Below are 144179 nucleotides of genomic sequence, written 5' to 3'. Positions count from 1 at the left end.
TGAGAGGGAATAGAAGGTATGGAATGAAAGGAAATAAGAAATATAAGAGAGTGTACAGAGGTGGGAATTGATAGGTCAAGGAGACCACCACCTGATTCCCAATGGGAAATATGCTTCTTTTCTTTCTCAGAGTTTCTAATTATTGGAAAATAAACTAGCAGTTTTATGGAGGCAGAGTTGATTCTCCTCATGTGGGTGAAGACTTTTCCTTCAGCATTTAAACAGGCAGTGCTTCACCCTTATGAAAAAAAATGGTAGGGTTATATGTGGAAGCTCTTAAATCAAATCAAGCTGGCTCTGGGTTCTAGTTGTCCTTTCTCACCTGCGTGATGAGTGACTTGGCAAATTTCTTGGTGTCTCTGTGCCTCAGCTTACCAGAATATGTTGAGAAGATAAGCACAATCACTCCAAATAGCTTTGACAAATTCTCACGTTTTTTTTTTCTTTTGCAATCTTTAATGCCTTTGTATCCCAGTTGATTTGTGCATAAATGGAGTTATAATCTTTCTATTGCCCTAGTTGAGTTCTTCCTGTATATAAAAATAAAAGTCCTACTTTGCAAGATAAGTAATAATACTTTTAAATATTTTAAACTATAAAACAGTAGAAGTGTGTTACAGTATACATTCTTTGGGAAGCAGACTCTGAGATAAAGAAGGTGACTAGAGATTCAGGAAGTTGATTAGAGGTGCTCCTGGAATAATTGCCTGGGATGAGAAATAAAGGAATCAGGTTTATTCAAAGGGAAAAGATGCTCAGTTCACTCAGTGGTGTCTGACTCTGCCATCCCATGGACTGTAGTTCTCCAGTCTCCTCTGTCCATGGGATTTTCCCAGGCAAGAATACTAGAGTGGGTTGGTTCTTCTTACTCCACAGGATCTTTCCAACCTGGGAACTAACTCTCATCACTTAGGTGTCCTGCATTAGCAGGCAGATTCTTAACCACTACCATTACCTGGAAAGCCTCAAACGGAGAAGATGGATCAAATGAAACAGACAACTAAAGTCAAGCTTGTGCTTCAGAATTTCCAGTTTTTGGAGTGAAGTGGTAGGGGTTTTTTGTTTCATTTTGTTTTTTCTGTCACATTGATTAGTCAGTTATGGCCTATCCCTAGACAGAGGGTGTTACCTTGAAGAAGGCAGCTTCCTTCACCCAAATAATTTCAAAAGGCATCTTCACTCAGCCCCTCCAGTCACTGGGGGAATGAAGTCAACAGTCCTACAGAGGGATCTCACCAGCATATCTTAACATCACAGCATGAGATACAGTGCAAAAGGGAAAAGATCTACATCTAATCTCATATATATGAATATATATGAATATATATATATATACACATACCTATATGTGTACTTGCTAAGTAGCCCACTAGACTCTTCTGTCCATGGGATTCTCAAGGAAAGCATACCGGAGTAGGTTACATGACCTACTCCAGGGGATCTTCCTGACCCAGGGATCGAACTTATTTCTCTTATGACTCCTGCATTGGCAGGTGAGTTCTTTACCTCAAGGGCTACGTGGGAAGCCCATATACATGTGCATATGTACATTTATGTATTAATATAGGTATTTATTTTGGAAAAAGCTTAATCTTTAGCAGAGGCTGCAATATTATAAAGTGTTCCAATTGAATGTTTTGTTTTGTTTTGTTTTGTTTTTTTCCAAGTTAGATGAGAAATCTTGGTCAGATAAGCAGATAAATCAATGTTAGGAAAAGTCAATGATGACAGCTACACTATGTCCTCCATTCTCTTATGTCTATTTATAGAGTAAAAATTATTTTAAGACTTAATAAGAACTGAAGTATCTTTCACTATTTTGTCACCATCTTCCTTGGGCAGCTATTTTAGAAAAAAAAAAAAGAAAAAGATAAAAGAGAGAAAAGAAGGAGAGGAAAGGAATGAAAGTAAAGATAAGGGAAAGGAACAGAAATTAGGAGGGGAGAGAAGAGGAGAAGTTGGAAAAAAACAATGTAGAAGAGGAGATAATAGGAAAAGAAAATAACCAGAGATGAGACAGATTGAAATACCTGTGATCTATTGAATATGATTACGTTAAACCCAGTATTTATCTTCATAAAAACAAAAATAAACTAAAAAATGATTTATTCCAGAAGAGTGAGGAGGCACTTATTTGGTAGTCCAGTGGTTAAGAACCTACCTGCCAGTGCAGGGGACATGGACTTGATTTCTGGATCAGGAAGATTCCACATACCACCAAGCAACTAAGCATAGGTACCACAACTACTGAGCTCACATTCTAGAATCTGCAAGTTGTAATGACTGAGACCGCATGCTGCAACTACTGAAGTTAGAGTGCCCAAGAGCCTATGCTCCACAAAAAGAGAAGCCAATCCAATGAGAAGACTTCACACCACAAAGAAGAATAGCCCCTGCTCACCACAACTAGAGAAAGCCCACTTGCAGCAATGAAGAATCAGCACAGCCAAATATAAATTAAATGGAACAGTGAAGAGATGCTATGAATATAGCAATGGAGCTCACTTGTACTGGGAAGATTAAGGGTAGATTTGGGACAGCTTACCATAGACAGCCTATGACACTGTATTTAAAAGGCACAGTAAGTTCACAGCCAATTCAGACAGCCAATAATACTGCAGTGTGGAACATGGTCGGGTGGGTACTGAAGCAGCAATCTGATATGGAAGCCAGGGAGGGATTCTAGTCAAATGAGGGCTTGCCTCTGTGACAGTACTGTGGGGATTACATCATGTTTGGAAATTGATGGGCATGGGTCACAAAAGCAGTATAAACATCTTTGTTTTTCTTCCTGCTATTTTTATCTGCAAAGATACAGCAGGGGAGAAAAAAATGGTTTATTTTAAACGTCTAACTTTGAGAGTGGATTCTGGCCAAGAAATTAGATGTCTGAGATTACTAGTGTTGGGGAACATAAAACTAAGGAAGTCTTGTTCAGGCTTCAGAGACAAGAAAACAGAGCAGGTCCCTGGCCTTGCTTCTAACCTGCATGACACTGTGCTGATTACATGCTTGCTCATGAATGCACCAATTGTTACCAGCAAGCTGAGTGACACTATAGAAAAGATAGGAAGGGAGTTTTGGAATTCTTGAGCCCCGGAGCTCTGGCCAACCATATGTGGCATTCAGTGAAATCCAATGGCTCCCAAAATAAAGCAGACACACTGTAAAAAGTTTAAAGTGAAATGAGAGCAGCACTTTTGCTCACAAACTAATGATGTTATCAGTTGGCAGCCTGGGATTTTAAGCAGGAATCCCCCAAACTGCAACTTAAAGTATCACCCCTAGGGTAGATGCACTGCCCATAACATTTTCCCAACTGAGATTCCAGTTGTTACATGGGTCTTCCCAAGCGCTGTTTGAATCTGAATGTGAGTCAGCCTAATTTGGTGATGTATGCACTGTTATTATCCTCTACTGTTCCTATCTCTGTTTTCTTTTAATGATTGTATATTGAAAGTAAGTTAGATAACTCTCTTTAGATATTGAAATTATGGGTGTGATGGTGATCTGGTGGTGACATCTGTCACCCCATTAATTGCTAGGGTTGATTCAGCTGATCTGGCTGGCTAAGTAGGTGTCCCCTTCCTCCCTCACCAATCCATGCTCATCCTTCCTGAAGCTGCCTATTTGGTGGAAGAGGAAGACCCTCCCCAATAGAGGAGGACAGGTCTTTAGTCAAGGGGATACGAGCAGCTGTGCTTCCCTGCTAGAACCTCCAAACAAGCTCTCAGACATTGAAGTTGTGTATGATGAGTGATTTATTCTGTTAATGAGTCTTTTGAACCTGAAATGAAAGTTAAAACTTTTGGCAAAACAACTAGTCAGGACAATGAAGCAGGAGAGAGAAACTTGGGAGATAAAACCAAAAAAACAAACAAATGAGAAATCCTAAGGTAAGAACTAGTGCATGCTAAGTTGCATTAGCCGTGTCTAACTCTTTACAATCCTATAGACTGTAGCCCACTGAGCTCCTTTGTCCATAGGACTCTCCAGGCAAGAATACTGGAGTGGGTTGCCATGTCCACCTCCAAGTTATCTTCCTGACCTGGCGATCGAACCAGCACTTTTTATGTCCCTAACTAGAGCCAACTAGAAATAAATTTATTGGTAAGCCAAGGAGAAATAGTGAGTTGCTCTATTTATTCATGCAAAAGAAGTCAAGGTATGCCAAGCATTCCAATTTCTCTTATTTTTAGCTTGCTTAGAATCTCTACATAACTCATACTGTCATTTTAAATGGTAGTAATGTTTATGAACAATACTAAGTCTGTGTGCTCTATTTACTCTCTAATTATTTCAGTCTTATGCACTTGAAGACAGGCTAAGTGTAGATGGTTGGTTCTTTTCCAGAAATGAGAAATCCTCAAGGCAGAGACCTTTGCATGAAAATCCATCTATCTATATGAATAGACACCATGACACCTAAATATACTGAAACAATAGGTCACATCTTCTTTTTTGTTTGTTCTTTTCAACTAAGAGAAAGTTGTTTTACATGTTTAAGCTCTCTTATGGACCCAAGAATCAAATCTACAAATTATATGCTAATTTCCCTTCTCATGGATATAATGTGTTTTATGAAAATAGGGCAGAGTTCTTCAAAGTATGAGTTAGGTTACAACAACTCAAAATCATAAGGTTTTGGGAAATAAGAAATTGATGGTTTTGGCATATTCTTGCCCCCCCCCCCCCGCCCCCGCTTTTTTTCCCTAAAATTTGCTCTGAAAAAATTTAAGAAAAAGAAAGTATTGATCTAAAATATTTGTTATATATTTGAAATTTTGTTCTATGAACAACAACATAACTGATTTCCTAAGCAGCACAAAATATGTTTTTTAGAGGAGAGAAAAAATATATATTTTCTCAGTGTAATAATGGCTTGTACTCAGCCATTTACCCCCATTTTATTAGAAACATCTATAATCACTGGTAGTGAGCACTTGGCTATTTCTCTGCTTCAAAACAAATGCAAAATCTTTCATCCTCCCCTGTTGAAACAGTGTCATTTATCACTAAGTGAACCACTGTGCTTTGAAGGTGGTTTTAGTTTAGCCTTTTCTCACCTTTTAACCTCCCAGCGTGAAATATGTCCATTTATCATGAAGAGAAACATTGCACTGAGAGTGGTTTAAATTTAAAAGCTTGTTGTTTCTAAAGTAGCAGAGCCTTGAAACTTAATCATGGAGATAGAAAAGTTAAAAACAAATTCTTATTTGAGATTTGCCTCCACTTATGGGAGAAAAAAAAATTGTATCCTAAAACACTGTCTTTGCTAATAGCTCGGTAAGTACTTGTCCATATGCTGTTTGTTCAAGTGCTTTAATTATGTTGCAACCTACGTACAGTTGGGTTTGAGCTATTACAGGGAAAAGGTTATGGAAAGCATTAGGCAGAAGTTTTAAAGCCTTCTAAGTTCCAAACAACTCTACAGAGGAAAGCGGTATATAATGAAGTGAGGGAAATAAAATGAGTAAAAAGATCTGTATTTGTGAAAATGGTGACAGGATTATTTTTGCAGTCACTCTGGATAGGTTTGAGATTCTGAAAAAAGGAAAAGGAAAAAGAAAACTCTTCTCACATGTGCTAAGATGCATTTTGAAACAAATGGTACAAAACATTTGCGAGAGTAGTTGTATGTCTCTTGAAATCGTGCATTCCCATGGCTTTCTCTATCCCTCCCCTTATGTAACTAAACATTTCCAGAAGCAATGTGATACCAAGGGAAGAGTGATTTTCCCCACCAGAAAATTATGTCAGAATTTTTAATGGGCCTATATCTTCAAAAGGGCCCCACAGGTCAGTGGTTCTCAAACCTTAGCATTCATAAGAATCACTTGGAAGATTTGTTAAACCAGAGGTACTCAATCTGGGAAAAGAGAGCTGCCATGTTGTGAGCATCTTTATAGAGAGATCATAGACTTACTGTGATCTCAAAAGAGACCTTGAAACAGATCCCCACAGCTAAACCACCCCTACATTCCTGACCCTCAGAAACTGTGTAAGATAGTAAATGTGATGCTAAATGCACAGTAAGGAACTTGATTTGGATAAATGTTGCTTTACAAAATATGTAACTAATACAATTAGTGAATCATACTCTGTTTATAAAACTCCTAACTGAGAAATTATAGATAAAAACTTAGAGAAAAAAATACATTTAAAACCTCAGCACTGTAAAAAAATGAAATAATGCCACTTACACCAACATGGATGGACCTAGAGATTATCATACAGAGTGAAGTAAGGCAGACAGAGAAATATATATATATATCACATATCACTTATGCATGGAGTCTAAAAACAAATGGTACAAATGAATTTATTTACAAAACAGAAACAGAGCCACAGATGTAGAATATAAATTTGTGGTTTTCTGTGCTGTTGGGCTGTCACCTCAGTCATGTCTGACTATTTGCAACCCTATGGATTATTACCAGGGGTAATGTTGGGGAGGGATAAATTAGGATATTGGGGTGTGTGTGTGTGTGTGTGTGTGTGTGTGTGTGTGTATACTACATATAAATATACTAATATAGAAAGATGTGAGAGTTGGACCATAAGGAAGGCTGAGCACTGAAAAATTGATGCTTTCGAAATGTGGTGCTGGAGAAGACTCTTGAGAATATATTGGACGGCAAGGGATCAAACTAGTCCATCCTAAAGAAAATCAACCCTGAATAATCATTGGAAGGATTGATGCTAAAGCTGAAGCTCCAGTACTTTGGCCACCTGATGCAAAGAGCTGACTCATTAGAAAAGACCCTGATGCTAGGAATAATTGAAGGCAAAAGGAGAAGGGGGCAGCAGAGTATGAAATGGTTAGATAGCATCACTGACAAAAAGGACATACATTTGAGCAAACTCTGGGAGATAGTGAAGGACAGGGCAGCCTGGCCTGCTTTAGTCCATGGGGCCACAAAGAGTCAGACATGAATTAGTGACTGAACAACAACAGTATCTCATAGAAGCTTTATAGATTACTGTGGTAAGAACTCTGATCCCACAATCAGACTCAGTGAGAGAAACATGATGATCATCTATAAATGTGTGTGCTGGACATGGTATGGCTGCAGTTAGGCCATTCCAACAGAGTAAATGAGCCAGCACTTAAAGGTGTAATCTTGTTTCCCAGAGTAGATGAAATAGATAAGAACCACTTCTGCCTTTGGTTATTTATTTCTTTTCGGTGAGGCAAGTTTAATATAATTTCATTTACATCAATTCTTTTCCTCACAAACAAGTGCCAGTGAAATGACCTTTGAGTAAAAAGAAGAGTACCAGAATCTTCTTAAGAAGTTGGATAGATTTTCTGAAAATTCAAATATCAAACTTGGCCTCTGACAAGTAATACTACAGCAAAATTTCAGGGATAAGTAAAACCAATATAGGGCTTCCTGGGTGCTCTAGTGGTGAAGAACCTGCCTGCCAATGCAAAAGACATAAGAGATGTGGGTTCAATTCCTGGATTGGGAAGATCCCCTGGAAGAGCACATGGCAACGCACTCCAGTATTCTTGCCCGGATAGTCCCAAGGACAGAGGAGCCTGGTAGGCTACAGCCCATAGTGTCACACAGGGTTGGACATGACTGAAGCAACTTAGCATTCATAAAACCAATATACACTCAAAAATATCATAAAACCAAGACCCTTCCTTCCTAATGTAATTGTTATACTTTATTTGTTCAAATATCAAATGTAAGGTTAAGATAGAGACTGACATTAAACAGGCCAGGTGATATATAGATCAAATGATTCCAAATAGAAGTCAGCTGTTAAATGTCTGTTCTCATACTCAAGAACTCACATAAATTGTGGTCCTTATAATCAATTTAAAGTACAAATTGTATCTATTATTTTCTATTTGTTGTTGTTGTGTAGTCTCCAAGTTGTGCCCGACTCTTTGCAAACTTTATGAACTCCTCTGTCCATGAGATTTCCCAGGCAAGAATATTGGACTGGGTTGCCATTTCCTTCACCAGGGGATCTTCCTAACCCAGGGATCAAACCCTCACCTCCTGCACTGGCAGGCAAATTCTTTTCTGCTGAGCCACCATTAACTCTCTGCAAAAGACCCCTCATAGCACCAATATGGTCTGGCTTTGTTTTCACCACATGCTTTGTGTGAAGAAAGCACCACTATTATTGAAGAAGTACAATGACTGTGTGAAAGATTAGAAAATGTATTTCTTTGTTTCTACCCCTGGTTCCAGGCACAGAGTTCCTGAAGTCCTTGTAAATTCCTAAGTATTAAGAGTGCTGGGAGCATCTTTTTCTTCTAATGATGTGATGCTGGGAGGGCTCTGAATGGTCACCAGAAAGATAAAGCCAGGAATAGAAGCTTGGGATTTTCAGTCACCTCCTCCTCCCCCACATCTGGAAGATGAGAGAGATCAGGGGCTGGAAGTGGAGTTAATAATTCATTGTGCCTATGTGAAGAAGTTTCATGAACATCCACACAATCCCGGTAGCATGGAATTCAGAGAGCTTTTTAGGTTGGTAAAATATATTTACACCTAAAAATGTTTTAGCTAATATTTTTTTCTGTCACTGACTTGATCTGAATTTGACTGCAATATCAGTCTTTTTACTTCATTGTATTTGTATGCTAAAGATAAACCATATAACAATTGAATAATGCTAGTGGTAAATCTAATATGAATCTTTCAGCATACTTTTCTGACAATAATAAATGTGTAACATTGTAAATCAGCTTGACATTCTTTTTAGTCAGTACAGGGGAGGTAAACCAGTGAGTGTCACAGTGCACAAAAGAATAAGGAAGACTGCAGATCCGTTGTGGCCTTGGTGGCCTAAGCATCCTGGGACGCAACTAGGAGCATGGAATTAACCTTGAAGAAATGCTAACCCTAAATCCCATATATGAGTTTACTAGAGTTATAAAAACAGTACCACAAACTGAACAACAGAAACTAATTATCTCAAAGTTCTAGAGGACAGACGTCTGAAGTTAAGGTGTCAGAAGTGCTGGTCCCTTTTCAGAGCTGTGAGTAAAATCTATTCCCTGATTCTCCCCTAGTTCCTGCTGATTTTCTGACAAGTTTTGGCATTTCTTGGCTTGCAAAAGCATCGTTCTATATCTGCTTTCATCTTCATGTGGCATTCTCATGGGTTTTTCTCTTTGTGTTCAAATTTTTCACCTTTTTATAGGGTAGGGATATCAGTCTTAAAAATGTTCCATCCTAATAAATCCATCTTAACTAACTACCTTGTTTCCAGATAAGGTTATATCTTGAGATACTGAGAATTGGGTACTTCAAAATATGAATTTGTGGAGGGGGTATATAATTCAACTCATAATACAGTACTCCCCATGATATTAATAGAAAGTTAAATAGATACCAATCTCACCTGATCTAGTACATGTCAACATCTAGAAGACCTGTTCTGAAACACAGATATGAACTACTGGGAAGTTTTCTTAAATTTGGAGACAAACTTGTGACTCAGAGAAATATTGGCACAGCATCCAGCTCTCCCAGTGAAAGTGGTTTCCAAAGGTCTTAGAAGTTATTCAAGGAAATTTGTCACAGGCAGAGTCCCACTTAAAAAGTAGGAACTGTACTTAGCCTTTAGAAATCATCCTACTCACTAGAATATAGCAATGTTTACCAGTGACTTAGGAATGTAATTAGATACCAAAGTGAGAATAGTTTTTTAACTTTTCCACTTGAGGAAACTATATTTCCTGATACAAGTGTCCACATGAAGATATATGCAGGAAGAAACTAACCTTCCTTGAAACATCAGCAAAGGTATACCACTTTCCAGGAGAATTATCTGGTCAGCTCATCTATGTTTTGAAGTATTAGGAGTATCTCAAGCAGGGTTAAGATTTTATTGGAGTAAGTGTTGAGCCCTTTGAAGCCTAAAGGCAAAAGGTAATTCAAAATCCCTGCAAAGTAAACCCATTTATGGCCTGGTTGAAATGAAAAGATTAAGCTTAGAATCATCATATTTTAGGTAAACTAAGATAAAATATTTTGCTTGTAAACAAATACCAATCAATATTCTTAGAAACACTTGGTTTCCACAAGTCAGCTTGCTGGCATACCATTCAATACAAATCATGTATAAATGTATATTTGCCATCACTTACCTGATAGCTCAGGGATAAAGACTCTGCCTGCAAGGCAAGAGACTGTTTGCAATGGGTCAGGAAGATCCCATGGAGAAGTAAATGGTAACCTGCCCCCATGGAGAGAGGAGTCTGGAGGGCTACAGTTTATGGGATCACAAGAGTTGGACAAAACTTAGCAACGAAACCACCACCACCAAATCTAACTAGCAAAGGTAGATTTCAAAGATAAAGACTACACATTATCCAAGAATCGTCTAAGGTGGAATGTCTTAGCCCATGAACAACAACAACAAAAAAAAGAAAAGAAAAGAAACAGTCTTTTCAAATAGATTAAATGCTGGCATGATCAGAATTTCCAAGGAAATTGACATTCCAGACAACAAGATAAAAACTCAAAGACCACAGAAAACATAACAGCCATAGAGGAAAGCAAACCAGAGTCAGAAACTTCAGTTCAGTTCAGTTCAGTTGCTCAGTCATGTCTGACTCTTTGCGATCCCATGAACTGCAGCACGCCAGGCCTCCCTGTCCGTCACCAACTCCCAGAGTTCACTCAAACTCATGTGCATTGAGTCGACGATGCCATCCAGCCATCTCATCCTCTGTCATCCCCTTCACCTCCTGCCCCCAATCCCTCCCAGCATCAGGGTCTTTTTCAATGAGTTAACTCTTCACATGAAGTGGCCAAAGTAAAACTTAGCAAGCAATAAACAGACTATATGAACACTATTGACAAATATTAAGGTGGATATGGCTTCTGCTAAACATGAAGCATATATATTTTATTTTGTTCATGATAGGAATTATTCCCAGGACCTAAATAGCCCAAGTTCTTCCATGTAGTTAGTAAACAATTAGGCTGTGAAATACTCAATGTTTAAAAAAATGTATTCTCTTTTACTTTATATATTGCCAGCAAGAGAGTCAGTTAAGGTCACCAAAAGAATCTGCTATTTTGTAAATTATAGGTAGAATAATAATAATTCATGTGTATGACACCCACTCCAGTATTCTTGCCTGGAGAGTCCCATGGACAAAGAAGCCTGGCAGCTTCTGATTTCCACAGGATCGCAGTCAGATGCGACTGAAGTGACTTAGCACGCATGTGCTTATAGAACAATACAGCACTTGGCTGCACCTCACTTTATTGACTTGCACAGAACTCAACTTCTCACTGGATAGAGGTTGAGTAATGAACACTAACCCTGATTCCAACACACCTTCTATTACATCTGTTCTGAAACTCACTAGGTTTTGGGTGACCCAGACACTTTAGTTCACTTTCACTTGCTAGAAGTTACTGAGAAAAACTCTGCTTATATCTCTTAGTCAATGAACAGAAGGCAAGTTTGCTAAACTTTAGAAAGGGGTCTTATTTATCTGTGGGATCTAAGAAAACTTCCATGTAGTTAAAATTGATTTACTTCCCAAAACACAATCATCAGAGTACAAAAGAATCTTCCATTGTGATTGCAGAAAGATAATAAAATGTTCTTACCCTCTGATGATTATTCAAAATTTCCTCTGGGGTGCCACCTTTTTCCCCTTGTTTCTACCTTATTGTGGTAGAAAATGATATTATTAAGTTTTTTTTTTAATTTTACATTAAATTTTAATGTTGTCTGTTCCATGTGTATAAAACATAGTGATTCAGTGTTTATGAAATACTCACCGCAGAAAAACCAGTTATCATGCATCACCATACAAAATTATTACCAATTATTGATTATAATCCCTATGTACTCATTATATCCAGGTGACTTAGAGTTGTATGAGTCTTTTCTATACTTTGGCTATCAAGCCATTATCAGATATATTGTTCACAAATTCCTTCCGCCATTCTGTATGTTTCCTTATTCTTTTGTTAGTGGTTCCCTTTGCCATGCAAAAACTTTTTAGTTTGATACAGTCTCAGTTGTTTATTTTTGCTTTTAGGTTCCCTTGCCTGTGGAGATATATAAAAAAAATTATAGCTAAGATGAATGTCAAATAGGTAATTCCTGTGTTTTCTTCTAGGAGTTTGAAGGTTTCATGTCATCCATTTAAGTACATTTTTACTTTATTTTTATATATGGTGTGAAAAAGTGGTCCAGTTTTATTTTTTTACATATAGCTGTCCAGTTTTCTCAATATCATTTATTGAAGAGGCTGTTTTTTCCTTATTGTGTATCTTTGCCTCTTTTCTCATAGATTAATTGACTATATGACTATGGTTTTATTTCTGAACACTTTATCTATTCCCATGATCTATGTGTGTTTCTGTGTGACTACTATACTTCTTTGACTGCTATAGTTTCATATCATAGTCTGAAGTCAGAGAGTGTGAAACCTTTAACTCTATTCTACTCTTTCTAGATGGATTTGGCTATCGGGGTCTGTGTGAAATTGTATTAGAAGGCCAAACGGTGACAAGGTCTTCAGAGTTTGGGATACAGAAAGCTGTGAGCCCATGTGGGGTTATTTAGGATATGTATAAAACATAACCATGACTACGCCAAAATCTTTGACTGTGTGGAAAACAACAAACTATGAAAAATTCTAAAAGATATGGGAATACCAGACCACCTTATCTGCCTCATGAGAAATCTGTATGCAGGTCAAGAAGCAACAGGTAGAACTGGACATGGAAAAACAGACTGGTTCCAAATCAGGAAAGGAGTATGCCAAGGCTGTATATTGTCACCCTGCTTGTTAAACTTATATGCAGAGTACATCATGAGAAATGCTGGGCTGGATGAATTACAAGCTGGAATCAAGATTTCCGGGAGAAATATCAATAACCTCAGATATGCAGATGACACCACCCTTATGGCAGAAAGTGAAGAAGAACTAAAGAGCCTTTTGATTAAAGTGAAAGAGGAGAATGAAAAAGTTGGCTTAAAGCTTAACATTCAAAAAATGAAGATCATGGCATCTGGTCCCATCACTTCATGGCAAATAGATGGGGAAACAGTGACAGACTACTTTTTGCGCTCCCAAATCATTGCAGATGGTGACTGCCACCATGAAATCAAAAGACATTTGCTCCTTGGAAGAAAAGTTATGACCATCCTAGACAGCATATTAAAAAGCAGAGACCTTTGCTGACAAAGGTCCATCTAGTCAAAGCTATGGTTTTTCCAGGAGTCACATATGGATGTAAGTGTTGGACTACAAAGAAAGCTGAGCTCTGAAGAACTGATGTTTTTTAACTGTGGTGATGGAGAAGACTCTTGAGAGTCCCTTGGACTGCAAGGAGATCCAACCAGTCCATCCTAAAGGAAATCAGTCCTGAGTATTCATTGGAAGGACTGATGCTGAAGCTAAAACTCCAATACTTCGGCCACCTCATGTGAAGAACTGACTCATTGGAAAAGACCCTGATGCTGGGAAAGATTGAGGACAGGAGAAGGGGATGCCAGAGGATGAGATGGTTGGATGGCCTCACCTACTCAATAGACATGAGTTTGAGTAGGCTCTGGGAGTTGTTGATGGACAGAAAGGCCTGTTGTGCTGCAGTCCATGGGGTCGCAAAGAGTCAGTCACAACTGAACTGAACTGAACTGAACTGAAAAACATAACCATAGCCTATTTTCTCAACACATTTGTTTCTATACAAATATTTCTGCCCCCCCCAAAAAAACTGTTCTTTGTAATATGACTGCAGAACAAAGTGTTCCAAACTTAACAGCAACACTCTTATTATACTCATAGATTCTTTCATTTAGTAATTTAGAAAGAGCAAAGCAGAAATGCTTTCTCTTGGCTCCACAATATCTGGAACATGGAATGGAAAGAATTGAAAGCTGGATTTGACTCAAAATCAGGAGAATAGATAGTTTCCCTGGTAGTTCAGTGAGTAAAGGCTCTGTCTCCAATGCAGAATACCCAGGTTTGATTCTTGGCCTGGGTAGATATTCTGGAGAAGGGAATGGCAACCCACTCCAGTATTCTTGCCTGGAGGATCCCATGAACAGAGGATCCTGGCAGGCTACAGTCCATGGAGGCGCAAAGAGTCAGACATGACTGAGCAACTGACACACACAGGAGAATGGAATCGTCTGAATGCCCATTCACTCACAAACACGGAAGCCTGAATTAGAAAATCCAGAAACTAAGACTTCAGACTGAAGAGTCTACATGCAGCTTGTCTATGTGGCTTGGCTTACAGCACAATGGCCTCAGGGTGGGTCAGATATCTTGCATGGTTTTCAGGGCTCCAAGTATGATTGTTCAGCAAGCAATGCAAGATGCTGCATGATATTTTCTAATAAAATTTTCAGAAGTTACTCAGCATCATTTCCATAGCTTTACATTGGTTACAAGTTATTAATATTATACATATTAATATTTATTAATATTATAAATAAATTCAAGAGGAGAATACAGAGACCATACCTCTTAATGGAAACTGTGTAATGTGGAATATGTGATAACGCTGTGGACATTGTTGAAAAGATTTAGAATACTGTTAACCAGCATGTGTTTAATCAGTTTGCCTTTACTAAGCATCATATACTTAATAAGCTCTGTGCTAGGCGTCATCAGGTTTGAAACAAGAATAATTCAGAGTCTGTCCTCAAGGAGTACACAATCCAAATTACATAAAACGTGGCTGTAACACTTTAACATGATTTTCTTCTTGCTAAAAAGCTGTAGATATTCATTGATAGGGTTCAGACAAAGAGTGAATGGTTACAGAAAGTTTTGGGACATAAGCCTTCAACTGGGTTTGCAGGAGGAGTAATATATTCAGTTCAACAAAGAGTCCTAATATGAGACAAGAGCAAATAAGAAAATTTCTGTTCTCAAAATAAAATAAATGATAAGCTAACTGCCCAAAACAGGAATACAGAAAAAGACATGAAATACCAGTGGGAAAATAAAAGAGGGTTTAAGAAGATGATACCATTTGAGATTAACTTGGAAAATAAAGAATATTTGAGATAAAAGAGAGGAATATAGAAGCTCATTTACTAGGTAAGATTTTTCAGAAATACTTGTCTGATTTGACAGGAGTATAAAATGGGTTTAATAAAAGGGTGGAAGATAAGAGTAGAAAACATAAATAAGGTCACAAACTGGTGAGTCATACTTTTCTGAAGATTTTGTATACTATGGGTGGCCAGGATGTGCATGCAAAAATGTGGATGGCATAATTGGAGGTGAATTTCAAGAAGTTAGATTGCTTTGGAAGCAGTGAATGTTAGAGGAGAATAGAAAAGAAGATGGAAAGCAATGAATTCCAGCTGGGTCCCTTTCAGTTGTTGGAATTCTTTCTTATTTTTTATTCTTTTTTTAATATAAATTTATTTATTTTAATTGGAGGTCAATAATAGCCATGCATAAAAGTGTTCCATAAAGCATTATATTTGTTCATGAAAAGCTTAACTATTGAAAATCTTTCTTCTCTGATATGTTTTTATTTCTTCTTATATTTCTTAAGTGGATTAGAAAAAATGTTGCTATCCATGTATTTTAGAATTGCCCCCAATTTAAATAATTCATAATAATTAGCATGCATTAAAACATATTGAAACTTTTACTCAATTTCCATAATCTTGCCCATTCTACTTTATGGAATCCCACTCTTCCCTCAAGATAGCTTAGATATTCTAATGACATGGGAACATCTAACTTAGAATCTGACTGAGGGTACCATTGTCAATATATTATAGTTGTATCATATTATAGGTTATATTAATATTATGCATAATTACACATCTTATATATTAAAGAATATAAACATTTTCAACTTAGTAAGCTTAAGTTTTTTTTTTATTATTTTTAGAGAAAGAATAAATGTCAACATCAATTCTAGGATTTTCTTCCTGTGCCCTGATATATAATCATCCAAACTCTCAGCCATGCATAAATCTCATTTTGGAGATCTCTAGTTTTGGAAGGAAATTTATGACCAACCTAGATAGTATATTAAAAAGCAGAGACATTACTTTGCCAACAAAGATCCATCTAGTCAAGGCTATGGTTTTTCCAGTGGTCATGTATGAATGTGAGAGTTGGACTGTGAAGAAAGCTGAGTGAGGAAGAATTGATGCTTTTGAACTGTGGTGCTGGAGAAGACACTTGCAAGTCCCTTGGACTGCAAGGAGAACCAACCAGTCCATCCTAAAGGAGACCAGTTCTGGGTATTCTTTGGAAGGACTGATGCTGAGGCTGAAACTCCAATACTTTGGCCACCTCATCCGAAGAGTTGACTCATTGGAAAAGACCCTGATGCTGGGAGGGATTGGGGCAGGAGGAGAAGGGGACAACAGAGGATGAGATGGCTGGATGGCATTACCGACTGCACATGAGTTTGGGTGAACTCCAGGAGTTGGTGATGGATGAGGCCTGGTGTGCTGTGACTGATGGGGTTGCAAGGTCAGACACAACTGAGCAACTGAATTGAACTGAACTGAGTATAAGCCTATGAAAATAAAGCTGTTGAGGGGAGGAGATGGAAATGAAAGAAGAAATGCAAATAGACAGGACAGAACAGAATCAGCATCTCTTTGATGGCATTGTAGCAGTTCTTTTTGAGAACTCTCATAGGATAATAATATAGTCTTTCTACAGAATCTTGAATGTATTTGGCATAAAAGAACTGCAACAGGAACATGAAAGTATTATCTTGTTGCTTGAAACATACTACTTATACCCATATGTATTCTCTTCAGTATGAAATCATACTTACATTTCCAAAACAATACTCACTAATAAGTGAATGCACAGGATATAAAGATTCAATTCAGAGAACAGAATGCACACCCAATCAGTGATATTTTGTGCAATTTCTACCATAATAAAGAATTACCTTTCAAAGAAGAAAGGATGCCAAAGCATATATATATATTTTTTTTGGAAGAATCTCTTAAGGTAAGTGCTAAGTGTAATTCATTCAAGCATTTTTCAGTATTCACCCTTTTCAGCTTATCTCATCCAAAAGATCGGCAGTTATTATATCAGAAGACAAATGTGTCCATCAAACGGGTGCTGAAATGAAATCGGAAGAGTAAGATAAATGTCATACATATCTATGAGTCAGTCTTCAGGCTTGGGACACAAGGCAGTCAGGAGAGCATCTAGAGTGGGAGAGAGGCCCCATGATGGCACACGGTGGAGAGGTGGATGGGTACAGTTTTATCCCTGAACATGGTGAGGTGGCATTTCTTTAATAAAGTATCATCCTCTTTGATTCACTAAGAAGCTTCATAAATGTTAGAAATTATACAAATCTCTATCATCTTGCTTCCTGCTCCAAATAGATTTTTTTTTTTTTTAACTGACAAGTTCCTACTCAGTCTTACTTATCTAATATCCCCTATTTTGAATTAGGAATATCTAACCTGGAAGGCTACAGTCCATGGGGTCGCTAAGAGTCAGACACGACTAAGCGACTTCACTTTCACTTTTCACTTTCATACATTGGAGAAGGAAATGGCAACCCACTCCAGTGTTCTTGCCTGGAGAGTCCCAGGGACAGAGGAGCCTGGCGGGCTGCTGTCTGTGGGGTTGCACAGAATCAAACACGACTGAAGCGACTTAGCGGCAGCAGCAGCAGCTAAATCTACTGTTTTCCTTGAGTGCCAAGACCTTTCCTTCAATATAATCTCCATTTTGGTACTGCTTAAATCTCTTCCTTTAATCTCTACCCATTGTCATACCTGTGACATATATATGGTCAGTTTGTAACCCTCCATTTTCCTCTACACAGCAGATCCCATCTGATCCTGGACTCATCTTGCTAGTTTTGCTTTTCTGAATGCTTTGGTTTGCATGGAGCTTTGCAGCCCGTGATCTAAATCAAATGCCCTTTCTTTATTAAATGTCATTTGTCTGATAAAATCTACTATATTACCCTCCAAAGAGTGATTCAAACTTTACAGGTAGAAAACTAGTGTTCTTGATTTTAAAGTAGGGGTCAGAAAACTACAACCCTTGGGCCAAATCTGATTCAGTCTCTATTTTTGTACAAAAAAAAAAAAAAAAAAAAAAAGATTATATTTGTTTAAACAGCCAAAACTTATGAAGTATGCCTATGTTTGCATTTTCACTACAGCAGAGAAGTTGCAAGAAAAACCACTTAAAATGCATAGCTTAAGATATTTACTGTGTGGCTCTTTTCAGAAGTTTGCCAATGTCTGAGTTGGGGGCTTAGGGAAATGAAGAGGACATTTGTCTAATAGAAATTTATGGTATTAAAATTCTTGAGAAGGAAAGAGGAGGTAAAGGTAACTAGGGAATCCTGTTGAATTTCTTGTTATTCCCACATATATTTGAATATTTTTCAACCCACAATATTTAAGAAGGTTGAATGTATCTTACCACATGGCTAAGTTAAGGGAAGAATTCTAGAAAAGAGTATTTGTTTATAGCTTACTGTGAGCAAGAATAAAAATCTTCCTAAATAAAGACCTCTGAGTCTCATAGTCTCTGATTTAAAACAAATTCAAACTTTATTTTATTTTTTTTAATTATCATGGCCAGAAAATATGAGGGGAAAAATCAGAGTCACCTGGAAGAGGCCAGTAATGTTTATGACTAGTTTTTCTCCCCTTTTCTCTACAGCCTAACGTTTTTGTTTTTTGTTTTTTGTTTTTTTTGGCTATCATACTTTCACACTAAGGTCTTTTTCCCCCTATGTCTTTCATAAGTGAGGCATTTATGAAAATACAAAAGACTGATTGTTTTGGACAAAGCAGGCAACTATCTACCTTTTTCCTACCTAATTACTTTGGAGATGAGTTTGAGAACTTGTCACGGCTCTATTTGGAATGTGTGGTATCATATTGCCTTTTAAAGTGGTATATCGTCCCTTTATTTAAAAAATATTTCTTACCCTAGGCATAGAAAGGAGCTTCTCAAGTGGATCAGTGGTAAAGAATACATCTTCCAAGCAGGAGATGCGGGTTCAATCCCTGGTTTGGGATGATCCCTTGGAAAAGGAAATGGCAACTTACTCCAGTATTCTTGCCTGGGAAATCCCATGGACAGAGGAGTCTGATGGGCTACAGTCCATGGAGTCACAGGATTCTCTGTCCATGGATTTCTCCAGGCAAGGATATTGAAATGGATTGTCATGCCCATGAATCATTACCATTCAGCATGTAATTTACAAAGATGGCAAAGTCTTTTGGTGACCACTGACCTTAACTGACTCCCTTGCTGGCAAAAAGGAAATAAATAAAATACGTTAAAGTAGAAAAAAATAATTAAATTGAGTATCTCACAACCTAATCATTTGCCAACTACTTGGAAGAATTTGGGCTATTCATGTCCTGGGAATCATTCTTATCATGAACAAAAGTACAATAAGTATGCCTCATGTCTAGCAGAAGCCACATCTACAGTACATGGGGTTACAAAGAGTTGGACTTGAATTAGCACCTAAACAGCAGCAGCAGCAGGCATAGAAAGTGCAAAACTGAGGCAAAATGCAGACATATTATTTTGAACTTTTTTCCCCTGAACTATGTTAACATAATTTCATGAGAATTATGTCATGTATGTGTTTCCGTTACACAGCTGGTTTTCCACTCTGGCAAGATAAAAGTGGGACCAAATGGACTGCTAAAGATGGACAGAAACTGTCCCACAACCCAGAAGACCTCTTTGTTTCAGGTGTCTTTTAAATGAGAGGCAGAAGTAGCTTGATTTATAGGCCTTGGGCCTGTGCTGTCTGAAAAATTACCTACATTCATTTCACAGGTAAGAAAATTTGAATAAAGAGAACATGGAACATGGGTTAAAATGAAGAATAGAGTTGATACTCTTAGAATATTCCTCACCAACTTGTCTCTCTTTAGGCAGAGTCCAGTCTTATGAGAAAGGACTGAGAATGTATTAGATGAGAGAAGGAATTTACAAGCAGCAAGTAAAAAGTAAAATCTAAGGCTATTGGTTCCAGACTCAACTCTTTATAACTTTTTAGAATATTATCTCCTGTTCAAGTGGACATGAGTACTGAAAAACAAAACAAAACTATTAGCTCACTCTCATCACTGAACTCAGGACTTTATAAAATACTAAGCAACTTCCATCTGACATAAATTACTATTTGATGATGATGATGACAATGAGAACAACTTTCTTTGGAACTAGGATGGATCTCTTTGGTTCTTGCCTCTCTGTTGCTGAGGACAGAAGAGTCAGGAATTTAGGTTGAGGAAGATATAATCCTTTGTATATAACTTTATAAGAAAAGAATTTGTTGAGTGATATAGAGAACTCAAAGAATCATTAAAGGCATTCCAAGAAAAGACCTCAGGTAACGTTGCTGCTATGTCCACCATGATTGCTTGATGAGTTAGTTGTTCAATCATGTCTGACTGTTTGTGACCCTTTGGACTGTCACCACTACCCCCCACCCCCCAGGCTCCTCTGATCATGGAATTTCCCAGGTAAAAATACTGGAATGGGTTGCCATTTCCTCCTCCAGGGTATCTTCCTGACCCAGGGATCAAACCTGCATCTCTTGTGTTTCCTGCCATGATTAGGATGCTCTAAATCAAGACTACTTACACAGCTACTGTTTTCAGACTTGTACTCCCTTGTCCATCCTTAGGAAGCTACAAAATCTAGAAGCCACAATTGCTTTGCTGGATGCAGTACCAGTGCTGACTTTGTCATGATCAGAAAGTTATAGACTTGGGTTTGTCTCCCAGGAGTTGACTATAGAACTTAGTAGCATTTGCTAAATCCAAACCAGCAAAACATAATAGTGCTTAATCTGACTTACTTGCTCATGTTACTTAGTCCTAATTTAAGTCTTACGTGTGTTCATTTGATGGATAGAACTATACCTGCTGGTTCAGCAGATAGAACTACAACTAACTGGTATCTAAAGGCTGCTTTGAATTCTAAATTTCAGTGGCAATACTTAGACATAGGAACTTGTCAAAATATGGAAAGTTTGACATATCCGTGTCCTTACTGGAGATAGAGAACATTGGATTGGGCTGGAATTAGCCAAACAACATTTGATATGATTTGCCAGAAAGGTCCATGAATCAAGGCAAATTGGAAGTGGTCAAACATGAGATGGCAAGAGTGAACACCAACATTCTAGGAATCAGTGAACTAAAATGGACTGGAATGGGTGAATTTAACTCAGTTGACCATTGCTTCTACTACTGTGGGCAAGAATCCCTTAGAATAAATAGAGTAGCCATCATAGTCACCTAAAGAGTCCAAAATGCAGTACTTGGATGCAGTCTCAAAAATGACAGAATGATCTCTGTTCGTTTCCAAGGCAAACCATTCAATATCACAGTAATCCAAGTCTATTCCCTGACCAGTAATGCTGAAGAAGCTGAAGTTGAACGGTTGTAGGAAGACCTACAAGACCTTTTAGAAATAACACCCAACAGATCTCCTTTTCATTGTAAGGGACTGAAATGCAAAAGTAGGAAGTCAGGAAACACCTGAAGTAACAGGAAAATTTGACCTTGGAGTACAGAATGAAGCAGGGCAAAGGCTAATAGACTTTTGCCAAGAGAATGCTCTGGTCATAGCAAGCACTCTCTTCCATCAACACAAGAGAGGACTCTACACATGGACATCACCAGATGGCCAACATCGAAATCAGATAGATTTTATATTCCTTGCAGCCAAAGTTGGAGAAGCTCTATACAGTCAGCAAAAATAAGACCTGGAGATAACTGTGGCTCAGATCATGAACTGGTTATTGCCAAATTCAGACTTAAATTGAAGAAAGTGGGGAAAACCACTAGACCAATCAGGTATGACCGAAATCAAATCCCTTATTATTATACAGTGGAAGTGAGAAATAGATTTAAGGGACTAGATCTGAAAGAGTGTCTGATGAACTATGGATGGAGGTTTGTGACATTGTACAGGAGACAGGGATCAAGACCATCCCCAAGAAAAAGAAATCCAAAAAGGCAAAATGGCTGTCTGAGGAGGCCTTACAAATAGCTATGAAAAGAAGAGAAGCAAAAAGCAAAGGACAAAAAGAAAGATATACTCATTTGAATGCAGAGTCCCAAAGAATAGCAAGGAGAAAAGATAGCCTTCCAAAGTGATCAATGCAAATAAATAGAGGAAAATAGAATGAGAAAGACTAGAGATATCTTCAAGAAAATTAGAAACATTGAGGCAACATTTCATGCAAAGATGGGCTCAATAAAGGACAGAAGGTCCTTTAGAAGGACAGAAGGTTCTATTAGGTCTTCTAGGACCTAACAGAAGCAGAAGATATTAAGAAAAGGTGGTAAGAATACACAGAAGAACTGTACAAAAAAGATCTTCATGACCCAGATAATCATGATGATGTGATCACTCACCTGGAGTCAGACATCCTGGAATGTGAAGTCAAGTGGCCCTTAGGGAGCATCACTATGAACAAAGCTAGTGGAGTTGATGGAATTACAGTTATGTTATTTCAAATCCTGAAAGATGATGATGTGAAAGTGCTGCACTCAATATGCCAGCAAATTTGGAAACCTCAGCAGGGGCCACAGGACTGGAAAAGATCAGGTTTCATTCCAATCCCAAAGAAAGGCAATGCCAAAGAATGCTCAAATTACCACACAATTGCAGTCATCTCACTCGCTGGTAAAGTAATGCTCAAAATTTGCCAAGCCAGGCTACAACAATAAGTGAACTGTGATATTCCAGATGTTCAAGCTGATTTTAGAAAAGGCAGAGGAAGCAGAGATCAAATTGCCAACATCCGTTGGATCATCAAAAAAGAAGAGAGTTACAGAAAAACATCTATTTCTGCTTTATTGACTATGCCAAAGCCTTTGACTGTGTGGATAACAATAAACTGTGGAAAATTCTGAAAGAGATGGGAATACCAGACTATCTGACCTGCCCCTTGAGAAACCTGTACTCAAGTCAGGAAGCAACAGTGAGAACTGGACATGGAAAAACAGACCAGTTGCAAAGAAGAAAAGGAGTAAGTCAAGGCAGTATATTGTCACCCTGCTTACTTAACTTATATGCAGAGTACATCATGAGAAACGCTGGCCTAGGGGAAGCACAAACTGGAATCAAGATTGCTGGGAGAAATATCAAAAACCTCAGATATGCAGCTGACACCACACTAATGGCAGAATGTGAAGAAGAACCAAAGAGCCTCTTGATGAAAGTGAAAGAGGACAGTGAAAAAAGTTGGCTTAACCACACTAATGGCAGAATGTGAAGAAGAACCAAAGAGCCTCTTGATGAAAGTGAAAGAGGACAGTGAAAAAAGTTGGCTTAACCACACTAATGGCAGAATGTGAAGAAGAACCAAAGAGCCTCTTGATGAAAGTGAAAGAGGACAGTGAAAAAAGTTGGCTTAACCACACTAATGGCAGAATGTGAAGAAGAACCAAAGAGCCTCTTGATGAAAGTGAAAGAAGACAGTGAAAAAAGTTGGCTTAAAGCTCAACATTCAGAAAACGAAGATCATGGCATCCAGTCCCATCATTTCATGACAAATAGAAGGGGAAACGGTGGAAACAGTGGCTGACTTTATTTGTGGGGGCTCCAAAATCACTGCAGATGGTGACCGCAGACATGAAATTAAAAGATGCTTGCTCCTTGGAAGGAAAGTTATGACCAACCTAGACAGCATATTAACAGAGACATTACTTTGTCAACAAAAGTCTGTCTAGTCAAGGCTGTGGTTTTTCCTGTGGTCATGTATGGATGTGAGAGTTGGACAACAAAGAAAGCTGAGCACCAAAGAATTGATGCTTTTGAACTGTGGTGTTGGAGAGGATTCTTGAGAGTCTCTTGGACAGTAAGAAGATCCAACCAGTCCGTCCTAAAGAAGATCAGTCCTGGGTGTTCATAAGAAGGACTGATGTTGAAGCTGAAACTCCAATACTTTGGCCACCTGATGCAATGAGCTGACGCATTTGAAAAGACCTTGATGCTGGGAAAGATTGAGGGCAAGAGGCAAAGGGGAAAACAGAGGATGAGATGGTTGTATGGCATCACTGACTCAATGGACATGAGTTTGGTTGAACTCGGAGTTGGTGATGGACAGGGAGGTCTGATATGCTGCGATTCATGGGGTCGCAAAGAGTTGGACATGACTGAGCGACTGAACTGAACTGAATTAAAAGAACAGAATTGGGGAAATACAAGAAAAAAAATGAGTCATAAATCTATAAATGAATCACTTTGAGACCTGCCCATTTAATTTTTAATGTTATTGCTAAAATAAATTTAAAATAATTTCTTGAATAAAAGCCTCAACGCTTTCAGTTTTTCATTCGCTTTAGCCTTAAAAAGACAGATTGTATACACATGAAATCATATTAAGTAGTTCAGGAAAGCACATATTGAAAAAGAAAAAAAAAAAAACTAGTTTTAACTAAATCCTAAACTCCTGTAACTAAATGCAAGAAAAATGCAAGCAAACAAAAGACTCTAAACCGTCTTTCTCTGAAGAAGATTCAAACAAAACTCCCCTTAATAATTATTACTGTATTACTGTTACTAGGGTAAAAATAACAGTATTTTTGCCAAATGGTTTTGATGGCAAAAGTCAGAAAATATGGGGTTTATCTCTAGTTCCTCTAATCCTGGATTCCCCTTTATTTACACATAAAAAAAAAAAAAAAACCAAACATTCAAATACTCCAATCTTTTTGAAGAAAATCCTCTCTCTCTACAATCTTAACTGATCCTCCAGAATGCTCTAAACCAGAGCTGCTGTAGGGGAAAAGCAAATTAGCCAAAATGTCATGGTCAGGTTCTCTAGCCACACAGACTCTCACTTTCGCTCCACGTTTTGTAAACAATGGTTATGTAATAGCTGAGATCGCTTACAACACCGTGCGTGCACATCACGAGGTATTCACTTGGTCGCAAGGTACTCGCTTAGTCACGAGTTACTTTGTATTGTAGGGATACACGAGCTCCACCAAAAAGGGGCCACTGACTGCTGTGTCACGATTCTATCTGTTGGGTCAACTATGAGAGGAGGGGATATAGCCTGTTTACTCTACCGCTGCTGAATCAGCCAGGAGAGAACACTGTTATGGCTACTGTGTCAGCCAGCAGAGAGGTTGTGTGTGAAGTTAGTGCAGTGATTTTGGGTTATGTCTGCGGCTATGTCTGCTGTGCCAGCCAGAAGAGGATAAACATGTCTGTAATTCGTACAGTTCCTCACATCTTCTTTCATCCTTTAGCTCACACCTTGCCTACCCAGGGTTCAGCTAACAGTGCGGCCAGCAAGAGAGCTGGTGCTGTGAACAGGATGAAGAGCAATACAGCCATCCAGTAGAATCTTCTGTGATGATGGAATGATGAAAATGTTCTGTATTTTCTCTGTTCAATACAAAAGTGTAAGGAAGTACATGGGAGTGTATGGAAGTGTCAAGGTCAAGGTACCTCATTCCCAGCTTGAGTTGGCAATACCTAACTTTAACCAGTAAATCTAATTTTTAACTTCTGCAGCCAACAAGATACAGAGGTTTTTTTCCCAGAAGTTGTATGAATGTCAAAGTTCAGGCTTCTGTACCTGTGTCTTCTTCCTACACTTTGCAGCTTCAGGTTTCAACCACAACTTAACATGGATATTCTCTTATTTTCCATTTTCCTCTCTGGAAGTTCTTTTACTTTATTTATTTTTTTAATATAAATTTATTTATTTTAATTGGAGGCTAGTTATTTTACAATATTGTATTGGTTTTGCCATACATCAACATGAATCTGCCACAGGTATACACGTGTTCCCCATCCTGTCACCCCCCTCCCACCTCTCTCCCCATACCATCCCACTGGGTCATCCCAGTGCACCAGCCCCAGGCATCCTGTATCATGCATCAAACCTGGACTGGAGATTCGTTTCACATATGATAATATACATGTTTCAATGTGATTCTCCCAAATCATCTCACCCTCGCCCTCTCCCACAGAGTCCAAAAGACTGTTCTTTACATCTGTGTCTCTTTGCTTAATTTTTTTTTTAATTTGAAACATTCAGTATACCATTTTTAATGTTCACAATTAAATATAAAAGTTTAAAAATAAGTTCAAATTATATTTCTACTTTTCTCTTAATTCTTTAATTCTACTTTATTTTCTAATGTAGGAATTCCTAGATGGCACTAGTGGCAAAAAGTCCACCTTCCAATGCAGGAGACTTAAGAGACAGGAATTCCATCCCTGGGTTGGGAAGATCCCCTGGAAAAGAAAGTGGCAACCATTCCGGTATTCTTGCCTGAAGAATCCCATGGACAAAAGAGCCTACAGTCCATGGGGTGGCAAAGAGTCAAACATGTCTGACTGTCTGAGCACACAACATATTTTCTAATGCATATATGCATGTGTGACTACAACTTTTATTTGGAGGTGAGTGAGGGTTGGGAAGGTTCAATTAATTTAGCTTGCCTTAATTTCTAATGAATGCAATTAAGACTAATATTCCCCTCTGATGATCTCTTTGGCTATGTCATTTAGGATGGGATATCTAGTGGGGTATTTCTGTCCTTCTGTTATCAATAGCCTAACTTTAATCTTGCTTTTTAAATGCCAGTATACATGAAAAATACCAGTGATTAGTTTTGATTCTACTATTAGCTTAAATTCTGTCTTTATTATGTGAGCCCTATTTTAGATAGTTGTAGGATTAATGTGTGCATGTGTGTCCTTGGCCATTCACATTCTCAAGCATGTGTGTGCTTTCATGCAAATATCTTTTTCAATTGAGTACAGATACCCACAAAGACATGTATGTGCACACAGGTTGAGCCTCAGGAGACCACAAATACTTGACTTGTTCTAGGTATAAAAATTGACAACAGTTGCTTTTTTTTCTGACAGAGAATGCAAAGCATACACACAAAATTAAGCACACAGGATAATCCAAAATGGAAAATGCTCAAGGCCTTTCGCCCTCTTTCAGAAAAGTGAGCTTTGGTTTTCTCAATGCCATTGCTAGATGTGCAATCCACCATATCAGAAGAGCCTAGATCTTGGATTTGCTGCTTTCACCCTCCATGGGCAGAGAAGAGGTGGGAGTCCTATTTTTGAATCTAATGGCTCTTTATTTTGTTTTTTTCTTCAAATATTATTTATACACTTGATTATGCAGTTTATTCAGAAAACATTACTTATATGTGTCCAAATGCATTTGAGACTATGGCAAAGTTAATGTGCCCATTAGATTTACATAAATCAATGTTTACTTCCCCTTACCTAGGGCTTCCCTGATAACTCAGTTGTAGAGAAACCACAAGCAATGCAGGAGACCCCAGTTTGATTCCTGGGTCAGGAAGATACCCTGGAGAAAGGACAGGCTACCCACTCCAGTATTCTTGGGCTTCCCTTGTGGCTCAGCTGGTAAAGAATCTGCCTACAATGTGGGAGACCAGGGTTCTATCCCTGGGTTGGGAAGATCTCCTGGAGAAGGGAAAGGCTACCAATTCCAGAATTCTGGTCTGGAGAATTCCATGGACTGAATAGTCTGTGGGGTCACAAAGAGTTGGGCATGACTGAGCGACCTTCACTTTTCACAGTACCATTAAATAGCTTGTAGTTGATCAACTCTTCTGCTGAGAAAAACTAGAATTCTAGGTGGAATACAAAGACACCTTGGGGCTGCTGAAGCAATGAGGATGAGGGAAACAAGATTGAAAGAACTGAACTATTTGGGTGACATGATGCACATATATTATTGAAGGTCCCTTTAAGATAAAGCACAACATTCAGTCAGTTGAAGAAACAGTAATAGACTCCGGCCGTGGTATATAAGATTTTTAATATTGTCACCCTGCTTATTTAACTTATATGCAGAGTACATCATGAGAAACGCTGGGCTGCAAGAAGCACAAGCTGGAATCAAGATTGCGGGGGGAAATATCAATAACCTCAGATATGCAGATGACACCACCCTTATGGCAGAAAGTGAAGAGGAACTAAAAAGCCTCTTGATGAAAGTGACATCAGTTCAGTTCAGTTCAGTCGCTCAGTCGTGTCCGACTCTTTGCGACCCCATGAATCGCAGCATGCCAGGCCTCCCTGTTCATCACCATCTCCCGGAGTTCACTCAGACTCACGTCCATCGAGTCCATGATGCCATCCAGCCATCCCATCCTCGGTTGTCCCCTTCTCCTCCTGTCCCCAATCCCTCCCAGCAATCAGAGTCTTTTCCAATGAGTCAACTCTTCGCATGAGGTGGCCAAAGTACTGGAGTTTCAGCTTTAGCATCATTCCTTCCAAGAAAGTGACATAGGAGAGTGAAAAAGTTGGCTTAAAGGTCAACATTCAGAAAACGAAGATCATGGCATCTGGTCCCATCACTTCATGGCAGATAGATGGGGAAATAGTGAAAACAGTGTCAGACTTTATTTTTTGGGCTCCAAAATCACTACAGATGGTGACTGCAGCCATGAAATTAAAAGACGCTTACTCCTTGGAAGGAAAGTTAAGACCAACCTAGATAGCATATTCAAAAGCATATTCAAAAACATTACTTTGCCAACAAAGGTCCATCTAGTCAAGGCTATGGTTTTTCCAGTGGTCATGTATGGATGTGAGAGTTGGACTGTGAAGAAGGCTGAGCACCAAAGAATTGATGCTTTTGAACTGTGGTGTTGGAGAAGACTCTTGAGAGTCCCTTGGACTGCAAGGAGATCCAACCAGTCCATTCTGAAGGAAATCAGCCCTGGGTGTTCTTTGGAAGGAATGATGCTAAAGCTGAAACTCAAGTACTTTGGCCACCTCATGCGAAGAGTTGACTCATTGGAAAAGACTCTGATGCTGGGAGGGATTGGGGGCAGGAAGAGAAGGGGACAACAGAGGATGAGATGGCTGGATGGCATCACCGACTTGATGGCCATGATGAGTCTGAGTGAACTCTGGGAGTTGGTGATGGACAGGGAGGCCTGGCATGCTGAAATTCATGGGGTCACAAACAGTCAGACACAACTATATGACTGAACTGAACTGAACATATCAAATGATTAAAAATGTAGAGCATCATTTTAAAGATGTTAATCACCATTAGCGTTTGGCAGTGAAGTCAGGCAGGTTTATTGTGCCTCCTCCGAAATTGTTTAGCAGGGCGTAACGCATTCATAGCTCCAGTTACTCCATAAAAGTGATTCAATAATATATGTGAATCAAATCACCCAAATAATTCGATTCTTTCAATTTAACTTTGCAAAATTTACCTTGATTATCTTTTCTCTTCCAATATCTCATAACACATAACCTAAAATGATAATAATCTTTCATAGTCTCCTGAGCAGTGTCACCCTTGGGAATGCCAGACTTCTTCACAATATCTTTGTTTTATGTCATATGTGCATTTTGCTACAATCTCTATCCTTAATGCATCTGAAACAATTAGTTCAGTTGACATGACTTCTGAAAATAGTGAGTTAACAATTGCTTTCAGAGAAGTTACACCAAATGAACAAATTGTTTCAGATGAGTTGGGACTTCCTCCAAGAACAGCCAATTCATTGAAAAAGACCCTGATGCTAGGAAAGATTGGAGGCAAAAGGAGCAGCAGAGGATGAGATGGTTTGATGTTATCACTGACTCAATGGACATGAATTTGAGCAAACTCCAGGAGATACTGAAGGATAGGGGAGCCTAGTGTGCTGTAGTCCACGAGGTCACAGAGTCAGACTTGACTTAGCAACTCAACAACAACAAGAAAATTACCTGGGTCTATAATCTATAAGTTGAATGTAGTGCACTAGACAGGCTTTATCTCCATGTCTCTGCCCAGAAGAGTGACTTAGACATGAATATTAAGTGAAGCCCTTGAGTTCAAGGAAGAGATTGAAGTTGTTATGTTTTTCTGAATCACCGAGCATAATCTAATTTTTTCTGGAGTTTGAATTTTGTTGAAGGACTTTTTGATGTTTCGGAGCAACTAGTCTAACCATAGCCAAATGCATACAAGTTTCACATCTAATTATACCTTTGTGTCCTGAAGAATTGATGCTTTTGAACTGTGGCATTGGAGAAGACTCTTGAGAGTCCCTTGGACTGCAAGGAGATCAAACCTATCAATCCTAAAGGAAATCAGTCCTGAATATTCATTGGAAAGACTGATGCTGAAGCTGAAGCTCCAATACTTTGGCCATCTGATGCGAAGAACTGACTCATTGGAAAAGACCCTGATGCTGGGAAAGATAGAGGGCAGGAGGAGAAGGGGATGACAGAGGATGAGATGGTTTGATGGCATCACTGACTGTATGGACATGAGTTTGAGTAAGCTCTGGGAGTTGCTGAGGGACAGCCTGCAGCCGTGGGGTCACAAAGAGTCAGACACAACTGAGCGCCTGAACTGAATATAGTAAGAATGATGATTGTATTACTTATCTTGTTTCTTCTTTTTTTCTATTGATTTTCTGACATTGTGTGACGTTTGCCACTATGATTATAAATGCTTATTTTCTTTGCATTTCTTAAGTTCTTCAAATTTGGTGTATCATCAATGTTTTTATTTTTGTCTTTGATGTCTTTCAGTTTCAGACGTGTTTCTGGATTTTTAAAAAATTTCCCAAGCTTTGTTTAATGATAGTAACAATAAGAGCTAACATTATCGTTCTACTATGGCTAGGAGCTGTTCTAAGTGTCTTAAATGAAGGAAAGATTGGATTTCTGGAACCATTTTAAGAGGTAATTACTAATCTCACTTTATGCATTGGACAATTCCCTCCCAGATGTAGAAAGTACAGCAGTATTCAACAGCTCACTCCTGAGCCCACACTTTAACCACTCACTGCATCCCTTCAAGTTTTGGACTGTTTTTATTTTTTCATGTAAACTTAGTGGGGAAAGAGAGAAGACATATCTGAGAATATTAATGTCATGTCATCCTAATAAATATAATGTATAGAATGTATTTAGCTACACGCTGTGACATAGGAGAATTTGCAGTCTCTTTTTTCTAAGACAGCCCATGAGGAAGGTTAGGGTGGTAAACATAACTAATATAACAAACTGAGATTTGTGGCAGTATATAATTGAATGCTGAATTGTTTCCAATACACTAGGCATGCTGTGAATCTCAGAGATGGAGGGCACTATGATAGTTTTATTTTAGTATATTGAAAAAATAGTCATACATTAATCTTACACTTATCCTCATACACATTTTTATTTGCCCTGTCAAATATTTTTCAGTAAACTAATTTAGTGTATATATGTATGTGTGTGTGTGTATATATATATATATATATATATGTATGTATATATGTAAAGTATTAATAGATAAAGAAATGTGCAGCAATGCTGAAGGGAAGGCAGCCTCAAATTTTTTCTCAGTAGCAGGTGTGATAAAGACACATATGTTGACTTGTTTATTCATCTTCAACTATCTTGAAGACAGAGGAGAAAATGGAGATGGAACAAATAAAGATTAACCACTTTCATGCCAGGTGGTACCCTTTGTGTTTGTTCATGCATTTGTGAATATATGCATATACTAACAGGTTTCTTTAATAGTCATTGAGTCCCCACTATGTGCCTGGCATTATTGTAGATAAGGGAGATGGATCAGTGGATAAAACAGTAAAGAATCATGTTCTTATAGACTCCACACTATAACAGGGAAGTAGACAACACTAAGAAATTTAATCCTCACAAAACCCACTAAAAGGTTATTTGCAGTTTATGAATGATAAAACTTTTATTCAACAGTCTTGGGACTCAGGGTCAGAGTGGTACCTGATACCACTGAGCACTGGTACCAGTACCCCATCTGGTACTGTGGAGTCACACAATTGCTTTAAAGTCCATGATCTTTTCACTACTGCTACTGCCTACAAAGAATTAATAGTTATTTTAAATATTCTAATGGAATAGACACATTTGGGTAATGAACATCATTTTTCCTTTCTCAATAATGTAAAACATAATAGACAAATTAATTGTAAAGATATATTGCTTTACTCACTATATGAATGATCAAAATAACCAGCTTTCATTTCTGTTTTTAAATACATAGTTGCTTATTTTTCTCTGGTATTTATTTACTGTAATGTGTTTCACAAAAATGAGATCAAAGAATGTCCCAATGTTTTTCATTCATGTGGCAAGGCAAATTCTAGAAACTGCATTGGTCATTTCTACACCTCCATCATTCATTTCAGTGGCCTCAAAATTTAAAGTATGGAAAGATTGATAGTTTTTTTTTAATTAATTAATGTTAAAGAAAAGAGAGTACTAAAATTTATTTTGACTCCAATATACCTGATGAAAAGCAAAAAGACTGAATTGAAGAGCTGAAGTAGAAATGGCATCATACATTTTTAAAATTTATTCATTTCCTTTAATTGGAGGCTAATTACTTAACAATGTTGTAGTGGTTTTTGCCATACATTCACATGAATCAGCCATTGGTGTACATGTGTTCCTCACCCTGTACCCCCCTCCCACCTCTCTCCATCCCATCCCTCAGGGTCATCCCAGTGCACCAGCCCTGACCACCCTGTCTCATGTATCGAATCTGGACTGGCGATCAATTTCTCATATGATAATATACATGTTTCAATGCTATTCTCTCAAGTCATCCCACCCTCACCTTCTCCCACAGAGTCCAAAAGTCTGTTCTTTACATCTCTGTCTCCTTTGCAGTATCACATACAGTCATTGTTACCATTTTTCTAAATTCCATATATATGTAATAATATACTATATTGGTGTTTTTCTTTCTGACTTACTTCACTCTGTATAACAGGCTCCAGTTTCATCCACCTCATTAAAACTGGTTCAAATGTGTTCTTTTTAATAGCTGAGTAATATTCCATTGTTTATATGTACCACTGCTTTCTTTTCCATTCATCGGCCAATGGACATCTAGGTTGCCTCCATGTCCTGGCTATTGTAAACAGTGCTGTGATGAACATTGGGGTACATGTGTTTCTTTCAATTCTGGTTTCCATGGTGTGTATGCCCAGCAGTGGGATTGCTGGGTCGTATGGCAGTTCTATTTCCAGTTATTTTAAGGAATCTCCACACTCTGCTCCATAGTGGCTGTACTAGTTTGCATTCCCACCAACAGTGTAAGAGAGTTCCCTTTTCTCCACACCTTCTCCAGCATTTATTGCTTGTAGGCTTTTGGATAGCAGTCATTCTGACTGGCGTGGAATGGTACCTCATTGTGGTTTTGATTTGCATTTCTCTAATAATGAGTGATGTTGAGCATCTTTTCATGTGCTTGTTAGCCATCTGTATGTCTTCTTTGGAGAAATGTCTATTTAGTTCTTTGGCCCATATTTTGATTGGGTCATTTATTTTGTATTTCTGTACTGTCTGTTGTGATCTCTCCATTTTCATTTCTAATTTTATTGATTTGGTTTTTCTTCCTTTGTTTCTTGATGAGTCTGGCTAACGGTTTGTCAATTTTATTTATCCTCTCAAAGAACCAGCTTTTGGCTTTGTTGATTTTTGCTATGGTCTCTTTTGTTTGTGTTTCCTTGCTAATTTTATGTTTAGTTGATCTATCCATAGGTATGAATGGGGTATTAAAGTCTCCCACTATTATTGTGTTACTGTTAATTTCCCCTTCCAAACTTGTTAGCATTTGCCTTACATATTGCGGTGCTCCTATGTTAGGTGCATATATATTTATAATTGTTATATCTTCCTGGATTGATCCTTTGATCATTATGTAGTGTCCTTCTTTGTCTCTTTTTACGGCCTTTATTCAAAGTCTATCTTATCTAATATGAGTATTGCTACTCCTACTTTCTTTTGGTCTCCATTTGCATGAAATATTGTTTTCCTGCCCTTCACTTTCAGTCTGTATGTGTCCCTTGTTTTGAGGTGGGTCTCTTGTAGACAGCATATATAAGGATCTGGTTTCTGTATCTATTCAGACAGTCTTTTTCTTTTGGTTGGGGCAGTCAAACCATTTACATTTAAGGTAACTATTGATAAGTATGATCCCATTGCCATTTACTTTGTTGTTTGGGGTTCGAGTTTACAAGCCTTTTCTGTGTTTGTGTCTAGAGAAGATCTTTAGCATTTGTTGAAGAGCTGGTTTGGTGGTGCTGAATTCTCTCAGCTTTTGCTTGTCTGTAAAGATTTTGATTTTTCCCTCATATTTGAATGAGATCCTTGCTGGCTACAGTAATCTGGGTTGTACATTTTTCTCTGTCATCACTTTAAGTATGCCATTCTCTTGTGGTCTGAGGAGTTTCTATTGAAAGATCATCTGTTACCCTTATGGGAATCCTTTTGTGTGTTATTTGTTGTTTTTCCCTTGCTGCTTTTAATATTTGTTCTTTGTGTTTGATCTTCATTAATTTGATTAATATGTGTCTTGTGGTGTTTCACCTTGGATTTATCCTGTTTGGTGCTCTCTGGGTATCTTGGACTTGGGTGGCTATTTCCTTCCCCATTTTAGGGAATTTTTCAACTATTATCTCAAGTATTTTCTCATGGCCTTTCTTTTTGTCTTCTTTTTCTAGGAATCCTATGATTCCAATGCTGGGGCATTTGACATTGTCCCAGAGGTCTCTGAGGTTGCCCTAATTTCTTATAATCTTTTTTCTTTTTTCCTCTCTGCTTCACTTATTGCCACCATTCTATCTTCCACCTCACTTATCCTATCGTCTGCCTTAGTTATTCTACTGTTGGTTCACTCCAGAGTGTTTTTGATCTCAGTTATTGCATTATTCATTATTGATTGGCTCTTTTTTATTTCTTCTAGGTCCTTGTTAAACTTTTCTTGCATCTTCTCAATCCTTGTTTCCAGACTATTTATCTGTAACTCCATTTTGTTTTCAATATTTTGGATCATTTTTACTATCATTATTCTGAATTCTTTTTCAGGTAGACTCCCTATCTCCTCCTCTTTGGTTTGGTGGGCATTCATCATGTTTCTTTACCTGAAAATTCCTCTGGCTTTTCATCTTGTTTAGGTTGCTGTGTTTGGGGTGAAAGTAGGCTGGAAGTTTGTGGTTCCTCTTTACTGTGGAGGTTCCTCCCTGTGGGTGGGGTTGGATGAGTGGCTTATCAAGGTTTCCTGGTTAGGTAAGCTTGCATCGGTGTTCTGGTGGGTAGAGCTGGATCTCTTCTCTCTGGAGTCAATGAAGCATCCAGTAGTGAGCTTGAGGTGCCTATGGGCTTGGTGTGACTTTCGGCCACCTGTGTTTTTATACTCAGGGCTATGTTCCTGTGTTGCTGGAGAATTAGCTTGGTATGTCTTGCTCTGAAACTTGTTGGCTCTTGGGTGCAGCTTGGTTTCAGTGTAGGTATGGAGGCTTTTGGATGAGCTCTTGTTGATTAATGTTCCCTGAAGTCAGGAGTTTCCTAGTGTTCTCAAACTTTAGATTTAAGCCTCCTGCCCCCAGCTTTCAGTCTTATTCTTACAGTAGCCTCAAGACTTCTCCATCCATACAGCACTGATGATAAAACATCTGGATTAATGGTGAAAAGATTCTCCACAGTGAGGGACATCCAGAGAGGTTCACAGAGTTACATGGAGAAGAGAAGAAAGAGGATGGAGATAGAGGTGACCAGGAGGAGAGGAGGGGGAGTCAAAAGGAGAGAGACAAATCTACCCAGTAATCAGTTTTCTAAGTGTTCCCCATAGCCTGGAACACTCAGAGAGATTCACAGAGTTAAGTAGAGAAGAGAAGGGGGAGGGAAGAGATAGAGGTGACCTGGGGGAGAAAAGGGGGAGGGAGCAATCAAGCCAGTAATTACACTCCTAAGTAAAAATGGGTATTAAAGATTGGATTCTTAATGGTACAAAATTGATAACAATTACAAAAAATTAACTCATGTACACCTGTGGTGGATTCATGTCAATGTATGGCAAAACCAATACAGTATTGTAAACTAAAAAATTAAAAAATAAATAAATAAAAATAAAAAAAAGAAGAATAAGAAAAATATCTAGAGGTTAGACTCTCAAAAATACAACATTTTAAAAAATCACAAAAATTATAACATATATATATATATGAAATTTCCTTTAAAAACAGGATCTTTTTTGCAAGGTAATAGTAAGTTTTAAAAATGAAAATTAAAGGAGTAATAAAGAATGTAAAAATTTTTTTAATAAAAAATGATAATAGTAAAATATATCTTGGAATTTCTCTGGAGTTGTTGAGGGCAGTGTGGGGTCAGTTCAGTTTCAGATAGTTCCTTGTTCCAGCTTATACTTCTTCTCAAGGTCTATAGGCCCCTTCCAATGTAGTCAATGCTAACTACCAGGTTTTAATCTGTTGCAGCTGTAACCTCCAAAGTGGTTCCCTCTTCTTTGTTTATTTTGGCTTCCTCTGTTTGTAAGTCTCTTCAGTGTCTAATTTCTGCCCTGATACAAGGGGGCAAAGCCATTTATTTAGGCTCACTTGTTCAATTGTGCAGTGGGGAGGGAAGAATAATGCAAACAAATATCACTTGCGTGTGTGGGGAGTGCTTGCAGTGTCTGGGCCACATTAGGTTTGCCCACGCTCACGGCATGTGTGCTTTCCCGGTCTACACTTCTCAGGCTCCAGATTGCTCTGCAGGGAAGCATGCCCTGGGTTGCGTGCACTTCCCAGGTCTAAGCCACTCAGGTTCAGGTTCTTGGGTACTCCACAAAGGCACAGGCTGGGCCTGTGTTTTGTGCCCTTCCCAGGTCTGAGCAGCTCAGGTGTCCAGGTGCTTTGCGAGCGCACTATCTCAGGTGTACGGTATGTCTTATCGCCTCCCCAGCCCCAGTCAGTTGGTTTCCTGGGTGCACCTCAAGAGCACCATCTCAAGTTTGCCCTGTGTCCTCTGGGGAGCTGATCTCCGACTGTGAACCTCCTGGCGGATGTCAACCGTCCATGATCCCAGGAAGACTTGGTTAGCAACTAGGAGGCTGCTCATAGTTTGGTGGAAGATGCCTCTTGTCTTCCATTTCTGGCTGCCATCTGCCTGCCTCTCTGCCTTCAGCAGGGGGAGGGACAAGTCCACGGCTGGCCAGCTCTCCTCTGGTATTAGCTCAAACCTTTGTTCTGTGAGCAGGCCAGGTTGTGCCTAAGAGCTTTTCACGGGAAAGTTCTCTCTCTCTCTCTCTCTCTCTCTCTTTTTTTTTTTTTTTTTCCTCTCTCTTTCTCTCTCTCTGGCTGTCCCACAGTTTGGGTTGCTATCTCATGTTAGCTCCCTCAGATTGTCCTCAGGGCACTCAGGCCCAGTCCTTACCATAAGCATGCAACCCGTGTCTCCCTGTTCAGCCTCAGCTCACTGCTGGCAGACACAAGCCTCTGGGTTACTTATTTGCAGGGCATTGCAATTAGGCGCATAATCTTGGTTTTGTATTTTTTTTTCCCCCCTTCTAGTTATGTTGCCCTCTGAGTTTCCAAAACTCCCCACAGACCCACCAGTGAGAGGATTTCCTGGTATTTGAAACTTCTCCTCTTTCATGACTCCCTCCCCAGGACGGGTCTCCATCCCTAACTCTTTTGTGCCTCTTTTATCTTTTATGTTTTTTCCCACCTCCTTTCAAAGAGAATGGGCTGCCTCTCTGGGTGTCTGGTATCCTCCACCAGCATTCAGAAGTTGTTTTGTGGAATTTGTTCAGCGTTCAAATGATCTTTTGATGAATTTGTGGGGGAGAAAGTGGTCTCCCTGTCCTATTCCTTCACCATCTTAGCAGCATCATACATTTTTAAGAGATCACATGAGACCAGAGGACAGAGGTTATTAAGCCTGAGAAATCTGCAGACAGTATGCAAGTACCATATCTTCGGATCAAAGCCCTCACAAGCTTATTAACAAATTTATCTTGGTAATGTTCAACTGTCAAGAGATATCCATTTTCTTAGTTACAAAGTGCCTTAAAAATATCCCTTCTAAAGTTATACTTTCCTGGAGACGTCTCCAACTGAAAAACAGTTATATTCCACTTGGAAAACTCTTAGTGTTCATGTAATTGTCTCAAAGGTAAAAAAATTATGAATGGGGTTACTCCTGGTCACAGCAATCCCAGGATTACCTCTAGCATATCAAACTCAGTTTTCAAAACCTGAAGTCAACTGTCTGGTAATTCTGTGGATGTCAAGCATATTTAAATCACTATGCAATTTAAACCGGGTGCAATCAACTTTCTAAGGAATGCAAACCATCTGTCTGAAATGAAAGATGAGAACGGAAACCTCTATAAATTTCTTTTCACAACTGGCCTGCTTTTCTGCCTATTTAGAATGCTGGGTGATGCACTGAAGAATTACAGTTGGAGAATGTACAAGGTAGGTAAGCTGATAAAGCATCTGTTATTTTCCTTGCATTGTAAAAAATGCACCACCTATAAAACTATCCTAAAGTCCTCTCTTTGATTATTGTAGTTATAGGCCTAATGTTCACCACTTCTCCATCTGGTAACCTTTAGCTACTTTTTGTTTAAAGCCCAATTCTCAAAAAGAAATGTTATGGAACCAAAATAGCAGTGTCTTTATGTTTAAACTGAAACTGGATAATTGATAATTTACATATATATTCATTTTAATAATTTTTTTTTTAATTTTTATTTTTACTTTATTTTACTTTACAATACTATGTTGGTTTTGCCATACATTGACATGAATCCACCACAGGTGTACTTGCGTTCCCAAACATGAACCCCCTTCCCACCTCCCTCCCCATAACATTTCTCTGGGTCGTCACTGTGCACCAGCCCCAAGCATGCTGTATCCTGCGTCGGACATAGACTGGTGGTTCGATTCTTACATGATAGTATACATGTTACAATGCCATTCTCCCAAATCATCCCACCCTCTCCCTCTCCCTCTGAGTCCAAAAGTCTGTTATACACATCTGTGTCTTTTTTGCTGTCTTGCATACAGGATCGTCATTGCCATTTTTCTAAATTCCATATATATGTGTTAGTATACTGTATTGGTGTTTTTCTTTCTGGCTTACTTCACTCTGTATAATCGGCTCCAGTTTCATCCATCTCATCAGAACTGATTCAAATGTATTGTGTTTAATGGCTGAGTAATACTCCATTGTGTATATGTACCACAGCTTTCTTATCCATTCATCTGCTGATGGACATCTAGGTTGTTTCCATGTCCTGGCTATTATAAACAGTGCTGCGATGAACATTGGGGTACATGTGTCTCTTTCAATTTTGGTTTCCTCGGTGTGTATGCCCAGCAGTGGGATTGCTGAGTCATAAGGTAGTTCTATTTGCAATTTTTTAAGGAATCTCCACACTGTTCTCCAAAGTGGCTGTACTAGTTTGCATTCCCGCCAACAGTGTAAGAGGGTTCCCTTTTCTCCACACCCTCTCCAGCATTTACTGCTTGCAGATTTTTGGATCGCAGACATTCTGACTGGTGTGAAATGGTACCTCATTGTGGTTTTGATTTGCATTTCTCTAATAATAAGTGATGTTGAGCATCTTTTCATGTGTTTGTTAGCCATCCGTATGTCTTCTTTGGAGAAATGTCTATTTAGTTCTTTGGCCCATTTTTTGACTGTGTTGTTTATTTTTCTGGAATTGAGCTGCATAAGTTGCTTGTATATTTTTGAGATTAGTTGTTTGTCAGTTGCTTCATTTGCTATTATTTTCTCCCATTGTGAAGGCTGTCTTTTCACTTTGCTTATATTTTCCTTTGTTGTGCAGAAGCTTTTAATTTTAATTAGATCCCATTTGTTTATTTTTGCTTTTATTTCCAGAATTCTGGGAGGTGGATCATAGAGGATCCTGCTGTGATTTATGTCTGAGAGTGTTTTGCCTATATTCTCCTCTAGGAGTTTTATAGTTTCTGGTCTTACATTTAGATCTTTAATCCATTTTGAGTTTATTTTCATGTGTGGTGTTAGAAAGTGATCTAGTTTCATTCTTTTACAAGTGGTTGACCAGTTTTCCCAGCACCACTTGTTAAAGAGATTGTCTTTACTCCATTGTATATTCTTGCCTCCTTTGTCAAAGATAAGGTGTCCATATGTGTGTGGATTTATCTCTGGGCTTTCTATTTTGTTCCATTGATCTATATTTCTGTCTTTGTGCCAGTACCATACTGTCTTGATGACTGTGGCTTTGTAGTAGAGCCTGAAGTCAGGCAAGTTGATTCCTCCAGTTCCATTCTTCTTTCTCAAGATTGCTTTGGCTATTCGAGGTTTTTTGTATTTCCATACAAATCTTGAAATTATTTGTTCTAGTTCTGTGAAAAATATGGCTGGTAGCTTGATAGGGATTGCATTGAATTTGTAAATTGCTTTTTGTAGTATAATCATTTTCACTATATTGATGCTTCTGATCCATGAACATGGTATATTTCTCCATCTATTAGCGTCCTTATTCAGAAAATGATAGAGAATATTACACTTTGGCCACCTGATGAGAAGGGACAACTCACTGGAAAAGACTCTGTGCTGGGAAAGACACAGGGCAGGAAGAGAAGGGGAAGACAGTGGTTGAGATTGGATGGCATCACAGATTCAATGGACATGAGTTTGAGCAAACTCCAGGAGTTAGTGAAGGACAGGGAAGACTGCCTGGAGTCCATGGGGTTGCAAAGAGTCAGACATGACTTAGAGACCAAACAGCAATTATAATAAAGTTCATATACTATTTTACAGATTCTCTCAAATGTTTTGAAGTCAAACATGACAGATATTTTTAAAACAGTTTAATTTTCCCTTCAGGTCCAAATATCTTTCCTCCCTAGAGGTAGCCATTATTTTAAAAGTGATGTGTGTCTTTGCAGCAAATATTTTCATAGTGTGCTACATTTGTATATATCCAAAACAAAATTTATTGTTGTCTTGCATGTCATTGACACTACATTAAATCTATCTTGCTTATATATCACCCTAGACCATTTTTATTTATTCCAACATAAGTATTTGATTTTTATTATTTAATTCAGTTGCTCTGTGTTTTTAATATCTTATGAATATACCATAATACATTATAGATCCTTCTATTGATAAAATTTTATATCAGTCAGCTGTTAGTAATTACAAATAATTAATTGATTATATTTTCCTTGTGCAAGTAAAAAGGCTTTATGTGTTAAATTCTGAGGTAATGTTTTTATCTGCAGATTAACTTGATATTGTGATTTTTGTCTCCAAAGTCATTGTACCAACTTCAGTTCAGTCGCTCAGTTGTGTCCAACTCTTTGCAACCCCATGGACTGTAGCACGCCAGGCTTCCCTGTCAACCACCAACTCCCTGTGCTTGCTCAAACCCATGTCCATCAAGTTTTAAACTATCAACAATTTCTGCAAGCTATCATTTCCCTAAATCCTTGCACACGCTAAGATTTTTCCATATCTTTTTGAATTAAATTGATAAATTCCACAGGGATTCCTGTTCATGCTGTGATTAAAATAGCACTGAATTTTTAGATTAACTTGTAGGAAAATATATAAGATTACACAATTATGAGGAAGTCATTTCTTTTTTTTTTTTTCCCCTTTTCTTAAAAGGTACACATGCCATGTCTTATCATTAGTTTGTTTTTTAGTTTAATTACATTATATGATTTATTAGGCTACATTCCTTACTATGTTAATATAATGAACTGCATTGCTAGATCCTGAGATAAATTCAGTTTATCTCACCTATTTTTAATAAAGTACAGTGCTAATTGTGTTTGTAAATAACTTATTTAGGAAATTTGTTATTGTTCTATTTGCTTACAGTTTTCTTAGTTTATCCTCACACATGTATTAAGATTGTCTAGCCTCAAATAGTGATTTAGATACATATCTTTTTCTTTCTTTTCTGAAACCATTTGTATTTGAAAGAAATGTGTGCTCTTGAAAGTTTATGAAAACTGACCTATAAAATCATCTTTTTGTTTGTTCTTTCTCTAGTCGCTTTATATGTAAGGCTAGGTTTTCTATTCAATTTTTTTCTTTTTTCTAAAGATGGTATCACTATGATCTTCACTCTTAGGACTGCTTTTGGTGTATGGCCACGTCACTCTGAACATCTCCAATCTCATCTGATCTCAGAAGGCAAGCAGGGTCAGAACTGGTTAGTACTTGAATTGAAGAACTATTTTTGTTGTATACCATAGGTTTGGAAACCCAGTTTCAATCCCTGGATCAAGAAGATCCTCTGAAGAAGGAAATGACAATCCACTCCAGTATTCTTGCCTGGAGAATTCCATGGACAGGGGGTTCTGGTGGGTTACAGTCCATGGGGTTGCAAAGTGTTGGACACAACTGAGCGATTAACATACATAAGTTTGTATCCTCATGTTTTCATTTCCATTTTTCTCTCAGTATCTTTTGACTACTTTTTTATTTCTTCAGTGATCAGTTGGTTGTTTAATAGCATATTGTTTAGCCTCCATGTGTTTGTTTTCTGTAGATTTTTTCCCCCTTAGAGTTCATTTCTGATTGCATAGCATTCTGGTTAGAAGAGATGCTTGATACAATGCCAATTTTCTTAAATTTACCAAGGCTTATTTTGTGTTCTAGTATTTCATCTATCCTGAAGAATGTTCCATGTGCCCTTGAAAGAATGTGTGCTCTGTTGCTTTCAGGTGGAAATGCTCTGTAAAAAATAAGTTAAATCCATTTGGTCTAATGCATTTTTTAAGGTCTGTGTTTCATTACTGCTTTTTTGCCTGGATGGACTATTCATAGGTGTAAATATGGCATTAAATCTTCCTACAATTATTGTGTTACTGTCAAATTCTACTTTTATGTTCACTAATATTTGCCCTACCTATTTAGATGCTCTTGTGTTAGGTGCATATCTATTTACAGTCATTATATCTTCTTCTCATATTGATCCCTTTGTCATTATCTATCCCTTTATCTCTTGTAAGAACCTTTAAAGTCTATTTTGTCTGATATAAGTATTGCTATTTTGATTTTCTTTTGAATTCCATTTGCATGAAATCCCTTTTTCCAGCCCCTCACTTTTAGTTTGCATGTGTCTCTAGATGTCTTTTCTAGGCAGGATAAATACAAATCTTGTTTCAGTATCAATCTAGCCAGCCTGTGTCATTTGGTGAGAGCATTTAATCTGTTTACATTTGAGGTAATTATTGTCAGCCACTAAGAGATTTCAAGCAGATGAATACTCCCTGATATGTCTTCCAACACTGTCTACATTCCTATGGTGAGACACAGCCACCCCTTTCTCCCTTGGAGACCCTCCAAAACCAGCAGGTAGGTCTTACCTAGGTTCCTATGAATTTACTGCTTTTGACCTTGGTTCTGGTGCATGTGAGACTTTTAAGAGTGAAAGTGTTTGTCCTTTAAGAGTGAAATTTCTATCTCAAGTCTCATGAAGCTCTTGCAATTAAGCCCTGCTGGCCTTCAAAGCCAAATGCTCTGGAGGCTGATCTTCCTGGTGCCAAAATCTCATGGCTCAGAACTCTTACTCCTATGGGAGAGCCTCCAAAATATACTTATTCTCCAATTTAGAACTCACCCACCTAAGGGATATGGGATTTGATTATATTATGAGTCCATCCCTGCTACCCATCACCATCACATTGTGACTTCTTTTTTATATCTTTAGTTGAAGAAGATATTTTCTTGTAGATTCCTATCTTTTTAATTTATTGTTATTTGTGGACAGTTGTGATTTGAGTGTGCTTGTGAGTGGAACTGAGCTCAGTCTTTTTATTCTGCCATTGTGTCAGTTCTATTTTTGACTCTTTTAAATAGCAAGGACTTTTAATACATATTCCCTTTCTAATTTCATTCCATTCTTTATCATGAATGAAATATATTTTTTATCTCACTACATTAAAATATGTAATATAAAATTAAAGTCTTCTTCTAGTCTCTGATGTTTTATGTTTTTCAAAGTTTCTGATTATAAGGTTTGTTTTAGCCTTTACATTTCATGTTAACATCTTTGTCCAAATGCCTGGTGGATTCTTTATTTTTAACCCTTTCTTTCATTTACATACAATAGAGAGAATATTTAAAAAAAAAAAAAAAACAGGGAAAACAGTAGTAGGCAGTGTCTTTCTGATTGACAGGCTTAAACGACAGGCTTAATTATATAGTGGGCAATAAGTTGGGTCCCAACCACTTTCTTAGAGGACCACTAAGTCTCAGATGAATAGCCATTTACTTTTGTAATGACAATTTACTCCTTTAGTCCTCCTCCAAATTCTATAATGCAGTTTTAGATTAAAGAGGTGATAGTTTTGGAAGCTTAGCTGACATTATTCTGTAAATTGAGATGAGAAATTTTGACTTACACTTAATACATAACTTATAATCTTCACTTGTGAATGTGCCTATGAAAATACTAGTAGTAGACTGGAAGATATATCTAATATTTTTTCCAAGTTTCATATAAACTTGATTTAGTTACACAAGTCACTAAAATATCATGCTGTTTGTTTTATGCCACAACTATAGCTAGTAAATGAAGTTATACTAGTTATCGTCTGTTTTTATAAGCCATACTTAGTATGATTAATATGAATTATAAATTTAAATTAAATATGGAAAACATCCAATCTTCATGGAAAAACTATCACCATGAGTGTATTGTATAAATGAATATGACTGTAATATTGACCATCTAGAAAATATAGGCTTGACTTCTTTATCCCTCCCATCCACTATTCCACAAACTAAGGAAAACTTGATTTTGAGACCATAGTTTCCCTAGTGTGAATTCGCTCAGTCATGTCCAATTATTTGCAACCCCATGTATAGTCCATGGAATCCTCCAGGCCAGACTACTGGAGTGGGTAGCCATTCCCTTCTCCAAGAGATCTTCCCAACTCAGGGATTGAACCCAGGTCTCCCACATTGCAGGTGGATTCTTTACCAATTAAGCCACCAGGGAAGCCCATAGTTTCCATAGGCAGCTGTTCTGTATAATTAGTCTTTGCTATTATGTCCACTGCAGTTTGGAGGCAAACTTCCCAGATATGCATTCCTTCAGCTGTCTCTTTCATTTATCACTAACACCTACTCTTCACCTGTCATTCTGGGTTTAGAGTCTCTCCATGTTCTTGCACATAGAGAAACCTCCAGGATCTGGTCTGAGCTATGATGCCCAATTTGCCTATGATGGTTCAATCTACTTTCTATTTTCCAGAAACTTGTCAAATCTCTAATTCACAGATATCTTCTCTTCCCATCACTATCACAATTTTGAATGTATTTTACTTTTTAAATTTTCCTTTCAGTTCATTTTTTGACCAATGGTGGAAGAAAGGTATGGCTCTGCTCATTTTCCCACCCTAAACTGGAAGCCTTAACAGAAACTATTTTACACAATGCCTTAGTAGAACACAATGCCTTCCTGTGATGTTTATAAAGCCCTCCTTTACTGAAAGGTCATATATTCATAATATTATTTGCTTCTTTTAATATTTTTACTTTTAACATATAACTGCAAAAGATATTTGAAACATATAACCTAAGACACGAGAATCTAAATTTTAGTTTGTGCTTCATTGCTCAGCTGTCTTACTCTTTCGGACACCATGGACTGTAGTCTGCCAGTATCCTCTGTCCATGGGGATTCTCTAGGCAAGAATACTGGAGTGGGTCGCCATGCACTTCTCCAACGGGATCTTACAAACCCAAAGATCAAACCCAGGTCTCCCACACTGCAGGCAGATTCTTTACCAACTGAGCCACCAGGGAAGTCCAAATAGAAAAGAAACTGTTCCAAGATATTTTAAACCTTTCTCATATTAACTACCTTTCTCCTGTTAACTACCTTTTTCACATATTATAGATATCCACCTTTTAAGCATAATCCAGTCAGTATCAGACACTTCTGTACAGTTTTTTTCTTCTTCTGTACAGTATTCAGTACAGTTTTTCTCTTCTTCTTGTAACATATTTAAATTACTTTGCTTTTATTATGTATATTGTGTTCAGTTAGTTCAGTTCAGTCGCTCAGTCATGTCCGACTCTTTGCGACCCCATATATCGCAGCATGCCAAGCCTCCCTGTTCATCACCATCTCCCTGAGTTCAACCAGACTCACGTCCATTGAGTCCGTGATGCCATCCAGCCATCTCATCCTCGGTCGTCCCCTTCTCCTCCTGCCCTCAATCCCTCCCAGCATCAGAGTCTTTTCCAATGAGTCAACTCTTCGCGTGAGGTGGCCAAAGTACAAGAGCTTCAGCTTTAGCATCATTCCTTCCAAAGAAATCCCAGGGTTGATCTCCTTCAGAATGGACTGGTCAGATCTCCTGCCAGTCCAAGGCACTCTCTGGAGTCTTCTCCAACACCACAGTTCAAAAGCATCAATTCTTTGGTGCTCAGCCTTCTTCATAGTTCAACTCTCACATCCATACATGACCACAGGAAAAACCATAGCCTTGACTAGACTGCCCTTAGTCAGCAAAGTAATGTCTCTGCTTTTGAATATGCTATCTAGGTTGGTCATAACTTTTCTTCCAAGGAGTAAGTGTCTTTTAATTTCATGGCTGCAGTCACCATCTGCAGTGATTTTGGAGCCCCCAAAAATAAAGTCTGACATTGTTTCCACTGTTTCCCCATCTATTTCCCATGAAGTGATGGGACCAGATGCCATGATCTTCGTTTTCTGAATATTGAGCTTTAAGCCCACCTTTTCACTCTCCTCTTTCACTTTCATCAAGAGGCTTTTTAGCTCCTCTTCACTTTCTGCCATAAGGGTGGTGTCATCTGCATAGCTGAGTTTTATTGATAATTCTCCCGGCAGTTTTGATTCCAGCTTGTGTTTCTTCCAGTCCAGCGTTTCTCATGATGTACTCTGCATAGAAGTTAAATAAGCAGGGTGACAATATACAGCCTTGACGTACTCCTTTTTCTATTTGGAACCAGTCTGTTGTTCCATGTCCAGTTCTAACTGTTGCTTCCTGACCTGCATACAGATTTCTCAAGAGGCAGGTCAGGTTGTCTGGTATTCCCATCTCTTTCAGAATTTTCCACAGCTTATTGTGATCCACACAGTCAAGGCTTTGGCATAGTCAATAAAGCAGAAATAGATGTTTTTCTGGAACTCTCTCCCTTTTTCCAGGATCCAGCGGATGTTGGCAATTTGATCTCTGGGTCCTCTGCCTTTTCTAAAACCAGCTTAAACATCAGGGAGTTCATGGTTCACGTATTGCTGAAGCCTTGCTTGGAGAATTTTAAGCATTACTTTATTAGCATGTGAGATGAGTGCAATTGTGCAGTAGTTTGAACATTCTTTGGCATTGCATTTCTTTGGAATTGGAATGAAAACTAACATTTTCCAGTCCTGTGGCCACTGCTGAATTTTCCAAATTTGCTGGCATATGAGTGCAGCACTTTCACAGCATCATCTTTCAGGATTTGAAACAGCTCCACTGGAATTCCATCAAATCCACTAGCTTTGTTCATAGAGATGCTTTCTAAGTCCCACTTGACTTCACATTCCAAGATATCTGGCTCTAGATTAGTGATCACATCATCATGATTATCTGGGTCAAGAAAATATTTTCTGTACAGTTCTTCCTTGTATTCTTGCCACCTCTTCTAAATATCTTCTGCTTCTGTTAGGTCCATACCATTTCTGTCCTTTATCGAGCCCATCTTTCCATGAAATGTTCCCTTGGTATCTCTAATTTTCTTGAAGAGATCTTTAGTCTTTCCCATTCTGTTTTTTTCCTCTATTTCTTTACAATGACAGCTGAAGAAGGCTTTCTTATCTCTTCTTGCTATTCTTTGGAACTCTGTATTCAGATGCTTATATCTTTCCTTTTCTCCTTTGCTTTTCACCTCTCTTTTTTTCACAGCTATTCGTAAGGCCTCCCCAGACAGCCATTTTTCTTTTTTGCATTTCTTTTCCATGGGGATGGTCTTGATCCCTGTCTCCTGTACAATGTCACGAACCTCATTCCATAGTTCATCAGGCACTCTATCTATCAGATCTAGGCCCTTAAATCTATTTCTCACTCCCACTGTATAATCATAAGGGATTTGATTTAGGTCATACCTGAATGGTCTAGCAGTTTTCCCTGCTTCCTTCAATTTAAGTCTGAATTTGGATCATAAGGAGTTCATGATCTGAGCCACAGTCACCTCCTGGTCTTGTTTTCGTTGACTGTATAGAGCTTCTCCATGTTTGGTTGCAAAGAATATAATCAATCTGATTTTGGTGTTGACTATCTGGTGATGTCCATGTGTAGAGTCTTCTCTTATGTTGTTGGAAGAGGGTGTTTGCTATGACCAGTGCATTTTCTTGGCAAAACTCTATTAGTCTTTGCCCTGCTTCGTTCTGCTTTCCAAGGCCAGATTTGCCTGTTACTCCAGGTGTTTCTTGACTTCCTACTTTTACATTCCAGTCCCCCATAATGAAAAGGACATCTTTTTTGGGTGTTAGTCCTAAAAGGTCTTGTAGGTCTTCATAAAACTCTTCAACTTCAGCTTCTTCAGTGTTACTGGTTGGGGCATAGAATTGGATAACTGTGATATTGAATGGTTTGCCTTGGAGACGAACAGAGATCATTCTGTCTTTTTTGAGATTGCATACAAGTACTGCATTTCGGACTCTTTTGTTGACCATGATGGCTACTCCATTTCTTCTGAGGGATTCCTGCCCACAGTAGTAGATATAATGGTCATCTGAGTTAAATTCACCCATTCCAGTCCATTTTAGTTTGCTGATTCCTAGAATGTCGATGTTCACCCTTGCCATCTCTTATGTGACCACTTCCAATTTGCCTTGATTCATGGACCTGACATTCCAGGTTCCTATGCAATATTGCTCTTTACAGCATTGGATCTTGCTTCTGTCACCAGTCACATCCACAACTGGGTATTGTTTTTGCGTTGGCTCCATCCCTTCATTCTTTCTGGAGTTATTTCTCCACTGATCTCCAGTAGCATATTGGGCACCTAATGACCTGGGGAGTTCCTCTTTTGGTATCCTATCATTTTGCCTTTTCATACTGTTCATGGGGTTCTCAAGGCAAGAATACTGAAGTGGTTTGCCATTCCCTTCTCCAGCGGACCACATTCTGTCAGACCTCTCCACCATGACCCGCCCATCTTGGGTTGCCCCACAGGCATGGCTTGGTTACATTGAGTTAGACAAGGCTGTGGTCCTAGTGTAATTAGATTGACTAGTTTCTTGTGAGTATGGTTTCAGTGTGTCTGCCCTCTGATGCCCTCTTGCAACACCTACCATCTTACTTGGGTTTCTCTTACCTTAGGCGTGGGGTGTCTCTTCACGGCTGCTCCAGGAAAGCACAGCCGCTGCTCCTTACCTTGGACGAGGGGTATCTCTTTATCGCCACCTTTGACCTTCAACGTGGGATAGCTCCTCTAGGCCCTCCTGTGCCTGAGTAGCCACAGCTCCTCGGGTTGCTCCTCCCAGCCGCTGGGGCGTGGGTGGCTCCTCCCAGCTGCTGCCCCTGGCCTCAGGCTCAGGGTGGCTCCTCAGGGTCACCACCCCTGGCCTCGGGCGAGAGGTGGCTTCTCCCAGCCGCCCCTGACCTCAGACGCGGGGTGTCTCCTCCCGGCTGCCCCTGACCTTGGACACGGGGTAGTTCCTCTCGGCCGCTGTCCCCGACCTCTGACACAGGGTAGCTCCTCTCGGCTGTTCTGCACCATCGCAGCCTTGCACTCTAGGTCACTGCCCCTGACCTCGGACGTGGGGTATCTCCTCTCGGCTGTGCTTAGTGCGCCGGCTCGCAGCTGCCTGCATATTAATAATTGACAAATCCTCAGTTCAGACTTCTTAAGACAATGCACAGATATCTTTCTCATAGGTGTTTTTTCCTGCAATGTTCACATATTCTATATTGCATGGCAGGCTGATTTGTACACTTAAAAGAAACTGTTTAAAGAAGCAGAGTGATAAAAAGGGTCTTAGATAGCAACCAAATACAACTGCAGTCTTTCAGTGGAGAGGAGTCTGGATATCAGAAGGTAACATGACTTAGAATATCCCAGGCAGTTACTAAATCCATGAATATGTGACTCCACTCCATGTAATCTATCCATCACTTTATTCAGTATGACCTGTTAACCACTGTCCTCCAAGTGTGACCTAAAACCTTGAAAGAGATTATCTCCTAAGTATGTCTCTCTATTTCTTTCCAAGCACTTAAAGAAAATGCAAAAAGAATGAAGGCCCATTGTTCAAATCCCTTTCACTAAGCATAAACTCTAAAGGAAAAAAATTGGAGACTAACAGATATTATGAATTTACATGCTGAATTCCTTGTGTTAGTGATTAAGCATAGAACATTAAGAATCATTTAACAGGCAATATTTTTCACTCAACTCACTGAAAATAATTGACAGCTGTAACTAATGGTATTGTTTAGAACATCCTGGGTCTTTTCTCTAACTGTACAAATAGCAGCTTTATGAATTGAAAACCTAGGGGTGAGTGGTGGGCAAAGGATAATTTTCAATTTATAACAAAGATAATACAGAATTCTTCAAAAGGAAGTCACTTTAATTATCATTTTTACTTAAAATGATAAATTTGTTTGGACTAAAACTTACTTCCAATTGTTGTCAGCCTCCAAATAAATGGGTTAATCCTCTCCATCACATGGAATTTGCATGTTGTTATTGTGTGTGTGCTTAATTGCTCAGTCATGTCTGACTCTTTGCAACCCCATGAACTGTAGCCCACCAGGCTCCTCTGTCCATGGGGATTCTCCAGGCAAGAATACTGGAGTGGGTTGCCATGCCCTCCTCCAGGGGATCTTCTCAACCCAGGGATGGAACCCAGGTCTCCGGCATTGCAGGCAGATTCTTTACCAGACCCTAGGTTATTACATTATTTGAGCAAAAAATTGCACTATTTGACTTTCATTGTGTTTCTAAATAAATTGCGATTGCATTGTATTTCATCAGCCAGAAAATACCACCAACCATTAGATACATTACTACTTTATTGCTAAGACAAAAAAAAAAAAAAAGCTTTTAATAAAACTTCTTTTGGACTCTCTGGGAGAGGGAGAGGGTGGGGTGATTTGGGAGAATGGCATTGAAAAGTGTATAATATCATATAAGAAACGAATTGCCAGTCCAGGTTTGATGCAGGATACAGGATGCTTGGTGCTGGTGCACTGGGATGACCCAGTGGGATGGGATGGGGAGGGAGGTGGAGGGGGGTTCAGGATGAGGAACACATGTACACCCGTGGTAGATTCATGTTGATTACTGTAAAGTAATTAGCCTCCAATTGAAATAAATAAATTTAAATTTAAAAAATTAAAAATAAAAACTTCCTTATGTCATCATCTTTAGGATGCATCTAAAATTCAGATAAATTAAGATCTGAAAATTGATGAAAATGTTAGAGCAGAAAAATAAAACTTTTGAAAACCAACATAACACTTTTATTGTTGATGAAGCTGTTGCTGGACTTCTTTATGCTGAACCAGTAATAGCAGACTTCTACCCAGCAGAGCTAGGTGCTGCAGGCCTCTGAAAGAAGAAGTCCTATGTAACGGAGGGTAGAACAAAATATGTACTCCCTGTAGGAAATTAACTTGTAATAGGAAAGAGGGAGAAATTAGTGGGGCTAAGCACACCTAATTTCTCCTCTCCAGCTTATCAAATGAATAAGTCATTCTACTTCCTTTAAGACCCAGTGAGAAGGAAGTATATGGCTGTTCCTGAGTTCCTCCTTGGGAAGGAAATCATGAGTCATGAGGTAGAGGGGAAGAAATGCCACTTTCATAATTGATAGGTGCAACACAATAGCAAAAATACCTGTTTTTTGTTTTTTTATTTTTTTTCCTTTGGGCTTGCTCAATTGGGCTCATCCTCAATTCACCCTGAAAAGTTGATTGAAAAATTTTTGAGACATTCCAAGTTTGTTTTGTACAGTAAAAAAAAAAAAAAAAAAAAAAAAAAAAAATTCAACTTCTGGAAGAAATATGTGAAAGAATATGAGAAATAAAAAATGCAATTATCTCATCATAAACAATATGAAATGTATACTATTCCAAAATGGGAAGGTGACAGAGACAAGGTTACACTGATTTCTAAGAACAAAACTAAAACAAGAAACTCAGTCTATTCTCCTAAATGGCTGACACTACCCAGGCTCCCAGTGTTTTCCAAATCGAGAATTTAAAACATCCTCTTTTTATGCATTTCATTTTCCAAGTGTTCCTGATTATCTGCCCATAAGAAAGGCATTGCTTCACAGGCACCACAGAGAACTTGAGAAAGGAGGACAGAAATCCAGCTTAGTTGGTATTTCCTTTCTGTATTGCTTTGTGTTTACCCTCCCTTGTTTGCATTAACCTCTCATCTCTTAGATCCCAGTTGTTCTTTTGCCCAAGTGTGTTTTATTGGAATTTCATGCTTATTGGAGCTTAATGCTTGTCTGCTGATTCTGTAGTTAGTTACTATACTATTTTGAATTCTAAGCACTGTAAATAATACTTTATAAGGATTGAAAACTCCTTCAACTTAAGAACCAACAGAGGAGGGTTTTATACTAGTCCATAATCTTATCTGTAAAAGGAAGGTGTTAGCCACTAGAGACTTTTGAGATTTCTTACATTTTATTACCCTTTGCTTTTTTGTTTCTATGGTGAATATTATTTCAGACCTTCATGTCCAACACTATATAGAACACAAATAGGCAATCATCCAATTATATCCATTGGGCTCAAATCCCTAGAAACTTGAAATCAATTTACAAAATTAAAGTAAAAAAGCATAAAATTTCTAATTTTCCCAGTAAGAATACTGAAGTGGGTTGCTATTTCCTCCTTCAGGGTATCTTCCTGACCCAGGGATCAAACTAGCATCTCCTGTGTCTCCTGCATTCCAGGTGGATTCTTCACTGCTGAGCCATCGGAGAAGCCCCAGCAGCACTCAATAAGGCCTTGTTATCATTAAACTTGTATCACTTGGATAGTTAAAGTCTATTCATCCTCAGAGTCAAGCTGAAAGTCAATTCTTAAATTGTTTGATCTGTTCAACTGTTCTCAATAATAGTACTTATTACTTTTGGTTTTACATTTGTTTTTATGATTGTTTGATGAATGCCTATCTCTCCTACTTTTTAGGCCAAGAAAGTAAACTGAATATGCTTTTAGCTCAAAAAATATTTTCTCAATTTATTCAAAGTAAATACAAATGATGCCAATATTCTAAGAACTTGCCACCTATAACACCTCTTCTATCTTGTCTCCACTCTGCTCATTCTTGTTGCCTCTACTCCAATGCAAAGGGCCATCAGCTAGTCCTTGGACATAGCAGGTAAACTTATAGGATATTTACCCTGGTTCCTCCCATAGATCTTAGCTTAGATCCTTTCCTCCATATTTCCAAATTGTACACTCCTTAATCTTCTTGGGAATTATTCAAATGTCGCCTTCTCAGTGAGGGCTTCAAATAGTCATCTTATTGTAAAATGGAATCTAAAAAATAATTGACTTTACATACAATATATGCCTGATGCTTAGTTCTATTAATATTGCAAAATACCTTCCTGTTTTATCACTCTTTGCTAACCTCTATGTGAGGTTAATTTTATGTGATAAATTGCCTAAATCATACTTGGCTAACATTATTTCTGAATGTGACTGTGAGAGAATTTCCATATGATATTTAGCATTTGATTCAGTAGACTGAGTACATCAGATTGCCCACCGCTATGTGTACGGCATCATCTAATCTGTTGAAGACCTGCATAGAATAAAAAAGTGAAGAAAGGGGAATTTGTTCTCTCTGTCCAGTTCTTGAGGTGGGACATTGATCTTCTCCTACCCTTGTTCTGGGACTTATACCATCAATTCTCTCACTTCTCTTGGGTCTTAAACCTCTTGACTTAGATTGTAACTTATAATACCCAGCTTTTTGGGTCTCCTGTTTGCAAACAGCAGATCATGGGACTTCTCAGCTTCACAATCACATGAGCCAATACTCTGTAATAAATCAATTTCTTCATAAATCTATTTATCTATAGCTATATCTATGTATGGACCTATACTCTATTGCTTCTCTTTCTCTAGAGAACTCTGAATTACCCTGTCATCATATAAAACCCTACAACCTATGAAAGGCAGTTGGAGGAGTAAATCTGAAAACGTACCAGATGAGCCCATGAGACAATGCTAGCATTTAGAGACTCATCTTGTCCTTAACTCTCTTTCAAAGTTTTTTATTATTTGTGTCATATAGCTCCCACCTTTGAAATACTGAAACAAAACACCCAGTATCTACAGACATCCTAAATGGTATTTTGGGAATCATCCTTATATTAAGCATCAAATGGGATGATGATAATAATAATACATAAAAAGAATGGAAAGTAAAAGGTAATAAGAAAAGAAAAAAGACAGATTATGCCCAGGTATACTTCATCAGTAGTGAAGGGTACTAAGATTTCATTAACAGTACCTTATTCTGGAGTACTGATGGACCAAGGTTTAGCACTGAATTGTTTCCAGACAATATTACTAATCCTATCAAGTGAAAAAAAAATGAAATTGAAAGAAATAAATAATGGCAACATAATATATACTATTTTCATGGCTTGAAAAATTCAATATTGTTACCCTATCATTTCTCTAAAAAATTACCTGTAAATTAAACATATTCCCAGTCAAAAAAAAAAAAAAATCCCAGTCAAATCTCAGAAGAAAGTCTTATAAATATTGAGAAGCAAATTATAAAATTAACATAAAAAAGTAAAGAAAGTAATATAGCCAAAGCATCTTGAAGTAAATAGAATAAAGCTGCAGGCACACAATATCTTCAAGATTTACCATAAAATTAGGTATAACATCAATATCATGAGCTGTGAAAGTAAAAAAACATGATACATCAGAGTTCATCAGAATTTAAAATTTTTAGTATGTAAGACATTATTAAGAGGAAGAAGCACAAATAAAACTAAAAAATAAGAAAACCAAAAGGTTGATAGAATGGATAAAAATCAAGATTTATAGTGAGAAACATACGAAATGATCCTGAAATATTTTAAAGCACCAAAAAGTAGGAAAATTCTTTTAAAAACTTTAAAAAGCTTGTTGATGAAGTATGTCAAAAGGGCAGAGGAGCCAAATGAGAGAGCTCCCAATGGCCAAAGCTGGAAAAATTTGAGTAACAAAATAAATCAAGTAGTATTGGATTATAATCCCAAATAGAAGATTCATGATATCCATGTACCCATTATTGAACAAATTAATAAATGGTAGAGAAGAGTAAACTCTCATTTAGAAAAATTCCAATTAATATATATAGATGCTCTGACATCACAGCCTGTGTTCTTAGTCACTCAGTTGTGTCCACCTCTTTGCAACTTCATGGACTGTAGCCTGCTAGTCTCCTCTGTCCGTGGGATTTCCCAGGCAAGAATACTGGAATGGTTTGTTATTTCTTTCTCCAGGGGTCCTCCTGACCCACAGATCAAACTCACATCTCCTCTGTCTCCTGCACTGCAGGCGGATTCTTTCTGGGCTGAGCCATCAGGGAATCCCCTGACCTCATGGAGGCGAGCATAATTCCCCACTTCTTAAGTTTGGGCTGTGAATAGTGACTTCCTTCCAAAGAATATAGTGTAGAAAGGCAGAGTGTGGTAGAATAACTTTACAATGGAGAAGACTGACAAATACAACCTTAGCTAGATGATCAAGGTCAACATCTCTAGCCATGATCAAGGTGATAGCATGTACACTTGATATGATTTGATGAAATCAGCAGTTTCCGTTGACATCCTCCTCCCCAAAATCCATTTCCCCAGACTCATCATAAGCAAAATATCACACAAATGCTGGTAGAGGAATTATCTTACAAAATAACCTAACCAGCATCCCCCAAACTGTTAAGATCATCAAATACAAAGAAATTCCAAAAAACTGTCACAGCCAGAGGAAACTGGGAAGACATGATAACTGAATGCAATGTATTTTCTTGGATAGGATTCTGTAAATGAAAAATGGCATTATATTAAAACTAAAAAAAAATAAAGTCTTGGAAGAATGGACTTCAGTTAATAACACTTCATAAATATCAGCTTGTTAAGGGTTAACAGGTGTACCTTGCTAATCTAAGATACTAATAATCAGGGAAACTGGATGAAGGGCTTAGAGGAGCTCCCAATACTACCTTCTCAATTTTTCTAAACATCAAAAACGGTTCTTAAAGCCTATTTTGAAAATATAAGTAAATGACAGAAAAAGACATTTTACCCCAAAATATATATGTATGGCAATTAACCACCTGAAAAGATTATTAACATCATTAATTATTCAGTTCAGTTCAGTCACTCAGTCGTGTCCGACTGTGACCCCATGAGTCACAGCACGCCAGGCCTCCCTGTCCATCACCAACTCCTGGAGTTCACTCAAACTCGTGTCCATCGAGTCGGTGATGCCATCCAGCCATCTCATCCTCTGTTGTCCCCTTCTCCTCCTGCCCCCAATCCCTCCGAGCATCAGGAACTTTTCCAGTGAGTCAACTCTTCACATGAGGTGGCCAAAGTATTGGAGTTTCAGCTTCAGCATCAGTCTCTCCAATGAACACCCAGGACTGATCTCCTTTAGAATGGACTTGTTGGATCTCCTTGTAGTCCAAAGGACTCTCAAGAGTCTTCTCCAACACCACAGTTAAAAAGCATCAATTCTTTGGCACTCAGCTTTCTTCACAGTCCAGCTCTCACATCCATACATGATCACTGGAAAAACCATAGCCTTGACTAGATGGACATTTGTTGGCCAAGTAATATCTCTGCTTTTCAGTATGCTATCTAGGTTGGTCATAACTTTCCTTCCAAGGAGTAAGCATCTTTTAATTTCATGGCTACAATCAGCATCTGCAGTGATTTTGGAGCCTAAAAAAATAAAGTCTGACACTGTTTCCATTGTTTCCCCATCTATCTGCCATGAAGTGATGGGACCAGATGCCATCATCTTAGTTTCCTGAATGTTGAGCTTTAAGCCATAATTATTAGGAAATTGTAAATTAAAATCACAGTAAGATACTACTATGTGCCTATTAGAATAACAAAAAGAGAAGAAACAGTGTCAGAAGGAGAGAAAGATGAAGAGAATGGGATGGGATAGCACAAGATGGAATGAAAAGAAAATAGAAAGGAAAGGAAGAAAAAACTGACAGTATCAAAAACTACAGCCCAATTGGACAGTACAAACAACAACATTCCAGTTGGTGGTGGAGCAACTGGAATTTTCATACATTATTCATGAGAAAGCAAAATAGCACAGCCACTCTGGTTATTTGCAGTTTCTTATAAAATTAAAAATACTTTTATCATATGATTCAGGAATTAAATCTAGCTACTGAATCAAAAGATAGAAAAACTCACATTTGCACAGAAAACTGAATATAAGAATTTGGACTGGCTTTATACATAATTGGTAAAAATTGGAAACAACTGGAATACACTTTAATTGGTGATGAATAAATGAATGTTATGTCTGTACAAAAATACTACTCAGTAGTAAAAGGAAAATATTATTGATACACACACCAACATGGGTAAATCAATTGCATGCTACTAAATGGAATAAGAAAAAATTGAAAGGCTACATAATGTGGAGAGAAAGGTTGACTACAGCGGGGCATCACAAGATAATTTTGGAGATTGGTGGAACAGTTCTACATCTTGATTGTGTGGTAGTATTTGTACAATTTTACACATTTACAAAACCACATGCCAAGAAAATTCATGTTTATGTTACACAAATTACAAACTAAACAACAAAGACAAAAGAATACTGGAGTTTTGCAATTATGAGAGTTCCCATTTGTTTTACTTAAAGATGAACACAGTTTAGAAATAGAATGACCTCAATGTGAGTAAATCAACAAGCCTCTGAACACCTTATTTCCTTGAAATGCAACCATCTCACTTTTTAACACAGAGATGGACTGTGGATACGTTAGGAACTCATAACATTACATATTTAATAAATTTATTGTTTGAATTAATATCAACTTCTGAGAAACAATAGAACAATAATCTCTTTTTTATGTTTCTATTATTAGGCAATTGAAAAATATGTCTGAATGGAAGAAAAGTTGTGCATACTCTAATTTATTTACTACCTTGTACAAGTACATTCGACTCTGACATTCCTGTTAACGAGACCACATTAAAATATGTGCTTAAATAAATACTGCATTGTGCTAATTTTCCTCATTCTTATTTCTTCTATGGATATTTCTCCCTGAGCTGATGCAGAAACAATATTTAACACCTTTGTCTTTCCGAAAAATATTAAATAACACTGTTGGTTTTCCCAACACTATACAGTGTGCCATCAACAAGTTCTCTGAATTTTAGTTCTTTTCCAAATGCAAAACCTTGAAAATCCAATTAGAATTGGAGATTATGCTACATTGATCTCAATTATGAGAGGTAAAACTGTATTAAGACTTTTCAATTAACCAGAAAATGAGGCCTAATGAACTCAGAAATCACTCGGTTTACCAAGGAAGATGGAGATTTATTACCAATCTACCTAAAATTTGCAAGATGATTGGAATGGGTTAAAAAAAAAAAAAAAAAAAAAGACCCTAATTCGTTCTGAGATGCTTTACTTGGTCCTGGAACACTCTGATTTCCTACCTGCTTATACAGGTATTGCAATTCTCAGGAGGGACTGTGGATACCTCTAGGGTATATGCTAATTCCTCTAGTGGATTCTGGCTCTGTGCCAGAGAAGTTAGTTTTTCAGAATACCTCTTTCCCCTCTTTTTCCTTGTCAAATGAACACAAATTTTAGATGAGGTCCTGACTACCTGACAGAAACCTTGTGTTTCCCAGTCTTCTTTGCAGATAGTCATGAACTTGGGACTAATTTAGAATAATGGATTGTGAGATTCCTCAGGGAAGCAGTTTGAAACAAGTTGACATATCCTTTCTATGCTCTCCCCCTTCCTGATGGCTGGATTCCAAACTTGATGACTACAATTCAAATAGGCATTGTGGACTATAAGGAGGAAGCCCAGACTATATATCATAGGCCAATAAAATAAAAATTGTCAGCAAAAATTTTCTGTGAGAGTCCAGGTATTTTGGGGTTTTCAGACCATCCTGTCTTTGTATCTCTTCAGTTGGCCCTGTAATACCTAAGCCCCTTTAGAGAGTATGTAGAAGTGGGATGACTATATACCAATAAAACTTAACTGACATATAAATAGATCTTCAGACAATGGTTTATTGACCTCTGAAAGAGAAGAAGGTTGATGGCTGACATAGCAGAATGTCATCTGAGTCCCAGACTTAGCTCTATAATTTTTTTATAAGGGAAAATATATTTGTCTGTCGTTAAAGACACCTTTTTTTCTGGTCTTTTATTATATTTGGCCAAAGTTAATCCTAAATGGGAGTGTAAAATGATTTAGCCATGTGTAAAATAATTTGGCAGTTTCTCAAGAAGTAAAACAGAATTACCATATAACTCAGCAATTTCACTTCTAAGTATGCACCAAAAAGAAAATGAGACTCAAACCAATATTCGTACACAGTGTACACACATGTCCCTCAGTGTAAAAGCTGATAAACAAAATGTGGTATATATGCACAATGAACAATTATTATTATAGCTGAATAATAATAATATTATAGTTGACCAATCAACCATAAAAACAAATGAAGTACTGACCATATTACAATGTGTGTTCACCTCAAAAACATTATTCTAAGGGAAAAAAGTCAGATACAGAAAGTCACATTATGCAATTCCATTTATATAAATTGTCCAGAATAGGTAAATCCATAAAAACCAAAAACAGGTTGATGGTTTCTAGGGATTGGAGAAAGGGAGAATGGGGAGTTGCATGGGTTGGGAGGTTATGTTTTAGAGTGATGGAAATGTTTTAGAGCTACATAAAGTTGGTGCCATAGATTTGTTCATTTTAAAATTTACTTTAAAAACTTTAAAATTAACTTTAATTAAGAACTTAAAAACTAACTTTAATTCATTTAAATTATCTCTCTAAAATGGTTAATTTATTGTAGCATGAATTTTACCTCAATTTTAAAAAAAGAATCAATTCTAACTAATCCACTCCTTTTTTATATGACCGGTAAGTGTTGTCACATCAGAGTTACTTTAATTATGTTTAGTTAATTTAAACAAGGCTGTTTCGTGTAACTGTAATTTGTGTTCTTGTCTCCTCTCTCTGCAATATCTTACCTACCATGAATAACTGAAACATTTGTGTTCTCTACTATCCAGGTCAACAATGTCTTACTGGATATCATACATATTCTTTCAACAACATTAATCTACTTTCTTTAGGTAAAATCATATGGTTTCACATTGTGCTATCATTATATTTTATCATTTATCATTTATACATATATCATTTATCATTTATACATATATCATTTATCATTACATGATACTTCTCACATTAAACTAGGAACTCACAATAGCAAGAAAAATGGATTTCTGAATAAATCTATGTATTGCTGGAGTCTGTGGGTAAGCAAAATATTATTTGCTGAACTGATGAGTGAAGTTATGCACCCATAAACACTCTTGTGTTGTTTTGCTACAGACTAAGCTAAATAGAAGAAACCTGGGTGCTAACAATTGTTGTTAGGAATGGCCTAAATGAGTCTTATGGGAACAAGGACATTTAATCTTTATCAGGCATGGAATTTACTGGAAACTGCTATTGTCTTCTGCCTGCTATGCTTTTTACTTTCTTCTGATAACAGTGCCTTATTTTTCCACTGAAAATGATCATCACTTTCATTTCCTGGGTTACAAATGGGTCAGATCTCTGTGTGTAATATGGAGATCCTAGATCTCCATACCTAGAGATGGATGTGATAGAGACTTGACTGTTCTTTCCATGTTTATTGCGTGTGACACAATGGAAATATAAGAGCTCAGTCAAAGATAGTTTTTACTGGAATTATTAGATAAATAGCTTTCAACAGTGGCTGCTGAGGAGCATCATTTGGGGAGAATCTGCAAAATGAAGATCAGCAAAGTAAAGCCTAGACAAAGAAAGCTGAAACTGTCTTCTATACTTAGGGCATTATTTGAGCATCTGGACCCAGCTATGACTGCAATTAGTCTTCTCCAGAGTTAAAAGTAGGACTAGTTAATATGTTTTCTACTAAGTTTAAGCTCCTTTGTGGTGGATTACAATGCTACCAAAAATCTTGACTGCCATGTTATCTCATCTTTATTTAATATGCCATCTACTTCACATTTTTGATTGTTTTGAATACACCTAGAAGATAGTTCTAAGAGTATTTTGTTTTTTAGAGATTTTTAGGTGTATTTTTCTGCATTTTTAGAAGCTATATTCTGCTCTTTTTGGATACAATTTTTTTTTTTTTTTAATTCACACACAGGTTCTATTCTCTTGCTCTTCCGCTCTCTCTTACTTTTTCAAATTATGCTAAATTGGCTTAAAGCTTTCCTGAGAAAATAAGATGTCTGTATTCTCCTGGGATGCCCTCCATTTCCATTCTGTTGCTATGAAAATACTCATCTCACATCTCAAATAGGTGGGCTGGCTGTTAGAAAAAAGTAATCAGCTCAGTGATCCAGTGGCCTAAGGGAAATTAAGAGAAAGCCAGGTCTTTTGTAAATGCCAGAAATAGGACTCCGTCTACTCTAGTTTCTTGTCTATTTTAGATAAAAGAACCACACTAGGGATCAAATATTCAACTTTTATCTTGGTCTCTGTTCCGTGCAGGTACACACTTTGGTTGATGCGGAGATTCCCACTGCTGCTGCCTACCTGATTAATGAATGTTTCCAGGTACTTTGATTGGTCTTTACTTCTTTCAAGCACCAGAGGAAACTTCAGTTTTTCCAGTACAATTATTTTCAAATATTGCTAAACTGTTGCCACATAGATGTATCTGAATACTAGGAACTGCCCTTGCTCTTTCCTGTTATGTATCCATTTGTTCTCCCAATTTCAAAGAGAGGGTGCATCAAATGAACACTTCTCTTTAATCCCTGGTTATGTTATGTCAATATTAACTCTTGATATCATCTTTCAATAGTGTCCCATTAACATATTTAATACAAAATGTCTCAAAAAGCTTGTATGTGGAAAGCAGCATTCTTTATTCCTCAAGATAGTTTCAGAACACCCCTTCTAAATTTATAAATTTGGCTTTTCAGTTTGGTTGGTACCTAGACAAAAGTTTATATAGTCAAAGCTATTGCTTTTCCAGTAGTTATGTACAGATGAGAATTGGACCATAAAGCGGGCTGAGTGCCAAAGAACTGAAGACTTTGAATTGTGGTGCTGGAGAACTCTTGAAAGTCACTTGGACTGAAAGGAGATCAAAGCAGTCAATCCTAAAGGAAATCAACTCTGAATATTTATTGGAAGGACTGATGCTGAAGCTGAAACTACAATGTCTTGGCCACCTGATATGAAGAGCCAACTAACTGGAAAAGATTTTCATGCTGGGAAAAATTGAAGACAAAAGGAGAAGGGGACATCAGAGAATAATGGTGTTAGATAGCATCACTCACTCAATGGGCATGAATTTGAGCAAACTGGGAGATAGTGGAGGACAGAGGAACCTGGCATAATGCAGTCTATAGGGTGGCAAAGAGTTACTCAGGACTTAGTGCCTGAACAACAACAACAAGGAGAGGCCACTGGATATATTTTAAAGTTTATGTGTTGCTCAGTCACTTCAGTCATGTCCGACTCTTTGTGACTGCATGTGTCCACAGGATTCTCCAGGTAAAAATACTGGAGTGGCTGTCATTTCCTCCTCCAGGGAATCTTCCCAACCCAGGGATGGAAGCCACATCTTCTGTGGCCCCTGCATTACAAGGAAGATTTTTTACCACTGAGCCACCTGGTAAGTCCCTATTTTAAAGCTTATATTTGAGTTCATATCATATCTAATGTTCCAATTCACAAACAAAAAACTATTAATCATGAGGAAATGATACCAGCATTTTCTGAATTCACTCATATTTAACAATTCGGAATGATTTTTTATGTTCACTCATGTGGCCATCCGGCTATGCTACTTAGCTACCTCTCTGATTTGGGCTTTGACTTGTAATCTTGTTGAAATTATGTTAGTGATGGCTTGTCTCACAAATAGACTATTATTATTTTCTCAAAGCTATTAATGTTGTGCTGGAATGCAAAAGTAGGAAGTCAAGAAACACCTGGAGTAACAGGTAAATTTAGCCTTGGAGTACAGAATGAAGCAGGGCAAAGGCTAACAGAGTTCTGCCAAGAGAATGCACTGGTCATAGCAAACACCCTCTTCCAACAACACAAGAGAAGACCCTACACATGGACATCACCAGATGGCCAATGCCAAAATCAGATTGATTATATTCTTTGTAGCCAAAGATGGAGAAACTCTATACAGTCAGTAAAAACAAGACCAGGAGCTGACTGTGGCTCAGATCATGTACTCCTTATTGCTAAATTCAGACTTAAATTGAAGAGTGGGGAAAACCACTAGACCATTCAAGTATGACCTAAATCAAATCCCTAATGATTATACAGTCGAAGTGACAAATATATTTAAGGGACAAGATCTGATAGAGTGACTGATGAACTATGGACAGAGGTTCATGACATTGTACAGGAGACAGGGTGAAAGAGCATCCCCAAGGAAAGGAAAAGGAAAAAAGTAAAATGGCTGTCTGGGGCAGCCTTACAAATAGCTGTGAAAAGACGAGAAGCCAAAACCAAGGGAAAAAAGGAACTATATACCCATTTGAAGGCAAAGTTCCAAAGAATAGGAAAGAGAGATAAGAAAGCCTTCCAAAGTGATCAATGCAAATAAATAGAGGAAAACAACAGAATGGGAAAGTCTAGAGATCTCTTCAAGAAAATTAGAGATACCAAGGGAGTTTTCATGCAGAGATGGGCACAATTAAGGACAAAAATTGTATGGACCTAACAGAAGCAGAAGATATTAAGAAGAGGTGGCAAGAATACACAAAAGAACTGTACAAAAAACATCTTCACGAACCAGATAATCATGATGAGCCAGACATCCTGGAATATGACGTTAGGTGGGCCTTAAGAAGTATCACTACAAACAAAGCGAGTGGACGTGATGGAATTCCAATTGGGCTATTTCAAATCCTGAAAGATGATGCTGTGAAAGTGCTGCACTCAATATGCCAGCAAATTTGGAAAACTCAGCAGTGGCCACAGGACTGGAAAAGGTCAGTTTTCATTCCAATCCCTCAGAAAGACAGTGCCAAAGAATGCTCAAACTACCGGACAATTGCAGTCATCTCACACACTAGCAAAGTAATGCTCAAAATTCTCCAAGCCAGGGTTCAGCAATACGTGAACTGTGAACTTGCAGATGTTCAAGCTGTATTTAGAAAAGGCAGAAGATCCAGGGATCAAATCGACAAATCCGCTGAATCATCAAAAAAGCAAGAGAGTTCCAGAAAGACATATATTTCTTCTTTACTGAGTATGCCAAAGCCTTTGACTGTGTGGATCACAATAAACTGTGGAAAATTCTGAAAGAGATGGGAATACCAGACCACCTGACCTGTCTCTTGAGAAACCTGTATGCAGGTCAGGAAGCAACAGTTAGAACTGGACATGGAACAACAGACTAGTTCCAAATAGGAAAAGGAGTACATCAAGGCTGTATATTGTCACCCTGCTTATTTAACTTATATGCAGAGTACATCATGAGAAATGCTAAGCTGGAGGAAGCACAAGCTAGAATCAAGATTCCCAGGAGAAATAACCTCAGATATACAGATGACACCACCCTTATGGCAATAAGTGAAGAAAAACTAAAGAGCCTCTTGATGAAAGTGAAAGAGAAGAGTGGAAAAGTTGGCTTAAAACTCAACATTCAGAAAACTAAGATCACGGCTTCCAGTCCCATCACTTCATGACAAATAGAAGGGGAAACAGTGTCAGACTTTATTTTTGGGGGCTCCAATGTAACTGCAGATGGTGATTACAGCCATGAAATTAGAAAGATGCTTACTCCTTGGAAGGAAAGTTATGATCAACACAGACAGTATATTAAAAAGCAGAGACATTACTTTCTCAACAAATGTCTGTCTAGTCAATGCTATGTTTTTTTGGAGAAAAGTCATGTATGGATGTGAGAGTTGGACTATAAAGAAAGCTGAGCACTGAAGAATTGATACTTTGAACTGTGGTGTTGCAGAAGACTCTTGAGAGTCCCTTGGACTGCAAGGAGATCCAACCACTCCATCCTAAAAGAGATCAGTCCTAGGTGTTCATTGGAAGGACTGATGTTGAAGCTGATACTCCAGTACTTTGGCCACCTGATGCGAAGAACTGACTCATTTGAAAAGATGCTGATGCTGGGAAAGATTGTAGGTATGAGTAGAAGAGAACGACAGAGGATGAGATGGTTGGATGGCATCACTGACTCAATGGACATGGGTTTGAGTAGACTCCAGAAGTTGGTGATGGACAGGGAGGCCTGGCATGCTCCAGTCCATGGGGTCGCATAGAGTCGAGCACGACTGAGTGACCGAACTGAACTGAACTGATTACTGTTGTGAGATTGTATCCTAATGTCTATGCCAGAATAACTTTCCTAAGTGTAGCTTTCATCATTATAACAAGTGTCTTTCTTAAATATATTTACTGGTTCCCCCTTACCAATAAAACAAAACCTTTTTTTTTTAATTAATTTTTTTAATTTTTATTTTTACTTTATTTTACTATATTTTAATTTATCTAACCTCCTCTGTTTTCGTATCAAATAAAATGCTTCACATATTCCAAAATTTAATTATTCACCAATAATCTTTTTTTTTTCTTTTTCTTTTCCTTCACTTTTTTTTTCCAACAATAATCTTAAAAGAGAAAAAACGAAACCTCAAATAAAACTGCGATGCTTAAAACATTCTACAGAAGGTATCCAACTTCCTTTGAGTAGGTTGTGTGCTTTCTCTATGGTCTATGTCTTAGAATTTTGACCTTATGCTTTTGAGAGTGGCCTAGTTTTATTTACAACTCAATTTCCCCAGCTGTAAAATGATATAATATTTCCTCTCTGACAGTTACTCTTTCTTTTCTTTTAACACTCAACATTCACTGTAACCATCTAATACTTTGTGAAGGCATTCATTCTCCCATTGCAGAAAGCATTCAAGGATCTGTTATCTTTCCTTGGTTTCATTATAACCTCTGTCTTTAACTCCATCATATGAGTTCCAACATTGTATTTGCTACTAATTTATTTCACTAACTTCCCCACAAATTTGAATGTAGGGAATCTGTCTTTTATTTCTGTTTTCGTCCTAAATAATACAGTTCCTGCTAATAGGTATGTGTTTAATGAAAGCCCAAAGGAAGAAATTAAATAATTGTTCTGCATTTGCAGCCTAGTATGTGAGATGTCATGAAAAATGAGTGGAAAGTAAAAAGAAAAAGAATATAAGTATGAAATATACTGGAAAAAATGTTTAAATTTTGACGCAGTCTTTATTATATCTTTGACTATTAAAAAATATTGGAAAAAAAATAAATAAAAATAAATAAATAAAAAATATTGAATAGGCTCAGGGAAATGAAAAGTAAGATCAGGTGATCCTGGTAAAGGTTTGAGTGAGCATGTAGACATTCCAAGGATGAAAATAAATTTATATCAATTTCAGGGCCAAAAAAAAAAAATCCTCCATCAGAAACGGTGGTGTATTCAGTGGGATTTTTCAGTGCTCGAACTATGCCCAAGGAAGCAATAATAGATGTGAAAATTGTGTATTTATAACCACAGAGGTTATAAATATCAGAGACTGCCTAGCTAAGGGAAACAAATGTGAGGTAGCCAATTATTATTGAAAGTAAGTCCTTATTGCTATAAAAGAGGAGGCAACATCAACGGCAATCAACTCAGGAACAATGACAGCTTGGCAAGAGTGAACCTAATCAACTGGAGGTGGTCATGAAACACAGTAATCAAGCAAATAGCTCCTCAGGAAACTCTAAGGATTCAAATAAGGTGAAGAAAAGGGGGGCATGAAGGACTGATCAGGAACACGGCAGTGAAATCATGAGGATAAATGAGAATCAGCATAATGTAGGGGCAGAAATACCAGTGACTTTCAAACAGATAAAAGCAACATCAAATGATGAGAGATGAATTAATATGCACCTATATGTACCTTGAGATTTAGAGTTCAACTTGCATTGGTCCAGATACTAGTTGTTGAAGGTTTTAATTCCAGTTGCATCTCCAGTATCGCATGTGATTTTGACAAGTCAGTGGACTTATACGCTCTTGGGTCTTTTGATCTATATAGTTAAAACTCTTGATTAGATTAAAGCTAAATCTTAACTACTTGAGTTTTACTTGTCTGACTATTCCTGAGCTGCACAATGCCATGATCGTCATGATTTATTTGGAAGCTACACTCAATTGCACTTCCTGGCATAGACTAGTTGTTGAATAGAGAAACAAGTAGAGAAAATGATGAATAATTGATTTTATTCTCTATATTTGGAAATTAATAGCCATAAGATTACACGTATGACTGGCCCTCTGTTGAGTATGGTTTCAAGGGAAACAGGAAACCACTCCCACCCCAACTAAGATCTTACAGAAGTTCTCTTTTGAAGTGCTAGGGATGAGAGAATTTTGCTGGCAATTTTTAAAACCAATGACCTTATACTGAAATTTATCTCACCATCTCCCTATAGTTGGTAAACAAATGTCACTCTGGCTTGTAACATATGTTGGTACGAGGGGTTAAGTTGGTATAAGCTTCTTGCTAGACACGTCTATATAGGTTTAGGGAAGCATTAGAGAATAAAAAGCAGTATCTTAGTTCTATTTTTACCAAAGAGCCCAGAAATACTTTTTACCCTTTTGTGTAGCTATTAACAAAATGGTACCCTGAGTCCTACTCTGCAACAGGTTAGCAATTCCCTTTCAGCCATGTCAGTGCTGCTTTACTATAATACCATCTAAATTTTAACTTTAAACCTTTATCATTGTTATTAATATTACCTTAACCTTTGAATGCAATAATAAATAATAGGCATCATGCATGCATGCATGTTTAGCCGCTCAGTTGTGTCTGACTCTTTGCCACCCTTTGGACTGTAGACAATCAGACTTCTCAGTCTATGGCATTTTTCAGGCAAGTATACTGAAGTGGGTTGCCATTTTCCTCCTCCAAGGGATTTTCCTGACCTAAGGATCAAACCCAGGTCTCCTGTGTCTCCTGCATTGCAAGCATATTTTGATCTGCTGAGCCATCAGAAAACCCAGCAGACATCATACATAGTATCTAATACTTAGAAGTCATTCAAAAAATAACTACTATTATAAAGGGACATATAATTATCAATATTCTTTCTCAAGAAAGGAACTTAAATTTCACAGAAATTAAGTATACTTCATGTTACTAATATTCTCACTTCTCCAGAAATGTTCTATATTTGCATAAGTGGTTTTATTACCAATTAGCATACAAAATGAGAAATGTTCTTTAGATATCTTGATAAACTTTATCAATAATTTTATGTCAATATTTTGTGAGGCTAAAAAGTTATGTTAGTTGCAAAGCCTAAATTAATACCCATATTTTCACTGGTGGCTCAGATGGTAAAGAATCTGCCTGCATTCTTTCTTCCCAATTCTATAAAGAAGGTCTCCTCTTCTAGGAAAAATAGGGGAGAGATTTGAATCTCTTTTAGTGGAAAATCTTGATGCTGGCCCTTGATTCTTTGTTAGAGGTCTTCTTGCCATTTCACTGTCTTTCTCCAATATATCTTACACAAATCTGCAAGATTAATCTCCCCAAACACAGTTTGTGTCTTGAACCTTTATGCTCAAAATATTTAACAGTTCTGCATAGCTGGCAGAATAATCTGTTAACTCATAGAATGAAAGACTGGCTCTGAGTGAACTATCCTCAGGGAATGTATTCAGCTCACCAATCATGTGAGATACAATTCTGTATGTGTGTTTATCCTGTTACTGGCCTCCACTGGAACACATCCAAGGGCACTAAACTACATGCCTACTTTGTTTATACTCTATTTTGTTACTTAGATTGTCCTCGTACTTGTTAAAAAATGTCTCATTGCTACTAAAGAGTCAGACAACATAAATCAAATTCTTATATAATATATATAATATATATATAATAGATCAATATTCTGGATTCCACAGACCTTTTAAACCTCTATCCTTCCTTCTAATTCAGATATTTCGCCAATCGGTTTTTACTTCTGCAGTCCTTAGTCACAATCGAAACTCGATTTAATGTGGCTCTTTCCATTATCTTCTAGTTCCTTCTCTCACAGAGAAGCGCTTTTCTCTTTTCTGTACAATGTGAATGTGACACTTCCCAATTTTGACTGCTCTCCTATTCTGCTTATTACTTTATATCTTTACTTATAGAAATATTTTACAACATGTGATCCATGAAACAATATTCTCACAAATTGTCCATAGGGGTTATGTGGGGGAAAAAATACATTAAAAAATAAACATTTATTTCCAACCCATGAAATGGATCCTAGTTACAGATGATCCTAGAGTACTCAGTGGAATTTCAGTTTGTGAATTTTTAAGGAGTGGATGAGAAGCATGGTGTGTATTTTTTCTAAACAGATTTAACCATAGAACTCTGGGTTTCATAAAATTGGATTTCTCATGGCAGATTCTTCTGAATATATTGACTAATAATTATTTATAACAATATCTCATCTCCCTTACTAGTATAAGAAATTCATAATGGCCTTGTACACATCTTAAACATCTTTGTTACTGCCACAGGAACTTATATGCTGCCAAATATATGACAGCTATCAAAAATGACTTAATAATCAAGTGAATTAAAAAATCAATAAGCTACAGATGAATTTCCCATCCTTGTTGAATTATTATAGAGATATGATAGTTCATTACAAAATTTTTATGGAAATAAAGTTAATCATTTTCTTTTTAATCTTATCATTTTTGCTATTTTCTTCCTGTTCTTTTATTCTCATTTTTTAATTTTATCAGTATATAAAAAATATTTAAGTACCTGCTATGTGTTGGGAGACAAACACTGTCTTTTACATGCACTATGACCATTCAGTTCACTTCAGTTCAGTTCAGTCGCTCAGTCGTGTCCGACTCTTTGTGACCCCATGAATCGCAGCACGCCAGCCCTCCCTGTCCATCACCAACTCCCGGAGTTCACTAAGACTCACGTCTATCGAGTCAGTAATGCCATCCAGCCATCTCATCCTTGGTCATCCCCTTCTCCTCCTGCCCCCAATCCCTCCCAGCATCAAAGTCTTTTCCAATGAGTCAACTCTTCGCATGAGGTGGCCAAAGTACTGGGGTTTCAGCTTGAGCATCATTCCTTCCAAAGAAATCCCAGGGTTGATCTCCTTCAGAATTGACTGGTTGGATCTCCTTGCAGTCCGAGGGACTCTCAAGAGTCTTCTCCAACACCACAGTTCAAAAGCATCAATTCTTCAGTGCTCAGCCTTCTTTACAGTCCAACTCTCACATCCACACATGACCACAGGAAAAACCATAGCCTTGACTAGACAGACCTTAGTTGGCACAGTAATATCTCTGCTTTTGAATATGCTATCTAGGTTGGTTCTAACTTTTCTTCCAAGGAGTAAGCGTCTTTTAATTTCATGGCTGCAGTCACCATCTACAGTGGTTTTGGAGCCCCCAAAAATAAAGTCTGACACTATGACCATTACTGTCCTCAATAGGTTTATGATTTAAAGATTATTATCTTAATTTAAAGGTACAAAAATTGGATTCATAGAAGTTAAATTAATTCCCTAAGAATTTACAACTAGTAAAGAGTGTGATCAGAATCTAAACCACCAGATATCTGAGTCCAAATTTCACTCATCTTCCTGCCTAACCATTCTTCTGAAGTATGTAATTATGCTTCCTTTTCATGAGTGTGGAACATAGAGATATCATGGATATCAAATAAAATGTAAATGCCTTCCTGTATACAAATGATGGAATTCTGAGCCAACAAACTGTGATAGGTGAAATCAAAGATTCTACTGATATACTTTATCCAAATTTTCCAGTCTATTTTCCGTATCTAACTTTTACCAGAAACCAGACCAAGACCATGTAGAATCATGTGGATGAAGAAATGTTTCTGTCAACTCAGCTTCTCCAGGGTGTCAGATGCTCCTGGAAAATGGTATACATGTCAACGAATCGCATGACTTGAACTTTTCAATTAGGTGCAAATTTCTTGTTCTAGAAGGAAGTTTCTATGAAACATAAATACACTCACTTTTATTTTTTTATTATTACAATGTGCTGATTTCTGCTGTACAACAATGTGAATAAACCATAACTATAGAGATATCCCCTCCCTCTGTGCCTTCCTCCTCTCCCCATCACACTCTTCTAGGTCATTACAGAGTGCCAGACTGGGCTTCCTGTGCTATACAGCAACTTCTCACCAGCTATCCATTTTGCATTCAATCGTGTATATATGTTGATGCTTATTTCTCCACTCATTTCACTCTTTCCCTCCCCCACTGTGTTCACAAGTCTGCTCTCTACATCTGTGTCTCCATTCCTTCCCTGCAAACAGGTTCATCATTACCATTTTTCTAGATTCCATGTGCTGCTGCTGCTAAGTCACTTCAGTCGTGTCCGACTCTGTGTGACCCCATAGACAGCAGCCCACCAGGCTCCGCCGTCCCTGGGATTCTCCAGGCAAGAACACTGGAGTGGGTCACCATTTCCTTCTCCAGTGCATGAAAGTGAAAAGTGAAAGGGAAGTCACTCAGTCGTGTCTGACTCTTCACGACCCCGTGGACTGCAGCCTGCCAGGCTCTTCTGTCCGTGGGATTTTCCAGGCAAGAGTACTGGAGTGGGGTGCAGATTCCATGTATATGCATTTATATATGATATTTGTTTTTCTCTTTCTGACTTACTTCTCTCTGTTTAACAAACCCTAGGTTCATCTATCTCACTAGAACTGACTCAAATTCCTTCTTTCTGTGGCTGAGTGGTATTCCATTGTATATATGCACTACATCTTCTTTATCTATTCATTTGTCAATGGACATCTAGATTGCTTCACTTTTATAATTTATGAGTACCATATTAATCACAAGCATACAGATTAACAAAACTATTAGAAATTAGTTACTAAACTCATAACAGTGCTTCTTCTTAAGCCTTATAAATAGCCTATTAATCCATAATTATAAATAACAATGGTGAGGTTTTGCTTTACAAAGCCTTTTTGTGTCCATTTATAATATATTAATCTGAATATTCATTGGAAGGACTGATGCTGAAGCTGAACCTCCAATTCTTTGGCCACCTGATGCAAAGAAATTTGAAAAGACCCTGATGCTGGGAAAAATTGAAGGTGGGAGGAGAAGGGGACAACAGAGGATGAGATGATTGGATGGCATCACCAACTCAATAGACATGAGTTTGAGTAAACTCTGGGAGTTGGTGATAGACAGGGAGGCCTGGCGTGCTGCAGTCCATGGGGTTGCAAAGAGCTGGATGTGACTGAATAGCTGGGCTAACTGAATATTAATGTTCAAACTGGGAAACAGAAGCCAAGAGTGAGTGATGTGTCAACAGTGACAGAAATAACAACAGAAAACTTGAAGCAGGGCCAGATTTTCTAACTCTATGAACATTCTTTACCTAATACCCTGAAAAGGACAGAAGTTAGAGGAATGGAAAGGAAGTGATTGGCTTATGCTATTGATTGAGGAGAATTAAATTGTTTTCCTCTCTCTCCCAATATACATAAAAAAGTTCTATAATTATTTCTTACTTCCTAATACATGATTTATTAGAGCTTTATAAAAACATCTCAAAATTCACATCCCACAGAACAAGAAATGTATTTGAGATTTGAAGATCAAAAAAGGGCTGAGGGGTTTCATTATACAAACCAATTAAGTTGAGAAAAGTGATCTTAGGCTATTTCTTCAGCAGAGAAGCTCATGTTCTTTACCTGCTGACATGATTTCTCTGTGTACAACAGAATACCTCAGAGGACAGCACTTAACCCAAAAGTGGCCAGCTGATAGGTTGAAAACATGAGTTTGTTTGATCTGAAAGCTTTGCCCAATAGGCAAGATAGCAGCTAAGTCAAAGTGGTTTATTTCTCTTCACATGTTTAAAATGAGTTAGTATATCAGGCATTGTGTCAATAAAAGTCTTTGTTTCATTCAATGTAAAGACTGTTTTGATGGCAGAGCACAACACTGGTATTGGATAGATGAAAGACAGAGCTCTTCATTTCTCAGAGCTCCAAGTGAGAGACCACCAGACAGGGCCACATAGGGGTTTGTGCCCAAGGACAGAGTAACAGCAAGCTGGAGCTGTAGGAAACAATCTGTATGGCAAAGGGAGTAAACGGAGTGTGGCTAGCTAGGCTTCTCGGCATCCCTGAACATTGTCTAACTGGAATAAGGGGAAGCAGGGCTTAGTTGTCTCATGTTCATTGCTAGAGCTCCTAGTGTCAGTGCATAGTGGTCCCAGAGTATGAGAGCCTGATGAGGGAAAGTGTTTTGAGTTTGGACTTAATTAGCTGCTCTAGAAAAGGAACTGACAGGCTTCTAACCAGGACCTGAAAATGAAGTCAAAACAACATTGAAAAATATAAATAAATAGCTTTTAAAACTTTTTAAATCAAATTGTAACAACCAACTCTAAAATTTCATTGTCTTAAAATAATGAACACCTTCTCCTGCTCATGTAACTGTGGTTTAGCTACAGTAGTTCTGCTGATCTTGGCTGAGCTAATGTTTAGCTTGACTCCCCGGTACTGATTTACTTCTGTCTGCTGGGTATGTGTTTCAGTCTTTGAGAACCTGAAGGACACACGAGTATGTTTCTCTCCTGGCAATAGCAGAAGCACCAGAGAGAAGATCCAGTCACGTAAGTATACTTTAAGCCACAATTTGTATCAAATTTGCTAAAATCTGACTGGGTAGAAGGTCACACACCCTACATTTAGTAGGAAGAATTGAAAAGTTACACGGGAAAAGGCCTAGATACAGAAAGGGTGAGGAATTAGGAACCATAATTAATCTGCTACAGATATAAATGAAACAAGGGAAAGGGAAAGAAATTGAAGATACAAGTGGTGATTGATGGCAAGGATGAGGACAGGAGTAGGGAGATGCAGTTCAAAGGACGTTGTGCATGCAGAAAGCCCATGGAGGACTTTAGGGTCTCCTGAGAAGGTGACAAAGTAGCATACTCTCCAGCACCAAGCATCCTGAATGACTTTCCAAGTATTAGTTTCCTGATGTCCTGTCATACTTAAGACTTGACATTGTTATCTTTCTTGTATGTCCTGGGGAACAGCTTCAAGCATGATCTTTCTGTTTTCCATATTTCTAAATGTATCTTTTCTTTTAATAAGAAAAGATATGCTCTTTAAAGCATAGTTGATACAACCCTGAGATTCTATACTTGAGCTTGAATTCCAAGCCCTTCTTTTGAGTAAAAAGGATGCTGGAAGAGAGACATTGCATTCCTGTGCCACATTCCCCATCCCTTCTTTTGTACCCCCTCTTCATTACTCTTCTTCCTGTCATCAGTGCTATTAGCTGTCCCCATTTCTCCTTCCTGTTAATTTGGTCCCTTTTCCTCTCACCTTTTCTTTTGGCCTTTCATTCCACCCCTGCCTGTGTTCTTCCACATCATTCTTTACCTCTTTCCCTATATTATCCTATGTCTTTTCCTTTTCATCCACTCCATTCTAGCTCACTCCTCAATGTTTTTTCCAACTCCATACATTTTATTTTACCTTTTCTTCCAACTTCCCAAAGAAAGTGAAAGAAAGTGAAGTCGCTCAGTCGTGTCCGACTCTTTGCAACCCCATGGACTATAACCTACCAGGCTCCTCCCTCCATGGGATTCTGCAGGCAAGAGTACTGGAGTGGATTGCCATTTCCTTCTCCAGGGATCTTCCCAAAGGGTCCCTTACAAAATCAAGTTAATGGGAGAAAATCATTAGGGTTGCTTTTAAATGCTGGTACATGCTTAAGTTTCTGAGGGGACAGTTCTTATTTCCCCAATGTATAGGTGGACTATTCATTCTCTGTCCAACTCTGGCCACTTATCATCAAGAAGAATGATTGTCACTGTCATTGCTGCCTAACCGGATGGCAGGTACGTCAGCCGCAGGAGGGAACACTTTAAATCATTGCAAACTTAGAAGCATGTGGCCGGGGAGAAATGTTACAAATACTTCTAATTTCCCAGGTGTGCTGGCATCACAGACAGAAAAAAAAAAGAAGATTAAACAAAAGTGATTACGACTGAATTGGTCACTGGTCTTCAGAGTCAGGTTAAAGAGAATCACCATAGCTTCAGAAAAAAGTTTTAACCTTCACCACCACTCTGGTGGTGTCTTTGCAGAAAGAACAAGCTTTCGTTATTCCCTTGGACCAGATACCTTTCATATTTAATCTCACAGGCAAGCTACATCTCTTCCTACTATTACAGAGCCCTATAATTACTGTTATTAATCGTAAAATCATGGGCTCTAATTTCAAAGGCTTCTAGTAACCTAAAGTCTTTCCAAACATAACGGCACAAAAAGTAAATCACCCTTCCAAGTGGTGTCTCTGCTTGGTAAATGTCAGCACTAAGAAGGATATAAACATATTCCCCAAACAGGTAACATAAAGTGGGAAATGACGCAGTATCAACCATAAAGATGTCTTTGCCAGGGCCTTGTTTAAAAATGCTGTTACTCAAGAATTTGAGAGAAGCCTTTTAAGTTGTTTTTTTTCTTTTTTAATTGATGCAACTGAAGAAACTCTACCTGGCTGGCAAAGTCTGAGCCACGTCTATTGCATTTCCCAGTGGCACTCATTTCCTCCTTTATCACTCTCACCTCTTTCCAGGAATTGTTCTTCACTGGGATGAGACAAACTCCACTCTGTACCAATCAGCACAGTGTGAGCCTTCTCTGAAGGAAAGCAAACCCTCTTTTTAAGGACTCTATATCCTGCCTGCCTGTCCTGATCCAATGCAAAGGCATTTCAGTCCCTCATAAATACATGGCTTGTGAACATGTGCATGCGTGTCTGTGTGTGCGTATTAAAATACACTCTAAAAGGATAGTAGACTTTGAGCTACTATCAACCACCAGTGCCACTTAGTAAATTAACTCACTTAGAAAGCATCAAAGAGCAAGACTGAGAAGGGAATAGGAGAAGTAGCAGACAAATATTCAAGTAGGGGAGACAAGGAAGAAATCTGGAAAATGGGAAATGACCCTAACATGAAAAGAAGGAGCAGAGGGGAATTCACTGGATGATAAGGATCCAGTGATCCCTCATATCCTTAGCAGCAGCAGCAGCAGCACATCCTTTTCTCTCATTGCGGCTCCCTGATGAGTCAAGTCACCTTAACTGCCTGCTCTATGATGTCACTAAGTGTCTGTCTGTCTTAGCTGACTATCTTGAATATGACTTCTCACCAGCATACATTCCATTTCAAATTGGGTGCACTATGTTTTCTATATCCCATTCATTCATTCCCATTCATTACCTCTTACCCCACCATAGGCAGCCTTCATCTATTGCTAATAGTTGTAGTTGTGACAGTATGCATTCACATCTTGACTAGACAATTCACGGTGAAGAGGAAGTAGGATGTTGTCATTGGAAATGACAGGGCAAAACTCTCAAACTCTTCAAAGCCAACAAGTCATGTACTTAGAGATTTGACTATACTGTCTACCTGCTAATACTTACTGGGGAATGATAAAATGCAGAAACACTCAAACCATAGTATTGTGTCTGATGGTGGTGAGGAAGGGGGGAAGCTGGAAATTTTATTGGATCGGCTGTTTGGGACTTGGATTGATATGTTGAGATCTTCAAGTTTTCATTAAAAATGAGAAAGACAATTGAGTTATTATTGGTAGTGGTAATGTTGATACAGTTTAAGATTACTGTCTACATTTTAACAAACACTATATAAGAGTTTACTTTAAAAATAAGGATATTTTTGCTAGAGAAAATGCAAGGTGAAGTTGCTCAGTCGTGTCCAACTCTTTGCGACCCCATGGACTTCTCCGTCCATGGGATTCTCCAGGCAAGAATACTGGAGTGGGTTGCCATTTCCTTCTCCAGGGGATCTTCCCAAACATGGGCACAAATATGAGGTACAGCCATTTGGAACACTGATCACTGGCTGGGGAAGGAAGGAATGAACGAAGGCAAAGCCATGAGTCAGGAAAGCAGTTTATAATTTAATAATACATGATTGTTAATTATTCATTTCTAAGGAGAAATGTTGGTGTATTTAAATGAATAATAGATTTACAGAGGCAAGAAGTGAAATAATAATGGTATTTCTTTGGGAAACATTTTTTTCTCACAGCATACATAAAACAAAAATGTTATAAGCAGTTTTGCAGATAAAGCTTAATGATATTTTAGAGTCATTTTGCCTGTACACTAGATAATAAGCATGAGATTTAGTTTGAATTGTCTGCTTTCCATGTTCATCTGCTGCAAATCTTAGCTAGCTATATATGTTGATTCAGTCTTTTCATTTATATTGGAATTTAGATTGATATTAAAGTTCTCATGTACAATCTCATACATTAAATTTACTCACCTATTTTCAATTTTTTTCTTTCTTCTTACTTTTTGCATTGAATTTTCTCTGACAATTTTTAACTCCTTAGCTGAGAATAACAGATGATTTTTCTGTATTTATTTGTTCTGGTGAGTATCTCCATCTTTTCTCAATTCTATCAATTTAACGTCATATTTTTTCTCCAATTACTTAAGTCCTTTTATTGCTTGGTAAGTGTTTCATATAAAATTATCAAGGGCTTAATATTTTTTGCTCAAAATTTTCTTTATTTTATTTTTATTTCCCCAAGAAAATGAGCATAATATGGCAGATAAACACAAAGTCTGGCATCTAGTTAGCTCTGAGTCTTAGTTTTCTTACTAAGTGTGAATACTTAGATGATATATCATTAAATTTTGCTCAATTTATCTGTAGAAATGAACAGACATGATACTTGTCTTTCTAAGTTCATAAGATTTGTTCAAAAATAATAAATACGTAAAAATGTATTACAAACTACCAAGTCAATAACATACTGGTATGTACACAATCAAATACCATCTATATGTTTCTGATATTTTAATAACTTTAATGAATATATTGTATATGTAATTATTTTTATTGACTCAGAAACTATTTGAAATCTCAATTTTATTATCATTTTTATGATCATTGAAGTCAACATTTCATATTTTCAAAATCAAATTTATATTTCAACAATGCATTCTCTCACATTATATAATACATGACGGATGTAATAATAGATCACCAGAGCTGTCAGGATGTGAAATCATGTAGAAACTGGGTACTCAGTTTTTTAGGAGTAAAGAAAACAAAACCCACTGAGGCCAAAAAATTTACCAGAGCTTGTACTCTTACCTGGAAAATCCCATGGATGGAGGAGCCTGGTAGGCTACAGTCCATGGGGTCGTGAAGAGTCGGACACAACTGAGTGACTGACTTTCACTTTTCACTTTCATGCATTGGAGAAGGAAATGGCAACCAACTCCAGTGTTCTTGCCTGGAGAATCCTAAGGGTGGCGGAGCCTGGTGGGCTGCCGTCTATGGGGTCGCACAGAGTCGGACACAACTGAAGCGACTTAGCGGCAGCAGCCGCATAGTTTTGAGCTAATTTTTGTCCCTCCAAAATTTATATGTTGAAGCTCTAGTCTCCCAGTCCTTCAGATTGTGGCCATATTTTTGACAGTTTTTTTTCAAGAGGTAATTAAGTTAAAATGATATCATTAGGGGATTTTCCTGGTGGTCCAGTGGTTAAGAATCCGCTTTCCAATGCAGGGGACAGGGGATCAAGAATCAATCCTTGGTCCTGGAAGATCCAACATGCTGCAGAGCAACAAAGGCCAGGTACTGCAACTACTGACCCTGTGCTCTAGGGCCTTTGAGCTGCAACCACTCAAGCCCATGTATCTAGAGCCCATGCTCTGCAATAAGAGAAGCCACTGCAGTAGATTTCTGCACTGCAACTAGAGAGTAACCCCACTCACAGCAACTAGAGAAAGCCCAGGCACAGCAGCAAAAATCCAGTGAGGTAAAAAATAAATACGCGTGTATATCTGTGGCGGATTCATGTTGATGTATGGCAAAACCAATACAATATTGTAAAGTAATTAACCTCCAATTAAAATAAGTAAAGTTATATTTAAAAATTAAATAAAAAGCAAATTAAACCACTCCATGAAAAAATAAATAAATAAATAAATTTAAAAAATTTTTAAAATTGAAGTGATTAGAGTGAGTTATAGACTAATATTTGAGAAGGAAATGACAACCCACTCCAGTATTCTTGCCTGCAAAATCCCATGGATGGAAAAGCCTAGAGGGCTACAGTCCATGGGATCACAGAGTCATATGTGAATTAGCAACTAAACAAAAGAATAACCAAGATGACTGGTATCCTTATTAGAAGCAAGGTGTACCCAGACACACACACACACAGAAGACCCTTGGGAGATATGGTTATCTACAAAAGAGATTTCAGAAAAAACCAACCCTGTCAAAACCCTGATTAAAATTCTAGCCTTTAGAATTGTGATAAAATAAATTTCTATTGTTTATCCAGCCTATGGTACTTCTTTATGGCAACCTGTGTTAACTTATACCCTAATGTAAATCAGATACAGACGAAACATCACATATCCCCAATACTTATAAAGTACTTATTCTACATTATACTGCTTCTCAATTCTATTTTTAAAAAGATTCACTAACTAAGGGATACTTACTTAAATGGTGAAATAAATTTAAAAAAAAACAATAATGATACAATGAAGAAAACTTCTGAATGAGTAATTAATTTAGGATAGCATGTACCCAGATGCTGTCGTTTAGACAATGCAGGCATCAGTTACTAACTGAATGCTTATTGTTGACTTAGGTCACAGGATCCACCTAAAAATATTTGAAAGTATCATTGGTATTCTAGACCATTTAAGTAGAACTAGATTCCCCAACATAGAAGAAATAGAATATAATAAATCATTAATAGGAATATAAGTAAAGGGAGCGGTTCATAAATAATATAGAAATAAACATAATAAAGGTAGAGATCCTATATTAGTTACCAGAGGTAGTGGTGGCACCATTAAACCTGAAGAGACAAAGATGCTATTTGTAATGTTGGAATTTTTTACATCGTCTTATTCTTTTTCTTTAAAGATTTTTTTATGTGGACCTTTTATTTTTCTTTAAAATTTGTATTGAATTTATTACAATATTGCTTCATTTTATGTCTTGGCTTTTTGGCCTTGAGGCATGTGGAATCCCAGTTCCCCAACCAGGAATCAAACCCGTACCCTCTGCATTGGACGGTGAAGTCTTAACCACTGGACCACCAGGGAAGTCCCTCACAACCTCTTCTTGTTTTACTATCCTGCAATATTTTCCTATATGCCACCAGTATTTCCTATATGCCGCTAGTATGCCACCAGATGTTACTCATCTCTTATTCTGTACCCTGTCATACTGACTAATTTGAATCACAGATAATATGTATTGGATAAATATTTGTTTAATTAATGGATAAGAAAGGACCATTAGTTTTCAGCTAAAATCATGCACCTGAAGAATACCACCATACTAACGCATATATATGGAATTAAGAAAGCTGGTAATGATAACCCTGTATGCGAGACAGCAAAAGAGACACAGATGTATAGAACAGTCTTTTGGACTCGGTGGGAGAGGGAGAGGGTGGGATGATTTGGGAGAATGGCATTGAAACATGTATAATATCATATATGAAACGAATTGCCAGTCTAGGTTCGATGCAGGATACAGGAAGTGTGGGGCTGGTGCACTGGGATGACCCAGAGGGATGGTATGTGGAGGGAGGTGGGAGGGGGGTTCAGGATTGGGAACACGTGTACACCCGTGGTGGATTCATGTTGAAGTATGGCAAAACCAATACAATATTGTAAAGTAAAAATAAATAAATATAAAAATTTTTTTAAAGGAAGAGGTAAGGGGAAAGAAAAAAAGAGGGGAGGTAGGGATCAAAGGAGAGAAGAGGAGATAAAATAAAATTTAAAAAGGAAAAGAAAAATTTTCCTGCAAATAGAAATATTAGTGTGAAAGAAAACAAAACCAAGAAATTATTAGAGTCAGTGATGACTCATGTTAGATGGCCAATCCTAAATAGTCAAAACAGAACCATGTGTTTAGTGCTCAGTGGGTTTTATATGAAGTTGAAATTATAAATCTTGAACCAACTTGTGCATCTGCATTTATAGCTACTGTTCAACACTTTATGTACATTTCTGCAAACAGTCTCTCATTTATGGGCCTTCCATGACCTTTATGTTTGAAATGATGTTTCCTTATAACTTTATCTATCTTAGAGTGCAATTCAGTTTAAATAAAGCCCAACATTTCAAAATAATGACTTCCATTCCACCAACAGCTATGGTCCTTTATTGACTAACTTACTGGCACAATGTCATTTTCATCTCATAAAGATAATCTATTTTGACACTTTAATGTTTATCAATTACATAGAGTATTAATGGTTACTAGAAAAAAATTTCTGGAATACAGAAAAATGTTTTATTATTCAGGAACATGGAGTAAAAACCACATAAACAGGACAAATAGTTTCATTTAAATCCATTGAAACAGTTACAAAAGACAGTTTGAGACCTTGCATACACTGTGCAACTTAGTTTTAATCCTTAAATGTATGCTATAGCACTCGGTACTATACTGAGATGTGCTTTTCATGTTAATAAATATTGAGATTGCAACTCTCACGATTTGAAGTAAAAATTATGCTGAAGCTTCTGTAATGGTTGTTGAAGTTCCTCCTTATCAAATCTCCCATGCACATTATGCTAGGAATTCACACTTAAATATTATGGAGAATCAATTTGTAAAGGAATTGCTTTTACTTCACTTAGATGAACTAATTTCATTTAAGATGAATGTATTAGAAAAGTTGCTTAGAAAATACTAATATCTATTACATCATAAAAAATGTATTAAACTTTTCTTTTGGATGATACAGAAAAACTTTTATAAAAATCAGTTGAACTTGTGACCATATTTTAATATAACATCATTAGGAAAATATTTTTATTATAAGCAAATTATGCAGCAAACTGGCAGTGGAACAACAATTTTCTGTATCTCATGGGATTTCTAGTTATTATTTTTATTTTGGTTGAACAAATCTACTAAAGCAATGACATTCTGAAATACAGCGATTATTTTTTTCACTTGTTTTGTCTCTTAAAAATGTTTTTAAAAGGGCAAGTAGCATTAAAATGAATACAATGCATGAGACAGTAAAAAGCATAAAAATATCTATAAAAATAAACAGCATAGCAATTTCTTAAATTAACAACTTAAATATAAATAAGCAACAAGAAAAATCAGAATAGCTATTTGCTTTAAGTCCAGTATTTTTAGTTAAACCAACAAATTTTATTGTGGGCATAAACTTTACTTTCCTGCAAGGAAAATTACAATCAAAAGTTTTAAAATAATTCCCAAAGAGGAATGCAAAGATGTTTAGCTTGTTGGTACTAGCTGTTATTTCAGTTAAACATTAATACACATGTTCTTTTCCCAGCTAGAGATTATAAACTCCTGAGGCCCAAAACTCTGGTTTTGGCTCACAGAGAACTGGGTTCTAATTCCAACTCTACATTGTTGTGCTTGTCTTGAGCAAGTTTCTTAACAGCAGTTCCAACTGTGTCTGGGTTCCATGGTGAACTGAGAGAGTTGCCACAAGATGTCCTGTTTTATTATGGTAACTCTCTCAGTTCATTGTACAGCACTTCTGTCAGAATCCAGATACTTACTAGCTTAAGGTGGTTCAAAGTTTCAATGTCAGATCACACTGCATTCCTTTCTAGAATGAATCTTTGCTAAAGATCAATGCAGAAAAGGAAATCACATGTGTATGTTCAATCTGATTCTGAGATTTGAAAAGTTAGGAGACATGTAGTAGGCACACACAGACTTACAAAGGATATATATGTCTGCCTTAGTCCTTGAATTTCATCCCGATGGTTGTAAAGAGCTACTGGAAGGTGTTAATAAAGGGGATTGTTGCTGCTGTTTATTTACTAAGTCATGTCCACCTCTTTTGGGACCCCATGGACTGTAGCCCATCAAGCTCCTCGGTCTATAAATTTCCCAGGCAAGAATATTGGAGTGAGTTGCCATTTCATTTCCTTTTCCAAGGGATCTTCCCAACCCAAGGATCAAACCTGCATCTCCTGCATTGGTAGGTGGAGTCTTTACCATGAAGGCACTTAGAAAAAAATTAAAGAAACTGTAAACTCCTAATTTAGACCTAGAAATATCATTTGAGTGTGGTATGAAAAGTGGACTGAGGGAGAATGTGGAGATGGCAAAGCAAGGAGACCAACTATAAGGGTATTTCAAGCAGCCCAAGTGTGATAAGCAGAGATTGAGAGTGAAAACAGGAGAGATGCAGATGTATGGTGTTCTGGGCACAAGGTCTCAATTCTCCACTACCAGATAGATCATTCCCTCCCAGTGTGTGTGTTTCTGCATTGTTGCATTTTACAGTTTACACAACTCATAAGGGTATAGCTGGGGAAGAACTGTTGCACCTTTTGCCCCAAAACCCCATGTAATGAACTGACTTTATATTAATTTACTCTGGGAAATATAGGTGGATTAGAGGAATGGACGGCGCTGTCTGCAGACATATTTATGGTCATCTTCTATAACGATAATATTACTGTTACTCTAAGCCACGAAACAGTCCCACCTGACATTTGAAAACCCACTCCTATGTAATAATTACACATTTAACTTGTTCTGGTGGTAATTGCCTCCTTCCTTCCCACCTGGGGCAGGATAGATGAAAATTGTGGTCCATTTTGTTCTTCTTTCCCACTACTCCCCCTCAACTTCCACATGCTTAAAGAGGGTCCCTTGGACTGCAAGGAGATCCAACCAGTCCGTTCTGAAGGAGATCAACCCTGGGATTTCTTTGGAAGGAATGATGCTAAAGCTGAAGCTCCAGTACTTTGGACACCTCATGCGAAGAGTTGACTCATTGGAAAAGACTCTGATGCTGGGAGAGATTGGGGGCAGGAGGAGAAGGGGACAACAGAGGATGAGATGGCTGGATGGCATCACGGACTCGATGGACGTGAGTCTGAGTGAACTCCGGGAGATGGGGATGGACAGGGAGGCCTGGCGTGCTGCGATTCATGGGGTCGCAAAGAGTCGGACACGACTGAGCGACTGAACTGAAAAGGTTTAGGATTCCTACAAAGCAGGACCAAAAAACAGATGGATACAGGCAAAGGCACAGTCTTATGTAGTAGATCCTTTCATCATCAAGACTTTCCTTCATGGGTGTGCTGTTGTGGGTTCCTCAGAGATGCCCATCACTGAAGATCTTTCTTTTTTTATTTTTTTAATTTTTTTTTAAAAAATTTTAAAATCTTTAATTCTTACATGTGTTCCCAAACATGAACCCCCCTCCCACCTCCCTCCCCATAACATCTCTGTGGGTCATCCCCATGCACCAGCCCCAAGCATGCTGTATCCTGTGTCAGACCTAGACTGGCGATTCAATTCTTACATGATAGTATACATGATAGAATGCCATTCTCCCAAATCATCCCACCCTCTCCCTCTTCCTCTGAGTCCAAAAGTCCATTATACACAGCTGTGTCTTTTTTCCTGTCTTGCATACAGGGTCGTCATTGCCATCTTTCTAAATTCCATATATATGTGTTAGTATACTGTATTGGTGTTTTTCTTTCTGGCTTACTTCACTCTGTATAATCGGCTCCAGTTTCATTTTTAAGTCTTAACAGAGCAAATGCACTCTTCAAGAGATCACTTAGTTTTCCCCAGCCCACATTGTGCATAGCCCATCACCATCAAATCCCAGTAAAGCCTACAGACATGATCTCATATCTACTTTCTTTGCATGTTGCCCGTCACCAGTCCACATAATTTTTGTCCCTCTGATAGTAGGAGTCTATTTATATCCCAAATGCAACTCTCTCTCTCTCTCTCTTTGCCCTCTCATCATTTCCTTTGAGGGCAGAGGCAGAAATTATTCAATAATTCTCACAATCTCTCCTATTACTTTATCTTTTCAGAGTTTCAAAATGGATATGGACTTTAAAGAGTTATGGAGTCAACTTCAACCATTGCCCTGAGATGGTTAGGTAGCATCACTGATTCAATAGACGTGAATCTGAGCAAACCTCAGGAGATAGTAAGGGACAGGGAAGCCTGGAGTGATTCAGCCTATGGGGTTGCAAAGAATTGGACATAACTTAGTGACTGAATGACAACAATGCTGTGTCAGGCACACATTCCAATTTTCTTAATCTTTTTACAATGGAAAGTTTTAAATATATATAGAATAATGTAATGAACCTCCATGACTAATTGCCTTCACCAATTAACAACTCATGGTTAGTCATGTTTCATATATTCCCCATCCTCACATCCCCCCTCCACTAGATTAATTTCATGCAAGTCCTTCATCACATAATTTAATCTATAAATATATCAGTATGTGTCTGTATTAGTTTATGGCCAGAACTCCATGTGGATTTACCTAGGATTTCTGCTCAGGATCATATGTAGTTGAAACCAAGGTTTCAGCTGAGCTTTTATCTGGAGGCTTGTGGAGAGAATCACTGCAATCTCATTTGAATGGTTGGAAAATTCTAGTTCCCTATAAGTTGTAGGTTTGAGGTCCTTGTTTCCTCATTGTCAATGTCTCCTCTCTTTGCTCCCAAAGCTCAGTTGGATTTCATCTGTGTCCCCTTCAATCCATTGTCAAACCAATAATGATGCACTTCTCATGCTTCAAACTTTCTCATATCCACATTTTCTTTCCTGTTCCTGTCTTCTGTTTCTATATAGAGAAAAATGTCTGCTTTTGAGGGCAATTGTGACCACATTGGACCCACCTTGATAATACAGTATAATCTTCTTATTTTGTGTCAACTGATTAGTAACCTTATTACATCTACAAAGTTCCTCTTGACATATTCACAGATGCGATATTTTATCATAATCATGGGTTTTGAGATTAGGACAAGACATTTGGGGGATGCTTATTTTAGAAAATTTTGATTGCTAGCATCAGTGAGCCAGCATCAGTGAGGAAGAAGTAAAGGAAACCTGTGTTCTACACTGACCTCCGTCTCTTCCCAGGTCCTAACTCATCCATCCAACATTTCTAAGGAAATATGTTTTATAATTGTTGAATGCATAGTATACTTGATAAACATTCAGGGAGTCACCTGCATTAAAAATTAACAAAATGTATTGAGATGGTGTAAACTTTGATGTAGAGTGGTGGGTGGGTAGGGAGTGGAATTGAGAGAAAAATAAAATCAAGAAAAGACTCGGTCACTATTTTATGAAGTGAGCAGGCATTGCCATATTCACATAATCCTTGCTTCTGCCCAGCTCCAACTTGAAATTTCAAGTAGGATTGCCTACTTGAAATCCTTTGTGCATACCATCTTGGTTTTGGCTCACAAACAGATTTAGTGATGGTAAAAATAACTGTGCTGTGTAGTCAACATAGCTCATCAAAGTAGCAACTTTGTGTCAATGTATAATAGCCATTGCAAGTCTAGGAGGGAAAAGATATATTTCTGTGCCACTACAGGGACACTTCTGTGACTGTGACATTTTTTTTTTCTTCATTTCTTTAATTCCTTCCCATGTCACAGCAAGGTATCCTAAGCCAACTGAAACTCAAAACTTAGTCACACCATTGAGCTGACATGTCTGCAGTAGGTTCACTTTGAAATTAAGAATTAAACAATGTGGCCTCTCCTACTCTACCCCTTTCAATAACTATTTTCTTGCCTTGAGGTTATCATAAGACTTTTCCCTCTCGAGGATAAATCCAGAATCATAATTCCCTTTGTCTCTTGTCAAAACTTATCTTACTTAATTCCTCACCCTTCAGCTTGGTATATCTGATACACTACTTCATGTAGTTGATATGGGATCAACAAATTACTCATATCTCAGATCCCACATTAAAACTTTAACAGGAGCCAGCAGCGCCTTCATCTAAACCTAAACCAAATAAGGAAATGCCAGGTACTTTAGAAATAGAGTTCTGGATATATGCTACAGCAGGGAATTCATCACCTTTGTTCCTGCTTAAGTGAAGTCTCTAAAAATGCATTTTTTCTGAATTTTTTCTGAACTGTGGCTAAGAGACTTTCATGTTTGCCAAATATCATTTTGAAAATATTATTGTTCACAATAGCATCTTCTTGAATTTCTCCTTCTACCTTTTCACTTTAAAAAGGTGCCTTATAAAAGCCAGACACTACATAACTAATAGGCATGCAAGAAAAAGAAAAAAAAAAAAAAAAACCTATCAGCTTAATACAGGTTGGGACACAGGATTTTGAGATTAAGAGCTTCATATTCCCTGTCTGAAAGGGGTTTTCAGAACAAGGTTGTTCAGTTCCATAGATTTATGGCAAGGGATGAATAGGGAATAAGTAGTTTTCCTCAGTCCACAAGTTCTATTCATGATGAAAGAAGAAAAGTCTATTCAATTATTCCCTTTCTGTCAGATTGCCAATTTCTGAACTATTGGGTTGATTAAATTCAGCGTTTGAAAACACATAGAATATTTGAATAAAAGGGGCCAAATATACAGATGATTTTAAGTGATTTAAATTCCAGTGGGTTTTCCTTCACTTTCTGTTTTGCTTTGTCATATGAAGTTAAATTAGAACTTCTGTGAATATTGTGTTGGGAGTTCTCAAACAATATGTTTCCTATTAACCTTGACTTTCTTAGTAGTTTTCAGATTGACTTCGTCAGTATATTTCTCACAGATGCATCCTAAGAGACAAATATCTACTCTTTAATTTTGCTCCGATGTGTTTTGAAATGTTCACTACAATCTTTAGACATGCAACCTCTTAAAAAAGAAATGACAAGAAAAAAAACTGTCTTTCCCAAATCCTGTCTTTGATCAGCTCAGACCAAGTACTCCATCAAAAACCTTTGTCTCTGAACTGCTCTCTACTCTTCAATATCTTTCAAATAAATGTTATCAAGTTGCTATCTATCAGTCTGAAGATGTACAGCAGGCACTGGGTTTTGTTAAAAAAATGAGAATTAAAAGACTTGAAGAATTTCTTTAAAAAAAAACATTTAAATCTCATTGTAGTAAAAGAAAATGTACTCATGAAATAAACATATTTGTATTAAAAAAATCAATGTAATCAAGAGCTGAATGTGTGGTTCTAACAGAATACGTGTGAAGATGGGAAGATGGAGAAATGACTGTCCTAGACAGGTTTAAATTGGATTTGGAAGAATGGGCAGAAGTTACAAACTCGAACCAAAGAAGCTGGATGCAATTTGCTTGCTCTCAGAAAGATGGCCTAAGAGCAGGGTCTATACAAAGTCACAGGAAGATAATATTTTTATTTGGAGTTAGGGTGTGACTTAAGAAATGCAGGGAGTATTTCCTATGTTCCAGATACTGAAAAAAGCACTGGGCATAGAACACATTAACAACACACAGGTGGACTGCCAATACAAAACTTATAGCCTAGCTGGGAAATCAGATAGTAAATAGGATTATTCATAGTGAGTCAGTTCAGTTCAGTTCAGTCATTCAGTCGTGTCCGACTCTTTGTAACCCCTTGAATCGCAGCACACCAGGCCTCCCTGTCCATCACCAACTCCCGGAGTTCACTCAGACTCACGTCCATCGAGTCCGTGATGCCATCCAGCCATCTCATCCTCAGTTGTCCCCTTCTCCTCTTGCCCCCAATCCATCCCAGCATCAGAGTCTTTTCCAATGAGTCAACTCTTCGCATGAGGTGTCCAAAGTACTGGAGCTTCAGCTTTAGCGTCATTCCTTCCAAAGAAATCCCAGGGTTGATCTCCAGAATGGACTGGTTGGATCTCCTTGCAGTCCAAGGGACTCTCAAGAGTCTTCTCCAACACCACAGTTCCAAAGCATCAATTCTTCAGTGCTCAGCCTTCTTCACACTCCAACTCTCACGTCCATGCATGACCACAGGAAAAACCATAGCCTTGACTAGACGGACCTTAGTCTGCAAAGTAATGTCTCTGCTTTTGAATATGCTATCTAGGTTGGTCATAACTTTTCTTCCAAGGAGTAAGAATCTTTTAATTTCATGGCTGCAGTCACCATCTGCAGTGATTTTGGAGCCCAAAAGAATAAAATCTGACACTGTTTCTACTGTTTCCCCATCTATTTCCCATGAAGTGATGGGACGAGATGCCATGATTTTCGTTTTCTGAATGTTGAGCTTTAAGCCAAATTTTTCGCTCTCCTCTTTCACTTTTATCAAGAGGCTTTTTAGCTCGTCTTCCCTTTCTGCCATAAGGGTGGTGTCATCTGCATAGCTGAGTTTATTGATATTTCTCCTGGCAATCTTGATTCCAGCTTGTGTTTCTTTCAGTCCAGCGTTTCTCATGATGTAATCTGCATATAAGTTAAATAAGCAGGGTGACAATATACAGCCTTGGTGTACTCCTTTTTCTATTTGGAACCAGTCTGTTGTTCAATGTCCAATTCTAACTGTTGCTTCCTGACCTGCACACAAATTTCTCAAGAGGCAGGTTAGGTAGGCTGGTATTTCCATCTCTTTCAGAATTTTCCACAGCTTATTGTGATCCACACAGTCAAGGCTTTGGCATAGTCAATAAAGCAGAAATAGATGTTTTTCTGGAACTCTCTTGCTTTTTCCATGATCCAGCAGATGTTGGCAATTTGATCTCTGGTTCCTCTGCCTTTTCTAAATCCAGCTAAAACCTCAGGGAGGTCACGGTTCACGTATTGCTGAAGCCTGGCTTGGAGAATTTTGAGCATTACTTTACTAGCATGTGAGATGAGTGCAATTGTGCGATAGTGTGAGCATTCTTTGGCATTGCCTTTCTTTGGAATTGGAATGAAAACTAACCTTTTCCAGTCCTGTGGCCACTGCTGAGTTTTCCAAATTTGCTGGCATATTGAGTGCAGCACTTTCACAGCATCATCTTTCAGGGTTTGAAATAGTTCCACTGGAATTCCATCACCTCCACTAGCTTTGTTCATACTGATGCTTTCTAAGGCCCACTTGACTTCACATTCCAGGATGTCTGGCTCTAGATGCGTGATCACATCATCATAATTATCTGGGTCATGAAGATCTTTTTTGTACAATTCTTCCATGTATTCTTGCCATCTCTTCTTAATATCTTCTGCTTCTGTTAGGTCCATAACATTTCTGTCCTTTATCGAGCCCATCTTTCCATTAAATGTTCCCTTGGTATCTCTAATTTTCTTGAAGAGATCTCTAGTCTTTCCCATTCTGTTTTTTTCCTCTATTTCTTTGCATTGACAGCTGAAGAAGGCTTTCTTATCTCTTCTTGCTATTCTTTGGAACTCTGCATTCAGATGCTTATATCTTTCCTTTTCTCCTTTGCTTTTCACCTCTCTTTTTTTCACAGCTATTTGTAAGGCCTCCCCAGACAGCCATTTTTCTTTTTTGCATTTCTTTTCCATGGGGATGGTCTTGATCCCTGTCTCCTGTACAAAGTCACGAACCTCATTCCATAGTTCATCAGGCACTCTATCTATCAGATCTAGGCCCTTAAATCTATTTCTCACTTCCATTGTATAGTCATAAAGGATTTGATTTAGGTCATACCTGAATGGTGTAGTGGTTTTCTCCATTTTCTTCAATTACAGTCTAAATTTGGCAATAAGGAGTTCATAATCTGAGCCACAGTCAGCTCCTGGTCTTGTTTTTGTTGACTGTATAGAGCTTCTCCATCTTTGGCTGCAAATAATATAATTAATCTGATTTCAGTGTTGACCATCTGGTGATGTCCATGTGTAGAGTCTTCTCTTGTGTTGTTGGAAGAGGGTGTTTGCTATGACCAGTGCGTTTTCTTGGCAAAACTCTGTTAGTCTTTGCCCTGCTTCATTCTGCATTCCAAGGCCAAATTTTCCTGTTACTCCAGGTGTTTCTTTACCTCCTACTTTTGCATTCCAGTCCCCTCTAATGAAAAGGACGTCTTTTTTGGGTGTTAGTTCTAAAAGGTCTTGTAGGTCTTCATAAAACCGTTCAACTTCAGTTTCTTCAGCATTACTGGTTGGGGCATAGACTTGAATAACTGTGATGTTGAATGTTTGCCTTGGAGACGAACAAAGATCATTCTGTCTAGTAAAACTAAATATGCCAAGTGTCACGGAGGAGTATAAGATGCTAAAGGATTGTATGTTTGAGGTATAAGATGAAGACCATGTAAGTGAGAGAGGGATGGGAGAGTGTCCAGACAGGATCCTGAAGTATGTACTAGGGACTGATGCATGTTGTCCATTTCTAGGTGTAGCAGTGGTAAAGAATCCACCTGACAGTGCAGGAGAGACAGCAGACTCAGGTTCAATCCCTGGGTTTGGAAGATCCCTTGGAGAAGGAAATAGCAGCCCACACCAATATTCTTGCCTGAGAAATCCCATGGACAGAAGACCCCAGGGCCTATAGTCCATGGAGTTGCTAAGAGTTAGACACAACTGGGGGCCCATGCATATGAGCACACTCATGCAAACACACACACACACAAACACACACACACACAGAGGCTTGTTAATTTTTCTTGCATAGTTTGTCATTGATTCTAATGGCAAGAGACAACCCTTTAGGGGACTAAACACAGCAATAACCTGATTGGATTTGTGTAGCATTGGAGCTATAGTTGGAATTCTGAATATTGATAAGCAGATTCCAGTCCTAGCCTCCCTCTGTTGGCCATCAACTCTCTCTATTTCATGGCCTTGCTCTCATGATTTGTAAAATGGGATAATGTTATTTAATTCAGATGAGATCAGGTAATGAATTTATCATGTACACTTCAGTAGCCACGAAGAACACATCTGTATTATCATGCAGGACACACTAAATGTTTTTGCATAGAATATGTAAGCACACACCACCCCACACACACATACATGGGTATATGTTCCTCCCAAATCCAATCTCCACAATCCCTTTTCCCAAAGGGAAGAAAGCCCTGATTACAAGTCTCCTATCTTCTTCCCAGAAACTAGTTCTGAAAAGCACAAAAGTTGCTATTACCCAGGCATCAAGCATATCGCTGACTGATCCCATATCCCAGAACCTTAACTACTTAGTATGTCATTCTGTAAGGATAAATTAATTTACTTTCTAACAACTGTATCAATCTCAACCATATAGACCTTACTGCTAATTTGATTACATCTTGTGTCAAAATCCAGTATTTTATGCCCTATATTTCCCTTCAGAGTAACTTCAGCTTCTTTTTAGGTTTCTACAATAGTTGTGCTATATGTATGATAAACATTTGTTAAAGTTGACAGGACTATTCTAACAAGGAACTATTATTTTTGTACAGTTGAGCTGTATCTGCTTTGATGTGTTATTAAGGAACAAACTTAATTCCCTCCACCTTGCTGACAAAGGTCCGTATAGTCAGTTCAGTTCAGTCGCTCAGTCATGTCCGACTCTTTGTGACCCCATGAACCACAGCATGCCTGGCCTCCCTGTCTATGACCAACTCCTGGAGTTTACCCAAACTCATGTCCATTGAGTCGGTGATGCCATCCAACAATTTCATCCTCTGTTGTCCCCTTCTCCTCCTGCCCTCAATCTTTCCCAACATCAGGGTCTTTTCAAATGAGTCAGCTCTTCACATCAGGTAGCCAAAGTATTGGAGTTTCAGCTTCAACATCAGTCTATCCAGTGAATACCCAGGACTGATCTCCTTTAGGATGGACTGGTTGGATCTCCTTGCAGTCCAAGGGATTCTCAAAAGTCCTCTCCAACACCACAGTTCAAAAACATCAATTCTTCTGTGCATATAGTCAAAGCTATCTCTTTTTCAGTAGTCGTGTACAGATGTGAGAGTTGGACCATAAAGAAGGCTAAACATCAAAGAATTGATGTTTTTGAACTGTTGTGCTGGAGAAGACTCTTGAGAGTCCTTTGGACTGCAAGGAGATCAAACCATTAGAGGAAATAAACCCTGAAAACTCATTGGGAGGGCTGACGCTGAAGCTGAAGCTCCAATACTTTGGCGATCTGATGTGAAGAGGTGAAAAAGACCTCTTGCAAAAGACCTTGATGCTGGGGAAGATTGAAGGCAAAAGTAGAACTGGATGGCAGAAGATGAGATGGTTAGATAGCATCACCAACTCAATGAACATGAATTGGAGCAACTCTGGCAGATAGTGGACAACAGAGGAAATTGGTGTGCTGTAATCCATGGGCTCCAAAGAGTCAGACTTAGCAACTAAACAACAGCAACAATGACCTAAGGATTATTTTTCCAGCTCATGTAGTTTCCCAGTCTGTCTTGTATCTAAATGACAGCTTATTGAACACCAAATATAAAAGATAATAGAAGTCTCATGAGGGATGAAAAATCTGTGTGATGACATTCAGTCCTTAACAGAAAAGATGTATCTTTTCATTCTCTTAACAATGGCTCCTGGTGTTGGAGGGGTGAAGATGCACACAGCTGCAAAGAGGGAGCTGAATTTGTGACATAAGCATTGATACTAAAGTATTTATCTGTTTTTCAATGTCAGTTGAGTCCCAAGGGAGACTTCTGGATAAATTTCCTAGCACTGTGACACATTCTCCTTGTTGCTTTTCTTTGGGGAGTGATTCTTTCATTATTCACTCTACATATAACGCTATTGATTCAGCTGGGTTGATGTGGTGCTGATGAAGTGAAAATTTCTACTTTACCAGGAGTTTCCTCATTTTGCTTCCTTAACCCTTCATCAACAAATTGTCAAAGAACACAGTCCTCCTTCCTTTGCCTTCACCTTTATTCTCTCTCAGAGGCAAAGTGTTTTGGAGGCTGGTCCTGCAAAATTGTGCCTGACTCAATGCTGCATATACTTTGAAGTCCTATCTCTGATTTTTACCAAACATTTGCTAGTATCTTCAGACTTAAGGTAAACTTAGGCTTTAGACTATGTTGCTAGCTTTCTGTTTCTGTCTTCCTCAGCTTTATTCTTAGTTTACCTTTGCTTGTCACAAACACTGCAACAGAGTGATGATGGGGCTTAAACATGAGTAATTATATGCAGGTATTGGGTGAACATTCCCTTTTTTCATTCACAGTCACTTTGACATTTGGGCATTCTTAGCATCAAGTAATACAGAAGGTATCATTTTGATATAAATTCACTTTTCATTTCCTATTTTAAATTGTTTTGGGAAGAGAAACTGCAAAGCAGGTAGCTAGGCAGTCATCATGGTCTTTAGGTACTTGGGAGCCCATCCTTTATTTATATATATATATAATTTAGTTATAGAAACCTTCAAACTAGGTGACTAATTTTCATTCTCTGCTTTAGCTGCATCACATCAATTACAAGTTACTTCTCATTACCAGTTACTCAATAAATAATTTTATTCAGCAGGTAGAGGTACTCGCTTCAATGTATAATGTCAAAGGGACTTAACTTTATCTTGGATCTGGTACATAATTTTTGAGCTAGTATTACAAGAAAGATTGGTTAAGAATCAAATTCTCAGGTATCTTTCAACCTTGAGACAATTCTATCAACTACCTGTTAACTCTTTCATTCCATGAGGATTTTCTTATGCGGTAGGATTCTTTTGGCATTGACCGTCTTAAATCTATTGTGATCAAAGAACAAAATTTATATGAACCAATTTCTTGCTTTGCAGATCAGGTTACGATCAGTTTGGGTAACTATCCTATAAGCGATTAATTACAAACATCTAACCTGTAATTAATGGGTATGTTTCCTATATATGTCAATTAGGTCAATTTTTTTATATTGTTTGGACACCCTATGCTATTAGTAATTCTTTATCTCTGCTTATTCTATTAAGTATAAGGGTGTGTGCTGTGTGTGCTCAGTTGCTCAGTCATGTCCAACTCTTTGAGACCCCATGGACTGTAGCCAGCCAGGCTCCTCTGTCCATGGGATTTTTCAGGCAAGAATATTGGAATGGGCTGCCATTTCCTCCTCCAGGGCATTTTCCAGAACCATGAGATTGAACCCGCATCTTTTGAGTCTCCTGCATTGGCAGGGGGATTCTTTACCACTGCAACACATGGGAAGCCCCAAGTATGGGGGTAGGACATTAAAATATTCCAATATGATCATGGATCTAACTTTCTCCACTTATTTCTGATGAACTTTGCTTTATATATGTTATTAGATGTATTTATACATTCTGTATAGATATATAGAGGTGTTATATAGTTCTGGTAAATTGACCCTTCTACCTTCATGAAATATATTTCTTGCCATAAAGTTTATTTTTCCTGACATTAGGATAGATAAAACTGACTTCTTTTGATTAGTGTTTATATGGTATAGGTAAAGTACTAAAAAGTGTACTAACCTTTTACTCCAGACCCAGAGATACCTGGGGATTTAACCTTTTCATAATAGTGCTCTTGGAATGAAGTCAGTTAAGATAAATGATGAAATTTAACCATGTTATCTATCAAGTCAATTTGCTTGGTAATCAGATTTATTTATTTTGAAAAGTCTTACTGATGAGTTCCAGGTACACTGGAAAGACTGTGAAAATCTCTTGTCACACAGAACCTAGTGGGTCTATGTGACAAGCACAGTATAAAAGCAGATGAAGAATGCAGAAGGCATCTGCTTCATCTCTTGTAACTGAAGGCAACTACTTTGATGAAAGGATCACAAACTGTATCTAAGATGTTTCAACTTTCTTCAGTGAAACTGCTGTTGAGATATGCTTCTTTTTGTTGTTGTTGTTGTTCTTCCTCACAGTTCAAGAAGCTGTCATTGAGACCATTTAAAACAGTTACAGGTATACTTGGAACCTACTATTTTTGCTGTTGTCGCTGCTGATCAGTTGCTCAGTTGTGTTCAACTCTTTGTGACCCCATGGACTGCAACACACCAGGCTTCCCCGTCCATCACCACTTCTCAGAGTTTTCTCAAACTTATGTCCACTGAGTTGGTGATGCCATCCAACCATCTTATCCTCTGTTGGCTCTTCTCCACCTGCCTGCAATGTTTCCCAGCATCAGGGTCTTTGCCCAGGTGAGTTGGCTTGTTGAATCTGATGGCCAAAGTATTGGAGCTTCAGCTTCAGCATCAGTCCTTTCAATGAATATTCAGTGTTGATTTCATTTAGGGTTGACTGGTTGGATCTCCTTTCTGTCCAAGGGACTCTCAAGAGTCTTCCCCAGGATCACAGTTCAAAGGTATTAATTTTTCAGCACTGTGCATTTTTTATTGTCCAGCACCTATCATTTTTATTGTTTGCTTTCTACTTAGACATTTGGTTCTATCATTGTTCTCTCTTTTATCCATTTATTTTAGTTAAGGATACTTTTGTGCCTAGATTTTATTTATGTTTGCTTTTTTGCTATCAAAGTCAAACTTTAAAGATTACTTTCACTGAGGTAGCATTGATTTGTAATGTTATATTTTCACATATACAACATTATATTACTACTTCTGTCTACGTTACATCACCATCAAAACATTTATATCATACACCCTTGACTTATTGACACTACTATGAATAAATGATTTTGCCACTCAAAATATTTTAAGAATCTCAGAACAATTTAACTTCTTGTACCCTTCCCGAACCTTTTATGTTACTATTGTCTTTAAGTTTAATTCTGTCTTAACCGTCTATCTATCCATCCATCTATCTAGTTCGTTTATCTATCTATCAGTTGAATATCTGTTTCTCCAGCTATTGTTATTTTATTTTTCAAAAATTTTATTGGGGTGCATTTGAGTTACAATGTTGTGTTAGTTTAAAGTGTACAGCAAATCGAATCAGTAATGCATATACATATATCTATTCTTTTTCAGGTTCTTTTCCCCTATAGGTTATTAGAGGATATTGAGTAACATTCTCTGTGCTATCCAGTAGGTCCTTGATAGTTATCTATGTTATTTTAAATAGTCTGTGTACATATTGTTTGAATTGCTTCCTCTTCACTTTATTCCTGCTTCTCTCTTCTATCTAGAATTACATATTCCTTGCCTCAAAATTTTTTGGTAATTTAATTTCATTTATTTTATATCATTTTCTAGCAAATACTTTGGGTTTTTTTGCTAAAAATATATTTCAAAATTAAATATATAGTTATTTTGTATTGAATTCTTGATTGAGGGTTTTTAAAACTTTTCAAAAGTAAAACTTCACTACCTTTGGTCTTTCTTTTTTTTTTATGTTGAAATAACTTTCTAGCTTTATTTCTTCTTCAATAGTGCTATGACACTCTTTTAAGACTTCTTTTTCCCTTTGTTTTTATTTTTCTGCAACATTATAATAGTGTGTCTTGGGCTGGTTTTTCTTTGAATATATTCTGTTTGAGTTCCAAAATGTTTCTTGAGTCTTTGCTTGATGTTTTTCTTTGGTATGACAAAATTCTTAGTAATTATTTTTTCAATATAGGCTTCCCACATGGTGCTAGTGGTAAAGAACTTGTCTGCCAATGCAGGAGATGTAAGAGATGAGGGTTCAATCCCTGGGCCAGGAAAATCCAGTGAAAGACATAGCTACCTGCTCCAGTACTCTTGCCTGGAGAATCCCATGGACAGAGGAGCCTGGGAAGCTACAGTCCATAGGGTTGCAAAGAGTCTGACATTCCTGAAGTGACTTAGTGAGCACCATATTTTCCGATATTTATTCTATTCCATTTTCTCTCTGTTGTCTTCTGAGTCCCTTTTAATTTGTTTCATTTCATTTTTTTCCCTCTGACTTAGAATACTTTTTTTCTGACCTGCTTTCTAGCTATCTAATTATTTTTCTAGCCATGTCAAATCAGTTATTAGTGCATTGAATCAGTCTGTGGCTAATCAGGAGATAGAAACCACTCAGTTATTTAAATTGGTGATAATTAATATAAAGAATTATTAAGCTGTGATAGGAGAGTAACTATAAAGATGAAGAGAAATCTCTAAAGGATTCCCTAGAGCTCAGAGAGACTCCCTGAGGAAAGATAAACTTGGAAAAGAGATTCACACCTTATTGAAATTGGCATGGCTAAAGCTCAGGGCTTCCCAGGTGGCATTAGTGATAAAGAATCCACCTGCCAATGCAGAAGACATAATAGACTTGAGTTCAATCCCTGTGTAGGGAAAATCCCCTGTAGAAGGACATGGCAACCTATTCTAGCATTTTTGCTTGGAGAATCCTATGGACAGAGAAGCCTGGTAGGCTAGAGTACATATGGTTGCACAGAGTCGGACACAACTGAAGTGACTTTAGCATACATGCGTGGCTAAAGCTTACCAGATAGAGGGTGACTTGACTTGATTGCCTTGCCAAAGCTGTTGCACAACAACTGAACAAATAGAAACAACCCAACACTCTAAGACACGTGCTGAACACCCACAGATGGGCATGCAGAGGAAATGAAAGCAATCTACGTTGTTGGAGCTGGGAGCTGGTGAAATCTCATTTGTAGGAATAGGAACCTAGCATACTTTTATGTCAGCTTGAAGTAGGTTGGCAAGAGGGATGAAATCCAAACAGTCAGCTCACTAGATGCCAGCACCATGTGGATTCTGGCATGGACATGCATGGAGCTAAGAAGTGGGCATGTGGGCAGAATTCTAGGCATGCGTTCATGCCTGCAGGGTCCCAGGCTCCTAGACATATTTCCATTCCCCAAAGTAAAAGTGAGGTAAAGCTTGTTGTTATTAAATACTGGAACAAAAGTTTGGTGTCTGGCTGGCACCTAGCCCTGGAGAAAGTGCACAAGTCAAGAAATGGAGAAAAAAAAAATCTCACTGTTCTGGGATCTATCAGGTGAATTGTCTTAAAAAGCAGGAAGGAAGGGCATCCCCTTCTCTCCTACCTACCCAGAATCCTCTACCCAAAAGGCTGAACATTGCTGACTTGCAATGAAGAAACATTTGTAAAAATCATCTCAATTATTATAGAGCCGTTCCCACCGAAAGGAGAATTTAGAACTAAGAATTTAAAAATTGAGAATTAGAACACATATTTGATGAGCTCCTAATCCTAATGATTATATTCTTTAGGTATAGAGCTATACTATTAACATTTTTTAACTTCTAAATCTCCATTGTTTTAATTTTTGAATCTTTTAAATTAAAGATGGCTGAGTGCTGAAGAACTGTTGCTTTTAAACTGTGGTGCTGGAGAAGACATTTGAGAGTCTGTTGGACTACAAGGAGATCAAACCAGTTAATCCTAAAGGAAATCAACCTTGAATATTCATTGGAAGGACTGATGTTGATGCTGAAGCTCCAGTACTTTGGCCACCTGATGCGAAGAGCTGACTCATTGGAAAAGACTTTGATACTGGGAAAGAGTGAAGGCAAAAGGAGAAGGGAGATAGCATCACCACATCAGTGGACATGAATTTGAGCAAACTCCTGGATATAGTGGAAGACAGAGGACTCTGGCATGCTACAGTCTATGGGCTCCCAAAGAGTCAGACACAATTTAGCAACTGAATAACAACAAATTAAAATGATTGTAAATGAAATCATCAAAAAAGAATGACCTCAATAACGAAATCTAACAGAAGAATCACAATATTTCTGTAGTTGTTGCTCACTCCAATGAGTCAGTTCTTCCCAGCAGGTGGCTAAAGTATAGGAGTTTCAGCTTCAGCAACAGTCCTTTCAATGAATAGTCAAGACCGATTTCCTTTAGGATGTACTGGTTGGATCTCCTTGCAGTCCAAGGGACTCTCAAGAGTCTTCTCCAACACCACAGTTCAAAAGCATCAATTCTTTGGTGCTCAGCTTTCTTTATGGTCCAACTCTCACATCCATACATGACTATTGGCAAAACCATAGCTTTGACTAGATGGACCTTTGTTGGCAAAGTAATATCTCTGCTTTTTAATATGCCATCTAGGAGGGTCATAGTTTTTCTTCCAAAGAGCAAGCCTCTTTTAATTTCATGGTTTCAGTCACCATCTGCATTGACTTTGGAGTCCCCAGAAATAAAGTCTCTCATTGTTTCCATTGTTTCCCTGTCTATTTGCTATGAAGTGATGGAACTAGATGCCATGATCTTAGTTTTCTGAATGTTGAGTTTTAAGCCAATTTTTTCACTCTCCTCTTTCATCAGGAGGCTCTTCAGTTCTTCTTTTCTTTCTGCCATAAGGGTGGTGTCATCTGTGTATCTAAGATTATTGATATTTCTCCCAGCAATCTTGATTCCAGCTTGTGCTTTAACCAGCTTGGCATTTCGCATGATGTACTCTGCATATAAATTAAATAAGGAAGGTGATATTATACAACCTTGACATACTTGTTTCCTGATTTGGAACCAGTCTCTTTTACCATGACTGGTTCTAACTTTTGCTTCTTGACTTGCATACAGATTTCTCAGGAGGCAGGGAAGGTAGTCTGGTTTTCCCATCTCTTGAAGAATTTTACACAGTTTGTTGTGATGCATGCATTCAAAGGCTTTGGCATAGTTAATAAGGCAGAAGTAGATGTTTTTCTGGAAATAGCTTGCTTTTTTGATGATCCAACAGATATTTGCAATTTGATCTCTGGTTCCTGTGCCTTTTCTAAATCCAGCTTGAACATCTGGAAGCTCATGGTTCATATACCGTTGAAGCCTAGCTTGGAGAATTTTGAACATCACTTTGCTAGCATGTGAGATGAGTGCACTTATTTGGTAGTTTGAAAATTCTTTGGTGTTGTCTTTCTTTGAGATTGGAATGAAAACTGAGTTTTTCCAGTCCTGTAGCCCCTGCTGAATTTTCCAAATTTGCTGGCATATTGAGTGCAACATTTTCACAGCATCATCTTTTTGGATTTGAAATAGCTCAACTAGAATTCCATCACCTCCATTAGCTTTGTTCATAGTGATGCTTCCTAAGGCCCACTTGACTTCACGGTCCAGATGTCTGGTTCTAGGTGAAAGATCACACCGTCATGGTTATTTGGGACATGAAGATATTTTTTGTATAGTTCTTCTAGCACTTGTGTACAGGTTAATGTCAATAAATTATAGTGATCAACTTTTTTTTTTTTTACCTGAAATAGCATTTCTCTTTCAAACTGTTTAGCATTTTTTAATATAATTTTTTAATATAATTTTTTTAATTTATTCTTTTGCTGTGCTGGAGCTTTGTTGCTGCACAGGTTTTTCTCTAGTTGTGGCAAGTAGGGGTTACTCTCTCATTGCAATGCATGGGCTTCTCATTGTGGTGGTTTCTCTTGTTGCAGAGAATGGGCTGGCTCTAGAACATGGGGGCTTCAGTAGTTGCAGAATGGAGGCTGAGTAGTTGTGGCTCCTGGGCTCTAGAGCTCAGGCTCAGTAGTTGTAGTACATGGGCTCAGTTGCTCTGTCGCATGTGGGATCTTCCTGGATCAAGAATTGAAGTGGGCTCTCCTGATTTGGCAGGCGGATTCTTTACTGCTGGGTCACCAGGGAAGCCCTCAAATCACTATAACATTTTAAACCTTATTTACATACATTTTTTAGATTCAAACAATAACCACTTCATGAGGTAATTATAGCTGGCCATGGTAAATTACAACCTGGATTTTGGAGCTATATTGTCTGCAATCAAATTCTGGATCTACCAAGGATTTGACAATGTGACATAATCACATGGCTATAACTATCTACCACTGTGCTTTAGTTTCCTCATGTGAAACATGGAAATTAAAATGGGCATAAAGTGGATTAAATAAATTAAAATGTATTAAAATCTTTGGAATCTAGCCTGTTGGCTATAGTAAATACTGTATAATCTTTAGTTATTTACTATTTTACTAATTTATAGAAGCTTTCTGTATCATATGTCACCTACATACAGAATCTAAAATAATAATAATTATTATAATAATACAAATGAACTTATTTACAAAACAGAAACAGACTCAAAGATTTAGAGAATGAATTTATGGTTAGTAGAAGGGGAGTTTGGAGAAGCCAATGGCATCCCACTCCAGTACTCTTGCCTGGAAAATCCCATGGGTGGAGGAGCCTGGAAAGCTGCAGTCCATGAGGTCGCTGAGGGTTGGACATGACTGAGTGACTTCACTTTCACTTTTCACTTTCATGCATTGGAGAAGGAAATGGCAACCCACTCCAGTGTTCTTGCCTGGAGAATCCCAGGGGTGGGGGAGCCTGGTGGGCTGCTGTCTATGGGGTCGCACAGAGTCAGTCACGACTGAAGTGACTTAGCAGCAGCAGAAGAAGAAGGGGAGATGTGGGGAGGGATGATTAGGGGGTTGGGGATTTACATGTATACACTACCATATTTAAAATGAGCACAGAAGAATTGATGTTTTGGAACTTTGGTATTGGAGAAGACTCTTGAGAGTCCCTTGGACTGCAAGGAGATCCAACCAGTCAACCCTAGAGGAGATCAGTCCTGAATGTTGATTGGAAAGACTGATGCTGAAGCTGAAGCTGAATCTACAATACTTTGGCCACATGATGGGAAGAACTGACTCCTTAGAAAAGACTCTAATGCTGGGAAAGATTGAAGGCAGGAGGAGAAGGGGATGACAGAAGATAAGATGGCTGGATGGCATCACGGGCTTAATGGACGTAAGTTTGAGAAAGCTCTGGGAGTTGGTGATGGGCAACAAAGGCTGGCATGCTGCAGTCTATGGGTCTCAAAGAATCTAACACGACTGAGCAACTGAACTGAATCAAGGACCTACTGTATAGCACAGGGAACTTGAACTGTGCTCAATATTATGTAACAACCTAAATGGAAATATAATTTGAAAAAGAATGGATACATGTATATGTATAACTGAATCATTGTGCTATACACCTAAAACTAACTCAACATTGTTAATCAACTATACCCCAACATAAAATTTTAAAAATAAATATATCAATTAATTAATTTGGAAAAGATTTTTTTTTATTCCATGGAATAACTTGTTTTGTTATTTCTCTAAACAAGTCTGAAAATTTGATGGGAACAAGGAAATATATCCAATTATATAACAATACTCCATGTGGGGGTTTTGTGCCAGTATCCTTGAAATGAAAAATCAAAACCTCCTTTAAAATGCTGGCTCAATTCACTGTAGTTTCCAGTGAATTTATAGTGTACACTTAGCATCTGTGGGATAAATTCTAGCTATTGTTTGGAGCATTGTCTAGGTCCTGTGAAATGGAATATTTCCTGTCATATCAGTAAACAAGGATGTCACAGCCATTAGAGATTCTAGACTTCCAAATGTAAATTTCTGAACCCAGGAAGAATAAGGGTTATCAGGCAACCATCAGTCACTTCCCAGGTCAGCTAGTGGTAAGAACTCTCCTGGTAAGCTAAAGGAGATTGGGAGATTCGAGAAACAGCCAATGGCAGCCATCTACTGTATCTACCACTTCCTATGGTGAAGAGAAATTAAGGATGTGAATAATCAAGAAGGAGGATTTGGCCCTAGATAGCTGAGATACATATGAAAGGAATGAATTCAGTCAGCCCGGATGCTTGCATCTTCCCACACACAGAGGAGCACTAAATTCCTTAGTTTGAGATAGCTGGTCTTCCTTAACTAACAGTAATTTTTGATGTTCAGATTATCTGCCCCCTTTGTTGCAAACTTCTATGTATCCTGACTCCTTCCCCAGCCTCCTCAGAGCAGTTTCTCAGGGCTACTTGAGAGGCTCTCTCCTGGGCTTGAAGTCCTATACATTCCTACCCAATAAAACAACTCTCAGGTTGTGACTATTGTTTTACGGCAACAACCCTATAATGTTCAACCTCAATTCTCTAATATCTTCCAGAACTTACTTTCCAAGTAACTGCCTGGTTTCCTCCCTGCTCATTAATTTGCTTGTTCATTTATATAATTATGTGTTATATAATTATGTGAGCAAGATGTTCCCTGTCTTAAGAATTTATGGTATTTAAGAACCTCTAACTCACAAGCTGGTTCATAATTCATCTTAAACTTGACTTGCATTGGACTCCTCAGTCTCAGACTCCCAGTTGAAATTCTCAGTCTTAGACTCCCAATTGGAATCCTCAGTCTCAAACTCCCAATTTTTGTTTTTAAGTTGACTATACTGAATTTCACTTCAGTTCAGTTCAGTTCAATTCAGTTCAATCACTCAGTCATGTCTGACTCTTTGTGACCCCATGGATTGCAACAAGCCAGACTTCCCTGTCCATCACCAACTCCCAGAGCTTGCTCAAACTCGTGTCGATTGAGTCAGTGATGCCATCCCACCATCTCATTCTCTGTCATCCCCTTCTCCTCGTGCCTTCAATCTTCCCCAGCATCAGGATCTTTTCTAAGGAGTCAGTTCTTCACATCAGGTGGCCAAAGAATTGTAGCTTCAGCATCAGTCCTTCCAATGAATATTTAGGACTGATTTCCTTTAGGATTGACAGGTTTGATCTCCTTGCTGGGCAAGGACTCTCAACAGTCTTCTCCAATACCACAGTTCAAAAGCATCAATTCCTTTCTTTTATTTTTTTAATATAAATTTATTTATTTTACTTGGAGTTTAATTACTTTACAATAAAATTTTTAAAAATAAATTTTTTTTTTAAATTTTAAAGCCTTAATTCTTTGGCATTCAGCTTTCTTTACAATCCATACATGATTTCTGGAAAAACCATAGCTTTCACTAGATGGACGTTTGTCAGCAAAGTAATGTCTCTGCTTTTTAATATGCTTGTCTAGGTTTTTCTGAACTTAACTTCAGGCATTCTTTTCCCTCCAGTTTTGCCCTTTCTTTTCTCTCTCTCTTTTTTTTTTTTTTTTTTTTTTTTTTTTTTTTTTTTTTTGTGAAAACTATACCCTGGAATACATTCTTCATGTTCTGCAGCAGAAATGTGTGTGTGTGAATGCACATTTGGGGGTTGGGGGGAAGGGGAACCGCGAGCCTTGATGCAACAAGTAGGGAAAGAATGTATTGCTAGAGGCAGCCAAAGAAGAAGAAGAGAAAAAAAAGAGACAATTACCTGCTGTTAGAGTGCAGCTTATTCAAGGCAAAGCCAAATGACATGTGAAATAAAGAACATTTCCTGGGGTTTTACCACATCTGTTCTTGACAGCTCTGGTGCACAGTTTATCTATAATCAGCTGAGAGTTTCCACTTAGAAAAGTAAGAAATAGATTTTTTCCCTCTAAATTGAGGGCTTAGCAAGGGGACCTGGGGAAATGAAGATGTCTAGGAGATTACTGCTTTCAGATTGCGACATGAATAGGTTAAGTCAATAGTGCCTCCCCATCCTTACCTCTAAGCAACTCTTTCACTGGGAGGTTTGTCCGTTGCAGAAGAATACTGGTTTATTTACAGGTGTTATCATGAGTGGACCTAGAATGTTTCATCCTCAGAGCAAAAGAGATAATAAGAAGAAAGCTGACCCAGGAAACTAGAAGGAAGTTTTTTCCCAGTAAACTTCAGAAAAAAATAGAAATGTTTTTTATGTAAAAAGTTAACTCGTTCACTCACTCATGCCTTACTCTTTGTGACCCCATAGACTGTAAGCAACTCTCTCTCCTCTGTCCATGGAAATTTCCAGGCAGGAATACTGGAGTGGATTGCTGTCTCTGCCTCCAGGAAATAGTTAACTACTGTTCATTTAATTCCACCCATTTTATTATTATTTATGAAGCCTTTAACTCAAAGTTATGGAACATATGATCTAATTAAATCCTTTTGGATTAAAAAAATGAAAGCATATCATTATATTCAGTATTTTTTCATCAGTCTTCTACACTGTACAAGACTACTGTTAGGTACTGGAGACTTAAATATATGGCTTGCCCATTTTCAAGATAATTTCCATAACTAAATTGTGTTTAGGTAGAGAGAACTGAAGACAACATAATTTTTGTGCCTATCCTGTGCTACAAATCCTGGAACAAAGTATGTTTTTCCTGACTTTGCCAAACAATACTGAAATTGGTGGGGGGGGGGGGGGGTGAGGGGGAGGGAAAGCTTAGCTATTTGCTTTAAGAAATACCTGTTACTACAAAATAAAGCCAAACAAATTAAGCAGTTGACTTATTAAGAATAGTAGTTTGCTTGTCAATAATATTTTTTTTCATTTATTTATTTTTATTTTTTTTAATTTTTATTTTTACTTTATTTTACTTTACAATACTGTATTGGTTTTGCCATACATCGACATGAATCTGCCACAGGTGTACATGAGTTTTAAATTCTTACCTCATGTGCCTATGGTTTCAAAGTTGTTTTGTTATAGCTCTGTCTGATCTTAGGTATTTTCTTGCCTTCCAAGACTCATATTCTGATATTTTAAGTGAAAATGACCCTACCCAAGTCTTAATCTGAAACATTTCTTCTTCTAAATTTCTCCCTTTAGAGAAACATAAAAACACTCAAAGTGGGTGTCTCCCTTACTGCAGAAGGTTCAATAAACTTAGCTTTGTTTTTCTGTTTTCAATGGGTTTTTCTCGTGTTCAGTTTTGGGGGTGGAGTATAAGAGTCAACTGAAAACTTTGTTTTTGCTTTCCTTACATGATCTTTAACTATTTAATATACTAAACCAGGGACCAACAAAGTATGATCTGTTTTTTGCACAACTTACTAGTTAGGAATGTTTATTTTTTTTCATTTTTGAAGGAACGTATGAAAGTAATAACAATATGAAACAGAGACTGCGTGCTCAGTCACTAAGCCGTGTCCAACCCTTTGTGACCCCATGGACTGTAACCCTCCAGGCTCCTCTGTCCATGGAATTCTCCAGACAAGAACGCTGGAGTGGGTTTCCATTTCCTTTTCCAGCAACAGAGACTATCTAGTCCTTTACAGAAAATGTTTGCTGATCTTGGGACTAGACTGATTTGAAGAGTGGCATGAATTTTGGTAATAACTGGAATATTTTACCTAATCTTCTTCTAATTTAGAGTGTAACTAAGATCTACTCCAGTCCTAAGTATCCATACCACTTTCTATGTCTCTGTTCAGTTAAACTGGATCTGTTATCTAAAAATATTTTCTTTTGAATACTGGGAAAACATGCACTGCATATTATTCCAGAAAATTTCCAAACACAGTGTTTTAGTTGAGCGCGGGAGCACTATTGTGCAATTGAGTATTTTATTTAATCCAGTTATCATTACTTATAGGTAAAATTGAATTCCAATCTCTACTCCTTTTTACCCAACAAATCAAACTTAGCTGAAAGAAAATTTGAAACAGTTGATTGAAAAGTGTGTGGGTTGTTGTTTTGTCAATTACAGTGTAAAGTTATGGTGGGAAATTTTTGGCAACTTTTAAATTATACAGACTTGGATGAGAGACTGAATATACAAATGGGCAATGGCCAGAGTGTATATGACAATAAAATTTTAACTCATAACCTCTGTAGCAGCCAGCCCAGGAAGTAAAAGTACTACAACCTTTGCAAGCAATATAATCAGAATGCTCAGGACGTGGTCAGTGATTCCCATTTCCAAAAAGTTTTGCCCACAATTTAAACTCAGGACCAACCAGAGAAATCCAAACATGCTTTAAAGCAATCACATAGGATGCCCCTCTAACAGTTACAAGCCTCCAGCTTTCTCAAGCCAACAACTTCCAGTCAGGGTAGACTTGAAGTCTTCCCCTTTCTCACTAGAAAGTTTTCTGATTCCTTTGCCTGCCTTTGCATCTCTGCCAAGTTCAAGTGGTGATATCTGACTCCCTTGCTATACGGCAAAATCTGAATAAATAACCTCTGTTTGGTCTCGTTTGAGTGCTCTTCATTTATTTCCACTGTAATTTAAAAGGAAAAGGCAAACAGACCTGATTTATGTACTTTCACCTTAGCTTTTGTTTTTGTGATGGGTTACTCAGCACAGTATCTATCATTCTGGAAACATTCATTTCTCTTCTCCTCCTAGGGGGCGAGGTGTGAACTATATGAATACTTCCAGGCATCTTAGTCTAGTTAAAGCTATCATTTTTCCAGTAGTCATGTATGGAGTGAGAGTTGGACTATAAAGACAGCTGAGAACTGAAGAATTGATGGTTTTGAACTGTGGTGTTGGTGAAGACTCCTGGGAGTCCCTTGGACTGCAAGGAGATCCAACCAGTCCATCCTAAAGGAAATCAGCCCTGAATATTCATTGGGAGGACTGATGCTGAAGCTGAAACTCCAATACTTTGGCCACCTGATGCGAAGAACTGACTCATCTGAAAGGACGCTGATGCTGGGAAAGATTGAGGGTGGGAGGAAAAGTGGACAACAGAGAATGAGATGGTTGGATGACATCACTGACTGGATGGACATGAGTTTGAGCAAACCCCGGGAGCTGGTGAAGGACAGGGAAATCTGTCGTGCTGCAGTCCATGGGGTTGCAAAGAGTCAGACATGACTGAGCAACCAAACTGAACTAAACTGAGGCATCCTGAAATTACATTAAATGGAAATGAAGTGGAAGGTGGGAGGGGAGGGGGGACATGTGTATACCTATGTCTAATCATTTTGTTAAATGGCAGAAGCCAACACAATATTTTAAAGCAACTATCCTCCAATTAAAAATAATAAATTCATTTTTAAAAAAAAGAAATTGTGAGTCAAATTGAGATATTGCCTGAGTCTGGGAAGGCAGGGACTACCAGCTGTATGATGGGGTGATTCCTTTTCTTTAGGTGCTTGGTATTGTAAATTTCATTTGACTTGCTTTGTGGTTTTGGTTTTCATTCGAATTTTATTATGCAACTTGCTTTTCTCAGTTTAATACAAATTTTTCTAGGATTGAGAATAAGTGCTTAGTGTAGAAATGGCATATCAGAAATCTGAAAAGTAGATGCTAGCCAAATATGAAGAATCGCAACTAATAAATGATAAATGGTTAAAAAATAAATAAATAAATAAATAAATAAATAAAGGAAGCACACTAATTAAAACAGTGTCAACTATTGAATCCAAAACTATTTGATCCCAAGCCTGGTTCTATGCAGAGTTTCTGGGTGGTTATGTATTGCCTGAATTAGAAAATGAAACCCTGAGATTTGTAAAAAAGTTTTCTAGAGAATGAATATGCATAATTCATGGGAAAGTAGGTGGTGGCAAAGAATTTGTAGTAGCAGTACAGGTACCAAAGATAAATTGGATCTCTATTTGGTCTAGAGTTATAGTTGTTGCTCAGTTGCTAAGTCATGTCTGACTTTTTGTCACCCCATAGACTGTAGCATGCCAGGCTTCCCTATCTTTCCCTTTAACCCAGAGTTTGGTCAGATTCATGTCTATTGAGTCAGGGATGCTATCTAGCCATCTCATCCTCTGCTGCCCCCTTCCCCTTTTGCCTTCAATCTTTCCCACATGAGAGTCTTTTCCAATGGATTGTCTCTTTGCACCAGATGGCAAAAGTAGAGAGAGATCCCTGTCCTATTAAATCTCAGACACTTGCTACAGTGCCTTACTCAAAATTAGTATCCAGGTTATGGTTATTCTCTGCCTAAATAATAATAATAATAAATATATCCCACATATGCACACATACATAGACATGTAGTTTCTTGACTTTAAAATACTCTTTTCCTGATCTTTTAACTATAACCAAATTAGTATGCATCATCAAGTTTCTGTCAAAATAATCTTCCCCTGCCTAGAGAGAAGATTTAAGTGCTAACACAGGCCTCAGTGCAGATACTGTATTAATTGTGTCATGTGTAAAAGGTATCTGCTTCTGAGATTACTGTTTCGGTTCACCTATTTGCTCAGCTATCAGCACACACAACTGAATTTTAATTTAGATATGCATTTTATCATCACTGATTTTTTTTTAACTACATTCAGAAGCAACACTAGACATAGAATATAAAAAAAAAACAGTAGTCTCCAACCTTTCTGGCACCAGGGACAAGCTTTGTGGAAGAAAATTTTTCTGTGGAGCAGGGGGTGGCAGATGTTTTCTGGGCGATTCAAGCACATTATTTTTTTTGTACACTTCATTCTTCTTATTATTGTGTTGGCTCCACCCCAGATCATCAGGCATTAGATCCTGGATGTTGGGGACCCCTGGATTATAAAACATACCATAAATACAAAAAAAAATGTACAGGATTAAAATAGCAAGAAGGTTTTCATTTTAAAAAGACAGCAAAGTTGCATCAGCAAATAAAAGCAAATTTACAAAATATCTTATGATATAACAACTAAATACTTCATAAAACTCCAGAAGAATAGACACTTTAAGTCTTTTGCTATAAAGACAATTATAAAAATGTGTTTCTTAACACATGTCAGGCACTGCAATTAAAGGCTATTGTAGCTGTCAAACCTTTCAGGGTAGATCAAGCATTTGCAAAATCAGAAAGATTGGCATATGTGGTTCTCACATAGTGAGTGACTATTAGAAAGGCATAAAATATCAGTCAAAAGTTCCCAGTGGCCTCTCAAGAAGTTTAATTTTCAGTGCTGTATATTCACTGTATATTCAATTTAGAGGGAAAAAAAGAACTATAATTCTACTCAAATTAAAAATGGGGAAAAAAAAAGAAATGGAAAGAAAACTGCAAATCACCTTTATTTTTACTACCTGAGTGATTCTGTTGACCGTATTCCTATGCAATGGGTCACCATCACAAATCAACTAAAAAATCCCATCACTCTCCATGTGTCATGCAAAATGGCAAAGAAACAAAAGTGAGTTCATTTTAGAATGTGACTGTAAAGAAATCTTAGATGCTAAGAAATGTTAGATTCTAGGATATGATAGTGAAGACTGAAGTCATATTAGTTATGTAAATAGATGATGCTGACTGCTGAAGGGAGGATACATGTTGTTTATTTTCAAGTGTTACTTTTTGCCTGGAAAGCTGTTATAAACAATGAAGTTTCTTAATATCACAGGCATTTAAAATCAAGAAAACATAATAATAACATTTTATAAATGATTATCTCAAATTCTCCTCCTAGAACATGTCAATTTAATTGAAGCTATAACTTGATATAATATGGGAATATTTTATCAATGCATTATCATGCCTCAGAGTATAAAGTCTAGAAACAATCTTGGGTATACATATTATATGCATGCTTATTTAACAGATATACAAACTAAGGGTGACAACATAACTCTTCAAATTAAAGATATTTCTTTAGGTCTCAAGATTAGCATCACAGGTTAGAGTAAGACATCATATCAACTCAGACCTCAAATCACTTAGAGAGACAGCAGCAGAGCCATCAACCAAACTTGGTCTGATTCCCAGACGAAAGTTCTTCTCACTATACGCTGGGCATCATTCCCTCATCAAGAGCCTCCAAAATAGAATAATGAAAGTGGCAGCAGAGCTGGGACAGAGCCTACCTTCAATAACATTTTTAAAGTAGCAAAGCTTATTTAGTAAAACAGTATCAATATTATCTTTTGTGATGTGTCCCCCTCAAGACTTTCTGGAGCACACTGCCACCTGGAGGGAGTTTGGTGCCTGGAACCTGTGCTGTCCTTAGAAAACTACCAGAACCTCAGTGCTGCAGCCTTACTCTCACGGTTTACATTATGGCACATGCACATTGTTTTCAAAGAGTTGCTCTAGGTTTAAACAAGGGCCAGGACAGAAAGGGAGAAGGGAAAAGAGAAACACAGACTTTAAGACATCTTGTGTTGCATGGCCTTGTTTACAAGACTAATAAGAAATTTTCAAGGGCTTTAAAAAAAACTGTGCCTTAAACATGGGGCTTTGTCTCAAATGCTAACAGAAGATGCTGTGGGTTCTATAAGGGGAGGCTGAAGAGACAGAAAGGATAAGACTAAGCTGTAAACCAAAAGACTCAGATCTTCCAGTTACACAGGCTGAATAGCTTTGGGTGATATTCTCTGTTTCAATGTAGTTATCAGTAAAATATGGATAAAATACACTACCATGCATAAAATAGTAGCTGCTAGGAAGCTGCTGTATAACACAAGGAGTTCAGCTTGACGCTCTCTGATGGCTGGAAGGGTAGAATGGGGTAGGATGGCAGGGAGGCTTAAAAGAAGAGAAAATACGTACACTTGTAGATGATTCACTTTATTGTACAGCAAAAACTAACAAAACATTGCAAAGGAAGTATCCTCTACTTTAAAAAAAAAAGGAATAGGCTTTCTAGGTGGCATAGTGGTAAAGAATCCATCTGCCAAGCAGGAGACGCAATAAATATGGGTTCGATGCCTGGGTCATCTATATCCCCTTAAGAAAAGGGCAACCCACTCCAGTATTCTTGCCTAGGAAATTCCATGGACAGAGGAGCCTGATGAGCTATAGCCCAAGGGGTCACAAAGAGTCAAATATGACTGAATGACTGAGAACATACACAAAAAAGAATAAATAAATAAATATTATAGGCCAAGAAAAAAAGCAGGCTGCTTGCCAATAAAGGACAGAAATGCTATGGACCTAACAGAAGTAGAAGATATTAAGAAGAGGTGGGAAAAATACACAGAAGACTGTGCAAAAAAAAGATCTTCATGACCTAGATAATCACGATGGTGTGATCACTCACCTAGAGCCACACATTCTGGAGTGTGAAGTCAAATGACCCTTAGGAAGCATCACTACGAACAAAGCTAATGGAGGTGATGGAATTCCAGTTGAACCATTTCATATCCTAAAAGATGATGCTGGAAAAGTGCTGCACTCAATATGTAAGCAAATTTGGAAAACTCAGCAGTGGCCACAGGACTGGAAAAGGTCAGTTTTCATTCCAGTCCCAAAGAAAGGCAATGCCAAAGAATGCTCAAACTATTGCACAATTGCACTCATCTCAGTTCAGTTCAGTTCAGTTCAGTTGCTCAGATGTATCCGACTCTTTGCGACCCCATGAATCGCAGCATGCCAGGCCTCCCTGTCCATCACCAGCTCCCAGAGTTCATTCAGACTCGCATCCATCGAGTCAGTGATGCCACCCAGCCATCTCATCCTCTGTCGTCCCCTTCTCCTCCTGCCCCCAATCCCTCCCAGCATCAGAGTCTTTTCCAATGAGTCAACTCTTCACATGAGGTGGCCAAAGTACTGGAGTTTCAACTTTAGCATCATTCCTTCCAAAGAAATCCCAGGGCTGATCTCCTTCAGAATGGACTGGTTGGATCTCCTTGCAGTCCAAGGGACTCGCAAGAGTCTTCTCCAACACCACAGTTCAAAAGCATCAACTCTTCGGTGCTCAGCCTTCTTCAGAGTCCAACTCTCACATCCATACATGACCACTGAAAAAACCATAGCCTTGACTAGATGGACCTTAGTCAGCAAAGTAATGTCTCTGCTTTTGAATATGCTATCTAGGTTGCTCATAACTTTTCTTCCAAGGAGTAAGCGTCTTTTAATTTCATGGCTGCAGTCACCATCTGCAGTGATTTTGGAGCACTCATCTCACATGCTAGTAAAGTAATGCTCAAAATTTTCCAAGCCAGGCTTCAGCAATATGTGAATCGTGAACTTCCAGATGTTCAAGCTGGGTTTAGAAAAGGCAGAGGGACCAGAGATCAAATTGCCAACATCCGCTGGATCCTGGAAAAAGGGACAGAGTTCCAGAAAAACATCTATTTCTGCCTTATTGACTATGCCAAAGCCTTTGGATGTGTGGATCACAATAAACTGTGGAAAATTCTGAAAGAGATGGGAATACTAGACCACCTGACCTGCCCCTTGAGACACCTGTAGGCAGGTCAGGAAGCAACAGTGAGAACTGGACATGGAACAACAAACTGGCTCCGAATAGGAAAAAGAGTACGTCAAGGTTGTATATTGTCACCCTGCTTATTTAACTTATATACAGAGTACATCATGAGAAACACTGCGTGGAAGAAGCACAAGCTGGAATCAAGATTGCCGAGAGAAATATCAATAATCTCAGATATGCTTATGACACCATCCTTATGGCAGAAAGTGAAGAAAAACTAAAGAAACTCTTGAAGTGAAAGAAGAGAGTGAAAAAGTTGGCTTAAAGCTTAACATTCAGAAAACTAAGATTATGGCATCTGGTCCCATCACTTCATGGCAAATAGATGGGCAAACAGTGGAAACAGTGTCAGACTTTATTTTGGGGGGCTCCAAAATCACCGAAGATGGTGATGCAGCCATGAAATTAAAAGATGTTTACTCTGTGGAAGGAAAGTTATGACCAACCTAGACAGAATATTATAAAGCAGAGACATTACTTTGTCAACAAATGTCTGTCTAGTCAAGGCTATGATTTTTCCAGTAGTCATGTATGGATGGGAGAGTTGGACTCTAAAGAAAGCTGAGCACCAAAGAACAGATGCTTTCGAACTGTGGTATTGGAGAAGACTCTTGAGAGTCCCTTGGACTGCAAGGAGATCCAACCAGTCCACCCCAAAGGAGATCAGTCCTGGGTGTTCATTGGAAGGACTGATGTTGAATCTGAAACTCCAATACTTTGGCCAACTGATGCAAAAAGCTGACTCTTTTGAAAAGACTCTGATGCTGGGAAAGATTGAGGGCGGGTGGAGAAGGGGATGACAGAGGACGAGATGATTGGATGGCATCACTGCCTCAATGGACATGAGTTTGGGTAACCTCTGGGTTTTGGTGATGGACAAGGAGGCCTGGCGGGCTGCGGTTTTTGGGGTTGCAAAGAGTCGGACACAATGATCGACTGAGCTGAACTGAACTGGCTCCAAAGGTTGTCACACAAGTAAAATGGACCAAAGCAATGATATAGGCAACTGTGGTGGCTATTGCCCTTCATAACTGGAGAAGGCAATGGCATCCCACTCCAGTACTCTCACCTGGAAAATCCCATCGATGGAGGAGCCTGGTGGGCTGCAGTCCATGGGGTCGCTAAGAGTCGGACACGACTGAGCGACTTCACCTTCACTTTTCACTTTTCACTTTCATGCACTGGGGAAGGAAATGGCAACCCACTCCAGTATTCTTGCCTGGAGAATCCCAGGGATGGGGGAGCCTGGTGGGCTGGCGTCTATGGGATCACACAGAGTCAGACATGACTGAAGCGACTTAGCAGCAGCAGCAGCAGACCATAGAACTATGTATCTCCATTTTAGACCTGACAAAACTGAGGCTAAGTGAGTATTCAGTGAGTTTAAACTATAGGCCATCCAGATCTGAAACTCTCATTCTTTCAATTCTCTCCATCTTTGTACTAATATTTCATGTGAAAATACTTAGTCAAATACATGTACTTGTGCAAAGTCACTTCAGTCATATCCGATTCCTTGAAACTCTATGGACCATAGCACACCAGGCTCAAATATATAGTTCTGGGCTAACAGGTGGGATTTTAGTTATACAAACTAACAGACAATGTCTGATTACTCCACATGGATTTTTTTCCTTTCTCATTTGATAAAATGCACCATGGAGTTCCTAGGTGGTTCAAGTGCTAAAGCATACAACCTGCCAGTGCAGGAGATGTGGGTTCCATCCCTGGGTTATAAAGATCCCTGGAAGAGGAAATCGCAACCCACTCCAGTGTTCTTGCCTAGAAAATCCCATGGACAGAGGAGCTTGGTGGATTACAGTCTAAGGGGTCATAAAGAGTCAGACATGACTTAGCGACTGAACACACACACACACACACACACACACACATACATGTCATTAATATAAGCTAATCCCAAATTCAGAGTTATTGATTTTTGTCTATGCTTCAGTGGTGGATTCTATATTACTAAGAAAAAAAAAGGTGGGGGGGGCGGGATATAGCTCTATTGGAGGATGCTTTGTCCAGCTGTGGCATACATCCCTGACATCACACTTCAGAAGATCACCAATTGTAGGCACCTTTCAAAACTGAGATAATGGAGAGGTCTCCCCAAGTTCAAACACCAGAATGGAGTAAAGACCACTAAGAAACACCAAGCACCCATACACAAAACTAGCTGGAAGCCTCACTTTCAACTTTCTCACACTTTCTCTTTCAAAAACTGTCTTCAGTTTTATAGAATGGGTTGTTGTAGTTGTTGTTTAGTCACTAAGTCATGTCTGACTATTTTCCAACACCATGGACTATAGCCTACCAGGCTTCTCTGTCCATGGGATTTCCCAGGCAAGAATATTGGATTGGGTTGCCATTTCCTTCTCCAGGGATATTCCAGACCCAGAGATTGAACCCGCATTTCCTGTATTGGCAGACAGATTTTTCACATTGTGTCACTAGGGTGGTCCATGCAGTAGGTTAATGTACAGTAAGTAAAACAACACATTATAACTATAAGCAGCAATAAGGAATAATCAACAAACATAATTTTGAATGAAGTCATATACTAAAAATACATACACTATGATTCCATTTATATAAAGTTCATAAACAGTCAAGCTAATCTCAGTGCTAGAAGTCAAGATATCAGTTACCTATGAGGTGTGGGTATAAAGATGGGTGCAGCTTCTAATTACTCAAATTTGATTTAAGGCAAAGAATATAGGTATCAACTGGTAGAAAAGAGAAATATTATGGGGAGAATTTTGTTCCTATGTATATGACTTCCCTAAAATAACATCGGTGCCACTTATTAAAACAACATGTCAATTTACTTACTAAAACTACTTCTAAGTTTACAAATCAAATCTGATATTCACAATTTTGATGTTTTGTTTTATCCTGTTTTTAGACCATTCAGAAAATAAGGTCTACATCCCTCCTTCTCATTATGTTTTGAAGGACTAAAGGGGGAAAATGAAAGAGACAGCAGAATCACATGTAAAATGCCCAAGTCTAATAAGTGGGCAGAGTTAGGTTGCTATGCAGTTTGAGTGGCTTCCACACTCTACTTCAGGAGGTGTTACTGATGGTAGTGTGCCGGGAGCCTGTGTGAGGAATCCCGCCTGTGACAAAGGTCATGAGGAAGGAAGCCCGACAAAAACACAAAGGCATGATCCTGCTTCGGGGGTTCCCCCTGAGTTTTCCTGAACATCTACCCCAAAAAAACAGAGTCTGCCTGCTTTATTACTGTGCTTTTCACTCTTCTGACATTCTCTTGAAAAAAAGTGAATTCAGGGCTTCAGTCTCCTGCATCAGCTCAAACCCCTTTGATGGCTCTCTAACTTGCCTGACAGGTTCCCCCGGACTTTTTGCAGCTTGTGAATTGTTTACAGCCCCCCAACTGTGAAAGGCACAAAGCTTAAAGCATCTTAAAGATACAGAGCCTTTTCTAAAGTGCTAAAAATCATATTGGTGATGGGTTTTCACTGTTGAGTCAATGACTGTTGCCAAGCCTCCATATTCTTTATCTTTTAACACCTGAAGGATATTAATCAATGTAATTGGGATATAGAAAAAGGAATATAGTAGTTTTAATGTTAGCAACACTAGACTTTTGAGTTAATTACTTTTCTTTTGTTATAAATCACTGTACTCCTTTTACTTGTTGTAAATTGTTGTGCCTTTGCTATGTAAGAATTTAACTTTATTTAGTGCTTTCTGAGAGTGGCACCAGACTTTGGGAAGAACAAGACAAATAAGTTTTCTGGTTGACAAACCCTTATCAGAAAAGGGCTGTAAAATGTTAATTGGCCCTTTGGCCAGAAGATGATGTAAATCACCTAAGACTTGTGTATACAACTAGGTATGCAGAAAGAAAGCCTGGTTTTGATAAGAGTCAGGGCTGCTGATGCTGCATAATTTTATATTATCCATTGATGTCTATGTACAAAAAAAGGTATAAAAGCCCCTTCTGAACAATAGGGGATGGGCCAGTCACTGGATTGGTTTCCCCTGTGTCTCCCCTTTACTCTAATTTCTTGCTGAATTCCCATCTGGAGCGAGGAGGCTCACCACGTCTGCTTGCTTGCCCTGGCTTCTAAGTTCTGTGAGAGAGAGAGCCCAAGACGGGGCACTCTCCGATATTCAAATGGGTGCCAGTGATCCAATGTAGATGGTGCAAATCTCTTGTCCTGAGATTTTATTGGCTTTCCCCATAAACCAAGTTATTCAGCCTCTTTTCTCCACTAAATTTTCCTTCGACACTATTTCTTCCTAATCTAATCTTATATTTCTAAATAAATAAGCTTTCCTCACCTACACCATTCACCCTTCGAATTTCCCTGGATCCACTGGGGCTGGACCCCAGCAGTAGTGGCCTAGAGTGAATATTCCCTGAGAAGAGGCAATGCTACCATATAATATAGTGGAAAAAAAGACTAAAAGAGGTCTTAGCGTGGAAAAATCCTCTAGAGTAACAAAATTCTTCCAATTCTTACTTTTCCTATTCACCTTCTGCCTCTGCTGTTTGTCTCTTGTAGGAAGGGCACAGAACAGGGAATGGTGGCACTCAAATTGCTTAATGCTGTACTTTGTCTGGCCCCTGGAGCATAAACCAGACCAACAACAAAGGTCTGCTGAAAAATCCCTGATGGAAAGAACCAAGTGAGACCTAGGACACAGTAAGTGGATTATGTAGCCTCTGCACAGATGGACTCAGATTTCTACGTGGTGAGCAGTCATCAAGATACCTGATTATACCCTCTTCATCCTCAACCTCCCACAAATCTCTCTCTCCTTCTTTTTGTGAGAGATGCTTGAGAAGAAACTCTTACAGTTTCAAATACAATATGAATTTTCCACAGAAATTTTACACAATTTCACCATCAAGGACTAGGATCATGTATTGACTGCTGAATCTTCTAAAAAATGAACTATGACTCAGTCAAGTCTCAGAAATAATCGAAAAAAAAAAAAAAAGCATCAAGGAATCACTTTAGCAGGGTAAGAGCTTCCCTACACTTTTTTTTTTTTTTTTTTTGGCCATTCTTGTAGCATGTGGGATCTTGATTCTCCAACCAGAAAGTGAACCTGTGCCCCCTTCACTGGGAACAGTCTTAACCACTAGATTACTAGGGAAGTCCCCAAACTTCCCTCCTCTTAACCCAAATAAAGCTTTTTCTGCCACTCCCTGAAAACAAAAATTCAAACATTAGAAGTCTGTTCCTTAGCTTAGGGATATGCCTTTGAAAATGCAAAATCCTTCGAAAGAGGGAACATCATAATCTCTTGTATTCATGTCTCCTGAGGATGAAATTGCTAATCAGTTTATTTCCTGAAAATAGGATTTGGTGTAAAAGATGACAGAGAAACTTTTGAATTATTCACAGAGAAGTGGGTCCAAACAAAGTTGAGATCACTTTGTGAAAAAGAAAGCAAATATATAGAAGAGAGAACTTGAAATGATCAAAGAGAAATTCCGGCTCTTAATATTTTTGTCAAGAACAATATTTTGGCAGGGTTTGACAGAAACACAACTCCACCATCACTTTATTTTACATTTTTTTGTTCTATCTGCAATATATTCTTGTTGAATATCTGTCTTCATCATATCACCATCATTTGCTTTTACCAGATGTAAACACTAGGGCCCATAGAAGGTGAGTTGCTCTGTTTCCCAGAGCTTTTTGGTTTTTCCCTATTTGTAGGGACACCTCCTGGACCACCACAATTTCTGAATTCATCCTTTCATCAGAAGGAAATGTTTGTGGCTTTGCGGTATCTTTTCCTAGTGGGCTTGGTATCACCCTGATACACAGGCAACAGGTTCTTACTCCAGTCCCCAAAAGTTGACAAATTACAAATTAAAGTATTAAACTGTACATTTATTAATAAAAATAAATAAAATCATTAGAAAACAGAAGGAGAAGTCAGGACTAGCACAGTGACCCAGAACCCAAAATATCTGCTCTCTTGGCTCATGACTCATGAGTAAATATAATTTGCATTTTACCTTTTAATTCTATTATATAGTTTTCAATAATTTACAATAAAAAGAAAATTGAGGGAGTTCTCTGTCAGTCCAGTGGTTAAGACTCTGGGCTTCCAACACAGGGGACACAGGTTCAATCCCTGGTCAGGGAATAAAGATCCCACATGTTGTGTGACATGGCCAAAACATTAAACAAAACTTTTTAAAAGAAAGACTGAAACTATATGAAGATAATCTTAATTTTAAAAGTTGACTTGAAGCTCAACATTCAGAAAACGAAGATCATGGCAACTGGTCCCATCCCTTCATGGGAAATAGATGGGGAAACAGTGGAAACAGTGGCAGACTTTATTTTGGGGGGCTCCAAAATCACTTCAGATGGTGATTGCAGCCATAAAATTAAAAGACGCTTACTCCTTGGAAGGGAAGGTATGACCAACCTAGACAGCATGTGATAAAGCAGAGACATTACTTTGTCAACAAAGGTCTGTCTAGTCAAGGCATTGGTTTTTCCAGTGGTCATGTATGGATGTGAGAGTTGGACTATAAAGAAAGCTGAGAGCCAAAGAGTTGATGATTTTGAACAGTGGTGTTGGAGAAGACTCTTGAGAGTCCCTTGGACTGCAAGGAGATCCAACCAGTCCATCCTAAAGATCAGTCCTGGGTGTTCATTGGTAGGACTGATGTTGAAACTGAAACTCCAGAACTTGGGCCAGCTGCAAACAGCTGACATATTTGAAAAGACCCTGATGTTGGGAAAGATTAAGGGCAGGATGAGATGGGGATGCTTCAGGATGAGATGGTTGGATGGCATCACTGACTCAATGGACATGGGTTTGAGTGGACTCCGGGAGGGAAACCTGGTGTGCTGCAGTTCATGGGGTGGCAAAGAGTCGGACACGACTGAGCAACTGAACTTAACTGAGGAATGATCCATTTGTCTGCTTATTTGTTAGTTTTTTTTTTTATGTTCTCTCTTTTTTTTTTTTCTTTTTTAACCATTCAGATGCATGTATAATGATATCTTATTGTGGCTTAATTTACATTTCTTTTATGATCTTGAACAACTTTTCATGCACTTAGTTGCCATCTTAATTTTCTCTTCAGTGAATGTCTCTTTCTATTGTTTGCCTATTTCCTAAAACAATTTTATTAATGATTGAGTTTTGAAAGTTCTGTGCATATTCTAATTTGGCTTGCAAATATTTGCTCCCAGTCTGTAGTTTATCTTTTTATCATCCTAACCATATATTTACAAAGGAAATGTTTGTTATATTGAAGTTTGATTGTTGTTCCATTTTTCCTCTATGGAAAACCGTTACCCAGCCCTGTATTTCAAGACTTTCTTTTATATTGTTTCTAAAAGCTTTTTTTTTTTTTTTTTTAGTTTTACATTTTAAGTCTAGAAGTTAATTTTTTGTATAAAGCTAAAGATTTAGCTCAAAGTAGCTTTATTTGTTGTTTTTGTTGTTTTGTTTTGTTTTCACTCATGGTTGTCCAGTTACTCCAACAACAGTTTTTGCAAAGGTTCTTTCCCCTGTTGATTACTGTTTCATTTTTCTTAGAAATCAACTGGGTATATTTCTGTCTGACTTCCATATTATCTACTTTATTACACTGATGTATGAATCTGTCCTCCCAATATCACAAAGTCTTAATGTAGGGTATGTCTATTTCTCTTACTTTATCATTTTTTAAATACTGGTTTCATATTCTAGTTAATTTGCCTATTTGTTTAAATTTTAGAATAATCTTGTCTATAACCACAAAAAAAGTTCTTGCTAGACTATTGACAGGAATTATCTTAAACCTGTACATTATTTGTAATTTGAGAGAGTTCAGATCATTACTACACTGAATCTTCCAAACCAATAACTCCATCAACATGTGGAGGTATGTTTCTCCATTTATTTACTTGTTATTTGATTTCTTTCATCGGCATTTTGCAGTTTTGAGCATAAATTTCCTGTCCATGTATTGTTAGATATATACCTACAAAGATCACTTTTGAGACATTGTAAACAGTGCTACATTTAAAATTTTAGTTTTCATGTCTTTATTGCTAGTATATACAAATAAAATTGACATATTTTCATAGGTTAATCTTGAATCCTGGACATTACTTAGTTATCTTCTTAGTTCTAGGAGGAATATTCTTGGTAGATTTATTGGGATATTCTACACAGACCCAAGATATCCACAAATAGGAACAATTTATTTCTTCCTTTCCAATAAATATAGCTGTCATTTCCTTTTTTGGTCTAACCTTGGTAAATAGAACATCTAGCACCATGTTAAGAGCAGTGAGAGTGGACATCCTTGCCTGCTTCCTGATTTTAGGGAGAAAGCATCAGTATTTCATCATTAAATGTACTATAAGCTATATAAGTTTGGTATTTTGTGTTTATATTGCTTGTTTGCTTTTGTTTGTTTTGAAAATGTCCTTTATCAGTTTGAAAAAGTAACTCTATTCCTGTTTTTCTGAGACTTTTAAAAATTGTGAATGGATGTTAAATTTTATCAATTTTTTCTTTATTGATAAACATGATTATATACATTTCTTTCATTATCCTATTGAAATGGTATCATTCCATTAATCATGATTAATATAGTGGATTACACTGATAGATTTTTCAAAATTGAAGTAATTTTTCACCCTTGCAATAAACTCCTCTTGGTGTGTAAATATTTGTATATATTGGTTAATTATATTTGAACATATTATATTAACAATAAGTACACTTACAGTCGTGAGGCGTATCAGTGGGAAGCCATTTTTAAATATTGTCTTAATATCATTTTTTATCAGGATAGTATTTGCTTCATTAAATTAATTGAAAAGCAATCACTGTGCTTCAACTTTCTAGAAGATGTGTAATGTGAATTTTTTAACATTGAAAGACTTCTTAAGTGAAATCATTTCAGTAAAGAAATTTCTGAGGAAGAGTATTTAAACTTGAGTTGCTTAGTTCCTAGGTCGTACCTGACTCTTTGTGACCTCCTGTGACAGCATGCCCTGTCCTTCACTATCTCCCCACTTTTGCTCAAATTCATGTCCATTGAGTTGGTGATGCCATCCAACCATTTAATCCTCTATCACCCCCTTCTCCTCTTGCCCTCCATCTTTCCCAGCATCATTCCCTTAATAGTTTGTGTGTGCTAAGTCGCTTCAGTTGTGTCCAACTCTTTGTGACCCTATGGACTGTAGCCCTCTAGGCTCCTCTGTCCATGGGATTCACCAGGCAAGAATACTGGAGGGGGTTGCCATGCCCTCCTCCAGGGGATCTTCCTGACTCAGAGACTGAACCTATGTCTCTTATGTATCCTGTTTGGCAGGTAGGCTCTTGACTACTAGTGCCACCTGAGAATAGTCTCAGTTCAGTTCAGTTCAGTTGCTCAGTCGTGTCCGACTCTTTGCGACCCCATGAATCACAGCACGCTAGGCCTCCTTGTCTATCATCCCGGAATTCACTCAAACTCATGTCCATCAAGGCGGTGATGCCATCCAGCCATCTCATCCTCTATCGTCCCCTTCTCTTCCTGCCCACAATCCCTCCAAGCATCAGAGTCTTTTCCAATGAGTCAACTCTTTGCATGAGGTGGCCAAAGTACAGGAGTTTCAGCTTTAGCATCATTCCTTCCAAAGAAATCCCAGGGCTGATCGCCTTCAGAATGGACTGGTTGGATCTCCTTGCAGTCCAAGGGACTCTCAAGAGTCTTCTCCAACACCACAGTTCAAAAGCATCAACTCTTCAGCACTCAGATTTCTTCACAGTCCAACTCTCACATCCATACATGACCACTGGAAAAACCATAGCCTTGACTAGACGAACCTTTGTTGGCAAAGTAATGTCTCTGCTCTTCAACCTGCTATCTAGCTTGGTCATAACTTTTCTTCTAAGGACTAAGCGACTTTTATTTCATGGCTGCAGTCACCATCTGCAGTGATTTTGGAGCAAAAAAAAAATATAAAGCCTGCCACTGTTTCCACTGTTTCCCCATCTATTTGCCATGAAGTGATGGGACCACATGCCATGATCTTCGTTTTCTGAATGTTGAGCTTTAAGCCAACTTTTTCACTCTCCTCTTTCACTTTCATCAAGAGGCTTTTTAGTTCTTCTTCACTTTCTGCCATAAGGATGGTGTCTTCTGCATATCTGAGATTATTGATATTTCTCCTGGCAATCTTGATTCCAGCTTGTGCTTCTTCCAGCCCAGGGTTTCTCATGATGTACTCTGCATATAAGTTAAATAAGCAGTGTGACAATATAAAGCCTTGATGTACTCATTTTCCTATTTGAAACCAGTCTGTTGTTCCAGGTCCAGTTCTAACTGTTGCTTCCTGACCTGCATGCAGGTTTCTCAAAAGACAGGTCATGTGGTCTGGTATTCCCATCTCTTTCAGAATTTTCCACAGTTTACTGTGACAATACACTCAACTCTTTGGCATAGTCAATAACGTAGAAATAGATGTTTTTCTGGAACTCTCTTGCTTTTTTGATGATCCAACAGATGTTGGCAATTTGATTTCTGGTTCCTCTGCCTTTTCTAAAACCAGCTTAAATATCTGGAAGTTCACCTTTCACATATTGCTGAAGCCTGGCTTGGATAATTTTGAGCATTACTTTACTAGAGTGTGAGATGAGTGCAATTGTGTGGTAGTTTGAGCATTCTTTGAAATTGCCTTTCTTTGGGATTGCAATGAAAACTGACCTTTTCCAGTCCTGTGGCCACTGCTGAGTTTTCCAAATTTGCTGGCATACTGAGTGCAGCAATTTCACAGCATCATCTTTCAGGATTTGAAATACGTCAACTGGAATTACATCACCTCCATGGAGTGGTGGCTGCGTGGGTGCAGGAGGGCCGAGAGGAGCTACTCCACATTCAAGATCAGGAGAGGCGGCCATGAGGAGATACCCCTCGTTCAAGGTAAGGAGCAGCAGCTGTGCTTTGCTGGAGCGGCCGTGAAGAGATATCCCACATCCAAGGTAAGAGAAACCCAAGTAAGACAGTGGGTGTTGCAAGAGGGCATCAGAGGGCAGACACACTGAAACCATAATCACAGAAAACTAGTCAGTCTAATCACACAGACCACAGCCTTGTTTAACTCAATGAAACTAAGCCATGCAGTGTGGGGCCACCCAGGTTGGACAGGTCATGGTGGAGAGGTCTGACAGAATGTGGTCCACTGGAGAAGGGAATGGCAAACCACTTCAGTATTCTTGCCTTGAGAACCCCATGAACAGTATGAAAAGGCAAACTGATAGGATACTGAAAGCGGAACTCCCCAGGTGAGTAGGTACCCAATATGCTACTGGAGATCAGTGGAGAAATAACCCCAGAAAGAATGGAGGGATGGAGCCAAAGAAAAACAATACCCAGTTGTAGATGTGACTGGTGATAGAAGCAAGATCCGATGCTGTAAAGAGCAATATTGCATAGGAACCTGGAATGTCAGGTCCATGAATCAAGGCAAATTGGAAGTGGTCAAACAAGAGATGGCAAGAGTGAATGTCGACATTCTAAGAATCAGCGAACTAAAATGGACTGGAATGGGTGAATTTAACTCAGATGACCATTATATCTACTACTGCAGGCAGGAATCCCTCAGAAGAAATGGAGTAGCCATCATGGTCAACAAAAGAGTCCGAAATGCAGTACTTGGATGCAATCTCAAAAATGACAGAATGATATCTGTTCATTTCCAAGGCAAACCATTCAATATCATGGTAATCCAAGCCTATGCCCCAACCAGTAATGCTGAAGAAGCTGAAGCTGAATGGTTCTATGAAGACCTACAAGACCTTTTAGAACTATCACCCAAAAGAGATGTCCTTTTCATTATTAGGGACGGGAATGCAAAAGTAGGAAGTCAAGAAACACCTGGGGTAACAGGCAAATTTGGCCTTGAAATACAGAATGAAGCAGGGCAAAGGCTAATAGAGTTTTGTCAAGAGAATGCACTGGTCATAGCAAACACCCTCTTCCAACAACACAAGAAAAGACTGCACATGGACATCACCAGACGGTCAACACTGAAGTTAGATTGATTATATTCTTTGCAGCCAAAGATGGAGAAGCTCTATACAGTCAGCAAAAACAAGACTGGGAGCTGACTGTGGCTCAGATCATGAACTCCTTATTGCCAAATTCAGACTTAAATTGAAGAAAGTAGGGAAAACCACTAGACCATTCATATGTGACCTAAATTAAATCCCTCATGATTATACAGTGGAAGTGAGAAATAGCTTTAAGGGATTAGATCTGATAGATAGAGTGCTGATGAACTATGGGTGGAGGTTCATGACATTGTACAGGAGACAGGGATCAAGACCATCCCCATGGAAAAGAAATACAAAACAGCAAAATGTCTATCTGGGGAGGTCTTACAAATAGCTGTGAAAAGAAGAGAGGCGAAAAGCAAAGGAGAAAAGGAAGGATATAAGCATCTGAATACAGAGTTCCAAAGAATAGCATGAAGAGATAAGAAAGCCTTCCTCAGTGATCAATGCAAAGAAATAGAGGAAAACAACAGAATGGGAAAGACTAGAGATCTCTTCAAGAAAATTAGAGATACCAAGGGAACATTTCATGCAAAGATGGGCTCAATAAAGGACAGAAATGGTCTGGACCTAACAGAAGCAGATGATATTAAAAAGAGGTGGCAAGAATACACAAAGGAACTGTACAAAAAAGATCTTCACGACCCATATAATCAGGATGGTGTGATCACTCACCTAGAGCCAGACATCCTGGAATGTGAAGTCAAGTGGGAATAGTTTAGAACTACTTAAATATCTATTTCAAATTGAGTAAATTTTGGCAGAGTATGTTTTTCAATGAATTGGTCCCTAGATCTATGATTGTCAATATTATATATGTAAAGTTGTTCATATTATTTCTTATTATTTCCATATCTGCAATATCTGCAGTGATATCTATTTTACTCCTGACACTGGTAAGTTGTGTCTTCTCTCTTTTTCTCTTTATCAGTCTTATTAGAGGTGTGTGAATTTTTTGAACATTTTAAATAATGCTTTCATTGCTTTCTCCATTGTGTTTTTTTAACATTCTTTTTTGTTTTATTTTTAATTTTAGTAATCCCTACTGTATACTTTCCATCTTTCTGATTGCCTTGTTTTATTTTGTCTTCTTTTATATGTTCTTTCTGTAGATTAGAATATTGAAAAATGACTTTTCTATTATCAAATATACACATATAGTATTATAATTTTTTCTGAGTACTGCTTTAGCTGTATTCCAAAAAAACTAATAAGTTGTATTTTCATTTTAATTCATTTGAATGCATTTTTTATTTCCCTTGAAATTTAGATTATTTATAAAGGGTTTGTTTAATTTCCAATTGTTTGGAGATTTTATTATCTTCTATTGATTTCTAGTATAATTCTATTGTGACCAGAAAACATGCTCTGTGATTCCAATTCTTATAAAATTGTTGGTTTTGCTTTATGGCCCAGAACGTAATCCATTTTGGTTTATGTTCTGTGGATAATTTAAAAGAATCTTATTCTGCTGTTATTGGTTGGAATGTTTCATAAATATTGATTAGATACTGTTGCCTGCTGTTATTGTGCAGTTACTCTTCATTCTTGATTATTTTCCACCTTAGTTTTCTATCAAGAGTTGATAGAGAGTGGTTGAAGTCTCCAAATATAATCATGGATTTTTCTATGTATCATTTAGGTTTTATTAATTATATTTCATGCATTTTGCAACTATGTTGTTTGGTATATACACATTTGGGGTCAATTATATCTTTTTGGGGGGTTGATGTCTTCTCTCATTATATGTAATTCTGTATTCTCCAGTAATTATTTTGGCTCTAAATTCTAATTTGGCTGATATAAATATAGTCATTCCTGTTTTCTGTTGTTAATGTTTTAATGGTATATATTTCTCCATCCTTAAATGGGTTGAATAGTGTTCATCAAAAAAAGAAAGAAAGAAAATATATAGTTATAATGTCTGAAGTATAATAAAAATAAATATTTGATAACTGTCCCTGGCAAAAAAAAAAAAAAAAAAAACCGTTATGCCCATACCCTGAAAACTAAATGTGACTTTATTTGGAAAAAGAATCTTTGCAGATATAATGAAGTTAAGGGTATTGAAATGAGATCATCCTAGATTACCTGTGTGTACACTAAATCAATTGACAAGTTTCCTTATAAGAGAGAGAAGGACACAAGAAAAAGACATGTGACAACAGAGGCAGAGATCAGAAATATGTTCTCAAACCAAGAACACCTGGAGCCACTAGAAGCTGGATGAAGCAAAAATGATTTTCTTCTAGAGAATTTGGAGGAAGAACAATCCTGCCAACATCTTGATTTTTTACCTCCAAAATGATAAATGAATAAATTTCTTTTGCTTAATCCACTTAATTTTGGGGACTTTTGTACAGCAATCCTAGGAAATTAACACACATATTTTTATTTTCAACCTTTCTATATCATTATATTGAAGTGAGTTTCTTGTAAAGACATCAAAACATCATAGGGGCGGGCCATTTTTTTCAATCCTCACTTTTAATCTCTGTGTTTTAATTGCTGTAGTTATACCAGTTGCATCAATGGTGTAATTATTGCTAGGTTATGGTTTAAATCTGTCATTTTACTTTTTGTTTTTCTTTTCTGGTTCACTTAAATATTTACTGTTTTGTTTTGTTTTTTTCTCTTTAGGTCCTTCATTTAAGTTCTTTGGCATATTTTAGAATTTCATTTTGATTTATGTGTGGTATTTTGTATAGCTGTTTTAGCAGTCACTCAGGTTTATATTACATATGCATAGCTTATCCAAGTCTACTCACATCATTATTTTAACAGTCCAGATTAAGTGGAGAAACCTTACACCCCTTTACATCCATTTACCATGCCGTTTATAATTAAACTGTATTAAATATTTCCACTTTATATTTTAGAACCATATCCAGCCATCTTTCCTTTGTCATCAAATATAATTTAGAAAAACTCAAATGCATAAAAAATATATTGTATTTACCCATATTTTTGTTTACCATGTTTCTTATTCCTTGATGAAGTTCCAAGATTTCTTTTGTTTTTCTTCCACTCTAAATAACTTCCTTTAGCCATTCATTCATGGTAGTTCTGCTGACAACTAATTCTCTTCATTTTCATTCTTCTGAGAATATCTTGATTTTCCTGAATTTACTTTTTGCTGGACACAGAATACTGAGTTGACAGATTTTTTTTTCTTCTTTCAGCATGTGAAAAATGTTTTGCCATTTCTTTCTGGTCTTCATGTTTTCTTGTGGAAAATCTATTGCCTTTCAAATCATTTTTCCTATAATTAAGGTATTTTTCTCACATTTAATTGCTTTTTTTTTTTTTTTAATTTATAAGTGTTTGAATACAAGGTACCAGTGAACCGGTGAAGTTGCTCAGTCATGTTTGACTCTTTGCGACCCCATGGACTGTAGCTTACCAGGCTCCTCCATCCATGGAATTTTCCAGGCAAGAGTACAGGAGTAAGTTGCGTTTCCTTCTCCTGAGGATCTTCCTGACCCAGGGGTTGAACCCAGGTCTCCCGCATTACAGGCAGACGCTTTACTCTCTGAGACACCAGGGAAGCCCTGAATACAAGGTGCCTTGATATAAATATCCTTGAATACAAGGCACCTTGACATAAATATCCTTGAGTGTTTCCTCTTTGAAATTCACTCAATTTTTGGATATATACATTTATGACTTGCCAAATTTGGGAAAATTTCAACCAATATTCTTTACATTTTTCTAACCCTTTTCATCCCTTTTTCTAAACCTTGAAGACACAAACATTACTATACTTTTGTTCCACAAGTCCCTGAGTCTTTTTTTTTTTTTTTTTTTTTGCAGTTCATTTTCACTCTATTTTTCAAACTCAGTAATTTCTATCATTCTAGCTTGTGATTTGTGCTTCTTTCTATTTGTCTATTAAGACAATGCAATGATGTTTTTATTTCAGATATCCATATCAGAGCCTGAGACCTGGCCTCTCAGAGCAGAACCCTCAGTCCTAAAGATCCTCCTCTGAGTTGATCATGAAGGTACTGTGACTTGAAAGTATTTAGTAACCAACAAATTCTCTGCAACATTGTCCAATGATAATATACAGCAAATCAAGTACAAATTTGTTTCTCTCCAATATTTCATCCACATGTATAAGCATGCCTGATTCCAAGTTAAATCAATAATTGATCCTTAAATCACCACTTGCATCCACTGGTCTCAGCACAATCGATAAACTAGCATCTCTGAATGAAACAGAAAAATGATGAAGCATATCAGGAAATATAGATTCATCAGAACTAGCATACCATTTTATGGAGGATGTCAAAAGAGAAGTCAGGTATGACTTACTGTTACAGTGACTAATACTAGGTATTTGATCAAGACTTGACAGAGAAATTGGCAGTACAGGAAAATATAATTTTCTATTCCTGATGTGCCTAATTATATCTAGGGAGGAACTTAGCACCAGCAGTGATACAAGCTCAGAATAAATTTCACATTGGAGTTGCATTTTTCTTCTGAGATGATCACCAGATATCTTACAAACCTGAAATTTCCCAGTAGGGAGTAAGTTTTACAAAATCCTTTCACCACAGGCCCACAGAGAGAATTGTAGAACCAAAAACAATCTGGACCTTCCAATAGTATAAATTTACTTCCATTTATTGAGATATGGCATTTTCTTATAGTACGTGTAAGTCATATACTCAATAAATGATACACTTATCTCCTTCTAGGCATTCTTCAACTGTCTTGTCTAATAGTTTTTAATTTTTTAACTGCATCTGTGTGTTCAGAGTTCTAACTGGTCAAGTTAATATTGTTGCAGGTCATTTATCTACAAAGCAACTCATGCTTGCAGATTAACCATTAGTTGTCTGAGGCCATTGATCTCTTCACAAGTTTATAGTTTCAGTCCTACACAAAGATCTTTTCCTTTATTGCTTTTATTGGTCTGTCCATCCCCAACATTCATTTTCTCTTTTAGTCTCTCATCCTCACATAATTTTTGTATATTCCCTCCTCTCTTTATATTCAGATGCAACAATTCCCTCTCCAGGTTATCTTCTTTCCTCTGTAAAACTTACATTAAAATAAGAAGTCTCAAAATTAATCCTAAATTCAAATGAAACAAAAATTGTGATTTTTGTTTTATTTTATATTATGAATTTTTGGAAATACATATGAATTCAGAGTGGGGAACTAGGAAGTAAGGTAGTAAGGAAAAGGCAATGCTTATATTTTCTAATACACAGTGGATCAGTTCCATGCTAGCAAATTTACTTTCATTATTTCATTTAATCTTAAAAAAAATAGGTTAAAAATTAAGAAACTGAGGTTCATACTCCTTATTTACTTTATTTTTTAATATAAATTTATTTATTTTAATTGGAAGTTAATTACTTTACAATATTGTATTGGTTTTACCATACATCAACATGAATCCACCACAGGTATACATGTGTTCCCCATCCTAAACACCCCTCCCTCCTCCTTCCCTGCACCGTCCCTCTGGGTTGTCCCAGTGCACCAGCCACAAGCATCCAGTATCATGCATTGAACCTGGACTGGCGATTCATTTCACATATGATATTATACATGTTTCGATGCCATTCTACCAAATCATCCCACCTTCTCCCTCTCCCACAGAGTCCAAAAGACTGTTCTATACATCTGTGTCTCTTTTGCTGTCTCGCTTACAGGGTTAACGTTACCATCTTTCCAAATTCCATATATACGCGTTAGTATACTGTATTGGTGTTTTTCTTTCTGGCTTACTTCACTCTGTATAATTGGCTCCAGTTTCATCCACCTCATTAGAACTGATTCAAACGTATTCTTTTTAATGGCTGAGTAATACTGTCTACCAAATTTTATGGTTAGTAAAACTTGTTTGGGGATGACTGCTACAATTAAATATTAATAATTGTCTCCAGCATCCTGATAATATGAGTAATATCAATCAAAGCATTATTTTTCCTCTTTGTCCTTATTTTTTTTCCAGCTATAAAATCAGGATGAATAATTACATTATTTTCTTCTCAACAGTGCTTTAAATATAATGGGAATCTTTTACTTTATCTCAGTTTTAGCTAGTTTCCCAAAAAAATGAACAGGGTCTGAAGTCAGACAGCGTGGTTTCCAACTCTACCCTTCTTTCTCAAGATTATTTTAGCTATTTGGAGTCTTTTGCTTTTTCCTTATATGTTGTGATGACCATAAAATAGTGTGGCAATATGTTAAAGTTTGGATTTTATGTACAATTAAGGACTTGCAAAGAAGACAGCCAAAAACTAGTTTTTGAAAGTGCTTAGACCTGTATGAATTTCACACTTACAGAATTATTGAAATTAAAGAAGCTTCAAACAAGAATTTCTTTGGAAAATTTTCAGTACTGTGGCATAATACCCACTCTTATGAAGAATAAGAATGTGTACTTCCCTCTTACATCAAAGTTAAAGTAAAATACTTCAATGGGACCACCCTAAAACTTGAGCTATGAAATTCTGAAGACTCCATCATTGAAAAAGAATAAACATGAAGGACTATGGCTGATTACATGTTCTAGGGGCAGCACAAGAAGAGAAAGCTGCATTACTATAGGAAAGACAGAAGCAACTAAGTCAATTAATGTTTAGGCTCTTCTGAAGCCAATCTAAGCTTGTTGCCCAAAAGTAGTGCCTGCGATGAATCCAATAGAGAGTTGAGTAATAAAACTCCTCATTAAAAAACTGTGTATTATTTTTTAGGCCAAACCATAGGCAATTCCAAATGTTTTCCCTGGCAGGTCTCATAGAAGAAAGCCGACCTCCTGACACCAGAGTTGGTACACAGCCAGCGTATTACAGTCTCTAAAGGAAGTTGCAGCAAAGCACTCAAACCTCTCTGTGTGATCATACTTTTATGCATCTTTGCATTCCTAGCCCAGGCAACTAGGTTCACAGACCTTACTCCCATGCCTCAGCTGAGATCTTCCTACAGCCAGGTTGGATAAGGGTGGTGGAGAAACCATGTTCCTCTTTCCCACTATGACACTGTATTTAGTACTTTTGTACTCCGAGGTCACCCCTCTACCACCTTCCAGCCCTAGAGCATTAGATCTTAAATGAAATGAGTTGCCTTCACCAATGAAGGTAAATCAAACCAAAAAATATAGCTTAATAAATGCTCTTCAAAATTCAAACATCAAATTCCCAGCCCTTATAACTGTGTGTTATAACATAGAGTGCTAAACTCTTTTCCCTTATTTACAGCAAGAGCTCAGTTAATGGTGACTTGGTGACCAGTTTTCAAAAGTAAAGCAGTAACAAAGTAAATAATAATAATACTTAGCTTAAAATATGAAGTAGTATTAGCTAAAACAAATTACTGAGTCCTTGATAATCAGTTCAAATATAAATATGCTGAGTCATAAGAATATGGGGGAGAAGCAACTATCCACTTTTTTAATGGAGAATAAGCAAAGTTCTTAAATCTAAATATAATTTAAAGGACTTGCAAAGAAGTGGTTTTTCATCTTAAAATATGATTTAAGTATTAGTAGTATTAGCTAGGAATAAAAATAAGATGGCACTCCAAGGAGGGAAACAGTACATATAAATGCTAAGCTATGAAAAAGCTGAGTGGGAGTTAAGGATCATGTTGTGTTTGTGTTTGGTCATTCAGTCGTGTCCAGTTCTTTGTGACCTGTGGACTGTTGCCCATCAGGCTCCTCTGTCCATGGAACTGTCCAGGCAAGAATACTCGTGTGGGTTGTTGTTCCCTCCTCCAGAGGATCTTCCTGACCTAGGGATTGAACCCATATGTCCTGCATTGCAGGAGAATTTTTAACCATAGAGACACCTAGGAAGTCCAGGGATCATGTTACAGAACATTTCAAAACAAGAGTTAAAGTAGAGACAAGATTATTTTGAGCTAAGGATTTTATTTTGAAACACATTTATCAAGGAAGAGATCAAATGAGATATGAGTTTAAGAAGTAATATGCTGAAAACAGAAAAAAAAAAAAAAAAAAAAAAACCCTAGACAGTGATGAAATAAGAGACAGGGAAACCAATGAGAAAAGCTATCTAATCCTATTTTCTCATTTTATATGTATGAAAATTGAGACACAAAATTTCCTGTATTTTTATAAGCTAGATACATAATTCTCCAATAAAAAGTTCCTGCCACTGGGCTACAAATATTATTTATTCAGTGGTTCATTTATTATCTATATTATTGGTTTATATTATTATTTATTTGATGATCTCCTTTCTTTCTTCATGCTTCACCCCACAGCAACACATACACATACACACACATACATGCACACACAAACATTTATTATAAGCTTCTTGATGTTAAGGGTTCACTCATTTCTCACCCATTTCTTCATTTAAAAAGTATCCAATAGGGTTCACGCATAGTAAGTATTTTGCAGTTGTAGACACTTGCTGTGAGAGTGAAACAGAAAATTAAAAATGAAAAAGACAAGCGTGCATCACACACACTATACATTTAATTTCTTTAGCCACATGGGGACAACAATAAGATAAATTTTAAAGCCTCAAGAAGACTGGATTGTGGTGAGATAAGCATGCACATACATCAATACTATATCAGTGGTTATGTTAACTTAAAAAGTAGTCACAATCTGTAAATTGAGATTTATGTTTTATTTGGTGAGAATTTTTAACTTCAAGCCCAAGAGACAGCATCAGATAGCTTGAAAAGAATTTCAAGACAGATAGCTTGAAGAGAATTTCTGAAATCTCCTAATGTATTAGAAGGGAAAGAGTTAGGAAGGTTGACAAAACCTACAGAAGTTGTCCCAAGTGAAAGAGTCTCAGCCTTCCTGTTCTGTCTTCAACTCCTGAGACATGCCTGTAGCCATAGGTTTATGAGAGCACAACAATATCTCAGAATAGACACATAAGCTGCACACCTCTACCCACACACCTCTCACACTGAAACATTCACCCTAAAGTCAATGATTTCACAAGTTATCCTGAAGACAGTGCACTAGTTAAGACTCCCATAGCTGGAACAGGGAGAAATTGGAAGGAAGTTCTATTCTAGGCATTATGAAGAGCAATAACATTAGAAAGAAATAGTCATTATTGGCTATAATAATTGCAGGCTTTCCTGGTGGCTCAGTGGGCAAAGAATCTGCCTGCAATGCAGGAGATTGCCTACAATGCAGGTGAATACCTGAAATGCAGGAGACTGTCTAAAATGCAGGAAGTATGAGTTTATCCCTAGGTTGGGAAGATCCCCTGGAGAAGGAAACCCATTCCAGTAGTCCTGCCTGGGAAATCCCATGGACAGAGGAACCTGGCATGTTACCCCCATGGGATTTCAAGAGTCAGACACAATTTAGCAACTAAACCACCATCACTATATTTGTTGCACGATGTTCTCAGTGGCAAGCATCAAAAGGTTAGAGACTTTTCACCTGAAAGAGTGATAGGAAAGGATACAAGTATTAAATTTTTCAGGTGACTAATCCCAAAAGAAAAATATAGTATCAGGAAAACAAACCTCATCTCTAGAATTAGAGGTTCAAAGCCCAAATTCTGGCTTGGAACAAAGTTGTGAGAGTAGATTCTAAGCGACTTCCAACAGGTATTGGGAGATGCCCGGGGGGCATTGTCTTCTTCAAGCTGAAGGGGGAGTAGATCCTTTCTTGACCTCCCGTGCAATTCATCACTGGTTACTATGTAAATGCAATCCGAAGCAGCTCTGTGAACAAACCAATAATTCTGTGTAAATCAGTCACTATAGCTGGATCCATCCATAGCTTTTAATCTGCATGTTTCATTCACAAGAAGGCAGCATGATTGGATTTTCAGTTTTATACAACTAAGGATTTTTCTATTAACAGGGAGAAGTTATTTCATGCCTTATCCTTCAGTGATTTCCCACTAAAGTACTGACCACAAATATGTCTATCAGGCTGCAACTGATAGAGCACACTTCAACCCTTTCCTTAAAACTAGAATTAATAGTATATGACTTTTCATACCACTATTAAAATGCATTATAACAGTTTGAAAATTACTCAATGTAAGCTAGATACTGGATTGACTATTCTTGGAGAGATTCTTTGCTATGATCTTGTTTAGTCACTGCTGCTGCTGCTGCTGCTAAGTCACTTCTATGACTCTCTGCGACCCCATAGATGGCAGCCCACTAAGTTGTGTCCAATTCTTTCATAACCCTATGGACTGTAGCCTGTCAGACTCCTCTGTCCATGGTATTTCCCAGACAAAAATACTGGAGTGGGTTGCTATTTTCTTCTCCAGGGGACCATCCTGATCCAGGAGTCAAACCCACATCTCTTGCATTATAGGTGGATTCTTTACTGCTGAGGCACCAGGAAAGCCTATAATCTTGCTTTACAGACAATCAATCATACATTTTGACATTTTGAACCTGTGTCTAAAATGACCAAAATAACAAGAAAGCAGTTAACAAGTTTCTGTATTAATTTTAGTGGCAATATCAGCTTACCCTATAGCTGTCATATAAGTGTTTTGGATTATTGATGCCAAAAGCACATGAATAAACTAGAGACAATGTGACAGTGACTGGGGGACAGGTGATCTTAGTTCTAGTTCTGCCATCCACCAGCTGTGAAGTTTTTATAATTCATTCAATAAAATATAATTGTTGGACAAGATAAAAATCATTCAAAGGGGGCAATCACCATCTGATTAATCAGTAAATATTGAGAAGCAAGAGAATTTATAATGTTCTTCCCACTGTGATACTTACATAAATCAGTCCAGTAAAAATCAACCTGAGTTATTACATTTTAGGACTAAATTGTATAAACTATAAAGATGGTCGTATTAATTTTATCTAACAGATTCTCAATTTTATTTTTGGTAACCTACTCGATAGACCTCTGATCATTACTCAAGCCAATACAAAAGTAAAGTACACTAATACTGTGCTGTTTTGATTACTGTAGCTTTGAGGTACAGTCTGCAATCTAGTAGTGATATCTCCAGCTTTGGAGATCTCCAGTTCTTTTGCCAGAAGATTGCTTTAGCAATTCTGGGTCTTTTGTAATTCCATATAAATTTTAGAATTATTTATTCTAGTTCTGTGAAAAATGCCATAGATATTTTGATGATGATGCTTAGCCACTCAGTTGTCTCCAACTCTGTGCAACCCATGGACTGTAACCTGACACACTCCTCTGTCCATAGAATTCTCTATCCATGGAATTCTCCAGGCAAGAGTACTGGAGTGGGTTGCCATGCCCTCCTCCAGGGATCTTCCAACCTAGGGATTGAACCCAGGTCTCCTGCACTGTAGGCAGATTCCTTACCACCGAGCCACCAGGGAAACCCTAGATATTTTTGTGTATTGCTTTGGTTAGTGTTGTCTGTGTAACATTAATTCTTCCAATCTGAATCCATAGAATGTCTTTGCATTTCTTAGTTTCCTTCATTAGTGCTTTAGTTTTCAAAGTATAAGTCTTTTACTACCTTAGTTAAGTTTGTCTAGATGTTTTATGATTTTCATGTGATTTTAAAATGAGATTTTAAAATTTCTCTCTCTGACGTATTATTAGTGTAGACAAAAGCATAGATTTCTGTATATAAATCCCATATCCCAAACCTTTTCTGAATTCATTTTTTTTAGTTCTCATAGTTTTAGTGTGAAGACTTCAGGGATTTCTATATAAAGTATCATGTCATCTGCAGATAGTAAGAGATTTACTTCTTCCCTTCCAATTTGGATGCCTTTTATTTCTTTTTCTCATCTGATTTCAATGGTTAGGACTTCTAATTCAATTGAAGTCCTTCTTTGTTCAATAGAAGTGCTGAAAATGGAAATCCTTGTTTGGTTCCTAATTGTAGAGGAAACACTTTCAGCTTTTCACCATTGAATATGATGCTACCTGTGGGTTTGTCATGAACTGACTTTATCAAGTGGAGATGTGCTCCCTCTATACCCACTTGCATGAGAGTTTTTAACATTAATAGATGGTGAATTTTGTAAAAACTTTTTTATGCATCTATTGAGATGATCATGTGATTTTTATTATTTCTTCTGTTAGTTTGGTGTATCAAAGTGATTGATTTGTGAATCTTGAACCATCATGTCCCTGGAATAAATCCAACTTGATCATGGTGTATGATACTTTTAACATATTGTTGGATCCAATTTGCTAGTATTTTGTTGAGGATTTTTACATCTATAGTTATCAAAGATATTGGCTTTTAATTCTTTTTTTGTAGTGTCTTTGTCTAATTTTGGCGTCAGGGTTATATTGGCCTTATAAAATATATTTGGAAGTGTCTGTTCTCTTCAAGTGTTCTGTCCTCTTCCCCTTATGAAGTTGTCTGGTCCACGACTTTTTATCAGAAATTTTTTATTACAAACAATTTCCATACAGTGATCAGCCTGTTCAAATAGTCTGTTTCTTCTAGATTCATCTTGGCAGGCTGTATGTTTCTAGAAATTTGTCTAATTCTTCTAGGTTATCCACTTCATTTGAGGTATTCCCTTATGATTCCTTTGATTCCTTGTATCTCTGTGGTGTAAGCTGTTATTTTTCTTCTTCATTTCTTATTTGGCATATTTGGGCCCTCTCTCTTTTCATCTTGGTGAGCTTGGCTTTAAGTATATCAATGTAATTTATCATTTGAAAAACCAGCTCTTGGTTTCATTGATCTTTTCTATAGTTTTCTGTTCTCTATTTTGCTTATTTTCTCTCTGATTTTTTTATTTCCTTCTGCTGAGTTTGGGTGTTGTCTTTTCTTTTTTTTCTAATTCTGTTAGGGGGCGGGTTAGGTTGTTTATTTGAGATTTTTCTTACTTCTGGAAGAAGGCTTTTATCACCATAATGTTCCCCTCTTAGAATTGCTCTTGCTAAATCCAATAGATTTTTGGAGTGTTGTTTTTTCATTTTCAATTTTTTGAGGTATTTCTTGATTTCCTCTTTGATTTCCTGATTAACAAACACACTTTTTTTTTCTTACCTGTTGTTTAGTCTCTGTGTATTTGTTCCTTTCCCATTTTTCTTTCTGTAATTGATTTCTATCTTTAAAGAAGTAATGATAATATCACAGGATGATGAAGGTACAGAGAATGATGGACTTCTTGTCCTCCTTCCATCCATTCTCACAGAAAAAGAATGATTACCCTTTAGTTGAGTTTTTAATGTTATTAGGTGTAAATTTAAAAAAAAAATTAGAAGTTCAGAAACAAATGTCATCAATTAGGAAATAGTTAAAGAAATAATAGCCCAGCTATTTACTGAACTATTATGCTGCCATTAGAAAAAATGAATTAAGTATTCTGGTAGTTTGTGGAGTTCTCTTTATTGTGGAGTTTTCTCGCTGTATGGGGAGGGAGGAGGGAGGGGGGTTCAGGACGGGGAACACGTGTATACCTGTGGCGGATTCATGCTGATGTATGGTAAAACCAATACAATATTGTAAAGTAATTAACTTCCAATTAAAATAAATAAATTTATATTAAGAAAAACTGAATTAAGTATACAAGTGCTGATTAAAAATATGTTCAAGATTTATTGTCAAGTAAAAAGAACAAAAGTGGCTATAAAAGAGACTATGTAAAATAATCCAGTTTGTCTTATCAATGAAGAGAAGTAGAATATTTATGTAAAGAAACACAAAACACTTTAAAGAAGGGTTACACCTGAGGAGAGATATTGAGAATACAGGGGTTGAGGTAAAGGACACTGTTATTTTTATCTAATGCACTTCTGCACAACTGATGTTTTACCATAGCACAGATTACTTTTCTAACTAAAATAAAGTTATTCAAACTCAGTGTGGATGATTTATTGTGGCCAGAAAATGCTAAAATGCCTTAATGATCCCTATAACAGTTTGATTGTGAAACATTTCAGATATGTTGAAACATAAACAGAACAATTTGAGAAGCAAACTCTGCCCAACATGTAACCAATAATCTGAATTTAATTCTCACCATACTGTTCATGGGGTTCTCAAGGCAAAAATACTGAAGTGATTTGCCATTCCCTTCACCAGTGGACCACATTCTGTCAGACCTCTCCACCATGACTTGTCCATCTTGGGTGGCCCCACACGGCATAGCCTAGTTTCATTAAGTTAGACAAGGCTGTTGTCCGTGTGATCAGATTGGCTAGTTGTCTGTGACTGTGGTTTCAGTCTGTCTGCTCTCTGATGCCCTCACTCAGTGCATACCATCTTACTTGTGTTTCTCTTACCTTGGACATGGGGTATCTCTTCATGGCTGCTCCAGCAAAGCACAGCACTGCTCCTTACCTTGGACTTGGGGTACCTCCTCTCAGCTGCCACCCCCAACCAGTCCATCATAAAGGAGATCAGCCCTGGATGTTCATTGAAAGGACTGATGTTGAAGCTGAAACTCCAATACTTTGGCTACCTGATGGGAAGAGCTGACTCATTTGAAAAGACCCTGATGCTGGGAAAGATTGAGGGCAGGAGGAGAAGGGGACGACAGAGGATGAGATGGTTGGATGGCATGACAGACTCAATGGACATGGGTTTGGGTAGACTCCGGGAGTTGGTGATGGACAGGGAGGCCTAGCGTGCTGTAGTTCATGCAGTCACAAAGACCAGAGTCAGACATGACTGGGCAACTGAACTGCAACTGCAACTGAATGCTCATCATCTCATGCAATTACTTGAGAGATTTACATAGACAGATGTCTGAAATGACATATTGTTTTACTATTTAAGTACATTTTAGTAATGCTTTACTTATCTTAAAACTATTCATGGTGAAAGTGTTAGTCGCTCAAGCATATCTGATTCTTTAAGACCCAGTGGACTGTAGCCCACCAGGCTTCTCTGTCCATGAAATTCTACGGGCAAGGATATTGGAGAGGGTAGCCATTCCTTTCTCCAGAGCATCTTCCTGATCCAGGGATCAAAACTGGATCTTTTGCATTGCAAGCAGATTCTTTACTATCTGAGCCATCAGGGAAGCCCAAGACTATGTATATAAAAGGCATAATATAGGTTATATTATTCTTCAACTTGTATTACTTAGTGAAGTTGTGATATACCTCCTAGCTCACCCTTCAAGACTGAAAGACTTTATGCCCAACTGCTAGGAGTGCTAGAACTGGTCTCCCTCACTTCCACTGTCATATTTCTCTGGAAATTACCTTGTGCTAAAGAAAGCTGTCTTCCCCAAGGTCATGTCATTACCATGGCAGGTTGGTTAACAGGAGCATAAAGCCCCCTTAAACCAACTTAAGGAGTTTTGAATGGCAAACCTAACACCAGATCTCCCTTTGAAGAGTCACAGGAAGACTGTTTTGACTGCTGCTAAGTCACTTCAGTCGTGTCTGACTCTGTGCGACCCCATAGACAGAAGCCCACCAGGCTCCCCTGTCCCTGGGATTCTCCAGGCAAGAACACTGGAGTGGGTTGCCATTTCCTTCTCCAATGCATGAAAATGAAAAGTGAAAGTGAAGTCACTCAGTCGTGTCCGACTCTTGGCAACCCCATGGACTGCAGCCTACCAGGCTCCTCCATCCATGGGATTTTCCAGGCAAGAGTACTGGAGTGGGGTGCCATTGCCTTCTCCATTTTGACAAGCTAGGACAATACACAACTGAATCAAATGGTAAGGACAATTCAACTTTTTCAAATTGATTAAAATCTGGAAGATAACTAGCTACATTCCCCAGAAATACTAATTTCATAAGAGACAAAGAAAATCTAATAAAATATCCCAGATTAAAGGAAACAAAAGAGATGTGCAACCAAATACAGCATATGAGGAGGGAGTTCCATGTGCTATAAGGAAATTGTTAGGATAGTTTGTAACTGATAAGCCTTGATTGGTGCTTATTATAGGACAGGCATTTTCCTAAGTAATATATGCTGTACTATGCTTAGCTGCTCAGCCATGTCCGACTGTTTATGACTCCATTGACTGTGGCCTGCCAGGAACCTCTGTCCATGGGATTCTCCAGGCAAGAATTCTGGTATGGGTTGTCATGAACTTCTCCAGGGGATCTTCCCAACCCAGGGATTAAACTCAGGTCTCCCACATTGCAGGCAAATTCTTTACCATCTGAGTCTGCCTATGAGCCACCAGGAAAGCCCATGAATACTGGAGTGGTAGCCTAACCCTTCTCCAGGGTATTTTCCCGACCTAGGAATCAAAGTAGTGTCAAGTAACATACATATATATATATATGTGTGTGTGTGTGTGTGTGTGTGTGTGTGTGTATAATATTGTATAATAGATAAGTGTGTATATACATATTCTCATATAGTCATCACAGGCACCTTATGAGTTGTATGCTAAGTCACTCAGTCATAGCTGACTCTTTGCAAAACTTGGGCTGTAGCCGGCCAGGCTCCTCTGTTTATGGGATTTCCCAGGCAAGAATACTGGAGTGGCTTGCGTTTCTTTCTGCAGGGGGTCGTCCCAACCCAGGGATTTAAACCACGTCTCCTGTATCTCCTGTGTTTTCCATATTGCAATTAGATTCTTTACCACTGAGCCATCAGGCAAGCCTCCACCTTATGAGTTAGGTAGAATTATTATCCTCATTTTGCAGATGAGGAAACTGAGTCACAGGAGGCTAAGTAACCTACCCAGAAAACACAGTGAGTTAGAGGCAAAGTTGGCATTGAGCACAGCCTCTACAGCTTATTCTAATAAGATCATTATTCCATACACTTTGGGCAAAAACTAAAGAGCTTGTCACCAAGTGTTGGTGAAATTGTGAAAAAATGGGAAGTTCTATTTTTTAATGGTCAAAGTGAGAGTTGTATAAAGGCAGTTGGGAAAGCAATTTGGCAATAGCGAGTAAACCTGAGGATGCGAGTACTCTAAATTAGCAATTAAAGTGCTTTGCATATACACAAGGAGACCTGGATAAGAATGTTAACAACAGTTTTGTCAGTAAGGCCCTAGTGCTCCACCAGTAGGGCAATAGAAAAACTGTTTTTAGTCATGTAAGGAAACACGGTAAAGCCCCAACATAATGATGTGAGATACAAAAATGCAATCATGTAAAATGCAGGCCACATTATTACAAAGTTAAAGAAAAACAGTTTTTCAGACTGTCCTTTCTCTAAAAAAGTAACACTAAAAATTATGGAAATCTAAAAAAGTGACTATAACATTAACTGAAAAGATCTCAAATAATTAATCATTACATTTAGAAATTGCATAAACTCTCTATGCATTTCCCTTTGCACCCAAAAGTTATAGGTAGTGATTTTTATAAATTTCCAGATAGAATGGCTTTTGGGACTCCCCTGGTGGCTCAGTGGTAAAAGAATCTGCCTGCCAATGCAGGAAACCTGAGTTTACTCCCTGGGTTGGGAAGATCCCCTGGAGAAGGAAATGGCAACCACTCTAATATTCTTGCCTGAATAATACTATGGACAGAGGATCCTGGTGGGCTACAATCCACAGAATAGCAGAGTCAGACACAACTAAATGATTAAACTTCCACCAGAAGGACTTTTTTAAAAAATGTTGATGCTAGTTTTATTACATTCTGATTAAAATATTGTTTTTCATGTTTTACTTTATTGAATCTATCAATGATTTTTTTTATCTAATATGTGATCAATTTTTGTGAATGTTCTATGTATGTTTGTATCCTATATTGGTGTATAATGTTTGATATAGAACCATAAGGTTGTAGGTAATGAATACTACAATCTTCATTTTGCTTTTTAGGTCTTTTCTGTTCAGTTCAATCACTAAGTCACGACCAAATTTTTGGGACCCCGTGGACTGCAGCACGCCAGGTCTCCCTGTCCATCACCAACTCCCAGAGTTTACTCAGATTCATGTCCATTGAGTCAGTGATGCCATCCAAACAGCTCATTCTCTGTCACCTCCCTCTCCTCCCGCCTTCAATCTTTCCCAGCATCAGGAAAAGACCTTTTCCTTGTGAGTCAGTTCTTTCCAGTGAGTCAGTTCTTCACATCTGGTGGCCAAAGTATTGGAGTTGCAGCTTCAGCATTAGTCCTTTCAATGAATAGTCAGGACTGATTTCCTTTAGGATGGACTTGTTGGATCTCCTTGCTGTCCAAATGACTCTCAAGAGTGTTCTCCAACACCAAAGTTCAAAAGAACCAATAGTTCACTTTACAATCCAACTCTCACAACCAAATAAGACTAGTGGAAAAACCGTAGCTTTCACTAGAAGGACTTTTGTTGGCAAAGCAATGTCACTGCTTTTTAATATGCTGTCTAGGTTTGTCATAACTTTTCTTCCAAGGAGAAAATGTTTTTTTTAATTTCATGGCTGCAGTCATCATCTGCAGTGATTTTAGAGTCCAAGAAAATAAAGTCTGCACTGTCAACACTGTTTCCCCATCTATTTGCCAGGAAGTGATGGGACCAGAAACCATGATCTTAAGTTTTCTGACTGTTGACTTTTAAGCAAACTTTTTACTCTCTTCTCTTTCACTTTCATCATAAGGCTCTTTAGTTCTTCTTCACTTTCTGCCATAAGGGTGGTGTCATCTGCATATCTGAGGTTATTGATATTTCCCTTGGCAATCTTGAATCCAGCTTGTGCTTCATCTAGCCCACTGTTTCTCTTGATGCACTCTGCATATAAGTTAAAAAAGCAGGGTGACAATATACAGC

Source organism: Budorcas taxicolor, chromosome 11 (assembly GCF_023091745.1).
Source record: "Budorcas taxicolor isolate Tak-1 chromosome 11, Takin1.1, whole genome shotgun sequence".
Lineage (NCBI taxonomy): Eukaryota > Metazoa > Chordata > Mammalia > Artiodactyla > Bovidae > Budorcas > Budorcas taxicolor.
Note: the sequence above shows the minus strand (reverse complement) of the source record.